Source organism: Brassica napus, chromosome C4, assembly GCF_020379485.1.
Source record: "Brassica napus cultivar Da-Ae chromosome C4, Da-Ae, whole genome shotgun sequence".
Classification (NCBI taxonomy): domain Eukaryota; kingdom Viridiplantae; phylum Streptophyta; class Magnoliopsida; order Brassicales; family Brassicaceae; genus Brassica; species Brassica napus.
This window is the reverse complement of record NC_063447.1, coordinates 26,753,103-26,878,375: the sequence shown is the minus strand read 5'-3', so window position 1 is coordinate 26,878,375 and position 125,273 is coordinate 26,753,103. Positions and strand designations below refer to the sequence as shown.

General features: G+C 36.8%; 2 protein-coding genes, 1 long non-coding RNA gene and 1 other non-coding gene across 4 annotated transcripts; 3 read left to right on the top strand and 1 right to left on the bottom strand.

Moving 5' to 3' along the window:
* Window positions 1–22,872: 22,872 nt before the first annotated feature.
* LOC106394607 lies at window positions 22,873–24,277 on the top strand. The gene is made up of 2 exons (XR_002657722.2): window positions 22,873–23,508; window positions 24,007–24,277. It is a non-coding gene; the product is annotated as an uncharacterized LOC106394607 (long non-coding RNA).
* An 18,279-nt stretch (window positions 24,278–42,556) lies between these two features.
* On the top strand, window positions 42,557–45,558 carry LOC125585942 (meiosis-specific protein ASY2-like). The gene is made up of 4 exons (XM_048755676.1): window positions 42,557–43,247; window positions 43,340–43,453; window positions 43,529–44,427; window positions 44,509–45,558. The coding sequence occupies exons 1-4, from the start codon at window positions 42,557–42,559 to the stop codon at window positions 45,556–45,558; spliced, it is 2,754 nt and encodes a 917-aa protein (XP_048611633.1).
* A 35,797-nt stretch (window positions 45,559–81,355) lies between these two features.
* Window positions 81,356–81,462, top strand: LOC125586572. The gene has a single exon (XR_007323109.1). It is a non-coding gene; the product is annotated as a small nucleolar RNA R71 (small nucleolar RNA).
* A 9,555-nt stretch (window positions 81,463–91,017) lies between these two features.
* Window positions 91,018–92,214, bottom strand: LOC106391300 (death-associated inhibitor of apoptosis 1). The gene has a single exon (XM_013831915.3). The coding sequence runs from the start codon at window positions 91,754–91,756 to the stop codon at window positions 91,121–91,123; it is 636 nt and encodes a 211-aa protein (XP_013687369.2). The 5' UTR covers window positions 91,757–92,214; the 3' UTR covers window positions 91,018–91,120.
* Between the last annotated feature and the right edge of the window lie 33,059 nt (window positions 92,215–125,273).

The window sequence follows — 125,273 nt, the reverse complement described above, 5'->3', positions numbered from 1 at the left end:
GGAGCCATTCTTTAGGGTTAAGGTTTATCTTTATTATACTTTTAGTTTGTAGAGCTTTGGGAAGATGGGAGAATATTTTTGAACTCATGATTTATCTCTTTAATCTAATCATATAGATTTATCATTGATCTTGTGTTCTTTGGTTATGTCTGAGTAGCTTTAAAGTTAAGAATTGATAAAAATTAATGTCTATGATTGTTTGATTAGAGAATCTTCATTAAAATTCTTCATTTGGATTGTTCTTATTTTTTTGAACTTGATTGGCCACCCAGTTCATGATCTTAAGTTAACCGAATTTAGTGAAAGTTGATTTAGTTGCTTGAAGATAATTCTTGTGAGCAGAGTGTCTATAGCTGGTGAAAGTTGATGTTATTACTCTTTGTAAACCTAATTAAACTGAAAATTAATGCATGTTTAATTTCCAAGACTCCAAAAAAGTTAGTTCTCTAGGTTGTTAAACATAGTGATTGGAACCACAAAGTGAAATACATTCGTGTTTTCGTGTTCTAAAATGGTACTTATTTGATTCTCCAATAAGTTATCAATATATATGATATAATTTCTTGTGAATTCCCTAATACCTAACGCTTTTATTACATTGTTTATATTGTATATCTACTTTTTCCTTAGCTTTAAATTTTTTTTGTCAAGCTACTCTATACTTTAGGACTTCTTGTAATTTTAGTCTCTTTGCGATTAACTGTGCACTTGCAGTATGATTTAAGATAAAAAAATCCAAACTATGAATGATTTTATAAAAAAACACAATTGAGTAAAGTCTTTAATGGATTCTTCTGGGATAGAGATTAACTATCCGGGTTTCACAAATTAAATGTTAAATATTTGCATATAGGATATATACTATCAAATTTACATGGTGCCCTGATTGTTAATATGCTTGCGTTGTCACTTTTTGATGAGTCAGTTTATCTTCAGTTTCTTCCACAATTGGGACGAATCAACAAGCTTCGAGTTGCTGTTTCATGTTTAAAGTTTACAATACCAAATTACAAGCAAGGTTAATTTATCTAATATCAGCGTTTTTAATATGTAAAACTGCAGAATTAATTAACACATATTCTGACTAGAAAATCACACCAAAAAAATCAGCACCTGTAATCCCCTAGACTATATTTGCGAAGTGATTTTGCCACTTGTCCCTTCTATAATCAATTTCACAAAACAAATATGACATGACTACTGAAATTGATGACATGGCTTCCGGAAAAATATTATATGGATAATTTTATTTAATGTTGATTTATATTTTGGCAAACTTATTAGAATATGGTAATAATTCATATATTACATTTAATATTGATATTTCTTTTTGGTAAACTTTTTTAAAATATGGTAATAACTCATACATCATCTATAAAATAAATATATTCATATATAACATTTTAAATTTCGAAATATTATTATTTTTGTATAATTATACAATTTTTATTACTAAACCTTTCAAAAATTTCTACAATTTTTTTAAAATTTAAATATCTAATCGTAAGATCACTAGTTTCTTATATATCTACAAATTTTATAAATATTGTTTAGGCTAAAGTTTTGATAATTATACAATTTTATATCATTTTATTAGTTTTATACATATTGATTTAATATATATCAAATCTATATTAAATATTAGTAAGAAAATAGTAAAATCTATAATATTTAATATAATTTATTTTTAAATATAAATTAAGTTTAAAAAGTTACTTACCGCACATGGTGCAGGAAAACACCTAGTATTATATATCTCATCAACAGATCAACTCTTTGTTTTAGAGGTACATGCGTTCAGATATTCGTTTGCGTATTCACTTAGGTTCGGGAAGATTTTTTTTGTGTTTTTAGATCCACCTTCCTAGACTTCATTCAGGTTTTATGTTCAGGTCAGGTTCAGTTAAATTTTATGACTCAATTAAAAATCTATTTTGATTTTAAATTCATTCAGATTTGATTAATTTTGGTTTCGGTTCATATATTTTTAAATATCATACCAAAATGAACAAAGAATTAACTATTTGAGCTAATTACTAAATTTTTAAATTTTTATATTTTGGATACTAATTCGGATTGTCAAATCAGGTTCTTTATCAGGTTCTTTAAAGGTTATTCGGATTATTTTGGTTTTCATGTTTTTTGGTATTACCCATTCGGGTTTTGTTAAAAAATAATTCAGACTTGTGTTTATTTATACTACCATACATGATCTATCAAGATATTTTAAAGTTGGGATCAGATATTTGTTTTTTTGAGTTTGGGTTTGAAGGATTTTGGGTATTATGCCCACCTTAATATGTTTCATAAGAAAAAAATATTTCAAATAACTTGTGACATCCTCAATAATATCAACTAGATCTTGACCCGCACGTTCGCGTGGATATTTGTTTATAAGTAAAAAATTGTTTTGTATAAACGGTATTATAGATTTTTAGCATTTATCCATATTTTTTTGTCACGAAAAGCATTTACCCATATTATATATTTTTAAAATGAAATTTTTGAACACAATAAATTTATTGTTTATATTGAGAATTTTGTTTTTGTTTTCGTTTGAACCGTCAATTGTATCGCCCAAATTTTTATCATATATTTATCGTATTATATTTGCATTGGGTTATTATTATATGAAATATTTGTAAAATAGTATATTTACAGATAATTTATATTTTGTTTATATATTATATAAACTGAAAATTTATATTTTACCGTTTATATAATTTCATTTTTATGAAAATATGTTAATTCATTAATCTAGTAAATTTGACAGAATAACCCCCAAAAGCTTTATTATAGATATATGGGTTTTAAAAAATATTTATTGTGTTAATTATTTATATGTCTTAAAATATTAAAAGTGAGAAAAAGACAATTAATAATGAAATTTAGAGTAATTTGTTAGGTAAATTTTATGCTTGTTTCAAACGACAAAAAGACAATTAATAAAGTCTCATTCGGTATTTACGTCAGATTTAGTTTACTTTGGTTTCATTTTATCATGTCAGATTAAGTTCAGATTTATGGATCAGCTTATTTGCACATCTTTAAATATATCCAAGTTGAAAGAGAATACCAAGACTGAAAACTATTTACATAAACTTTTTTAAAATTAAAATATTGTTAAATATTTGTTCACAGGTTTGTTAGAATAATTTTTAAATATATCCAAGTTAAATACCATCTGGTTATTAATGAATGATTTGCAGAAAATAATATTTCATTCTGGTTGTTGCCATCAAATCTCTTGCTCCTTTTAAGCTCAGCCTTAGTAGAAGTAGGTAGCGGCACTGAGTGGACGGTCTATCCGTCCTTAAGTGATATTACCAGTCATTCTGGAGGACCAGTTGATTTAGCAATTTTTAGTCTTCATTTATCTGATGTTTCATCCATTTTAGGTTCTATCAATTTTATAATAACTATCTTCAACATGCGTATTTAAAATGAAAAAATATCATAATTAAAGTAATTAAGAATATTTTATATTATTAGCTTTAATGAAATACATTTTAATTTTTATACATGTATTATATAGTTTGTTAATGTCAACCCGTCTTACCAAAATATTATATTTTTGAACATAAATATTTATAATTATGAAAATAAATTATATATGAATTTATAATTTTACCAAACAGAATAGAATAGAATAAATAGATGCCTCTTTTTGTGCCAAAGGATAATATTAATACGAAAAAATGTTAGCTACGTACCCCCATCATTTTCCCTTTACTAAACATATGGTATAAGTTAATAATAGGTCTAAATAAAATATAAAAATTATATGCCATCGCAGGTTTATATAAGATAAATTGTTATTAGACTAATTACTTGTTTGCGGTAAAGTAATAATATAGTTCACAATTAATTGTTGAATAGCAAAAATGTCTTACTCTATCCCTATTTTCTTGAAAACGTTGACCAAAGTGAGAAGAGAGATTCCGGTCGTGGCTGCTATCTACTTTTCTCTTGCGCGATTCATGTGCGTGTTATATACATAAATATATAGTTTTTTCCAATAATTTTCTAAATTTGGGTACTCATAATTATGACTAGTATCTATAGAACTATATTATATTTTGCGTTTGTAACAATTTAGATGTTCTCGTCATTTCTTCAGGCTATAACCTGTTTCTTATGAAAAACATTCTTACCACATGCAGCTAACGTGTTCGTTATGTTATACGATTCTCCGTATGTATGTTCCTGCTGGCATAATGTCAATGCCATGCTCTAGCAGTGCTTCCTATGATATATGATGCATGAATTTAACTTACAAGGCTTAATTCTAGTTATTTAGTTGGTTTAGAAATGTGCAAAAAAAAAAAAAGTTGGTTTAGAAATTTGTGAATTAAAATAAAAAGGTGGAAATTTGTAAAATTTATTTTCTTCCAAGGAATGGCATGATCTTTTATGAAAAAATTACTAGAATATAACGGAAAAGTTGGGATATGACTAGAATAAAATATATCTTTTAAAAATTACTAGAATATTTGTATACCCCTAGTAAATTACAATTACAATTAAAGCTTTTGGTTAGTTTTTTTTAATTGTGATTATTTTTAAACAACAAATCCATTTCACTAATTACTATTTCCACATCATTAATAACTGTAATTATTCTGATCAAAAGAGAATGAAGACAATGAATCGTCTTTCTCACTAAACTTCATGTGTTGAAAAAAACCCCACAAGTTTCATCATTCGTCACTTAAACCCTAATATTTTGAGTCAATATTGTTGTTTATCGTTCGAAATTCCCGAACGGTCTTCTCCGATAACGTCTTCACCGAAATCGTCTTCTCCGCAAGCGTTTTTACGAAATCTTCTTCACTGCAATCGCTCGAAATCATCTTATCTGCTGAGTTTTTTTATTTTGTGGCTGAGTTTTAATTTATGTTGTGGCTAAGTTACTTTTCTTTTACGGCTGGTTTATATATGCAGTTGTGGCTTAATTACTTCCCGCCAATCTCCGAAAACTTAGCTATAAGAAGTGTGCATTCCGTGGAGAAAAGGCAAATACATTCTAAAAAACCACCCAGGTTTTTTTATTGTGGGGTGTATTCATTTAAGTTTGTTTGTGATTTGATACCCATATTTGGATAATCTAAATTTTTTTTCCAGATCTGAGTGAAAGAGAAGATTGAACAAGAAGAGAATGGAGGAGATGGAAAGAATTGACGAATTCAACAGAGACGACACAAAGGAGTTCAATGAAGCTTGGAGACATGGATGAGTTAGCAACAGAATGGTGCAGAAAACCTGTATTTTGGTTTTCTATGTAAGAAACATAACTCACCCATGTATTTTGTATTTGGCTTATGCTATGTTTACACAACTCAATCGTGTCGTTTATATATCTCAGCTGTGTCGTTTATATAACTCAGTGATACCTCAAACATACCCTAAAATCAGAAAATATTTATATAACTCAGCTGTGTCGTTTAGATAACTCACCCGTATCATTTATATAACTCAGTCATACCTCAAACATACCCTAAAATAGGAAAACTGAATTCAAGCACTTTAAAAACTTATATTTAAGATCAACTTATCAATATCAAGTGAATAAAATCAACTGAATGTGTATAGTTTCTTGAGACTTTAACTTGATCTTGAGATATATGTTCTCTTACAATCACTTATACAATTCTTACTTACAAGACTCTAACTTTAATCTTTTGTTAAATCTAAACCTCAAATCCTAAACTATAAAATTATAAAGTTATAAAAAATTTAAAGTTTATCCTTGAACATTAATTCTGATATTTTTTTATTATTTAAAGTTTAAGGTTTAGATTTAAAGTTTAGGTTTATAGTTTAGAGTTAAACTCAAATTTTAATCATTTTAAAAAAAATCTTTAATTTTTAAATTCCATTTTAAATTTTTATTTAAACTCGTAACTACATTCTTTAAATTTAAGCAATTTTAAAACAAATTGAAAAGAACTAAAATTACAATTTATATTGCTTTTTTTCATGACCATTGATTGATATTAATCTAAGGGTTCAAAATTATCTTTTTGTCTATCTTCACCTTTTTTTCTCATTGGTTAATCTTTCTTTTTCAAGGATCACAATTTATGGTCATTGATTAAATGAAATCTAAAGGCCAAAAATCATTCTCTCATTTTCTTACAATTGACGGGACTTAGCCTCTTCATCTCTCTCTCTCTCTCTTTAACTCTGTCTTCTTATGCAAAACGATGAATCCGATTAGAGAGGGAGAAGCAGTATCTCGGATCATCATACATGGTACTGGAGGAGAGAGAAATTCTTCTTTAACCGACCACGATCGGAGACGACAACCACTGCAATAGATCTGTCTCAGATTTTTGAGTTTTTAGATCTATGTTGTTTATCCGACTGATTGGTCTCTTGATTCCTAATCTATAGAATCGTCATTTTAGTTTCTCTTTTGGTTTCTAAATTCAATTTATGTTTGGATGATGAATCTTGAGCCTGCTAGAATCTTTTTTTTGGTTGACTTGGTTATAACAAAGCCGTATTGTAACCATAACTCAGCCATAACGTATGTATAACTCAAACCATAATTTGATTATAACTCAGCCGTAACGTATGTATAACTCAGCCATAATTTGATTATAACTCAGCCGTAACTTATGCATAACTCAGCCGTAACGTACGCATAACTCAGCCGTAAAGTACGCATAACTCAGCCGTAACGTATCTGAATGGTATAAGTCAGCCGTAACGTTCCTATAAGTCAGCTATCAAGTGTAATTTGTTTCGCGACGTTTCGTATTTTGGGCGGGAACAAAATCATTCCTTCAACTCTGAACACAATATTAAAACTTTAATCTTTTCTTAAATTTGAACCTCAAATCCTAAACTATATAACTATAAAGTTATAAAAATTATAAAGTTTATCTTTTGAACATTAAATCTAATATTTTTATTATCTTATAGTTTAAGATTTAGGTTTAGAGTTTAGAGTTAAACTCAGCCGTAACGTATGCATTACTCAGCCGTAAAATATGTATAACTCAGCCGTAACGTATCTGAATGGTATAAGTCAGCCATAACGTTCCTATAAGTCAGCCGTCAAGTGTAATTTGTTTCACGATGTTTCGTATTTTGGGCGGAACAAAATCATTTATTTAAGTCTGAAAACAATATTAAAACTTTAATCTTTTCTTAAATTTGAATCTCAAACCCTAAACTATAGAACTATAAAGTTATATAAATTATAAAGTTTATCTTTTGAACATTAAATCTAATATTTTTATTATTTAAAAGTTTAAAATTTAGATTTAAAGTTTTGTTTATAGTTTAGAGTTAAACTCAGCTGTAACATATGCATTACTCAGCCGTAAAGTATGCATAACTCAATCGTAACGTATCTGAATGGTATAAACCTACCGTAACGTTCCTATAACTCAGTCGTTGAGTGTAATTTGTTTTGCGACGTTTCGTATTTTGGGCGGAAACAAAATTATTCCTTTAACTCTAAACACAATATTAAAAGTTTAATCTATTCTTAAATTTGAACCTCAAACCCTAAACTATAGAACTATAAAGTTAGAAAAAAATATAAAGTTTATCTTTTGAACATTAGATCTAATATTTTTTATTATTTAAAGTTTAAAGTTAAACAAAGCCGTAACATATGCATAACTCAGCTGTAACGTATGCATAATTCAGCCGTAACGTATGTGTTGGAGACTCACTGTATGAACTAAAGTTATCATATTCAGAAGATGCACCATCTGATTTATCAAACATATAAAATCAGCTTTCAAATTCATCATCTTCTTCGTCTTCTCTCATTTTCTTACTTTTTTTTGTTCAACTCTCTCCTTTTCTTACAATTTAGAGGACTTAACTTCTTCATCTTTCTCTTTGAGTCTTTCTTATTTTGCAAGACGGCAAATCCAATGAGAGAGGGAGAAGCAGGATGTCGGACCACCATACATGACACTGGAGAAGAGGAAGCTTCTTCTTTAATCTATCATCATCGAAAACGACGACGACTGCTGTAGATCTGTCTCAGATTTTCAATTTTTTTTAAATCTATGTTTTTTTTAGACCCAGTTGCAGAAACAATAATTACCAGATCCATAAGATCTCAGAGAAAGATGAAGAATAAGATGAAGAAGATAGATAAAGAAGATGAAGAATGAAGAGTAACATATACCCTTATTTTACTGTTGTAACATTAGTAATGACATGGCAAATAAGAGATGATGACATGGATGATGACATGGAAAATCGGTAAGTTAGCCACCAAACGGACACATAACTCAACCTAAATAAATCAGCCATCAAGTACAACGTAAGTCCCCTAAAACGAGAATACTATTTTAGTAATTAATCTTTTGCTGATAAATCAGCCGTAATTAGTATGAAAAATCGTAAGTCACCTGTATCGTCAAATAAATCAGCCGTCAAATGAATGCTATTCTAGTAATTAATCTTTCGCTAAGAAGTCAGCCGTAATTAAGCTGAGGTTACTGTTAATCCAGCCAGTTACAGCTGATTAAATATAACTCAGCCGTAACAACCTCCCATAAGTCAGCCGTAAATTTAGTAACTCAGCTAGGCGATAATCACTAAATCAGCTGGCGAAACATAACTCAGTCATGTCTTAACTATAACTCAGCCAAATTTTCGAGAAATCAGCCCGCCGATGTATAAGTCAGCTACAACTTGTGTTCGTAAGTCAGCTGTTATCCCATAAATCAGTCTGAAATCTGTAAATCAGCCATCACTAACGGCTGACTTATCTTCGTAAGTCAGACAATTTCTCATAAGTCAGCCGCGTTGTTAAACTCAGCTGCAAAGTAACCATAACTCAGCTGTAACAAAGTTTGTAGCATTTTACGGCTAAGTTCATTAATACATGCCAGCGAATTCCTACGTGGCGCCGGTTTTTTGCTTACGTGGCATTAAAAAGTAATGGCATTCTTGTAAATACGTTTTTTCTCGTAGCGTAGTAAAAGAGCACGCTGAGTATTAAAAAATTGCAGTAATAAAAAAAAGTTTTGTGTGGTTCCCATATTTTATTAGGTCTTGATCTGAATTTTTTTTCAGGTAACATTATCCTCCAGTTTTTAATAATATAGCATCAGTCATATATATAAATTTCAAATATTAGAAGTATATACGTAATAAGCAATTGCACATTTACATTTCAACTCCAATGAGAAGCGAACCATATATAAAAATAGTTTATGTCTAGACTTCAATTAATAAGTTTTGCATTGTTTACATCAAGTTGATCGGTGAAGGATAATAGCATATTTATATGATATTATATGATTACTTCTTATTCTTTTTTGCTGAGAATATTAATTTCATAGATGATAAGCAACTAAACTACATCAGTGGCTAACCTTTACAAAAGAGATTCTGGCAAAGAAAAAAAGAGGAAAAACAGAACATCATTCTATCTGAAAAGACTATGATCATCACCAAGAACAAACTTATTGGATGGTAATATAAAGCAAGGGATTGGTTCAAATGAGCCAAAAGCGCATGAAAAAGCTAAATATTTTCTGCTTTCTCAGTGCTTTGATGAATTTTTTGATATACCGATCAATCTTCTTGAAGAACAACCAATGGTGGAACCAAGGTTTGATTGTGGAGCATGTTGTTTCTCTGATTCCATATTGTATAGACTAGAGCTTGGACGACCATCATTCTGAGGTAGAAGGTGTATTTGTCAATGTGGAGGGTGTCCAGCGCATAAGATCAGACCAATTTGAAAAAAATAGGGACATTGTCTCCAAATCTTCTAGATATTTCAAACCATAGGATCAAAGCAAATGGACATGAGAGCATCAAATGGCCTGAGGTGAGCAGATACAGCATGTCGTTTGGATCTGCAAGCCCCAAGAAGCAAGTCGACATCTCTTAGGGAAGATGTTCAAATTTGTTACCCACATGTGGAAAGCATGTCTATGAGTGGCTCCAGTGAACCAAATATGTTTGGCAATGTCCTGAATTTCAGCACGCTGATGCAGCACCTCCCAAGTTTTTGCAGAAGAGAAAACATGGCTGGCGTCACAATTCGTTGAGCAGCCAAATAAATCTGGACCTCAGTCAATCGTTGGGAGCAGAAAGTTTGACAGGAAAGCGTGAAGAGAGACCTCATTGTCTGATCTTGGGTGAGGAAGTCTCCAACCACGAGCATTTCAGGCTTTAGCCACATTAGCATCAATATGACTCCTTAAATTATGGGACCCTTCCCTTCCAAAAACTTGAATGAGAGGTTCCAAGGGAGTCCAGTTGTCAAACCAAAAGCTTGTTGTGGTGCCATTGTTTACTTTCTCTGGTAAGGAGCCTGGAAAATAGATCTCTTACTCTAAGTATACATCTCTGAGGCAATTCCACTTGAGACTAGAAGCTGTAAGATGTTGGGCAGTTATGAAAACGATGCCATGTCACCCACAGGGAGTTGCTACCTGAAAACAGAAGCCAAGCAAGTCGTAATAACTGAGTGAGGTTCCAAGTTCTGAAGCTAGACCTATACCACCCTCCGCCTTAGGTAAGCAAACTGTGGTCCAAAGAACTTTTCCAATTGCTCTTTATCGATGGCCCCTGACAATAGGAACCGGGAACACAAGGAATCAATTTTTCTAATACAGCCCTTCGGAAGGAGGAAGGTTGAAGTCCAAAAGTTCACTATACCAGTGATAACCGTTTTTATCAGGAAACATCGGCTTGCAAACGAAAGAGATTTTGTTGCCCATAGGTTAAACTTAATGTTTAGCTTATCAATGAGGGGCATATACTCAAGACACTTTCAGCTTCTTGTGCATCAGGGGCAGACCCAAATAGCAGATTGTTAGAGAACCCAACGAGAAACCGTCAGCGGTGAGCTCATTTGCTTCTTCCTGGCTCAGACCCGCAAGAAATAATTGGGCTTTATCTCTGTTCATATGAAGATCTGACTAGCCTGAAAAATCTTCCAAGGTTTCATTGATGCCATGGAGAGATGAAACTACCATCGTCGAAGAAAGCTATTACGTCATCTGCGAACATGAGATGAGAGATGCTTAAGGTCTTCGTGTTAGGGTGATATCTAATATATCCAGAGTTGAATCTCAAGCGCAGTAGACCAGAAAAAACCTCCATAGCAAAGACACAAAGATGAGGCGACAAGGGATCTACTTGACAAAGCCCTTGAGTGCTATTAAAGAAGCCCTTATGCCCGTTAACTGAGATGGAAGGAAGCTGTGCTGATACGAGTGGATCAAGTTAATGTAGATGTCCGAAACATTAATAGCCCGCAGCGTAGCAATCACAAAATCCCATCTCTGAGTGTCAAACGATTTTCGAAGATGAACCTTTAACATTCCACTTGGATCCACGTTGTTTGAATTGTAGCCATGCACGATCTCCATGGCGATGAGTACATTTTTTATAGAAACCGAACAGGAAGAAAAGCTGACTGAGAGTGCCCTATTGCGAAGTTCAAAATCATTTTCAATCTGTCCTCAAGGAGCTTTGCTATCACTTTATAACTAGTGTTCAAGCAAGAAATAAGCCTGAAATCAAAGGTCTTGGAAGCATTAGGGATTTTTGTGATAAGAACAAGATTTGTATCATTCATCTGTTTGAGCATACACCCAGAGTTAAAGAATTCCACAACTACTGAAATTACTTCGCCTACTACTATAGACCAACAACTCGTAAAGAAGTCATGGGAGTAACCGTCCGAGCCGCTGGCCTTATTGCGAGGCAGGGAGAAGAACAGAGCTCTAAAGTCCTTGCTTGTGAAGGGGGCGGTCAATTGCGCCTGCTGAGCGCCAGAGCAGCTGAATTCAAGTAGAAACGTTATACCCTCTTGGAGGAACAAAAGAGCGTCGACTAGTTTACATTGGAGATTTGTGAAGTAGTTGACGCAGAGATTTTGAATGTCCTCGTGGGCTTCATAACGCCTCCATTCTTCACCAAGGAAGTGGATGTGGTTCTTCGGCTTTCTCGTGTTTTCATCTGATGAAAATATGGCGTGTTTCTGTCATCAATAGATAACAAGTGACCCGATAACATTGGTAAAAGAACGATTCTTCACCTGTTGACACAGTACGCCAATTTTCATGGAGAAGCAGTTCATTTTCAGCATTGGCAACCGAAGGATCAGCCAAGGTGCGGACTTGAGCAGCCGCTAGAGCCTCAAAAGCCTCATCTACTCGTTTCTTGATATCAGAATAATTACTCTTACTGAAATCTCTGATGACTTTCTTGAGTGATCTGAATTTTCTAGCGACACAAAACATAGCTGAACCTGAGATATTATAAGAGGAGCAGTGATGGACGACTACAGGAAAAAAGTCTTCACTTTGGAGAAGGTAATTGAAGAAGCGAAAGGGTTTTTTCTGCCTTGGAGCACCAGACTGAAGCGAGAGAGACATGGACGCATGATCTAAGTAGGCGGGTTCACCAAGCACTGCCATCAAGAGGGGAAACTTCAACATCCATTCCTCATTTACTAATACCCTGTGAAGCTTCTTTGCAATAGGCCTTAAGTCTTCTTTTGTCCCACCAAGTGTGAGAGCTGACTGGTGGAGAGAATCAGCAAACCGATGAGTAGGTAGATCAACATTAGGGCTAGTGGATGCCGATTTTTCAGAAGGTTGAAGAACCTGATTAAAGTCACCATGAACGGTCCAAGGTTTACCCATGAGACGCTGATCTGAGGATAACAGAACAAGATCATTCCAAAATTACCTTCTAACCGATTCATCCGTAGAAGTATACACAAAACTAACAATGATCGAGAGGAAAAGTTAGGCAAGTGAACTTCACAAGAAACCACCTGAAGAGACTTGTACAATACATCCACTTTGACATTGGGGTGCCAAATTTTAATCTAAATCTTTCCTTAATCCGAGAATGCGTAGTTACTGTCAAACAACCAACCTGGCAAAAGCGCATTCGTAAACTTCTGTTATTTTCTTTGCTGAACATAGGTCTCAAGAAAGCTTCCAAAAAGAAAATCATTACTCCGAATCAATTTTTTAAAGTCGCTACAATGCGATAATTTATTAAAACCATGCACGTTCAACAAAAAATTATTCATGTACACATAAACAAATTTTAGTTTTTTTTGGGCCTTTGCCCCCTCTAGATCTTCACTTAGTCTTGACTGGGATGTAATTCCCTTCCTTTACCTCTGAGTCAGATGACGAGATATCAGAAGAATTTGATTCAACTTCATAAGGAGATGTGGTCCCAATTGCCTTACTAGATTCAGCAAAGTGAGTGTGAGCTGTCCTCGAGAAGAGCTTTAAACAAGGATCAATAGGCACCACACGGCAAGGAAATTGCTTTGCCCTTGGCACCATACTGGTTTGTAGGGTTAGGTTTTGACTTAGAGCGAGAGGTTCTACCATGAACAGGTTCATAGTGCTGCATATCTCTTCCTTTCGTGTGTGAAGACCATCTTGGGCATGAATAATCTGTGTGGGATCCCTTTCAGGTTATAGGAGCAGGAGGGCAACGCTTGATGGTGTGACCAATCTCTTTAGAGTGAGCAGACAGTGGAGGCATCCAAGGGCTGGAGACTGCTACGCGAGCGATGTCACGAGAATCAAATTGCACATTTACCGCTTATGGGAGTGGCTGCCTAGGGTCGATAATAGTTAGTACCTTAGCCACTTCCAACACTTCCAAGTTGATTTTATTTTCAGTCGCTAGGTGGAGGTATTTGCGATCACCCACTAAGCCTGTGATATGCTCTAAGCTGTCTTCGTTGAAGAACTGAAACGGAACATTGCGGAGCTCGAGCCAGATTGGGGCAGCGGTGAGGGCTGGCCTTTCATGGAATGTTTCCTGATTCCCATTTTGCAACGTACATTGTCAGGCCTTCAAATTGCCAGAGACGTTGTTTAATGACTCGATAACAAATGGATGGGTTGGGGATGCGGAAGAGAAAAGAATTGCCTTCAAACTTTGCGACCATGATATCCCAAAACTGTTTGCTCCATATACCATTGGCAATGCTATGGATCAGAGCTTTTGCTGGGGTGGGGGGGGGGGGTTCTGAGTAAAACTGACTGATGACTCCCAGTCCTTCTTGTTCTTCTTGATGACCGTATTTCAGATTTTTATACACAGTTCACAAGATGGGAGTGTGAAAGGATCGCATTTCTTCTCCAATTCTCACCTATCCCTTTGAAAAGCCCTACCCATTCATCTTTCGGTTTAGCTTCAGTAGAATGGAGATGTCGGTGGGGTTCTTGGCTGGAAAGAGTTGAGCTTGAATTTTTGTGTTCACCGCATCGGTGGCTTACACAGGCTTGACAGTTGGTGTCTCAGGTGTGACCCCAACCGGAGATTTCAATGGAAAATTTGGACTTTCTCCGGTGTCCGTTGACGTAAGGTCAATGGCGACTGATTCGAGCTGCTTTGTAGAATTAGTCTTCAATTGCAGATCTGGAATAGGAGGTGAGACTGAGCCAGCTTCATCAGCGGCTTCATGTCGATTTGCACTATAAATTTCTATTGCAGATCTGGAATGATGGGTGGGATCGAGCCAGCTTCGTCAGCCGCTTCAAGGTCGCAGCAAATCGGGGCAGAGGTAGTAGGATGCTTAGAAGTCGCATGCTTGCTAGTGATGGAAGATTGAGTTGAGGATGAGGAAGGAGATGCGACGGCCGCACTTCGGGAGACAGTCTGCTTGGGCTTTTTCTTCTTGGTCATGATGAAAGGGAGAGCTGACGGCGGGATGTGAGCAGGGTTCCAACATCTTAAAAGACGTCAGAGGTGTGCGGCGAAAGAACTCACTGTTAACGGTAACAAAACCGCCAAGAGAGAGATATTGTTTGTTCAAATGAAAATTATATCATATTCTATGTGGAAGAAAATAAATGAAAAGAGACATGTGGCTACACCTACTAATAGCAGCATGACTTGCAAAAAGAGTGAATCGATTAATTTGGGATCAATACTTAGCTTTCCGTCAACAAAGAAACTTTAAATTTGCTGGAGGACTTTTTTGTGGCTTACCACAAAATAACACACTTTTTCTTACTAATAATTGTTTCATAGTATTTTTTTAAACTGTCGTACTAGATGTTAAAATGGTATATTCTTTTGAATAAATTTTATATATATTAAAAAAAATTATATCAATAACTCAAAAATGCATTTTCTATATCATATCTGAATCTGGGGTAGTGATATGCAGAATATATTAAATTGTACTCGATCTTGAAAAAGTAAAATCATTTTTACAACATAGGACGCAAGTTACATCAGGCGGCCACATTCGTTTATATTGGGTTAACAAAAATTCCATCTTTTTCTGTTTATCGAATCTTGTTACTCTAAAAGTATTCCACAAGTTACATTATTAAAGTAGATATACACCTACCTATATTTTATTGATAAGATTCGAAGATTTGGTTTTAGGAACCATCCAACTTAAAATCTGAGAGTATACATGAAAAAAACATAATTTTGGGCACAAGCTCTTTTCGCAAGGCGATCGATTAGGATATTCATAGAACGAGGAATAAAGGATATGAATCAGTAAGTAAAAACCCAGTGAATGAGAGAAATATCATCAATTTCAGCCTTAGAAATGATGATTTTCTTTTTCTTTGAGTAGGTTGACTAGTTGGAGAGAGTAAAATTCAAAGGTCATTCAGAACTGGTAACCATATCACCAATTTTAAAATTTACCACCATCACCATGTATTGTTAGGTTTTAAGCCAACTTATGTACCTGAATTCTCAACATTTTTTTATCCAAAAAACTCAAAAGAAGACAACACATATACATGTAAGTATGCAATGTACGTCCTCTTGGATTTAAACAAACATCATAGTTTTATAATCTTTGAAAGTCTGCTAAATTTACGCTGACGATTATTTAATGCAACACGATCTTGACCGTTTAAAACTCACAAATAAAATAATGATCTAAATGTGTATTTGTCTAAAAACAAATGTACACATGACTGCTAACAAATAACCTACACTATTGTCTTTATTCCAGTGGAGGTCGAAGTTTTCGTCAATTAGTAGTTATGTGCTATGAGTGGTTGAAAACATGGCTTACGACAAATCAAATCATACAATTTAAATTAAATCACAAGGGGGCATATCTCAGGTTCATGAACTTCATGTATTACGTCACGAATCAGCATATTTATAAAATTTAATATGTAATTCTATATGTATAAAGCACGACGGCTATATTGAATACTGGGAATTTCCTTTTCCGATATATTCGGTTCGCTTGAAATAGATATGATGCAAAGGTGTAAATATGTCATTTTGAATTGGTTGAATGATGGGTAAAATGGAAAAAAATATGCAAATCAAGAGAAGAGGGAGGGATATGATTTAGGATGATCCATGAATTCAATCTTGCTTTACTAGGTAAACAGTTATGGCGATTAATACAGTTCTCGGATTCCTTAGTGGCAGGAGTTCTAAAAGGAAAATACTTCACATGCAGCACGCCCTTACGGCTGAACACAACTGTTAGGCCTTCATATGGCTAGACGAGTATTATGGCAGCAAAGCCATTAATATTGTTAAGAATCAGACAAAATGTACACTATGAGAACGAGATAAGAGTATGGGAAGATATTTGGTTACCAACAATACCAGCAAGGCCAGCCAGACCAATTGCACCAGTAGTCCACCCAATGATGTCAGTAAGGGACTTAATGATAGAGAACCCCAAAAGATGGGATCCTAAAATGCTTGAACACTATGTCAGTCCGGAAGATATCCCATTGATTCAATCATTGGCCATAAGCCAAAGATATCAGCGGGATGAGTATTGTTGGAGCTACACCAAGAATGGGCTGTACACTGTTAAGTCATGATATTGGGTGGCCAGAAACGTCCTCGATAAGGAGATGGTAGAACCCCAGATAAAGCCGAGTATTACTAAACTCCAAGCCTTTGCTTGGAAGATACAAGCTCCCCCAAAGCTAAAAAATTTCATTTGGCAAGCAATTTCTGGACAATTAGCGGTGACAAACAATCTCACACATCAACATATGCGATGCGACAACCACTGCCCCAGATGTGGAGCAGAGGAAGAGACAATAAATCATGTCATCTTTGAATGTCCTCCAGCTATACAGACATGGGCACATGCAATAACTCCAACTCCACCAGAGAGGTTCCCCAGTACAAGCCACTATACAGACATTGATTATCTTTTTTGGAGGAAAAACGACATAGAAGACCCTGAGTTGGATAAAGACCCAACCCCTGGATCATGTGGTACTTTTGGAAAGCGAAAAACGATAAACTATTCAAAGGATTTGACAGGGACTCTTTGGAAACTGTCCATCACGCTGAATCAGAATGTCATACTTGGTTTGAAGCTAATCACAAACAGGAAGAACCAGAAAGTATACAAAACCATGTACATGTAGCAAATTCTGAGAGATGCATGATATATGGATCATGGACACATGACACACTCTTCAGTGGTTATGGATGGACATGGATAACTGATCAGGGAATAACTTAGCTTTTGGGAGCACGAAACCAGCGGCGAAGGATCTCTCCTCTTCACTCGGAGCTCGAAGCCCTCTCATGGGCAATGAAGTGCATGCTTCAACTATCGACGTGTCAGGCTTTTGGCATCGATTGCAAGGATCTAGTTTCCATGATTCAAGACCCATGAGCATGGCCTAATTTTTCTACAGAGTTAAAGGAGCTAATGAAACTGAAGAGTAGATTCATTGATTTCTTGATTGTCTTTATTCCTCGTTTTGAAAATGTATTGTCTGATTCATTAGCTAAGATAGACAGATCCTTTCATAGGGACTTGTAGGTTGTTCTGTTCCGGTCTGGTTCTCTAGACCACCTAAAGCTTGAGTAATAGAACAACGGTTTGATGTTAAAAAAAAAAATTAGGTGAATAATTTAATGTATATGTAAATACAAAGTTTGGTATATTGTATAGATGTTAAGAAACTTATTGGTGCCTTTGAATGCTATTACAATTATTAACATTTTTAATAGATGAACTCCGTACCAGTAATGTATATTCAGAAGAACTGTCATTCCATCTACCATTTCAAATCTACCTCAAACAGATTATAAGCTCTGCTAAATTAATATAGTGTTACTGAGTACAGCCTAAAGAGGACGGTACATATCATTTTCATTTATTAGTACATCACCAAGCGGCCAAGATCATTGTTGGAAGTGAACCCGGTGTAAGAGTTTGGTCCAATAGTTCAAAGACTATAAAGAATGAAGGTTCATCCCGAGTTAAAAAAGGGTCAAAGCCGACCTCGGTCAACTCGAAACATAATACCATATATCCACCGGAGATCGCGACACCATCCACCAAGTATCTATAAAAGAACAGCAAAGGAGAAGGAGAAGAGGATACACGTTTCATACTTCGTAGACCTAAATTACTCTTTTTTTTACTTGTATTCTTATACCACCTAATAATCACAGTTGTTTAACCTCATAGATCAGTAATATACACTTTTCATATCTATAATCATCAATAACATTCTTTTTATATATTACTTCATTGTTACGTAAGTCTGGACCCTTACCCTATTTTATAGGATATTTTCTTAAGGTAATCGAGCTCTCTAGCTCATTTTGTCGAGTTCCTTAGCTTCGAGCTCTTCAGCTCATTTTCCAGCTCCTTAACCCCCAGCTTCTTAGCTCCAAGCTCGTTAGTTCATTTTATCGAGCTCTTTAATTCCATGCTCCTTAGATTTCTGTATATATGAGCTCCTTGGCTCAGAGATTCTTGGCTCAGAGCTTCTTAGCTCTTTACATCAGTGCTCTGGCCAGACAGCAACCAATTTATTCATACATCTCTCATGGGTGCCTTGGTGAAATGGCACCCTCGTCATGAGCAGCATATTTTGAGGTCACTCATCACACCGCGTGAGCTTAAGCATGCCTATTTGAACAGAAAGTTGGGCACTCCCGCAAATGCTTGAGAAACACGAAAATTACAAAGCATTCAAAATAACACTCAAGTGCATTTGTTAAGCCTAATTCTCACACCTAAATACCGATTTTGATACATGATAAGCCACTATCTTCGCTCCTAATTATTAAACACAAAAAATAAGTCATACGACCATCCTGCACCCGATGTTATTTATATATACAAATGAAAGTCTTGGCATAACTAAATCTGCACTTCTTGCATAAATGAGCAGAAGAAGACCTTACCAAAATCCCGCAAAAACATACTTCAATACAAAGACATTAAGTAAAATAAGATTAAATTAATAATAAAATCTTAAAATTGTCCTCAGGCATGTTCATCGGATTAAAATCCCCATGGGTACTCATGATTAACGGGGAATTCTTAAGGTGGAATTCTTAGCGGAATATAAGAACCCGTCTCTTAACTTTTAACTAAAAAAGCTAAAAACCGGTTCTTAAATCTCTTATTTAAGAACCAGTTCTTAGTTTTTTTAGTGAAAAGTTAAGAGACGAGTTCTTATATTCCACTAAAAACTCTATCCTAAGAACCTCCATTAATCATGCTCTCAAAAATATTCAAAATAATAAGAAGAAAAATAAAAAAACAATAAAACCTAAAAGACCACATACGGCCTACTCTCGAATCCGGTAAACTGCAGCATCATTTGAGGCATCCACATTGGAGATGGAAAGAAGGTTCGAGTAAAACTGATCTATAAACAGAGGCTCTTCACTGGTTGTCGCATCGCCCATATCTTGATCAAAAGGGGGATCCTTAGCTTGCTCATCTACGGTCTGATCGCGGATCCTCAATAAACCAGCTCCAGTCCCAACCTCCTTGTCATTAACATAATCCATATCGGGAGTTGGCGCTAGGGGAAAGCTCTTGCAGCTAGAGCAATCAGAAACAAGGAAAACCCTTAGAATCTCTCTCGATTAAGCTGGACGACGTCCATCTTGTTGATCTCCGCTTGAAAGTCTTTGAGATTGTTCCCACCTCTCGATTTACCTCCATACTGTAAGACCTCTCTATCTCAGCTCATCGATCAAACCAGTCTAATTGACCGCCTAGGAAAACAACATGGCATTCTCATAAATGACCTTGGAGTCAGCGAGAGCCTGCTAGTTCTTCTCAAAGCAAGGCTTGTACTTCGCCACAACGGCTTGGCGAGCACCCTTCTCATCCTTTCGAACATCTGTCGCTTTTGATGCATTCACCTTTGAAACTCATGAGGTTTCTACGCTAGCTTCAGATGACTTTTGAGCTTTTCACTCTTTTCGGAGCGTATGCTAGACCCCTTTTGAGCTCGTCTTCATGCAAGCAGATGCCGCCTTGGCCTGGTCCAAAGTGTCTTGACCCCCTTTACACAGTTACGGATCTAAGACTCTACGATATCAAGCTTCTTAATCCACCCCTCTTTACCTCGGCCTCCTGTGTCACGAGAAGACAGGCTCTCAGCAGCAGCTATGTTTTCTCGCCCAACAAGAATATTTTACTCGTAAAACAAACGGAAGAAGTTCTTCCAACCCATATGCTGTCAAAAGTCAAAATTAACGGTTAATATCAAGGATGATAAGAAATTAACTAGAATTTTTTTTAAAAAACGGACTTACCACCTAGTTAGTTTATCAAACACTTTCGTAAACATCGTGATCGGATAACATCTTCTCTGAATATATGAGATTGCCGGTCAGTAAAAAATTTCGGTTAAGATTTACATAGGCCGCTCCATCGCTTCGAAGGGGAGTGTTGTCCGAAAACTCAAAGGGAACTAGAAAACTGTCCTTTTGAGCAGAAGACGGTTCAGGAGCCCGAGAGCTTGTCATGTCCTCCACTTGGAGCTTCTTTAAGGGAATGATGGTCCTACCTGATCCCTAGAATTGGAAGCAAAACACTTTCTTGACTCATACTTTGAAACTCGCTATCGGAAGACGAGGGCACACTCATGGGCTTTCGTGGAGACTACGCCTAGAGGAAAGTCTCTGATCTCGCATATTCGAAGAATGACGAGAAATATTTGTGACATCCGTTCTCCCCACAAACTCCAGAACAGTGTCACTGGAAACCATAGGAGGAGGAAGCATTTGTGGGGAAACAAATCTCGATGCTACGTCGGATCCCAGGGCAGGCTACTTAACGATCTCGAGATTCTCATTGGAAGCATCGGAAACTTCCACGCTTTCAGGAAGGACAGATTCAACAAATCTCAAATCCCTCGAAGCCGTCTTGTTGCCTACCTCCACAAGCGTGGCCTTCTGGCTCGCCGCGTTTAGAACTGCCTTGGTTCTCTACTCTCTCTTTAGGTGGCCTCAGTCAACCATTGAGAAAGGTTAGGGATAACAACATTCGTACCCACCATGATTCCTTAAGAAGAAAGAGTAGACAAAACAATCGACTAGAACATTAAAAAAAACATATAAGAAAAGTGGAAAATGAGAAAAATTGACAGAATAAGAGAAGGCTCACCAGAAAATGATATCGAGATGAAGCTTCACCAAACAAACTAGAGAATAGAAAGCGACAAAGTCAAATAATGCCAAAGCAACCAAAAAAATTTATTAACCGGGACCCAATCAACAACGAAAATCCTAATTACAAATATTTTGGGACTCCGAATATCGTGGCATGAAAAGACAACAGCTATGTCTTTTATAAAAAATATAGAGTGAAACAAAGAGAGGAAAACCCAAAATATATTTTAGAAATAAGGAACAAAGAACAATCAAAAGAAAATCACAACAAAGACAGAGAAGGATTAATCCGCACAGTCGGTGTAAACAAAAATTCAGAGAGAAACCTGACATTTCGCTTTCTCTTGTTAACAAAAGTGATAGACGAAAAAGGAAGACAAGGAAGTATATTCTGAAACTCGAAAATCGCAAAAGGAAATGAATGCAGGGCAAGATGATTCACTTTCCAAAGAGGTAAACTCAAATACTTTGATTTACATCAATAAAATCTCGCAATTAATTCAAGCAACCGGAATCTCGAACCGGGTTTTGAAATCCACAAACCATCAGTCTCAAATATACCACTCAAGTCAGAACTAATACCCAACCTGGTTGACAACCCGAGACATGCTGAATTCCCATTGTTAGAGGTGGGTTTTACCCCACTCCAAACAGGTCCAAGAATTCAGTCCAATTGTTGACTGACCATTTCACCCCACTCCAAACAGGTCCAAGAATTCAGCCCAATTGTTTAATGACCGGAAAAGAAGAGAATAAGCCAATGAAGAACCAATGCTCATCCCGAACTCGGAGAAGGGTCAATGTCCTCGGTCAACTCAAAATGAAAAGAAGATTGAGGCATTAAAGACGGTTTTCAAAACACCATATACCCGCCGGATATTGCGGCACTGTTATGATCATCCACCAAACAGCTATAAAAGAATAGCAAACAAGAAGGAGAGGCAGATCCAAGTTTCATACATCATAGCTATACTCAAATTACTCTCAAGTGATTTTGTATTCTTTTACTGCATTCATCAAAGTTGTATAAGCATAGAGATCAATAATATACAATTTTCAAATCCTTAATCATAAAAAATGTTTTTTTACATATTACTCCGTTGATATTTAGTATAAATCTTAATCCTAATTTCTTAAGGGATTTTAAGATGCATTAATCATCAAATACAATACATGTTTGTACATGAACTACGGACAAATATCACCACACAATATTTGTGAGTTGGATTTGAACATGGCATTTTCGACCGCAACTTGCGATGGTTCAATCTGCACGGTTCAAAACTAAAATTTATATTTAATAGATTGAGCTATTTGTGTGTGAGGAGTCCAATTTGACATCTCTAACCACAATAGACTTTCTTGTGACTGATCTCCTATGTTGATATAGATGGAATTTTCATGGACATACATGAGAACAAAAAAAAGGTCGGACATTAAAAAGAAAAAATTAAACGGAAAGACACTTTTTGTCTTCTCAGTTACATCCAAAAGCCACGTTCCACCTGGGAGGCACAATTTCAGTGTTGTTTGTCCATCTTGCCCTTCTCTCAAAGCAAACATCATTTTCTCTCGTTTCTCTCAACACAACATCTATTTCTCTTTTTTGTTCTGTAAATCCAATCAAGAACATCAACCCTAATTGGAATCTTCTTGATTTAGGGATGGATGTGAATTACAGAACCATCCATATGACGTAGATGGTTCAAGATTGACCCAGCCGAGATCGCGTCTTCGTCTCTCTCATGTGCCGTAGATGGTTCAAGATTGACTATGAGACGAGAGAACATGTCACCATCGCTCTCTGCTACAAATCCACTCCCGATCGTTTCAGCTGTAGGATTCGAATCTGATGTATCTCAAGCTCAAAGGGAAGCCTCGTGCAACTATTTTCAGTCTCATCTCTGAGAACTGGGAGGGTTTGTCACTCCTTGGGTCAATGAGATAGTTGTATCGCTCGAAGGCTTAAATCTGTGCACTTTACTACTTTAGGCGAATGATTGTCAGTGACTTGGATCTGGATGTTTTGGCTAAGGCGAGGTTAGATAAGCTTGAAGGTTTGAAGCTAGATAAGTGCTCTGGGTTCTCTACTGATGGGCTGTTGAGCATCGTCAAACCCTGCAGGTACGTCTCTTTTGTTAACTCTCTATTATTACATATCCATTTATGAAGAACCGTTATCTTACAAAAGTTTGTCTCTTTGAACATCTGAGATGTGTCTTGAGCTCAATTGGGTAAGTAGAAACCTCTTTGGTGCATACTTTTGCAACTTTATTTTATCTACTGTCATTATATTACATTATACAAAAAATTGTATCTTAAAAAAGTGTGTCTTTAGCTCAATTTGGGTTAGTGGAAAACTCTTTGGTGCCTAATTTTTTACTATTTGGTGATATGTAGTTGGACCTTTCTTCATTTGGTTTTGCTCACTACATTTTACACACTTGTGATTATGAATAAACAATTATTTCATTTCATTTGCACCTGTTCTTTTTTTCTTTATGTTAGGTTTCCTGCTTTATGTAGTTTACACTTCTCCTTATGTGTAATTACAAAAAAGATTTGTCTTTTTGGGAGTTCTATGTTGATAATGTCGTTCTTTTTGTTCTGTTTTCTCAATAGAAAAGGGAAGAGGAATGGAAATCATGTACAAACGCAGAGGAGGTTGGACAGGTGTTGGATTCGATGTGGATGGTGGAAATTGAGTAAGTTGAATATATATATTACAATACACACATCCAAAAAGCTGCATATGTGTTATATGTGTTACAAATATGTTTTTTTTTTGTGCTTCTTGTTTTTCTTGTTCCCGTAAGAATGTTTAACGAGTGTGTCAAATTGTTAGTTTTATTAATGTACTTTGGTCTCACAAATCCATGAAAATGGTTTCACCCATCCATTTTAAGATATCTATAATAATGTATCCACTAGGCTGGGACGGATCCGGATATCCGGGAAATTTAGGGTATCCGGATCCGTGGATTTAATATCCGGATCTGGATTCGTGGTTTCCGGATATCCGGATTTCGGATATTCGTCTCTATATTCTATTATCCGCGGATATCCGGATCCGGATCCGCAAAAATAATTAAAAATAATATTTTTTTTTTAAAACTAAAATTTTAAAAATAATATATAAATGAAATATTTATACAAGATTTATAAATATATATATATATGTCTATAATATTGTAAAAACTAAAATATAATATTACAAAATTAATTTATGTATAAATATTATTATATAAAATATAAATATTAATGAAATTTAAAAAGTTAATGTGTTTTAAAAGTACGGATCCGGATATCCGGACCTAAAAATTAAGATATCCGGATCCGGTTTGGACGGATCCAAGATTTTACTATCCGGATTCGGATCCGGGCATCCCGGATATCCTATTTTCGGAGCGGATCTCGGATCGAATCCGGATCTCGGATAATAAGTCTCTGGCCTAGTATCCACGACTAACCTATCCACAATTATTATGTCCACAGCTCATTGGTTCAAATAATATCATTCATGTTACATAATCAATATCATTCATACAAGATGTGGATGTGTATAAATGATATGTGTTAATATTGTATACATGTCCACAAACATCTTTTCTTTCTCGTTAACGGCAAAATTGTCAAAAAAACGTTTAGATCCCACCACAAAGTGTGTCAAATGTGGAAAGTGTCTTTCATTGTAAAAGAAAGACAAAAAGTGTCTTTGAGTGTAATCAACTCTTAAAAAAATATACTCCCTCTGTTCTTAAATATAAGATGTTTAGGTAAAAATATGCATATTAAGAAAATCATTGTTTTGTCTAAAAAGTATATTTAAAACTATAAATTAATGTTATTCAACCAATTATAAAATAAATTATTATCAAATATGATTGGTTGCACAATTTTTAAAAAAGTAAAAAATTACCTAAAAAAATGAAAACATCTTATATTTTAGAACATCAAATTTTTTTAAAATATCCTACATTTAGGAACAGAGGTAGTACTGTGGGACTTAATATATGCGCCTCTAGAGGTGTCACCACTACAACTTACAAGGCACCAATCTATGACTCAACAAAACCTATCCACCTGAGAATTGGCAATCCACATGGGAATTTGGTGATCCAAAGTTCACCTAAAAAGTACTTTTTCAGTTCAAGCCCATAGGAGAAACGACAAAAATACAGTAAAACATTAAAATAAAAATTGAAACAATTATTTACGAACACCTTTTTTAAAACCAAGAGGTATTTAATAATACGATTAGATTTTTTTCTTTTCTTAATCTTATTCTCCCTCTGTTTAATAATAAGTGTTAATTAAGTTTATTTTTTGTTTCAAAATTAATGTCACTCTACAAGTCTAATGTAATTTTGTGTATTAAATTTATTTTTTACTCTTTTGAATAACCAATAAGCTTTTATTTAAACAATTTTCATTTAATTAACCATATATTAATTAGTCTATTACACAATTTTCTTAATTTCCGTGAAAAATGTCAAAGTGACATTTAGTATGAAACTCAAGGAGTATAGTGTAAGAAATAGATGACCAGAAAATTAAACTCTATTGACAAAAAAAGACTCCAAGGACATATTTATATAGTTTGGTCCCATGATTGCATGCTTAATGCATGTATTATTTTCCTTACAAGAAATCTAGTACATATATGCACAGGTAAAATATATTTCAATATAAGATATATATTATAATAAATTTTTAATAATAAATTTTAATCAAAAAATTTGTTTACTAATTTTAAATTAAATCTGCTTACAAGCTTTTTTATATGTATTTTCATGTATCATAAAATTCTTGATGAGACTATAATTAAAATAAAATTATAAACAACTACCTAAGTTTTATAATTCACCAATACATAAACCAATGAATTGGATTTACGATCATGAATAACATATTGGTCTGTTAATTATACTTAATCAGTAACGTAATATTGCAGCTACACAAGTAGAAATTATTGGAACTTTGGTAATACCTGACATGATTTCAAGCACTGCAAGGTTTCAAAAATCGCAAGTTTCGATTTTTGTATTATTTTTTTAGTTTTTGGGCTAAATTCTATGAATCTTACCCTTATATTAATACATTGGTCTTGTGTCTTTCCTCTTTATGGCAGAACTTGTGCGGTCTCATTCTACTCAATAGTTATATCTTGGGTCTACCAACTTCGCCTTTAGCAAGTTAATCGACTCGTCAATTTTCTTAAACTTCACCTTATCACCGTCACACACATGACACATCCAATATGTTAACATTTTTCATTAGTGGACAAAGTTCCAGCAACATCATTTTGTTTTGCACTAATCCCACATATTTGGTTTATTCATTTCTTAAAAGTAGTACAGTTAATCTAGTATGTTTTTTACCAGTAATTCTTTGGAACTGTCAGATATTCAGAATTCCTGCATGACAACTCGGATTTTAGAATTTCAAGAAAACGTACGTAATTCCGTTAGACATTAAAACGAAATTAAGATTATCATGGTAGCCCCTCGACCAATGTATACTAGATTAATTAAGTGTTAGCTCACATTTTATTGGAAATTGGCCCTCGCAACCATTGTTATGATTTTGATCCCAAATATTCGATCTTCAAGAAACAGTATTTTTTTCTTCAAGAATCAGTTACGTACAGGACCAAATATTAACAAACATTCATTTTCAATATGATAATTACGTATATGTTTTGCTGATGCTGATTTGTATATATGTTCAAATGGAGCCGGAGTTTACTAAACTTCTACAAAACAAGTTTGATATTTACTTCATTAAAACCTTTATGCAACTTGTAGAGCTAATGGAATGTATATGAAACTTGTTGTAGAGTCTTAAACATCATCAACGAAAAATAACACTTGACAACTAAACACTAACCCTTATGATCGTCATGATCGGGCTAATATTTATATTATCATGTTGTGATTGCACTTTCATACATAATCATATCATTTCGTACGGTTGTGTTTTTGCTTGTCTCTCTTTTTAACATGTATCACTGCCATTGAGCTCCAACATTAAGAAAACATGTCAAAGAAATCATATTTTCCGTGATTTTCTTTGGGCTTTTTGCAGAATTGACCTATAACTTAAAGTCAAACACAAAACTAACCTTTTTTTTAAAAAAATTGGTTTTGCCTTATTCACCCCACAAGTTCATATAATTTACGAAAATGCCATCAATTTTTTTTTCTTTTTTTTTTCGAAAATGACATTTTTACTCTCTCACCCTCATCATCTTCAAGTAATTACAAGATTGCCATTGTCATCAATACCACAACCACCATGAACAACCAATTTGAAGCTCTTAATGCTCCCAAAATCGATTTACCCTTCTTCTTTTTCCATTCTTGTGAACTAAACACAACATATCTCTCACTTTCTCTCCACAATGAGCTAAAAAAACTCAAGATTTTGATTCTAAATTTTTTTTTTGGTTCATAGAGTCATAGAAGCTAACGATTCTGGGTGGGTTACTTTCGTTTGTGATTCTGTGTGCTTGGAGAAGCCTTATGTATGCTAAGGAACTTATCTCACCAATTTAAGGTATGACATCGAGTTTTTTTCCAGATTTGTTCGTTAGACGACTTACTTGGGAAGTCGTCTGGCTGTAGACAACTTACCTGGAAGTCGTCTGGTCAACGCAAAGGTTATTTTTGCAATTGACTTTGAAATCTGTAACCTGAGACGACTGAAAGTTAAGTCGTCTGTTTTTGTTTGGTTTCAAAAAAAATTCCAAAGAACCTAGACGACTTACATTTCAGTCGTCATAGGTTAGTTTTGCATTTGACTGAATTATTTCAGAAGTTTGACTTTTCTGGACGACTTACATTTCAGTCGTCTAGTGAAAATTAAAATAATAATATTTTTTTAAAAGTAGACGACTTACAGTTAAGTCGTCATAGGTTAGTTTTGCAATTGACAAAAAAAACTTCAAGATTTAATTATATACAGACGACTTATAATTCAGTCGTCCACGAGACGACTGAAATGTAAGTCGTCCAGGATTTACGAGGTTTGACCAGAATCTTGGAAAAAAATCCTGGACGACTTACAAGTAAGTCGTCTCGTGGACGACTGAATTATAAGTCGTCAGTGTATAATTAAATTTTGAAGTTTTTTTTTTCAATTGCAAAACTAACCTATGACGACTTAACTGTAAGTCGTCTACTTTTAAAAAAATATTATTATTTTAATTTTCACTAGACGACTGAAATGTAAGTCGTCCAGAAAAGTCAAACTTCTGAAATAATTCAGTCAAATGCAAAACTAACCTATGACGACTGAAATGTAAGTCGTCTAGCTTTTTTGGAGTTTTTTTTAGCCAAACAATAGTAGACGACTTATTTTTCAGTCGTCCGAAATAACAGATTTCAAAGTCAATTGCAAAAATAACCTCTGCGTTGACCAGACGACGTATAGTTTAGTCGTCTGGACAACTTAGATTGAAGTCGTCCGCGTCTTCTCCGCTAGTTTTTAAGTCTTCTACGTTAGTTTTTGAATAACTTGTATTTTTAAGAGTGATAAGTAACTTCAAGATATGTAAAACTCATATTTACAAAATATGTTCTCTCCCTTAGTTTTACTAAATTTGACTAAGTTTTTCAACGCAAACTTATAATAAAATATGATATGCTTTGACTAGTTACTATTGTTTGTTTCCATCTCTTAAGTATTATTGTTATAGACAATAATGATGACTATTGTTATGAGTTGGAAGAAGGGTTAAAATGCTTCTTAAAATGTTGTATCAATATAAAGCTACCAACATTCTTGTTTATTAAGATGAGAAAAAGGCCATTGGAGTTTATTATTGCATATGAGAGATCCAAAGATAAGAAAAAGGCTACTGAAGTCTATTATTTCATTGATTTGTAAATGTGTAAACACATTGTTAGCACATTTAATACATCTTGGAAAACATTATTACTGATTTTACAAAAAATTCACAACTAAAAGAGTAGACATGCAATTCACAAAACAGACCACAAACAAAACTATTATAGATCATTCCTCTACAAAGACAAGCTTGGATTCCACTTGAGTAGACAAGACCACACGACTTTTCAGAAGCCCAGACGACTTCTAAGAAGTCCAGACGACTTCCAGGAAGTTCAGACGACTTTGTCAGAAGACTTTTAGGAAGTTCAGACAACTTCCAGACTACTTTACATGAAGTCCAGACGACTTTACAGGAAGTCCAGACGACTTTACAGGAAGTCCAGACGACTTTGTCAGAAGACTTCCAAGAAGTCCAGACGACTTCCAGACGACTAACAGGTAAGTCGTCCCAGAAGTCTTCCAGATCTGAAAAACCTGCATATTAAATCCAGATCTGAAAAACCTGCATATCCAAAAACGTTCAAATGGCTTAAAAACAGAAAAAATGAGTGAAAGATTAGATAAATCTACCTTTACAGAACACACAAAAATACATATCTAAAAATAATAGATCTACCTTTAAATTAGTGAAAGATGAGTACCATCTAATTAAAAACCTGCAAAAAAAGATAGATTAGTAAGAAAGACATGAGACAAAACTGGAAAATTCATATAAAGTTTGGTGTTTTCAAGTCAAAGAGATTAGAGTGGGTTTGGAGAGTTTTAGTTTGGGAAAAAAGTAAGAACTTTATACAACAAGAAGTTACCAAATGAAGAAAAATCAGACATAAGAACTTACCAAAACGCTCAGATCTATTATGAAAGGGAGACTTCGTCAGACGACTTCCTGGAAGTCCAGACGACTTTGTCAGAAGACTTCCAAGAAGTCCAGACGACTTCCAGACGACTTCCAGACGACTAACAGGTAAGTCGTCCAAGAAGTCTTCCAGATCTGAAAAACCTGCATATCAAATCCAGATCTGAAAAACCTGCATATCCAAAAACGTTCAAATGACTTAAAAATAGAGAAAATGAGTGGAAGATTAGATAAATTACATTTATAGAACACACAAAAATACATATCTAAAATTAATAGATTTACCTTTAAATTAGTGGAAGATGAGTACCATTTGATTAAAAACCTGCAAAAGAGATAGATTAGTAAGAAATACATGAGACAAAACTGAAAAATTCATATAAAGTTTGGTGTTTTCAAGTCAAAGAGATTAGAGAGAGGTTGAAGAGTTTTAGAATGATGAACATTACATTTTTGTTGCAGCCGTTTGAGAGGAGGAGAGAGAATGTGTAAATTTTTCTTTATATAGGGAGACAAAAAATCCAATTAGGTTAAATATTTTTGACTCAGACGACTTCCTGGACGACTTACATTTCAGTCGCCTGGTGAAGAAATTAAAACAGACGACTTACATGTAAGTCGTCCAGAAGAGTTTAATATTTTTAGCGGGAAATTAAATATTTTTAGCGGGAAACTAAAATAGAAGACTTTCCAGACGACTTACAAGTAAGTCGTCTGGTTTAAATTATTTAAGCGGGAAAATAATTTTTTAAAAAAATTTTAGGAGGGAATATTTGGACGACTTACATGTAAGTCGTCTGTTTTAATTTCTTCACCAGACGACGGAAATATAAGTCGTCCGAGTAAAATGATCCGGTTAGGTTAAAACATACATTGGTAAAATTAAAGGTTCGGTACGATGTGGACGACTGAAATATACGTCGTCCGAGTAAATTATTCAACAGACGACTGAAATATAAGTCGTCCACACCCTAAACATAACCCCTAAACTTAATTATCTAATTAAAGACTTCATAAAATCAAATCAAAATTGAAAAGTGTTTACTATACACATAAATAAACACATATAGGTGAAAACTAATTTTTGAAAAAAATATTTTAGTTTTCCAAAATCTAACCCTAACAATACATACAATACTACAACATATGTTTGCCAAACTCCTAAACCAAAGTATTTCATGATTCACTACTTCCACTCATCTATCTTCAAAACAAATCAATTTTATCATATCTTAATTTATATCACTTAAAACTGTTTATAATTACTTGATTTTTATTTTTCACGCATCAAAATATTTTTTTATAAGATTTATAAATTATTTTTAAAATAAACCGGTACCAGACGACTTACACTTCAGTCGTCCAGACGACTTCCAACATCTCAGACGACTCAGACGATTTACTAGGGCTATATTCGTAAAAATGGCTTCTGTTTTTTTGTTTGGTCACAAGGGGCTGAGCTGTAATTTCACTAGGCTTTTAGGTTAGTTTTGCATTTGATTCAAGTTTGGGTATAGGCTTGGGGTTAAAATCAAGTTGTGGGTTAGTTTTGGCAAAAACCTCATTTTCTTTTACCGTTTCAAATATTTGGAATTTATGCTATGTGCAGTGGAAGTTTCCCCAATTTTACGGATACTCTAGCATTCCTGGTGCTCCCTTGTTACTACTTTTCAGTACCTTAAGCCAAATTTTAAAATAAGTGGTAACAGTTACGTTAAAAGAAATAAAAATAGAAATTTTAACCCAAACATAAAAACAATTAGAATACATCAACGTGTTAGAACAACTTTTTTTTGAACCTAACCACTTTCTTTGGTCGTCTTGATGAATGTAGAATCATGAAAAGGTGGACATTCATTAGTAAAACAGTGGGATAGGGATGAGAAAATTGCCATTTTAGGAAAAATGTGTCTCTTTGAATGTGTTTGGTGCGGAAGAGGGACCAAACTTAAGGTTTGTACCAAATTAGTTAAGCACATAAATGGGAGATGGGTTCATGCACATGGACGCATTGTCTCACTTTATTTTGAAACTTGATACACAGGCCTTGTTCTCATCTATTCATACATACTTGTATACACTATACTAGGGTCAGTCCGCGCTTCGCACGGAAAACTTATTTTCATTATACTTTTTCAATATTTGTTTAAATTTAAAATAATTAGTTTTATATTATATATTAATCATTAATATTATTTATGTAGTTTTATTTTTTTTATTTTTTTTTGTTAATATTCAGCTTTCCTCTTTTTGTTATTGACTAACTTTTCTAATATGTTTATTGAAATTGTTTAGATGAAACTATATTTTATTTTTCTTACATTGATGCATATTTCTAATATATTTAAAAAAGTATTTAAAATTTTAAATTTACCCAATAAATTTTCATATTTTTAGCGTATATTCCTATTAAAATTATTAAAGATGATATAAACTATTTTGAATTTGTTCTAAGTAAAAATAAATGCCGTAAGATATTTATTAGTTGGCTATCTCATGACCAAACACTGATTTGACGAAGAAATAATTATTAGAACGATTCTTCATTTCGAAGTCCACCAAAAGACCAGCTCACCAAAAATGGAATGCTAGCCCAATTATAAAGTGGCTATAACAAAATTTTATTTTTAATTATTGATAGTGTATGTAACCATACTAAACCAGATATAATTTAAAATATTCTTTTATTTAAATTTATATGCATATATTTATCAAAATTGATATACAAATACAATATATATTAACTCATTTGGTTATATACTGAAAGAATTTGAATTGTAATGTTATTTTAAAGCTAAATCCAGTTTGATTCCAGTTTTAATACCAAACCAAACAAATCCAATAAGACGTCAATTAATCAGAGAAGAATCTAGAACAAATTACAAATGGTTTCACACTTCATTTCATTTTATCTATTAAATCAGTAAAACCAAAAACTATTAAACCCAGTTAAAAAACGAAATAACGTTAGATGATTAATGTTTAAAATGCTTATGTGTCAACATGAGCTATAGGCAATGTTGAATTAGCGCTCTAAGAAGACACCAAATTGTATTTTATTGTTATAGATAGATTGATTGTATTTCTATTAACAATTAGCTAGATTTCGTAGAAATATTTTTTACGACTAAATATAAATATTTATTATTTTATAAATATAATGTATTTAAATTTTTGACTTTTTTTAATAATATGTTTAAAATATTATTATACTATACATCAAGGTTGAATTTTAAAGTTATTATAGTTATAGTAGTATAACTAAATTTATTAGTTATGTTATTTTAAATAAATTATAATGTATTATAGGTTTTTGATTTGAAAATGATAGGTCATTTGATGTATTATTTTTAAATTGATGGTCATATTTTTAAGCGTCTAGTAAGAGGTTTTCTTTGTCCGATATCCATATTTTTTGTGTTAATGAATTTTAGTTATTGGGTTATTAATGGACTTTAATTCGATTTGGTACCATAAAACAAATGTTTAACTGACCTAAAGAGAAAAAAGAAAAAATATATCTTCGATGTTACACTCTCAGCCGACAAAACCTATTCTTCTTCGTTTCACCACCTCACCGCATCTTCTTCTTCACCACCTAATCTCCCTTTTCATTTAATTCTGCGTCGTCTTGCTTTCCTACTTCGTTTTCCTCTCTCGATTCGTCTTCTCTCCTACCAGTTAACAGATGTAGTTTGCTTCTTTCACTTTCCTCTTCTTTGTTTTACTTGATAAATTGAGATTTTATTTACATTTCCTCAACATAAAGTGACAGCTTTTTCTCTGTTTGGTTTAGTTACATAACTTTTTCTCAGTCTGATAAAACAGAGAACTATATTAACTTAACCAATTTTTCAAGAATAACCAACATCGCCGGTTTAGATTTACTCCTTTGGAGTTTTTTACGGAAACAAAGTTTCTAGATTTAATCAAGTGATGCGGATCACAGGTGAGGATGTCACAGAGTCTCTGCTGGCTCGTATCCAATTTAGTTGGTAGAAAAAAAAGCATGGATTTAAGACAGGCTCATTTAACGAACAGCAGAAGCCCACTCGTGAAGCCCAAGAAAACCAAATGAAAAGTAAAAAAAGAAGTTGGACATGTGTTGTATTGAGAAGAAATGACTTAGTGACGTGGCGCTCTCACAGGAGAGAAAACACAATTTTATATATATATATATATATATTTCATCAACAAAAAGTGACAGTTTTTTCTCTGTTTGGTTCAGTTATATAGCTTTTTCTCAGTCTGATAAAACATAGAACAATATTAACTTAACCAATTTTTCCATAATAACCAACATCGCCGGCTTAGATGTAATCCTTTGGAGTTTTTGACAGAAACAAAGTCTCTAGATTTAATCAAGTGATGCGGATCACATGTGAGGATGTCACCGAGTCTCTGACTGGCTCGTCTCCAGTTTAGTTGGTAGAAAAAAAAGCAGGGATTTAAGACGGGCTCATTTAACGAACACCACAAACCCACTCGTGAAGCCCAAGAAAACCAAACGAAAAGTAAAAAAAGAAGTTGGATACGTGTTGTACTGAGAAGAAATGACTTAGTGATGTAGCGCTCTCACAGGAGGGAAAACTAGGGCTGGGACGGATCCGGATATCCGGGAAATTTAGGATATCCGGATCCGGATCCGTCGGATCCGTGGATTTAATATCCGGATCCGGATTCGTGGTTTCTGGATATCCGGATTTCGGATATCCATCTCTATATTCTATTATCCGCGGATATCCGGATCCGGATCCGCAAAAATAATTAAAAATAATAATTTTTTTTTAAAAACTAAAATTTTAAAAATAATACATAAATGAAATATTTATACAAGAGTTATAAATATATATATATATATATGTCTATAATATTGTAAAAACTAAAATATAATATTACAAAATTAATTTATGTATAAATATTATTATATAAAGTATAAATATTAATGAAATTTAAAAAGTTAATGTGTTTTAAAAGTACGGATCCGGATCCGGATATCCGGACCTAAAAATTAAGATATCCGGATCCGGATCCGGTTTGGACGGATCCAAGATTTTACTATCCGGTTTGGATCCGGGCACCCCGAATATCCTATTTTCGGAGCGGATCCGGAGCGGATCTCGGATCGAATCCTTATCTCGGATAATAAATCCCAGGCCTGGGGAAAACAACTTTATATATATAGATATCTTATCTGGGTTTCATCATTACACATCTCTCAGTAGGCAGTAGCCACAAATAATGAATCACCCACTTTTGAAATATCACTAGAATGACATTTATCCATATAAATGATTATCTATTGTTGACGTCAATTTCAGAAATCATTAAATGCAAGCACATTTTTAGGATTTACGTTGGTTCTCTTTGGTGGCACAATACAGTAAAAAGCTTTGTAGAAAAGAAAAATAGTAAGCGATCGAAATAGTTAATATTGATATATTACTTAAAGTGTCACGTTAAAAGAATACTAGATTAATCCGCGACCGCGGAAATATTTTTTTCAATTCATATACATAGATATTTATTTTAGATTATTGGTGGTATACATTTTTAACGTTAATCATATATTTAAATATTTATATAACTATTTTAAATACAATAATTTCATAGTTTATATGTTACAATTAATCAATTGTTTAAAATCGTCACATGTATTTGTCGCTTCTTATTATATATTTATCTTGTTGTATTTGCATTTAGTTACTGAAAAATTAATATATGCATGAATGATGAAACAACATATCTGAAAATTATTTTTTGTTTAATTTATACTAAATTCTGACCCACCGTCCTTCAAAGCTAGATTTTTTTTAGCAATATTTTTTTACGTTTATTCATTTTAGATAATATATTATTATGTATACAAAATTTTAAGATATGTAATTTATTTTATACATGCATTATATAGTTTGTGAATATTAAGCCGTTCTGTCATCATATTATATTTTTAACATAAGTATTTATATTTATGAGTTTTTTTTTATAAATTTATCAATTTAATATAATTTATCATATTTAGTTCAATATAATAGTTTATTTTAACATTATTTATTATTATTATAAAATATATAAAAATAAAATAGAATTTTTATTTTTCATTTTATAAAAGATAATTGAATATATATCAATGCATAATAATAATTCTATTTAAAATTAAAATATATCATTATTAAAGAAGTTACAAAGATTTTATATTATTAGCTTTAGTGAATATATGGAACTTACCAACATAATTTCTGGTTTTATTTCTAAATTTGAAATTTTTATATGGAAGTTAAATTAAATTGGACCTATATAATAGAGAAGAAATATTTTCAGATACTGTTAAGAACAACACAAAATATTTATAAAAGAGAAACTATAATATATTGTACTTACAAACTAATTTTGTAGTAAATATTTTTGTTTGAAACGGAAAGAATATTTCTTTCTAACAAAATCTTTTAAAGATCTTTATAAAATGTATTTTGAAAAGTAATCAATTTAAATTGTTATTATCATTATAATATAATTAAAATATTTATGTGATTTTAATTTTCGTTCATCAATCAAAAAAAAATTAATTTAAAATTCTAATTATATTTTATGATAATTAAAATTTAAGTTCGTTAATTTTCAAAAATAAATTTTATCCTGATTCGGAAAAGATTTTCTTAGAATTTTCTTAAACAATATTTTATTTGTATTTTAAATAAAAGATAAAGATATTAAAAGATATAATAATTAAGTTATGTAAAATTTGATAAACTTTCTAGAAGATGGTCTAAACAAAAAAAAAATTACACATGAACAAAGTCATGACTTCTGTTTTAATATATAAGATATTTTATTTAAAGTATTTTATTAAACCATGTTTATAGTGATTAGTTGAGGGAGGATTATTTATAGTGATGTGCTAACGATTAGGTATAATGAGTGTTCCGAAGATATTTTGATTTCCATTTTAAAAGGAATCGATAGCATATTCTGATTTCCATAGTATGTTGAAGTTGTTATATGAAGTTAAGATATGAAAAATTATGAATGGAGATGAGAAGTTGAGCAATAGGAAGGCCGGATTATAAGGTGGAAAATTTTGTTTAAACTTAGATATCAACTTTTTAAATATAACGGAATAATAGATGATTGATTCAGCCTCTGACATTAGTCGGGAGGTATTCTAAACTCGGGTCAGGTAATGTAGTAGCTAGTCCACTCTATAGTACTACGTGTGATCTTCCCGAGGCCAACCGGATCATCCGATAGGATTTAGTAAAAAAAATAATATATAGATATGTAACAGAATAACATAATAAAAAATTGTATTAAGTTGTTATCGGTTATTTAGTGTGCATGTCAAGTTTGTATGGATTTGATCAAATCTATTATCAATATTATCTCTCTAATTTATAGATTAGATATATTTTATATTTTTCTAATTTTCTTTTAGATAAGGATTGTATTTTCAAAATTAGTAGATGTGAATATTATTTAAATTAGAAAATACATGTAATATATAACCTCTAATTCATTCAAAAGGTACGTCTGTGAATTTTATGTTGTGGTAAGACCGATTGAAGTTTATATACTGATAATATTTGTTCATAATGACAGGTTTCTGTAAGCCAAGTTTTTTCTATACGAAAATAGGTCCAATAAGAGTTATTGTATTGCTAATGTAATTGGAGATAACAATCGGTACAGATTGGTTAAATGATAATAGACAGTAGCGTGTACTATAATTATATTGTAACAAATTTGAAATGGTCCATATATTAAGTAGCTTTCTAACAAACTTAAATGAGTCCAAAACTTTAATGATAACTTTATTGATAGATAAATTTAGGACTCTATTTTAATAGAGGATATAATATATGTATATTTAATTTTTAATCAGTATAATATTGTTTGGAAATGATTTAAAAACCAAACATATCCGATTTTTCCACTTATGCATGATCAATACAGTAGTGACATTTACACCCAAAAAAAATACATTAGTGACATATATGAATATGAGTTTAAAAATGCCAAGAAATAGTATTAGAGCCAGGACAGCCAAAAATTGTGTGATACCCAAATCGAATCCCTCAAATTCAATGTCTGTTTGGAAAGGAACTTTGGTATATGGCAATTGTAGCAGATCCAAAATGTAGAAGCTGGTGTTAGAACTCGTTTTTGACAAAATGGTGTTATACCATTTTTAAAAAGTTTTAGGCGAAGATGTTTGCCAAGCTAACTGGATGTTAGGCACTATAAAGTATTGTATCCACATGTCAAAGTTAAAGTGGTATTAAATGTGAAATGAAAATCTAAACTGAGTTGCTTGTAAATCTTAAAATGTACATTGTAAAATGCCTCACAATGTAATATAAGTGAAAAGGAAATGTATAGACATGATATGAATTTCGGGTTTTAAAATTTGACAAATGGACTTTCGATCAAAAAGATTAATTTTTTTAATAGTTTTAAATTTATTGTTGATAATTCAAAATATATATATCTCTTAATTGATTTTTTGTAACTTAAAAGTATGAAATGATTTTTTGTAACATAAAATACTCATGGTTTTTAACTAGAAAATGAATACTCATTAAAACAAAAAAAAATATATTACACTTTATTATACAAAAGGGCTGTTGGCTTTTATGGTATACAACCAACTATCGTCTCCTTTCTACCTCACAAGTTTAACACATAGACACATTTTGTTATTTTGTACGAGAATACAACACAAAAAATGGGTTCAACATATTTTACATTTCAGTGATGGAAGATAAAAATATATACAATTGTATCCTGAGATTTTGGAACAATCATGTATACCGTTTAAAAATTAAGAAAGGAGACCTTTTCAAACCTGGTTTCTTTATAAATTCTTGTCTCGGTTTTTATGTATTTATAATTATTCAAATTTGCCGTATTGTAGAAATTTCGTTTCTATAGTTGGTATGTGCCTGATGTTTGTAGTGGCAAGAAATCCCTCAAAATGATCTCGCGATTAAAGATAACTAGATTTTAAATCGCACGTCTGTGCGGATATTTTTTCATTTTATAAATGTATTTGATATTATTACAAATGTTTTAAATATATAATATTATTGTTTATATTTTTTCTTAGGTATTATTAATATATAGTGATTTTTTTAATACATTTTACTTTGGTATTAATTTTTATTACTTACTAATATATTTTCGAGTTAGGTACAATAAAATAGCAATATGAAATAATCAAATAGATAACGTCTTTCAAAATATGTTTTTTTCTTTAATTTATACATTTTGTTGTAATACATTTATAAAATTTATTTACTTATATTATAGAAAAGAAATATATTTAAGATAATTTATATCTACATGTTGTGTTTACAAAAATAGACTTTAACATATATTATTTTAGTATTTTACGGGATTTATAAGTAAAAATACATTTTTGTTTAAATAATATAGCCCTACTAATTTAGAAAATTATATACATAGTAGCATCTTTTTTTTTTAGCAACAACTTATATAGTTTGTTTTATACATAGTGGCATCTATCTTAATATTTTACTAAATTTTATTGATATAAAATATTTAATTTTTCTTTTATTTTTAATTAAGATTTCAAAAATTAGATTCTTTTAATTTTTACAACATATATAGTTTGTTTTTTCGTGATGCATTCTAAAAAGTTATTATTTATTATCTATGATTTTGTCTTTTTTAAAATTTGAAATATTATCATTTTGAGTTGAATATTTATTTTCAAAATTTTATATTTTGTCAAGAAAACTTTGAAAAATTACACTACTATTTTTGAGTTTGGAAGATTATATGAATTTTGAATTATTTTTACTACATTAATACATTATTTTATAAAAAAAAATTGAAAAATAAAATTTGTTAATTTACCTATTTAATATAATTTTGTCATATTTAATTCATATAGCACTTCTATTTTTATATAATACAAAATATAATTATAGAATTTATAAAAAAATAATATATAATTTTTATTTACTTGTTTTATAATAAAATTTTAGTTAACATTGATTTATTACAATATTATATTACTAATTACGAAATTTATTAATATGATATTTTTTAAAAATATTTAAAGTTTTAAGTAAAATTTTGTTAGATTCTTTCTCAACCGATTTTGTTATAATTAAAACATAAAATTCAAATTTATAGTTGGTCTATTATTAATGTAAATAATCAAATATTTTATGTTAAATAGTTATTTAAGTGGTCCTACTATGACTTGTTAATAGAAGATAAAGAATAGGACCCTAAATTAATAGATTAGATGATAACTTCTGTCGAAAGTTTTTCTAGCAATGTTTTAAAGGTTAGGTAAAACATTATGTTGGCGAATATGTCGGTACAAGATGTATATCATTTTTTAATTGGAGTTTAAGAGGTCATGGGTTTTAAGGAGGAATTGTTCTATCAATCTAAGAGCATAATTATCGCTGAGTTTTAAAGGGGTTTTTGTGGCTTCTTATGTTTGCGGGCCCCATAAAAAGGTAAGAGTCGATGTTAGAATGCATAAAATAAGGATCGATCTTGGAGGAGTTTTTGCACTGTTTTCGGGCTCCACTGACACGTGGCGACCCGTGATTATTCGCTTTTTATTTTTTTTTTTCAGACAAAAAAATAAAAAATAAAAATAAAAAAATTTACCTAAGAAACTAGTGGAACGGTTTCAGCGGTAAAGATGACCTAAGTTTCTCATCGGAATTCAAATAAAAGATTATCTAATATAAATAATATACAATTATTACAAGTATTAGTTATTTTAGAAAAGAGTAAAAATAAATTTATGCGAACTTTAATATCTAGATCCAGAAAATGGGAATACATAGGAATCCTATGATAGGATTGGAGCTCTGCTTGCTTGGTTGGTCATTCTCTTCTTTCTTGGTTGATAGATACGTGGAGCGTATGGGTTTCCTTTTGAACAAACCGGTCTATAGTAAGCTGGATAATATTATAACTAACGATTAGAATTAGATATGAATTTGAAAAATTGATCAAGTAAGAATAAAATATAGCAATAAAAATTGAAAAATCATGAGAATATAATTTGGCACCACTCAATGTTGTTATCCTTTTGTGATTGGTGACTACCAAAAATCTATGCAAAGCATACGGTTATTGTTTGATCGAGAAATGATAATAAATAAGATGTGGGTTTAAACAAAGACGTCTTATTAATGGTCGGAGAGAAAACGTTCAGTCGGTTACAAGGGAAAAGAAGAGAACGCGACAGAAAGAAAGCCGGTGGCTCGATAAGCTACCGGAAAAGTACAACTAACGGCGAGATGAAGCAAAGGTGAAAACCCTAATCTAGCCGCTAAGTGTTAGTCAGTGATTTCGGATCCCCTTCTCGTCGTCTCTCCTTTCCCTTATATAGACGTCCTGATGCCTCGTTCTTGACCTAATTTACGCCATCTTGGTGGGCCTCCTCTGCTGGGCCGAGAAGCCCGTAGGCGTCCGAGCAGTCGCTGAGCCGAACGTACTTCAGTCGATGATGATCAACTAAAAGTACTCAAGAGTCAAGCCGAGAGACCTGACTCTCGAGCCGACCGATCGAGCTGTCGCTCCTCCTAATTCGGGCCAGGCCTTCCTATTCCTCGGGCCTTGTGGGATGGTCAAATCCATCCTCTACAGTAAGTCCCCCCCTAGTCCATTAGTGAGCGGAGTGCTTTCCAGCCCGTGATGGATTCTAAGGTTTGGAGGTTTGAGGGAATAGAAGGCCTGTCGGAAGGTTAGAACGGTTGGTCGATGAGTCGCACAGCGTTGTTCTCTCGGAAGCGAGCAGTAGGGGCTTTTATCTCTTCTTTTGGTCGTCGTGTCGCAGGAAGGGTTCGTCGCGAAGGTTCGCTGGACATTTGGGAGAGTTTCAAGGCCCATTTAGGCCCGTTTAGGCTTAATGACGACACCTCGAATTCCCCCCCCCCTTTTTTTTTTTTGCTTTTAAATAAACCGAGAAGTCGAAACGTCGCGAGGGTCCGCAGGGTTTTTAGGGCGGATTTCGAGGCCCGTTTGGGCCCGAATAGACCTAATGATGGCGCCTCGAGTTCCCCCCCCCCTCTCTTTTCCTTATAAATACGCAGACCCCCCTTCATTTCTTCAAGTTTTTCTCCGCGATCGAAGGTACTTTCTCTCTCTATCCTTTATCTCTCTAAGCGTTGTTAGATTCATTCGAAACATTCTTCACCGTTCCGTTCCGCGATGTCGTCGGGTCAGAGGCTATCGAAGCAACAGAAGGGAAAGGCAGTCGCAGCGATGTCGAATCCGACAAGGAATCTCGACGGGGGTCGTGTCGGGGACCCGGAGACGATTCATCGCGCGACGATGATGGACACGACGAATCTATCCCGCTCTCATCGACTTCTGGTTGCGGATGCTGCGAGACTCGCGAGAGAAGGATGTCAGAACGTCGTTGCGAGGGATGCAATGGAATGTTCGAGAGACGGGTAGAGCGGGGCGATGCCCGTTGACTCGATCACCCTGAGAGCTCGACCTGCGGAGGTTGGTCTCTCGGAGGATGATGATTCTGAGGCCGAGTTCTTCCCGACCACCTTTTACCCCGATGGGATTTTCGAAGAGCTTCCTCAACTCCATCCCGATTTATTGCGTCCTGCCTTCTTGGCCGGTCAGGACTGGGAAGGCGTAGAGGAGACGAAGTCGACTCTTGGAAGCGTGAAGAGGGTTCTTCGGGCTGCGGGTGCCGTAGGCGTGACCTTCCTTGTGCCTACGGAAGCGCAGAGACCCTGGTCTCCTCTGATGGGGTACCAGACGGTGTATGAATCCTATTTTCAGGAAGACACTCGTTGCTGGTTCCCCATCCCGCGACTGATCACAGCATACGCCAGACGTCGAGATCTCGCGATCAGTCAGCTGCTGAATGGCTCGCTGCGTCTAGCGGTCACTTTGTCGGTTTTGGCAGAGCAGATCGACATGCCGATGAGCGTTAGGTCGTTCGAGGAGATGACCTCGATAACCGACATGAAAGATGGCACTTACTCGGTGAAGATGCGACCGAACTGCAATGTGTGTGCCGGTCATCCGAATAAGACGCAGAATTGGCAGCGCTCCTACTTCTTCCTTAAGTCCGACAGCTCGGCCTTCGAGGAGCCTCCCCAAGATGATTATCGAGTTCTTTGGAACCGTTCTTGGGGTAGAATACTCTGTCGCGAACCGTAAGCGAATTGTCGATTCTAACCAACCATTTTTTTGCTTTGTATGTTGTTGGCCATCCTACCTCCCCAGCTTATCCCGAAGATTTCTTGAGGAGTGTTCGCGCCGTCGCTCTGCTTCGAGTCTATCGTTGGTCTGAGATCTCCGTCGAAAGGATCCGTGAGCTTAAGGATCGAATCACTCGAAGTACGTTATCTCGCACCTCTAGACTGTGCCCCTTTTTTTCTGTCGCGTCCTGACCCTTCTGCCTTATGTTTTCAGGAGAGTGGAGATCCGACCTTCCGACCGCTCTTCCCATTCGTGCTAAGCGACTGGACATCTTCCCGAGAGACATCCAAAAACAATTTACCGAGGCGAAGAAGATGGGCACTCTTCCTGATTTGAGCGCAATAATAGCGGCCCAGCTGGGGCTGACTAGCGGGGAAGGACCCTCAACGGCGGTTCCTCGTTCTGACGAGGTTTTCCCTTCCGATGCCAGAAGTGTGGGGAAGGGAAAGAAAAGAAAAAGAGGCGATGGTTCGGGAGTCGGGAGGAGTACTGAGGAGACGAGTGATGTCCCTCCTTCCAGTGAGCCCCGGAAGAAGAGCAAGAAGAAAAGGACAAAAAAGAAGTCTACCGGCGAGCAGTTGGAAGATGCTGACGAGCAGATCGAGCAAGAGGAAGAGGGTGCTCGAGGAGAAGAAATTCAGCCCGAAGAGGGGGGTTCTGAGGTTGAAGCCTCGGAGGGACGGAATGACGAGGAGGGAGTAAGTGAAGGAGGGGAACGCGAGACTTCTCTTAATGCCGCCTGCTCGGATGATTCTGAGGAAGGTAGCGAAGGGTCGCCACTCCTGATAAGGAGGGGAAATGACGAAGACGAAGATGAGAGGCGGTCTCCTGTTCTGACGTTTCCTCGCGAGAGAACTCCAGTTCCCGTCGGAGGAGGGGCCGCCCAGATCGGTACTTCTTCCCGTGGCTCGGCTATCCTAAGGAGGGCTCCCGGATTCAGCTTTCCCGATAAGGTCGACTTCCATTACGAGGGACCGGCTCCCTTAGTGTACGTTCCAGAGAAATGTGGGGAGTTTCTCAGTCAACTAAGAGGGAGGGCGAAACCTCTTCCTGCTGTGAAGGACCTTATCTTCGGGGGTGAATACGAAGAAGCTGCAAGGGCCAAACTGCTGGTAAACGGCTTGGTCCTTTTTTTTTTATTTAAATTCCTTGACTCCTAACCTCTCACGATTTCCATTGTGTCGCGTGTTCAGGGTGATAGCACGATGAATGTCGTGATTGATAAATACGACACGGCGCTTAAAGGAGCCTTGGAGGAGCTCGAGCTGGCCAAGAAAGAGTTTGCTGAGAAGGAAGAGGTTTCTGCTCGTCAACTGAACGAGTCAAGGGCCAATCTGCAGAAGCTCGACGGGGTGATGGCTCGCACCGTTGCTCGACGCGATGAGTTTAAAGCCGCGCTGGAGTCGTCTCGAAGAACCATCCGCGAGCTTGAACAGAAGAATACTGACCTCGAGAGCGAGAGGGCTTCGCTCGCTGTCACGCACGAGCGAGAGATGAAACGTCTGAGAGACTCCAGAATCTTGGAGGTGACGAGAGAAAGGGGGAGAGTTGAGGCAGAAATGACCGCCAAGGCTAGTCGTTGCTTCGCCAGGATTCGTTCTCGAGAGGAGCGTCGGGGTCCTTACGACGAGGCTCGGTTACTTTACAGCCAAGCCTTTGGGACTAGGAAGTGCCTCGAGGCCTTGAAAGGAGCCGGGAACGACATACCGCAAGCCTCTATTGATATGTTCGTCGAGTACGAGAGGAAGTACGAACAAGAGGCTGAGCAGCTGAAGGTTGGCGAGATCCCTGAAAGCGATTTTAGACTCTCTCCTCTTGTGTTGGAGTCTCAGTTTATGGATGCTCGGATTCTGGCGGGTCTCGATCCGTATGGTTCCAACGCTGGCTTAATTGACCCGGAGACCGCGGCGAATCTGCATGTCTCGTGTACTCGTCCGGTCGGAGAAAGGCGCGAGGAACCGATGCTTCCTATCGAAAACCCTTTGACTGTTCTTGAGGAAGGGGTGCCTGGTCGAGGAGTCCGAGTCGATGGAAATAACGTTCCTGTCCTCGTGCTTTCGGACACTTCAGTCGAGGGTCGCGATTCGCTGCCTCCAGAAGGGTCTCATCGGGATGGCGAGGAAAACACTGGCGAGGTGTCGGAGGATGCTGCGGTGCGAGTCTCTCCGATTGCCCGCGAATCGAGCGTCAGGGCTTCGGAGCTTTCCGCCCTTAATGATCGCGAGAGTGATCGGGAAGCTTAGTTTTCCTTGTTTGTTGTTTTCTTTTGAGTCTCAGAGGACTTATGTTGTTGCCTTTTAGACTTTTGCCTTTCGAGGCTTTTACTTTGTTGTTCCTCTGTTACAACTCTTCGAATCGTATTATCTATTTGTCTTTTATTGTACTCGTCTATCAAATGCATGATTTATCAAGATTTGAAGTGACTGTTTGTTTAGTATAACATTATTCGAGATATCGAATCGTTGTAGTTTTTGGGCTCGTTATGACGTTGTCTCGGTCGATTTCTTTGACTCGCGATCGTTCGTCATTTGAGTTTAATTATAATCGAGATAGTTGTATTGTTAAGCTCGTCATGACTTTGTCTCGGTCGATTTCTTTGACTCGGGATCGTTCGTCGTTTGAGTTTAGCTATAAGTCCTCGACGTTGACGGTTGCAAATCGACCCTAGCGTAATTTTCAAGCGTTCGGTGGGCCAAACTTTACTTAAGTAAATTACAGGGTGAGTTGGAGTCATTGTCTCGGTCGTGTTGGTTTAAATCGCAACACGGTCGACCCTCGTGAATACGTGTCTGATCAGGACATATCCATCGTGGGACGCGAGTACCGATACGTTTGTTCGAGAAGCCGGGACGTGCTCGCGTCGGCACCGCTTAAGTGATTGGCTGCTTCGGAGGTCGATTCCTCGGGGAGGGGGTTTGTATTTTTTTTTTTTTTTCGGCTGGACCCCTTTTTCTTTTGGGCTGCCTACGTATCCCTTTGTGGGAATCAAGCCATTCGTAGTTCTTAGATTGCGAGTAAAAGTGGCTTTTGAGGCGCATTTAGTGGCGCATTTACTCGGTAAAGTGTTCGTTTTGACTAAGGATGGAATAGGTCGATTCCTCGGTTTGTATTTTTTTTTTTTTTTTTTTTTTTTTAGGAGACCGAGTAAAAGTGGCCTTAGTGGCGCATTTACTCGGTAAAGTGTTCGTTTTGACTAAGAATGGAATAGGCGGAGATGTTTGGAGTTCCAAGCTCTCGGTACTGCTTCGCCTGTTGAAGTCTCGAGGCGGTATACCCGACAATCTTGTATGGTCCTTCCCAGTTGGCTCCAAGCTTGCCGGCTTTCCACTCCTTAGTATTTTCGAAGACCTTTCTTAAAACAAGATTGCCCATTTCGAGGGGACGCGACTTAACCTTCTGGTTGTAGTAGCTCTCGATTTGATGCTGGTAATTTTGGATACGGAGCAGTGCTTGGTCGCGCTTTTCCTCGATGTCGTCGAGGGCGTCGAGCAGCATGTCACGGTTGAGTTCGACGTTTTGTGGCATTCGTGATCGGCGCAAACTCGTCACATTCACTTCTGCGGGAGCCATTTCCTCGACGCCGTAGGCCATTGAGAAGGGCGTGGCCTTCGTCGCTCCGCGAGGAGTTGTTCTGTGGGACCACAGGACACCATCTAGTTCATCCGCCCAGCAACCCTTCTTTAAGTCGAGTCGTTTCTTCAGACGTCGATGATGGTCTTGTTCGTCGACTCAGCTTGGCCGTTACTCTGCGGGTTTCTCGGGGTCGACATGTTGAGTCGAATGCGCCATCTGTCGCAGAATCCCTTGAAATGATGCGAGATGAATTGCGAACCATTGTCTGTTATGATCTCGTATGGGAGCCCGTGTCGGCAGATTATGTTCTTCCAGACGAAGTTTTGCACCTCCTTGTCGGTGATGTTGGCATAGGCTTCGGCTTCGACCCACTTGGTGAAGTAGTCTGTGAGGACCAGAATGAACTTCTTTTGGCGAGATGCCGGCATTGGACCGATGATGTCCATTCCCCATCGCATGAATGGGTATGGAGCAGTTAGGGTATGAAGGAACTGCGTTGGGCTGTGTAAGGTGGGAGCATGACGCTGGCATTTGTCGCACTTGCGCACGTATTTCTCGCAGTCGGCGTTCATGGTTGGCCAGTAGAATCCCAGATTCTTCACTTTTAATGCAAGAGCTCGTCCCCCCGAGTGATTGCCTGCTGCTCCTTCATGTGTTTCGGCCATGACTAGTCTCGTTTCTTCGCCGGAGATACATTTGAGTAGCACCTTCGTCGCGGTCCATCGGTGTAGTTCCCCGTCCATGACAACGTAGTGTGCACTACGTCGCTTCAGTCGCCGCGCGTCCCATTTCTCGGTGGGCAATAAACCTTCAGCGAGGTAATCGATGAGTTCCTTGCGCCAATCTGTTGGCTGATCTTCCTGCGAAGGAGGTTCTGCTTCGTCGATGTCCATTGCTTCGCTAATCGCTGCTGCGATTGCAGTCTGTTCCGCCTTCGTGTCGATGCTCGGTTTCTCGATTTTATGGATTGGGATTGTCCTCTTGACTTGATCGTGTAGCTTGCTTCCTAGAGCAGCGAGGGCGTCGGCACAGACATTTTCTCCGCGAGGAACCTTCGTGAGTTCGAAGAACTCGAAGTCTCGCGTGAGGTCTTGGACGAGTTTGAGGTAGGCGTCCATCCTTTCGTTGCGGACGTCGTAATCGCCGAGGTACTGGCTTACAACAAGTTGAGAGTCGCAGTAAACGCTGATCCTTTTGGCCTTTACTGCCTTGGCGAGACGGAGCCCTGCGATGAGGGACTCGTACTCAGCTTCGTTGTTTGACGCCGCAAAACCAAAACCGAATGACTGCCGGATGAGTTCTCCTGTTGGTGATTGCAGTTGCACTCCTGCCCCCGACCCTTTACTCGTGGATGAACCGTCAACGTGGAGGATCCAGTTCAAACATGGTAGGATGAGGTCTTGCTCCAGCTCTGGTGTTAACTCGATCAAGAAGTCTGCAAGAACCTGTGATTTTGCTGCTGTGCGATTCTTGTACACGATGTCGTGTTCGCTCAGCTCCATCGCCCATTTAGTCAATCGTCCTGACTGGTTGGTATTCTGCATAACCGTTCGGAGTGGTTGGTTGGAGAGCACTTCAATCGTGTGCGACTGAAAGTAGGGTCGCAGTTTCCTAGCCGAGGTAACGACAGCTAAGGCCATTTTTTCGAGTGTTGGGTATCTCGTCTCCGGCTCGGTCATTCTTTTACTTGTGTAAAAGATTGGTTTCTGTTCTCCCCGATCTTCTCGAATGAGCACGCTGCTGACAGCGGAGGATGTGACGGCTATGTAGAGAGACAATGTGTCGCCGGCTTCTGGCTTTGATAGTACTGGGGGGGTTGTGAGGTAATGCTTTAGTTGATTGAACGCCTCTTCGCATTTCTCGTCCCAGACGAACCTCTTGTTGCCCCTTAGTAGCTCGTAGAAGGGAAGACACTTATCGGTTGATCGCGAGATGAACCTGTTGAGAGCTGCTATCCGTCCGGTTAGTCGCTGTACTTCGCGGCTGTTCTTTGGGCTTGGAAGATCGAGGATCGCCGAGATCTTCTTGGGGTTAGCCTCGATTCCTCGTTGAGTGACGATGTAGCCGAGGAATTCTCCCGAAGTGACACCGAAGGTACACTTGGCCGGGTTGAGCTTCATCCCGTAGTCATTCAAGATCTTGAAGCAGTCGCGTAAGTTGTTTAGGTGATCGTCGGCCTTGAGCGATTTGACTAACATGTCGTCGATGTACACTTCCATGGTGTTGCCTAGCTGGTCGGCGAACATTCGGTTGACGAGTCGCTGATAAGTCGCGCCGGCATTCTTTAGCCCGAAAGGCATCACCTTGTAGCAGTAGGTCCCTCTATCGGTGATGAATGCCGTCTTCTCGCGATCGTCTGGATGCATCAAGATCTGGTTGTATCCCGAGAAAGCGTCCATGAAGGTTAGGAGTTCGTTACCAGCAGTTGATTCGACGAGACGATCGATATGAGGGAGTGGGTAACTGTCCTTTGGGCACGCTTTGTTGAGGTCCGTGAAGTCGACGCATATGCGCCATTTGCCGTTTTTCTTTTTGACGACAACTGGGTTAGCCAACCATTCGGGGTATCGGACTTCGGTTATGAAACCCGCGTCGAGGAGCCTGTCGACTTCTTCGTTTACGGCTTTAGATCGTTCTGGACCGAGTTTTCGTCGCTTCTGTCGGATGGGTTTGAACGTCGGATCGACGTGCAGTTCATGAGAGGTAACTGCGGGGTCGATCCCCTTCATGTCGGAAGTCTTCCAGGCGAACGTCGAGGCGTTGTCTTTGATGAAAGAGATGATCTGTGAACATACGTCGTCGGACAGGTAGACGCCAACTCGGATGATTTTCGTCGGGTCGGATTCATCAATTGCGACTTCGCGAACTTCCTCCTTCTGAGGGTATATCTTGTTGAGTGGTTTACTGACGGAGTTGACAAGGGAAGCTTGCTGCTGCATCTTTACAGTTGCGATCAGTAGTTCTCTTGCGGCTTGTTGATCGCCCCGAATCGTCTGAGTTTTGCCATCTTTTCCGGGAAACTTGATGCATTGATGATAAGTCGAAGGGACGGCTTTCATGGAATGCAGCCATGGTGTTCCGAGTATGGCATTATAGGGTGCTTTGGCGCGGATGACGGAGAACTTGACGGTGCGGGTTATACCGCCTGCGTAAACTGGAAGGCGAATTGTCCCTATCATTTGCTCCGAGGCTCCGTTGAAGCCGGTGAGCGTGCGAGAGGAAGGCTTCATATCTTTTAAATCAACTCCCATTTTGTCGAGTGTGTCGCGAAAGATGAGATCGACTGAGCTGCCGGTATCAATAAGGACTTTTGCGACCAGACATTCGCCGATGTCAAGGTCGACGAGGAGAGGATCGTTATGTGGCATGTGGACACCCTTGGTGTCTAGTGCCGAAAAAGTGATCTGGTGATCATTTTCGACTGGAGAAGGCCACTTCTGAGAGGTGGTTGCTTGACGTTTGTAATCTTTGACGGCTCGAACCGAGTCACCGCAAGGTGGTGATCCGCCCATTATGACACTGATGTGCGGGGCTCGGGTAGCTCGCATTGATTCGAGTTGCTTCCTCAAATCGTCGGTTGTGTTCTCGAATGTAGGAATTTCTGCGGGCTGTTTCTTCTTTGACTCAAGGCGTCGTCGCAGATCGGATCCTTTCGAACGGTTGAGTTGGATTCGCAGGTCGTCGGCCTTCGAATTGAGCTGGTCACGAAGGTCACCAGTTTGACCGACTCTCCGAGCGTTGCATTTTGAGATGGTCGCGCGGAGGTCGGTTGTTCCTGTGTTTTCGTTCGCGGCGTTTTTTCGCTTCAATAGAATGCGTAGGTCTTTAGCTGCTTTCGAGGGAGCGAGAGACTGCTTATCCTTGCTGTCCAATTTATCGCGCAGATCTGGTTGTACTGTCGGGACATCGTCATCAGAAGAGTCGCAAGGGCGAGAGATTATGACTTCCACTCGTCGCCGGCAACGCGGGTGTTCGTCTTCTGATGAATCGTTGGCGGGGCCGACGTTGTTGATGGGAGTGCGCTCAGGGCTTGCTCTTTCCTCACTCGGGGCCGTGTTCTTTTGGGACTTTTGTGCCTTCTTCTCCTTGTTCTTACTCCAGCTTTTAGTGTTTTTCGGCGTCGTAGGAGAAGTGGGCATTTGGATTGTCCCATTAGTGATCCCGTCGAAAAACTGCCCGATGAGGACCTTGGATTCCTTTGTGTCATGGGAATCCCTTTTGTGGTAGAGGCACCATTTTTTCGGCTCCTCGGAATTTGAACTCGCTGGTTCGGTTGGGGTTGATTGCTTCGGAGCAGAGTCTCGATCCCAGTGGTTCCAGCCTTTCTCTCGTGTGATGGCTGCTGATTTTGGAGATTCCTCATCATCGACCGAGCTAACGTAGCCTCGCTTCTGAGTGGTATTTCCACCGGAGGAGTGCTGGCGAGGCTCGGGGCGGGGGTCGTTTGTTCGGGAGGATCGCTGTCTCGCCGCTGCTTCTTTTGCGAACTTTGCTCTGGTGTCTTCTTCCATGCGGATAAAGTTGTGCGAGCGAGCGATGGCGTCGGAGACAGATTTGGTCGGGTATCGGTAAAGATCCTGGCGGAATGTGGAGTCGACGTGCAAGGTGTTCATCAAAGATTCGACGGCGATATGGTCGGGAATATCGATCTTCGAGACAATAGCTTTGAATTTCTCCATGAAGTCGCGGAGACTTTGGTCGCTGGCGTGAGTGAGGTTCCACAAATCTGACACGGTCGCTTCCTGGTTGGTGAACATGATATAGTTCTTAAGGAAAGCCGTTGAGAGGTCGTGGAAACAGTCGACGGAGTTCTCTCTGAGGCCGGTGAACCAAGTAAGTGCCGGGCCTTCTAGAGTTTCGACGAAGAGTTGGCAAAAGCCGGCGTCTTTGTCTTCGTCGGTCAGGTTTGCGCGTCGCATCGCTATGTTGAAAGACGTGACGTGAGTAGAAGGGTCGGAGAGACCTTTGAAGGTTGGAAGACGGAGTTTTTCCATCTTCTGTAGCCGCACCCCGGTAACCTTTTGCGTGAAGGGTGTACGAAGAGATTCCGCGAGTACATGCTCGATTTGGGGCGCGGACGTCGTCACTTGGTGGATCTTAGAATTGATATCGAGGACCGACTGTTTTAACGCGGCTAGTTCGCTTGCGGTGTGCGCATTGGTGTCGTTACCGGCGCTTTGGTTATCGTTATCCTGCGTAGGTACCAAGTCGGTGGTTCGTTCTGTGGCGAACAGGTGTCGACGATACTGCGCCGTTGAAGCTTCGGCGTTTGCAGCGAGAGGAGCAAGGATCTTTGCTATCGCCGTGATTTGGTCAACTGCCGCCTTCCGCGCCGCTTCTTGTAGGGCGAGGCGTGCCAGGATAGTTTCCATAGATGCAGGGTGGGGAAGTGGAGTTACTGGTGTAGGCGTAGGTGTCACCTCTGGAGCCGGTGTCACCTCGAGAGCTTCGCGCTCCTCGCCTGACGAAGAACTGTCATTGCTAACGACCATAGTTCCGACGTTACTTTGCTAGTAGCCCCACGGTGGGCGCCAACTGTTTGATCGAGAAACGATAATAAATAAGATGTGGGTTTAAACAAAGACGTCTTATTAATGGTCGGAGAGAAAACGCTCAGTCGGTTACAAGGGAAAAGAAGAGAACGCGACAGAAAGAAAGCCGGTGGCTCGATAAGCTACCGGAAAAGTACAACTAACGGCGAGATGAAGCAAAGGTGAAAACCCTAATCTAGCCGCTAAGTGTTAGTCAGTGATTTCGGATCCCCTTCTCGTCGTCTCTCCTTTCCCTTATATAGACGTCCTGATGCCTCGTTCTTGACCTAATTTACGCCATCTTGGTGGGCCTCCTCTGCTGGGCCGAGAAGCCCGTAGGCGTCCGAGCAGTCGCTGAGCCGAACGTACTTCAGTCGATGATGATCAACTAAAAGTACTCAAGAGTCAAGCCGAGAGACCTGACTCTCGAGCCGACCGATCGAGCCGTCGCTCCTCCTAATTCGGGCCAGGCCTTCCTATTCCTCGGGCCTTGTGGGATGGTCAAATCCATCCTCTACAGTTGTCATACCCGTTAACAGCTAACAACAAAAACAAAATCGTTCTCAGTTCTAAAGGTTGTAGTAGATACGCAATGCCGTTTTGTTGTTTGAAGTAATAATAAAGATTTTTGTTTCATTTCACCAAAATCTTACTATTTTTAACATGGAAAGTATATTCACTAGTATGAATCACGAAAAGGAAAATTTACGACATATAACTAATATAGTACTGATACGGTTTTAAAAGAGAAACACACATTTTTTGGTACGTGCAGCCAGGAAATACGTTTGTGCATTATGGGTGTTTGGTTTAAAACCACTTTGGTGTCTTAGAAGAGATACCACATAGTTCTTCAAATTGATGGATGTACTTATTCATAAAATTTATATCAATTTATCTGTACCACTTATTGAATTTGAATCCAATTAGGTTACGTAAGTTGCATAATATTGTAGTTCTCCGTCATGATCGCATATAAAATGTCTGACATTGACTCCCCATAATTTGATCTTGAATCCAACAAAAGTTTTAGCCTCAGGGGCATATTTTTTTCCAAATGTAATATATTATTCAATGTTGAAATAAATTGTATGGATTAGCATAAGTATTTTAACCAGATTTATACAGATTCTTGGTTTTTTGTCAAGATGGGAATAAAATCAGATGGAATCTTTTGTTGTACATATTGTATGTGTGATAAAGATATGTCAGTAAGTTTATGATCTCGATTATTGATCAATACTAAAATTTTCCATCAAGATAATGACTTATGGTTTTACGGAACTGCACTTTAGAATATTGTTAATGGATAATGAGGAATTGTGATGTGATTTAAGCTAAGCAACCCATTAATAACACATTTATAATTTCCTATAGATTATTCATGCATATATGTGAGATTTTTATTTAATATTACGTTAATATCACAAACTGACATGTATGCCTCGGATATATGAATTGTTTTAGGAACTTGAGAACTTGCTCAAAGTTTTTTTTAACTAGGAAGAGTTTAGTCATAGATATAAGTCTCCTCTTGACATGGAACTAGTATGTGATAATATATAAAGTATGGTCTAAAGCATGTTTTCACTGCGACTCGAACGAAGAACGCAACGGAACTGATCTATGCGCTTAATAACCATTAGTTATTAATCGCATAGGAAATGGGTTATTGAAAGAGGTGTGTGGCATATAGATGATTGACTATTGTTTGTAGCACCTTGGACCCCTCTTACAAATCTCAAAAACCAAGAGATTTCGACCTCGCCTGTTTGGTAACATCAAAAATATTTTCGATAGATTCTTGCCTTGGTATTAGTCATATTGCATCAGGAATCGGGGAACCAATTTTTACTCACAAGCCACGTCTTGATCTAACTCAAATGGGTGAAGCAAAAAATTTAGTTGAGATGGAACTAGATAAATCCTTTCCTAAGCCAATTGTGTGTGACGACAAGCAAGGAAACATGTACATGATTCAGGTAGAATACACATGGATTCCTTCTACTGGTGTGCGATGTGGAAATTTGGATCATAAAGAGAAAATATGTCTTCTCCCACCTAGTCTCTTTAACATTATCAAGAGTATACCTTCGGAAACTCGAGAAGATTGTTTGAATATGCCAGTGGTTAATATTGATCATCTCAAGCCATCATCTCTTAAAGAGAAATCTGATCCCTCAAAATATCTTCTTAGTAACCACACGGAAACAAGCAATCTCCAAAAGAAAATGGAGTCAACTACAAAGGAAACAACTATTCTACAAGAAACTGTTTATCCACGTATTAAAGAGGTACCTCTTTCACATTCTAAGCACACTCTTTCACCATTAGCAGGGGAATCCCTTGCTCAAACTTTCGAAAACAATATGGAGGAAGCTCCATCCAATATGGTCATCACCTATTAATAACTCGGATGATGATGCCTCAGTTGATCCGCATCTAGTTGGAAGCACCAATGACCATTCACAAGGTTGTGAGCCACATGCTCAAATGACCACAACTAGACGAAGAAGATCAGTTAAGCCAACTCTAAAAGTTCATGAAATGGAGTGGACCATAGTTAAAGGAAGAGGAAAGCGTGTCCGGCCCACGAGGTCGACGTAACCGTAACTCCTAAAACTAGTAAGTTTTGTTTTACTCTCTAGCTTAATGTGTAATTCGGCTTTCTTTGTATTGCACAAGTTGTAATATTCTATGTATTCCATCAAACTTGTAACAAAGTATATAGTTTAAAATCCGTATCAGTCGCATTTACTTTAATGCATCAAATTAGTTCCAAAAAGAAAAGTAACCATTCACTACAAGAAAACCTGCGTTTTTCGACTGCTTTTTGCGACTAAAACAGTAGTCGGAAACAGTGACGACTAATTTCCGACTACTATGCGACTGAATAGCGACGAAGAAAAATTAGTCGTATATCAGTCGGAAAATAGGGACGGAGATGTTTAGTCGCATAACAGTCATAAACTAACGACTGATCTACGACTATAACATGGTCGGCGAATATTAGTCGTTGATCAGTCGGAAAATTTGGGACTATTTTGCGACCGAATCTCTGTTCATAATTCAGTCGCTAAGTAGTCGGGAAAAACCGGTACAACACGTGGTAAACATTGTTTTGTCGGTGTACCAAATTTTTATCTGCAGTCGAAATTTAGTCGCTAATTAGTCGGAATATTTTATATATATATATATACAGGCTATTATCGTTTACTTCTCTTCTCACTCGTACAGAGCACGAAAAAAAATAGCAAAAAAAACTAGCCTAGCGTTATATGTTGTCATATAATGTCCGGAAATTACAATTATTCAAATTTTCGAGAGTGGATGTACAAGAGGATCGATGAGAAGACTGGAAAACTTTCGGAAGAGTTCGTAGCGGGGGTGGAACATTTATGACATTCGCTAACAGTCAGTCTCTAACACAAAGTAATGGCGGTAAGTTTTTCTGCCCGTGTACTATTTGTCAAAACGATAAATTTCTCACGTGAACAAAAATTTGGAGACATATATATAATAGAGGATTTATGCCAGACTATTATGTTTGGTATAAACATGGAGAAGAAATTGATATTGCATTAGGAACGAGTTATGTTGACCCGACACATTTAAGTGGTAGTGATCAAGAAGTTGGTAATGAGGATAATTATGTAGATATGGTGAATGATGCATTTCGTGATAATGTGAGTTTTGATAACTATCAACATGATGATAGTTATCAGAATTAGTAGATCCGCAACGCAAACATTAGAAGAAGATCTACGATTTGTTAGAAGGAGCACAAAATCCTTTGTATGATGGTTGTCGTGAAGGGCAGTCACAGTTATCCTTAGCTGCTCGGGTCTTGCAAAACAAGGCAGATTATAATCTGCGTGAAAAATGTGTGGATTCAGTATGTCAAATATTGACAGACTATTTACCAGAAGGAAACACAACAATCGATTGACACTACGAGACCGAGAAGTTGATGCGCAATTTAGGGCTCCCATATCATACAATTGATGATGTTTGTATTAACAATTGTATGATCTTCTGGAAAGAAAATGAAAGGTGGGAAGAGTGCCAATTTTGTGGTGCAGCAAGATGGAAGCCTAGGGACAAAAGACGCAGAACCAAAGTACCATATAGTCGTATGTGGTATCTACCTATAGCTGACAGGCTAAAGAGAATGTATCAGAGCAAGAAGACAGCAGCGTCAATGATGCGGCGGGGGAAATGTGTCATCCATCTGATGCGGCGGAATGGAAACATTTTCAAGATATACATTCCCAGTTTGCCGAAGAACCTCGTAACGTTTATCTTGGATTATGTACTGATGGATTCAATCCGTTTGGGATGTCTCGTAATCATTCACTGTGGCCCGTGATCCTAACTCCATATAAACTACCCCCTGATATGTGCATGAATACAAAGTATTTGTTTCTTACAATTCTGAATTCTGGGCCAAATCATCCGCGAGCTAGTCTTGATATCTTCCTGAAACCTTTGATCGAGGAGTTAAAAGAATTGTGGTCAACTGGGGTTGAAGCATACGATGTGTCCTTAAATCAAAATTTTAATCTAAAAGCTGTGTTACTATGGACGATAAGCGATTTTCCAGCGTATGGCATGCTATAAGGATGGACGACCCATGGTAAATTGGCTTGTCCAATTTGCATGGAAGATACAAATGCTTTTTATCTACCTAATGGAAAAAAGACTTGTTGGTTTGATTGTCACCGCAGATTTCTTCCTCGTGATCATCCACTGAGAAAGAATAGAAAAGACTTCTTGAGAGGAAAAAGCACGGTAAATGAATTTCCATTTATCTTATTCGGTTGTATCTTGAGTTAATCAAGCGGCATTTGTTCTTTGAAAACCGAATTCAGAGACTCATACGTCGAGGATATATGTAAGACATTCGATTCTACTTAGCAAAATTGAGTGAACCATAGGAAATTTCGTCGTACTGATCTTGTGAACTTCATACCCTCTATGCGTTTTTTCTTCTTAGAAAAAATGGGGCTTTACCAAACAGAAGTAATCATTCCTCTAGAAAAGTAACGTAAAAAACAGCCGAATTTGTCCAAAAAATAAATATATAAAGCAAAGCCCAGTTTGAGAAGCACAGCCTTTGTAAAACAAATATGTGAAGCAACTTCGACAGTAGTAAACCAGCTTTGATCGGTGACATGAGTTACAAATTATTAAGTTTGATTTATGCCAATAACTCAAAAATGTTACCAATCATGATTAATTTTTTTGTTTTTTGAGTTTGTGTTTGAGTTATAATGTGTGATCATTGAAGTATAATTTTGAGTTATCTCCTTTGTAAAATTGGTAAATCAAATAATTAATCAGCGTCAAGCAATTTTGTATGTATTAGAAGTTGAGGTGGTAGTTATTTTGTTTTCTGTGGATTATCGTACGGTTATTTTTTTTAACAATTAAATATTTTAATTGCATGGTAATCTTTCCTCACGTTTACTTTCCTTCACTTCTTAACCATTAAAAAAAACCACGTAACTATTTACTAGTTAGTCAAAAAAATTTATAAACTAGGTGAATAGTTTCCGCGCAAGCGCGGGGCCGACTACATTATAAGTGTATTGTATAGTTTTGTTTACGGGATTTTATTGTTTGTTTGTTTTTTTTCTATAATGTGATGGATGGAACTTTGGAAATTACATAGGTAGGTTGATGAGTTTGATATAAGAATGAACGACGAAGTCATATGTTGATATTTTCATATCTTATATGTTCAAAGTTGAGGGTGATAAAACTTGTTAGTGTTTACTTAGTTATTTGTTTGTATATAAATGAAATAGTGCATGGAAAAAGATAATAAATTTTGATTTAAAAATTTAACATTTTAAATAAACATAAAATAAAATTTTCCTCTTATTTCACCAATTGTTTTTAGAAAAACATAGAATTGTAATATATTGAAAAAAACTTATAACATTTTTAGAATTACATACGTAGAAAATTATTTTATTTATATATATTTTTTCTGGACTTTGGTATAGATGATTTGGGGTTGACAAAAAAGTCTGAAATACGGCCCAATATAATTTCTTTTTAAAAGCAGGGCTTTAAAATGTTAGGGTTTCAAAATAACTGGACTTTGAATCTGTGGTTTAGTCTGATACTGAGAAAACTGTTAGGACTTCAACTCCTCTTTTTCTCTCTGTCGGGAATGTGGTAACTAATTTCCCGATTCATGTAGGTAAAATTGTTTCTTATTTTTTGAGATTGAAAAACGTAGATTAATTTTAAGCATGATTGATGAGAGGTTTACTTGCATCAACTTTGTCTGTCGTGGGTGTTGAGTTTCGTCGGTGCCAGATGTTAGACCTGCAAGAGAGAAGGTCTAAATATGTTAATTTCGTGTTTTGATTTTTCTTCTCTCGTGTTTTGTGGGTTCCACTCTTTGCTCAGGCTGTACAAAAGATGAAGTCTGGCTAGGCCGTCTCACTTCTCCGAACTATTCCCTTGATCAACCTCCCACCAACATCTATCTTCTGATTCTGTCTTGAAGTCGAGGAGCTTCCAGAAAGATTAGCTTCCATCTGCTGTTCCGCTTGGAATGGAGAGTTCTGAAATGCCGCATAAAAAACATATTGGCAAATGACTAATGATTGTCAACAACTATAATTATACTAAATAGAAAAAAAATCAAGGTTTTTTGTTCTGCACAAACTAAAAGCTTACAACAGAGTTGTCACGGTCTTTTTTTCAGGAGCAAGATCTTTTTCTTCCCAGAAACCATAGTCAATGCAATCCTTGGGAGATAGCTATCCATGACAGAGGCTAAAGTTGCGTAGATGAAAAAATAGATCAGAAACACAGTGGATTTTTTAAGAATAAGGAAAATATGGGATAAGTTGTTGACTAATTACCAGTTTCAGTTGCTGGTATGTCATTCCACTTGAATTTGCCTGATTGTAATCTTGCTTGAAGCTGCCAAATATGGTATGTTACCAGTTTCTAGGTTTGTGTTCGCAATCACTTGGAGATTGCGAACAGTCTAATCTTAACTGGAGATTGATCTCAGGAGCACCCGTGATGACTTCATCAATAATGGTCAGTGAGATGAAATGAATGATCAGTTATCTTGTACATGCTTGAGCACGTAGCAACCTCAAAATGATCGACTTTCACAATGGAACCTGCTTTCAAAGATGGTCTGTAATGATTAGCACGTCCGACGGGAGTAAACCCATGAATCACGGAATCTGCAAATAATATTATTCAACAAAGAATAAGGAAATCAATTAAAAAAATTATGTTAAAGAAGTGTGATAGACCGAAGATTAACTTATCTTTTCATCAAGAAAGAGAACCGGGATTCCCACAAACTCCATGTCTTTCTTGAAGTTCAGGGAATCCCAGAAGCGGAGGAAGCCAGAGGCTATGCTCTGACTACTACGACCAAGACGGAGAGACTCGAAGGTTGAGTGACGGACGCCGTGACGCCGGTTTGAGGGACTGGAGAGGCAGAGAGAAACATTTTTCTAGAAGATGGTTAAAGCTAAGAGGAATCAATGAGTTTTGTGGAGATGCTGACTGGGTTCATCAAAGATGAAAATCATATATATAGGGTTAACAGAGGGGCTACAAATTAGTGTGGGAACTGAAATTCGCACTGTCGATTTCCATTTAAATAAGGAAATTTAGGAAAACCCTAATTTCCCAGAGGTTCCGGATATCTGTTAAACCACACGCCAAGCAATCAGAACACGAAATAAAGACAAGAAAAATAAGAAATCGAAAAGAGAGCAAAATAGATCTTATTCCGAATCCGCGTTTGAGCGTTACAACAAGGTAAGAGCCTGGGCTACGAGAGTTGTCGGTGAGATTCCTAGTTCTAAAACCCTAATACCGCAAGACCTAATAGAGTCGCAGCTCGAATAACAAAAACAGAAAGTTACCTAAAATTTCTCTAAGTGCTAAGTTTGCTCTGAAAAAGTTCTCCCTTTGTGCATCTCGCTTAGGACTCCTTATATACTCCTCCAAGGTCGGTTTTAGCTTTTCCCTTCCTGCCCTTAAGCCGTCTTAAGTGAAAAATGGAGATATTCCATTTTCTCCGATCTTCATGTTTATCCGCGGAAACTTAACATTTTTTTTCGGAAACTTATCTTTATATTTACGTTTTTATAAAATAAAAACATAAACCGCCATAGTATCTACGAGCTCATTATTAAAGAATCGTAAGTGGGCTTGTAGTCGCATTTTAGACCTCGTTGGGCCATCTTTCGACATGAAACGTTTGTTACGATTTTCTTTTGGACAAAAACAAGTTCTCGCGGTTTTTATCGTAAAGTTTCAACAGTAACTTTGATCGGAATAATGTGAGAAATGATATGGCCGTGGTACATGGGAGCTAGTATTGAGAAATAGACGAGAATGCATGGATTTGGGTCGTACCTGTTGATCGATGCCCGAGACAGTTCGGTCGCTCCGTAGCGACCGAACGAAAGGTTTGGTCGGTCGCGGGTCGGTCGCTACGCGGCGACCTTGTTTGGACCCTGTTCAGATGTTTTATGAACGTGTTCCTAGACTATGGGTGTTTAGTTTCGATGGATCAGCCGAGATTAGTGCAAGATTTCACCGCAAAGTTCTTCGTAAAGGTTTCTTTACGAATATTACTTTTCGTAAAAGTGTTCATGCTGATTTTTACGGATATTTGGATGTTAACTTCGTTGTGTCCGTTTTTTACCCCAACAGTTAGCTCCCCAGCCCGTTAGAATCGTGGATTACGATGAGATTCTAGCGCGCGGTTTGGCGAATTAGGCAAGACAGGCGTATTGGACGAAGTTTATACCCAAGGATCCGCAGACAAATAGTTACTTTTAATGCTTATAAGAAGGAATGTAACTTTCCTCATAATTTTCACTCACTTATTCTCATAAGAAGTTTCTTTGAGAAAATTTTTCCCTCTCCTTCTTCTTCTCTTTTTTTTTTCTTGAAGTTTAAAAGATGTCTAGCAGAAAAAAGGCTTCGAAAAGAGGTACCTCCCGCGGTTCTTCGTCCGAAGATGTTCACGATGATGACATTCTTATCCCGAAGGCCGAGTCCGTGCCTCACTCGATAGATCCTGCCGATGGTGACGCGTACTGGATAGCGAGATATGGTTCGATTACTCCCCCTAGCGAGAAGTCATTTCCTGTAATGAGCCAGCATTTGGTCGAAAAAGGCGCGCCGAGCAGAAGCACTAGTGAATTCCTTAAGGCAGTTCGGGCGTTATGCCGGATTTCAGACGCGGTAGAGTTTCGGATTCCTTGTCGAGGGGAAAGTGCTGATAATCCCCCGGAGGGTTACTTTACCTGCTACGAGATATTCTTGGTGCGCTGTCGTCTGTGGTTTTTGATCCCTGAAATCATAGTCCGTGTGTTGGACCGTTTCGAGGTATCAATAAGCCAGCTGAATCCCACCAGTTTTCAACATCTTATTGGCGTCGTGAGTCTGAGCTATGAGCATGGACTCTCTCTTACCACTGAGCACTTTGAAGCGATTTTTAGGCTGCGACTTGTTTCAAAACCGCACCTCTACCGGTTGGTCCCTCGGAAATATATGACGGTGATTAAGGGGCTTATTTCTAACTCATGGACAAAGTTCTTCTTCTTTGTCCGTATAAACGCTGCATCCGTCGAAGAAAATTGTATCCCATTGTTTCAGAGCAAGCCGAATGATAGTCCCTTCATCAACCTGCTTTTCCCATTCCCCGAAGACGTGATCGAAAAGAGATACCACATAGTTCTTCAAATTGATGGATGTACTTATTCATAAATTTATATCAATTTATCTGTACCACTTATTGAATTTGAATCCAAATAGGTTACGTAAGTTGCATAATATTGTAGTTCTCCGTCATGATCGCATATAAAATGTCTGACATTGACTCCCCATAATTTGATCTTGAATCCAACAAAAGTTTTAGCCTCAGGGGCATATTTTTTTCCAAATGTAATATATTATTCAATGTTGAAATAAATAGTATGGATTAGCATAAGTATTTTAACCAGATTTATACAGATTCTTGGTTTTTTGTCAAGATGGGAATAAAATCAGATGGAATCTTTTGTTGTACATATTGTATGTGTGATAAAGATATGTCAGTAAGTTTATGATCTCGATTATTGATCAATACTAAAATTTTCCATCAATATAATGACTTATGGTTTTACGGAACTGCACTTTAGAATATTGTTAATGGATAATGAGGAATTGTGATGTGATTTAAGCTAAGCAACCCATTAATAACACATTTATAATTTCCTATAGATTATTCATGCATATATGTGAGATTTTTATTTAATATTACGTTAATATCACAAACTGACATGTATGCCTCGGATATATGAATTGTTTTAGGAACTTGAGAACTTGCTCAAAGTTTTTTTTAACTAGGAAGAGTTTAGTCATAGATATAAGTCTCCTCTTGACATGGAACTAGTATGTGATAATATATAAAGTATGGTCTAAAGCATGTTTTCACTGCGACTCGAACGAAGAACGCAACGGAACTGATCTATGCGCTTAATAACCATTAGTTATTAATCGCATAGGAAATGGGTTATTGAAAGAGGTGTGTGGCATATAGATGATTGACTATTGTTTGTAGCACCTTGGACCCCTCTTACAAATCTCAAAAGCCAAGAGATTTCGACCTCGCCTGTTTGGTAACATCAAAAATATTTTCGATAGATTCTTGCCTTGGTATTAGTCACATTGCATCTGGAATCGGGGAACCAATTTTTACTCACAAGCCACGTCTTGATCTAACTCAAATGGGTGAAGCAAAAAATTTAGTTGAGATGGAACTAGATAAATCCTTTCCTAAGCCAATTGTGTGTGACGACAAGCAAGGAAACATGTACATGATTCAGGTAGAATACACATGGATTCCTTCTACTGGTGTGTGATGTGGAAATTTGGATCATAAAGAGAAAATATGTCTTCTCCCACCTAGTCTCTTTAACATTATCAAGAGTATACCTTCGGAAACTCGAGAAGATTGTTTGAATATGCCAGTGGTTAATATTGATCATCTCAAGCCATCATCTCTTAAAGAGAAATCTGATCCCTCAAAATATCTTCTTAGTAACCACACGGAAACAAGCAATCTCCAAAAGAAAATGGAGTCAACTACAAAGGAAACAACTATTCTACAAGAAACTGTTTATCCACGTATTAAAGAGGTACCTCTTTCACATTCTAAGCACACTCTTTCACCATTAGCAGGGGAATCCCTTGCTCAAACTTTCGAAAACAATATGGAGGAAGCTCCATCCAATATGGTCATCACCTATTAATAACTCGGATGATGATGCCTCAGTTGATCCGCATCTAGTTGGAAGCACCAATGACCATTCACAAGGTTGTGAGCCACATGCTCAAATGACCACAACTAGACGAAGAAGATCAGTTAAGCCAACTCTAAAAGTTCATGAAATGGAGTGGACCATAGTTAAAGGAAGAGGAAAGCGTGTCCGGCCCACGAGGTCGACGTAACCGTAACTCCTAAAACTAGTAAGTTTTGTTTTACTCTCTAGCTTAATGTGTAATTCGGCTTTCTTTGTATTGCACAAGTTGTAATATTCTATGTATTCCATCAAACTTGTAACAAAGTATATAGTTTAAAATCCGTATCAGTCGCATTTACTTTAATGCATCAAATTAGTTCCAAAAAGAAAAGTAACCATTCACTACAAGAAAACCTGCGTTTTTCGACTGCTTTTTGCGACTAAAACAGTAGTCGGAAACAGTGACGACTAATTTCCGACTACTATGCGACTGAATAGCGACGAAGAAAAATTAGTCGTATATCAGTCGGAAAATAGGGACGGAGAGTGTTTAGTCGCATAACAGTCATAAACTAACGACTGATCTACGACTATAACATGGTCGGGGAATATTTTCGTTGATCAGTCGGAAAATTTGGGACTATTTTGCGACCGAATCTCTGTTCATAATTCAGTCGCTAAGTAGTCGGGAAAAACCAGGTACAACACGTGGTAAACAGTGTGTATTGCAGCTGTACCAAATTTTTATCTGCAGTCGAAATTTAGTCGCTAATTAGTCGGAATATTTTCTTATATATATATACAGGCTATTATCGTTTACTTCTCTTCTCACTCGTACAGAGCACGAAAAAAATAGCAAAAAAAAAACTAGCGTTATATGTTGTCATATAATGTCCGGAAATTACAATTATTCAAATTTCGAGAGTGGATGTACAAGAGGATCGATGAGAAGACTGGAAAACTTTCGGAAGAGTTCGTAGCGGGGGTGGAACATTTATGACATTCGCTAACAGTCAGTCTCTAACACAAAGTAATGGCGGTAAGTTTTTCTGCCCGTGTACTATTTGTCAAAACGATAAATTTCTCACGTGAACAAAAATTTGGAGACATATATATAATAGAGGATTTATGCCAGACTATTATGTTTGGTATAAACATGGAGAAGAAATTGATATTGCATTAGGAACGAGTTATGTTGACCCGACACATTTAAGTGGTAGTGATCAAGAAGTTGGTAATGAGGATAATTATGTAGATATGGTGAATGATGCATTTCGTGATAATGTGAGTTTTGATAACTATCAACATGATGATAGTTATCAGAATTAGTAGATCCACAACGCAAACATTAGAAGAAGATCTACGATTTGTTAGAAGGAGCACAAAATCCTTTGTATGATGGTTGTCGTGAAGGGCAGTCACAGTTATCCTTAGCTGCTCGGGTCTTGCAAAACAGGCAGATTATAATCTGCGTGAAAAATGTGTGGATTCAGTATGTCAAATATTGACAGACTATTTACCAGAAGGAAACACAACAATCGATTGACACTACGAGACCGAGAAGTTGATGCGCAATTTAGGGCTCCCATATCATACAATTGATGATGTTTGTATTAACAATTGTATGATCTTCTGGAAAGAAAAATGAAAGGTGGGAAGAGTGCCAATTTGTGGTGCAGCAAGATGGAAGCCTAGGGACAAAAGACGCAGAACAAAGTACCATATAGTCGTATGTGGTATCTACCTATAGCTGACAGGCTAAAGAGAATGTATCAGAGCAAGAAGACAGCAGCGTCAATGATGCGGCGGGGGAAATGTGTCATCCATCTGATGCGGCGGAATGGAAACATTTTCAAGATATACATTCCCAGTTTGCCGAAGAACCTCGTAACGTTTATCTTGGATTATGTACTGATGGATTCAATCCGTTTGGGATGTCTCGTAATCATTCACTGTGGCCCGTGATCCTAACTCCATATAAACTACCCCCTGATATGTGCATGAATACAAAGTATTTGTTTCTTACAATTCTGAATTCTGGGCCAAATCATCCGCGAGCTAGTCTTGATATCTTCCTGAAACCTTTGATCGAGGAGTTAAAAGAATTGTGGTCAACTGTGGGTTGAAGCATACGATGTGTCCTTAAATCAAAATTTTAATCTAAAAGCTGTGTTACTATGGACGATAAGCGATTTTCCAGCGTATGGCATGCTATAAGGATGGACGACCCATGGTAAATTGGCTTGTCCAATTTGCATGGAAGATACAAATGCTTTATCTACCTAATGGAAGAAAGACTTGTTGGTTTGATTGTCACCGCAGATTTTTCCTCGTGATCATCCACTGAGAGAAAGAATAGAAAGGACTTCTTGAGAGGAAAAAAAAGCGCGGTAAATGAATTTCCATTTATTTATTCGGTTGTATCTTGAGTTAATCAAGCGGCATTTGTTCTTTGAAAACCGAATTCAGAGACTCATACGTCGAGGATATATGTAAGACATTCGATTCTACTTCGAAAATTGAGTGAACCATAGGAATTTCGTCGTACTGATCTTGTGAACTTCATACCCTCTATGCGTTTTTTCTTCTTAGAAAAAAATGGGGCTTTAACAAAACCGAATAAGTCATCATTCCTTAGAAAAGTAACGTAAAAAACAGCCGCCGAATTTGTCCAAAAAAAAAAATATATCGTGGATTCGATGAGATTCTAGCGCGCGGTTTGCGAATTAGGCAAGACAGGCGTATTGGACGAAGTTTATACCCAAGGATCCGCAGACAAATAGTTACTTTTAATGCTTATAAGAAGGAATGTAACTTTCCTCATAATTTTCACTCACTTATTCTCATAAGAAGTTTCTTTGAGAAAATTTTTCCCTCTCCTTCTCTTCTCTTTTTTTTTCTTGAAGTTTAAAAGATGTCTAGCAGAAAAAAGGCTTCGAAAAGAGGTACCTCCCGCGGTTCTTCGTCCGAAGATGTTCACGATGATGACATTCTTATCCCGAAGGCCGAGTCCGTGCCTCACTCGATAGATCCTGCCGATGGTGACGCGTACTGGATAGCGAGATATGGTTCGATTACTCCCCTAGCGAGAGAAGTCATTTCCTGTAATGAGCCAGCATTTGGTCGAAAAAGGCGCGCCGAGCAGAAGCACTAGTGAATTCCTTAAGGCAGTTCGGGCGTTATGCCGGATTTCAGACGCGGTAGAGTTTCGGATTCCTTGTCGAGGGGAAAGTGCTGATAATCCCCCGGAGGGTTACTTTACCTGCTACGAGATATTCTTGGTGCGCTGTCGTCTGTGGTTTTTGATCCCTGAAATCATAGTCCGTGTGTTGGACCGTTTCGAGGTATCAATAAGCCAGCTGAATCCCACCAGTTTTCAACATCTTATTGGCGTCGTGATTCTGAGCTATGAGCATGGACTCTCTCTTACCACTGAGCACTTTGAAGCGATTTTTAGGCTGCGACTTGTTTCAAAACCGCACCTCTACCGGTTGGTCCCTCGGAAATATATGACGGTGATTAAGGGGCTTATTTCTAACTCATGGACAAAGTTCTTCTTCTTTGTCCGTATAAACGCTGCATCCGTCGAAGAAAATTGTATCCCATTGTTTCAGAGCAAGCCGAATGATAGTCCCTTCATCAACCTGCTTTTCCCATTCCCCGAAGACGTGATCGAAAAGAGATACCACATAGTTCTTCAAATTGATGGATGTACTTATTCATAAAATTTATATCAATTTATCTGTACCACTTATTGAATTTGAATCCAAATAGGTTACGTAAGTTGCATAATATTGTAGTTCTCCGTCATGATCGCATATAAAATGTCTGACATTGACTCCCCATAATTTGATCTTGAATCCAACAAAAGTTTTAGCCTCAGGGGCATATTTTTTTCCAAATGTAATATATTATTCAATGTTGAAATAAATAGTATGGATTAGCATAAGTATTTTAACCAGATTTATACAGATTCTTGGTTTTTTGTCAAGATGGGAATAAAATCAGATGGAATCTTTTGTTGTACATATTGTGTATGTGTGATAAAGATATGTCAGTAAGTTTATGATCTCGATTATTGATCAATACTAAAATTTTCCATCAATATAATGACTTATGGTTTTACGGAACTGCACTTTAGAATATTGTTAATGGATAATGAGGAATTGTGATGTGATTTAAGCTAAGCAACCCATTAATAACACATTTATAATTTCCTATAGATTATTCATGCATATATGTGAGATTTTTATTTAATATTACGTTAATATCACAAACTGACATGTATGCCTCGGATATATGAATTGTTTTAGGAACTTGAGAACTTGCTCAAAGTTTTTTTTAACTAGGAAGAGTTTAGTCATAGATATAAGTCTCCTCTTGACATGGAACTAGTATGTGATAATATATAAAGTATGGTCTAAAGCATGTTTTCACTGCGACTCGAACGAAGAACGCAACGGAACTGATCTATGCGCTTAATAACCATTAGTTATTAATCGCATAGGAAATGGGTTATTGAAAGAGGTGTGTGGCATATAGATGATTGACTATTGTTTGTAGCACCTTGGACCCCTCTTACAAATCTCAAAAGCCAAGAGATTTCGACCTCGCCTGTTTGGTAACATCAAAAATATTTTCGATAGATTCTTGCCTTGGTATTAGTCACATTGCATCTGGAATCGGGGAACCAATTTTTACTCACAAGCCACGTCTTGATCTAACTCAAATGGGTGAAGCAAAAAATTTAGTTGAGATGGAACTAGATAAATCCTTTCCTAAGCCAATTGTGTGTGACGACAAGCAAGGAAACATGTACATGATTCAGGTAGAATACACATGGATTCCTTCTACTGGTGTGCGATGTGGAAATTTGGATCATAAAGAGAAAATATGTCTTCTCCCACCTAGTCTCTTTAACATTATCAAGAGTATACCTTCGGAAACTCGAGAAGATTGTTTGAATATGCCAGTGGTTAATATTGATCATCTCAAGCCATCATCTCTTAAAGAGAAATCTGATCCCTCAAAATATCTTCTTAGTAACCACACGGAAACAAGCAATCTCCAAAAGAAAATGGAGTCAACTACAAAGGAAACAACTATTCTACAAGAAACTGTTTATCCACGTATTAAAGAGGTACCTCTTTCACATTCTAAGCACACTCTTTCACCATTAGCAGGGGAATCCCTTGCTCAAACTTTCGAAAACAATATGGAGGAAGCTCCATCCAATATGGTCATCACCTATTAATAACTCGGATGATGATGCCTCAGTTGATCCGCATCTAGTTGGAAGCACCAATGACCATTCACAAGGTTGTGAGCCACATGCTCAAATGACCACAACTAGACGAAGAAGATCAGTTAAGCCAACTCTAAAAGTTCATGAAATGGAGTGGACCATAGTTAAAGGAAGAGGAAAGCGTGTCCGGCCCACGAGGTCGACGTAACCGTAACTCCTAAAACTAGTAAGTTTTGTTTTACTCTCTAGCTTAATGTGTAATTCGGCTTTCTTTGTATTGCACAAGTTGTAATATTCTATGTATTCCATCAAACTTGTAACAAAGTATATAGTTTAAAATCCGTATCAGTCGCATTTACTTTAATGCATCAAATTAGTTCCAAAAAGAAAAGTAACCATTCACTACAAGAAAACCTGCGTTTTTCGACTGCTTTTTGCGACTAAAACAGTAGTCGGAAACAGTGACGACTAATTTCCGACTACTATGCGACTGAATAGCGACGAAGAAAAATTAGTCGTATATCAGTCGGAAAATAGGGACGGAGATGTTTAGTCGCATAACAGTCGTAAACTAACGACTGATCTACGACTATAACATGGTCGGGGAATATTTTTCGTTGATCAGTCGGAAAATTTGCGACTATTTTGCGACCGAATCTCAGTTCATAATTCAGTCGCTAAGTAGTCGGGAAAAACAGGTACAACACGTGGTAAACATTGTTTTGTCGGTGCACCAAATTTTTATCTGCAGTCGAAATTTAGTCGCTAATTAGTCGGAATATTTTCTATATATATATATACAGGCTATTATCGTTTACTTCTCTTCTCACTCGTACAGAGCACGAAAAAAAAATAGCAAAAAAAAACTAGCGTTATATGTTGTCATATAATGTCCGGAAATTACAATTATTCAAATTTTCGAGAGTGGATGTACAAGAGGATCGATGAGGAGACTGGAAAACTTTCGGAAGAGTTCATAGCGGGGGTGGAACATTTATGACATTCGCTAACAGTCAGTCTCTAACACAAAGTAATGGCGGTAAGTTTTTCTGCCCGTGTACTATTTGTCAAAACGATAAATTTCTCACGTGAACAAAAATTTGGAGACATATATATAATAGAGGATTTATGCCAGACTATTATGTTTGGTATAAACATGGAGAAGAAATTGATATTGCATTAGGAACGAGTTATGTTGACCCGACACATTTAAGTGGTAGTGATCAAGAAGTTGGTAATGAGGATAATTATGTAGATATGGTGAATGATGCATTTCGTGATAATGTGAGTTTTGATAACTATCAACATGATGATAGTTATCAGAATTAGTAGATCCGCAACGCAAACATTAGAAGAAGATCTATGATTTGTTAGAAGGAGCACAAAATCCTTTGTATGATGGTTGTCGTGAAGGGCAGTCACAGTTATCCTTAGCTGCTCGGGTCTTGCAAAACAAGGCAGATTATAATCTGCGTGAAAAATGTGTGGATTCAGTATGTCAAATATTGACAGACTATTTACCAGAAGGAAACACAACAATCGATTGACACTACGAGACCGAGAAGTTGATGCGCAATTTAGGGCTCCCATATCATACAATTGATGATGTTTGTATTAACAATTGTATGATCTTCTGGAAAGAAAATGAAAGGTGGGAAGAGTGCCAATTTTGTGGTGCAGCAAGATGGAAGCCTAGGGACAAAAGACGCAGAACCAAAGTACCATATAGTCGTATGTGGTATCTACCTATAGCTGACAGGCTAAAGAGAATGTATCAGAGCAAGAAGACAGCAGCGTCAATGATGCGGCGGGGGAAATGTGTCATCCATCTGATGCGGCGGAATGGAAACATTTTCAAGATATACATTCCCAGTTTGCCGAAGAACCTCGTAACGTTTATCTTGGATTATGTACTGATGGATTCAATCCGTTTGGGATGTCTCGTAATCATTCACTGTGGCCCGTGATCCTAACTCCATATAAACTACCCCCTGATATGTGCATGAATACAAAGTATTTGTTTCTTACAATTCTGAATTCTGGGCCAAATCATCCGCGAGCTAGTCTTGATATCTTCCTGAAACCTTTGATCGAGGAGTTAAAAGAATTGTGGTCAACTGGGGTTGAAGCATACGATGTGTCCTTAAATCAAAATTTTAATCTAAAAGCTGTGTTACTATGGACGATAAGCGATTTTCCAGCGTATGGCATGCTATAAGGATGGACGACCCATGGTAAATTGGCTTGTCCAATTTGCATGGAAGATACAAATGCTTTTTATCTACCTAATGGAAGAAAGACTTGTTGGTTTGATTGTCACCGCAGATTTCTTCCTCGTGATCATCCACTGAGAAAGAATAGAAAGGACTTCTTGAGAGGAAAAAGCGCGGTAAATGAATTTCCATTTATCTTATTCGGTTGTATCTTGAGTTAATCAAGCGGCATTTGTTCTTTGAAAACCGAATTCAGAGACTCATACGTCGAGGATATATGTAAGACATTCGATTCTACTTAGCAAAATTGAGTGAACCATAGGAAATTTCGTCGTACTGATCTTGTGAACTTCATACCCTCTATGCGTTTTTTCTTCTTAGAAAAAATGGGGCTTTACCAAACAGAAGTAATCATTCCTCTAGAAAAGTAACGTAAAAAACAGCCGAATTTGTCCAAAAAAATAAATATATAAGGCAAAGCCCAGTTTGAGAAGCACAGCCTTTGTAAAACAAATATGTGAAGCAACTTCGACAGTAGTAAACCAGCTTTGATCGGTGACATGAGTTACAAATTATTAAGTTTGATTTATGCCAATAACTCAAAAATGTTACCAATCATGATTAATTTTTTTGTTTTTTGAGTTTGTGTTTGAGTTATAATGTGTGATCATTGAAGTATAATTTTGAGTTATCTCCTTTGTAAAATTGGTAAATCAAATAATTAATCAGCGTCAAGCAATTTTGTATGTATTAGAAGTTGAGGTGGTAGTTATTTTGTTTTCTGTGGATTATCGTACGGTTATTTTTTTTTAACAATTAAATATTTTAATTGCATGGTAATCTTTCCTCACGTTTACTTTCCTTCACTTCTTAACCATTAAAAAAAAACCACGTAACTATTTACTAGTTAGTCAAAAAAATTTATAAACTAGGTGAATAGTTTCCGCGCAAGCGCGGAGCCGGCTACATTATAGGTGTATTGTATAGTTTTGTTTACGGGATTTTATTGTTTGTTTGTTTTTTTTCTATAATGTGATGGATGGAACTTTGGAAATTACATAGGTAGGTTGATGAGTTTGATATAAGAATGAACGACGAAGTCATATGTTGATATTTTCATATCTTATATGTTCAAAGTTGAGGGTGATAAAACTTGTTAGTGTTTACTTAGTTATTTGTTTGTATATAAATGAAATAGTGCATGGAAAAAGATAATAAATTTTGATTTAAAAATTTAACATTTTAAATAAACATAAAATAAAATTTTCCTCTTATTTCACCAATTGTTTTTAGAAAAACATAGAATTGTAATATATTGAAAAAAACTTATAACATTTTTAGAATTACATACGTAGAAAATTATTTTATTTATATATTTTTTTTTCTGGACTTTGGTATAGATGATTTGGGGTTGACAAAAAAGTCTGAAATACGGCCCAATATAATTTCTTTTTAAAAGCAGGGCTTTAAAATGTTAGGGTTTCAAAATAACTGGACTTTGAATCTGTGGTTTAGTCTGATACTGAGAAAACTGTTAGGACTTCAACTCCTCTTTTTCTCTCTGTCGGGAATGTGGTAACTAATTTCCCGATTCATGTAGGTAAAATTGTTTCTTATTTTTTGAGATTGAAAAACGTAGATTAATTTTAAGCATGATTGATGAGAGGTTTACTTGCATCAACTTTGTCTGTCGTGGGTGTTGAGTTTCGTCGGTGCCAGATGTTAGACCTGCAAGAGAGAAGGTCTAAATATGTTAATTTCGTGTTTTGTTTTTTCTTCTCTCGTGTTTTGTGGGTTCCACTCTTTGCTCAGGCTGTACAAAAGATGAAGTCTGGCTAGGCCGTCTCACTTCTCCGAACTATTCCCTTGATCAACCTCCCACCAACATCTATCTTCTGATTCTGTCTTGAAGTCGAGGAGCTTCCAGAAAGATTAGCTTCCATCTGCTGTTCCGCTTGGAATGGAGAGTTCTGAAATGCCGCATAAAAAACATATTGGCAAATGACTAATGATTGTCAACAACTATAATTATACTAAATAGAAAAAAAATCAAGGTTTTTTGTTCTGCACAAACTAAAAGCTTACAACAGAGTTGTCACGGTCTTTTTTCAGGAGCAAGATCTTTTTCTTCCCAGAAACCATAGTCAATGCAATCCTTGGGAGATAGCTATCCATGACAGAGGCTAAAGTTGCGTAGATGAAAAAATAGATCAGAAACACAGTGGATTTTTTAAGAATAAGGAAAATATGGGATAAGTTGTTGACTAATTACCAGTTTCAGTTGCTGGTATGTCATTCCACTTGAATTTGCCTGATTGTAATCTTGCTTGAAGCTGCCAAATATGGTATGTTACCAGTTTCTAGGTTTGTGTTCGCAATCACTTGGAGATTGCGAACAGTCTAATCTTAACTGGAGATTGATCTCAGGAGCACCCGTGATGACTTCATCAATAATGGTCAGTGAGATGAAATGAATGATCAGTTATCTTGTACATGCTTGAGCACGTATCAACCTCAAAATGATCGACTTTCACAATGGAACCTGCTTTCAAAGATGGTCTGTAATGATTAGCACGTCCGACGGGAGTAAACCCATGAATCACGGAATCTGCAAATAATATTATTCAACAAAGAATAAGGAAATCAATTAAAACAATTATGTTAAAGAAGTGTGATAGACCGAAGATTAACTTATCTTTTCATCAAGAAAGAGAACCGGGATTCCCACAAACTCCATGTCTTTCTTGAAGTTCAGGGAATCCCAGAAGCGGAGGAAGCCAGAGGCTATGCTCTGACTACTACGACCAAGACGGAGAGACTCGAAGGTTGAGTGACGGACGCCGTGACGCCGGTTTGAGGGACTGGAGAGGCAGAGAGAAACATTTTTCTAGAAGATGGTTAAAGCTAAGAGGAATCAATGAGTTTTGTGGAGATGCTGACTGGGTTCATCAAAGATGAAAATCATATATATAGGGTTAACAGAGGGGCTACAAATTAGTGTGGGAACTGAAATTCGCACTGTCGATTTCCATTTAAATAAGGAAATTTAGGAAAACCCTAATTTCCCAGAGGTTCCGGATATCTGCTAAACCACACGCCAAGCAATCAGAACACGAAATAAAGACAAGAAAAATAAGAAATCGAAAAGAGAGCAAAATAGATCTTATTCCGAATCCGCGTTTGAGCGTTACAACAAGGTAAGAGCCTGGGTTACGAGAGCTATCGGCGAGATTCCTAGTTCTAAAACCCTAATACCGCAAGACCTAATTGAGTCGCAGCTCGAATAACAAAAACAGAAAGTTACCTAAAATTTCTCTAAGTGCTAAGTTTGCTCTGAAAAAGTTCTCCCTTTGTGCATCTCGCTTAGGACTCCTTATATACTCCTCCAAGGTCGGTTTTAGCTTTTCCCTTCCTGCCCTTAAGCCGTCTTAAGTGAAAAATGGAGATATTCCATTTTCTCCGATCTTCATGTTTATCCGCGGAAACTTAACATTTTTTTTCGGAAACTTATCTTTATATTTACGTTTTTATAAAATAAAAACATAAACCGCCATAGTATCTACGAGCTCATTATTAAAGAATCGTAAGTGGGCTTGTAGTCGCATTTTAGACCTCGTTGGGCCATCTTTCGACATGAAATGTTTGTTACGATTTTCTTTTGGACAAAAACAAGTTCTCGCGGTTTTTATCGTAAAGTTTCAACAGTAACTTTGATCGGAATAATGTGAGAAATGATATGGTCGTGGTACATGGGAGCTAGTATTGAGAAACAGACGAGAATGCATGGATTTGGGTCGTACCTGTTGATCGATGCCCGAGACAGTTCGGTCGCTCCGTAGCAACCGAACGAAAGGTTTGGTCGGTTGCTACGCGGCGACCTTGTTTGGACCCTGTTCAGATGTTTTATGAACGTGTTCCTAGACTATGGGTGTTTAGTTTCGATGGATCAGCCGAGATTAGTGCAAGATTTCACCGCAAAGTTCTTCGTAAAGGTTTCTTTACGAATATTACTTTTCGTAAAAGTGTTCATGCTGATTTTTACGGATATTTGGATGTTAACTTCGTTGTGTCCGTTTTTTACCCCAACAGTTAGCTCTCCAGCCCGTTAGAATCGTGGATTACGATGAGATTCTAGCGCGCGGTTTGGCGAATTAGGCAAGACAGGCGTATTGGACGAATTTTATACCCAAGGATCCGCAGACAAATAGTTACTTTTAATGCTTATAAGAAGGAATGTAACTTTCCTCATAATTTTCACTCACTTATTCTCATAAGAAGTTTCTTTGAGAAACTTTTTCCCTCTCCTTCTTCTTCTCTTTTTTTTCTTGAAGTTTAAAAGATGTCTAGCAGAAAAAAGGCTTCGAAAAGAGGTACCTCCCGCGGTTCTTCGTCCGAAGATGTTCACATGATGACATTCTTATCCCGAAGGCCGAGTCCGTGCCTCACTCGATAGATCCTGCCGATGGTGACGCGTACTGGATAGCGAGATATGGTTCGATTACTCCCCCTAGCGAGAAGTCATTTCCTGTAATGAGCCAGCATTTGGTCGAAAAAGGCGCGCCGAGCAGAAGCACTAGTGAATTCCTTAAGGCAGTTCGGGCGTTATGCCGGATTTCAGACGCGGTAGAGTTTCGAATTCCTTGTCGAGGGGAAAGTGCTGATAATCCCCCGGAGGGTTACTTTACCTGCTACGAGACATTCTTGGTGCGCTGTCGTCTGTGGTTTTTGATCCCTGAAATCATAGTCCGTGTGTTGGACCATTTCGAGGTATCAATAAGCCAGCTGAATCCCACCAGTTTTCAACATCTTATTGGCGTCGTGATCCTGAGCTATGAGCATGGACTCTCTCTTACCACTGAGCACTTTGAAGCGATTTTTAGGCTGCGACTTGTTTCAAAACCGCACCTCTACCGGTTGGTCCCTCGGAAATATATGACGGTGATTAAGGGGCTTATTTCTAACTCGTGGACAAAGTTCTTCTTCTTTGTCCGTATAAACGCTGCATCCGTCGAAGAAAATTGTATCCCATTGTTTCAGAGCAAGCCGAATGATAGTCCCTTCATCAGCCTGCTTTTCCTATTCCCCGAAGACGTGATCGAAAAGAGGGATCTCCTCAGGAACGGTCTGTTTTTCTGGACCTTCTTTACGCCGAGGAGAGCCTGCAAGGCGTTGAGACTCGTGCATCCTGATCTTGGAGTGGGCATAGAAGCGGATAGTGATTCTGAGTCCGATGATCCTACTTCTTGCGACGTTCCCGCGGAGGAGACGAACGTGAGGTCCTCTAAGGGTAAAGGCATTGATCTTGGTGATATAGAGTATTCCGTAGATGACTCTATTCTTCCAGGATGGGATCCAGACCTTGCTTATGGTGATGGTAGTGGTTCGAGCGAGGTACCTATTCCGGATTTTGACGAGTTCTTTGCTGGTTTAGCCTCGAGTTTTGATCCTCCTTCGTCCTTGGACGAATCGGGAAGATCCAAGGTAGTCTGATATTAGGAGTTTTCAAGGCTCCTAAGGCAAATGTTGTAGTATAGTGTTTGTCGAACCAGTTCTGAGGGATATCAAAGCACTGAGAATGCAAGTACTCACTTAATCTAAGTGCAACCAATGATTTAGATGGGTTTTAAGCTATGACTAAAACTAGAAAGCAATAACAGAATGATACTTTCTTGACTAAGGGAAAATAGAACTCATGGGCATAGGGATTAGACCTTGGGTGATCAAGTATCGAACTAAGGACAAACGATCAATCAAACTATCAACCTTAAGCCTAGACATAATTCTAAGCAAGCTCTATGTCTAGATGAATGCTCATTTGCTAACATATCTCAAACATCAAATGTCTTTGGTTGAATAATATGAAAGCAATCATTACTAACAAGTCTATTAGCTATCTTAGCATCTTTAACAACAAATATCTTTGGCAAAGTATACTAAAAGCCTAGAAGAGTTGTCTCAGGCATTTCATCAAACACCTTTCGGGTGGGAAATGCCTATTGATCAACTTTTGAGTGGCCAACTCAGAAGATGCATTAGAAATACTCTACTAGCAAGGAACAAGAATGATCTACACTAAAACATCCTAGAACTAACATAATCACCCTTAATCTCCCTAACTCATGAATTCAAAAGGTGATTACTCACTAATCTCCATGATTTCTCTTAAACCCATATTGGATTTCAGATTAATCATGTAGAGAAATAGATAAGAAATCAACAATAACACAAGAACATAACAATCAAAATCCAAGAGATGAACTTCTCAAGAGAGTTTTTGTGTATTTCTCAATTGATCAAAAGATCCTCAGCCTCTGGTGGCTACCAAAGATCTTTAAAACATAGGTTTTTCCAAGTACAAAACGTCCAAAATAAATTGCAAAAAGGTCCTTGAGAAATCATGATTTTCGGCAGCAGAACAACGCGGAGCGACTTGCAGGTGTCGCTCCGGGAAGTCGCTCCAGGGCCGATGGTCGCGAGCGACTTTGGTGTGTCGCTCCAACAGGTCACTCTGGATCGGGAGCGACCTTGGTAGTTCGCTCTGAGAGGTCGCTCCAGGGTCATTTAAGACTGTTCGGAGTAATGAGAACGCGAGCGACTTCATGGCGTCGCTTTAGGAAGGTCGCTTTGAGAGGTGGGACACAGCGACTTCGTGATGTCGCTCCGGGAGGTCGCTCCCATGCTCTGATCGTCTAATGATCACCTTTTTCACCTCCTTTGAGCTCCAGATGCATCCAAATGTCCCCAAGAACTCCATGTGGCACTCCAGTACCTAATAGAGACTCACGTATGCAAAATGCAACCTAAACATGTCTAAATCCTAATCTCTATGATGAAAATGTTTATGAATGAATGGATAAAACAATGCAAATATGCAAGATATCAACTCCCCCAAACTTGTTCTTTTACTTGTCCACAAGTGAACTTTCTAGAACTCATAGGGAGAGAGGTTTGAAGATGGGAGCTCTTAGCCAAGAGAAACACAACTAGCACTCAATTCAACATCTAATCCAACATGAGCACACTCTCTTATTACACTCTAGCTTCTCTAGGCCTATCTCAACTCCTTTTTGCCCTTATACTCATCATCAAGCATCCACACATTCAAATCAACCAACTCTCACATTCATTAAGCATAAGACATCAAGTGAATTCTTGCAAATGGTCAGTTGGTCCAAGTCATTTGGTTGGGTAAGGGAAGGCTTTTAGTCAAGTGAGTCAAGAGGTTCAAAATATATGATCTTTAAGGTGGTTTACTCTCAAAACAAGTAGCCTTGACATTGCACATAATATATCTAAGAAAGGGACCAACTCATGCATACAATGCTCAATCTCCATTGTTCTACCCTTTTCCCAAACATACAAGTTACACAATCATTCCCAAATGTCAAACCCAACTCACATCTCTCACCAAAAGATCCTAAGAACATTAACTCCTTCTCTTTGAAATCTACGAAGGATTTTTCACAACCTCAAAACATTACTTAGCTCCTAACAACTTTGCTAGCCCCCTTTTTCTTTCTTTTTCTTTTCTTTTCATATATTTTTTTTTTCTTTTTTTTTTTTTTAGATGGGGGCCAAGACTTTTCATAACTTGAGCTAGAGGTTTTTCTACTTATCCCAATAAGACAATTCACTTAAACACAAAGAGTCATTTCTTTTCCTTTTTCATTGCTCCCAAATCATAGTCACAACTCTCACCCCCCACCTATAGCTAGACAATAGAGTGCCTAATCTAGCAAGAATGAAGATCAAGCATTGTCGTTCCCGATACTCTCAACATTATGCACATGTAAGACTTTCCGAAGAAGGCCTCACTCATCAAACAATGAAAGCTTAAAAGGAGGGAAAGGTTTTGGGAGTGGTCTACCACTAGATTTTGTCAAAATAAGATTGGCATAAAAGATGTGACAACTCAGGTGTGTATAGCCATGACTCAGTACACAAGGGACCATGAGCAAGAAGCATTAAGTTCGTTCAGTTCAAATAAGGTTGTAGTTGGCTTCAAATACTGAGTTTCAGCAACTAATGAGATTCAGGAAGAGTCTTCAAGGCTCGAAGCATACAAGTGTTTTTGAGGGGTGCAAAAGCTACTCAGGTGCAGCGTAGTGTTCTTTACAATGCATTTAAAATCATTGATCCCAATGCAAGTGAATGCAACCTATATGATTTTTTTTTTTTTTTTTTTTTTTTTTTTTTTTTTGCTAAAAAGTATGTATGCAAGACTCAATAAAAGATCATCAAAGCAAATATGGTCAAATAATTGGTACCTCCCCCAAACTTAAATGACACAGTCTCTGTGTTGTCAAGTAGAGAGAGATACCCAAAAGAGAAAGCTAATATGCAAAAATGAAATGGTATATACAAGGGAAAGTAGAGAAGTACCTCAAGTGGAAAGTGGAGAAGGAGGATCCTTCTCAATGTATGGGTCTCCACAAGTGATGGTTCCACAATACTCAACATCCAGTGGAGGCTGAATTGGGTAAGAGACAGCTTTGTTGACATTGAGGAGTGTGACCTTCTTGTTGGCGAAATCGATGCAAGCACCCACGGTAGTAAGGAATGGTGTGCCCAGGATCAATGGAACTCTCTTCTCAGTTGACATCTTTAAGACAGTGAGGTCTATAGGGATGGTGCAAGATCCAATCTTCAAAGGGAAATCCTTGATGAGACCAATCGGGGTAGTAGAAGAAGAATCCCCAAACGTGAGAGAGGAAGTATCGTGCTCCATGTGTTCAATCTCAAGACTCTTCACCATCTCCATTGAGATCACATTCACAGTTGCACCAGAATCAACAAGAGCATCATCAAAGGTGAGCTTACCAAGGGAGCAAGACAAGGTGAACTTCCCTTGGGATTCTAGTTTAGGGAGAGACTTTGGTGTGATGGCTGGATCAAGTTTCAAAGTTGAAATGTTGAGAAGCTCTGCTACTTCTGCTTGGTGGTCTACAATGTCCTTGATGAGCATCATTTGGACATGAGCCTCACGCATACCCGAGATCTCTGGAAGCTTAACTCCAATATCACTTAAGTCTTTTCTGAACTTGGAAATCACCTTCTTTTGAGTTTTGGTGAGGACCCTTTGTGGAAATGGGAGCTTGTCATAGGGTGACTGCTCAACCTCAATGGTGTCCTCCAGCTTGACCCCTTTCAGCTTCTGGGTAGCTCTCTTCGCAACTGGTTTCTCAGCCATGGGTGCATCTCCCTTCAAAATCTTTACTTCAACCATTTTGTTAGCTTCCTCCACAATCTTTGTTTCAGCTGTTGCTACAATCAGATGCTGAACCTGTTCAATCTCAGCTCCAAACACCAATCTTTCAATTTCATCTACCTCTTTCTTGTGGTTACTCAATTCAATCCCTGAAGAAGTTGTAGAGAGGACAACATTGCAATACTCCTTGGGTTTTTGCTCAGATTTTCCAGGTAGAGACCCTTGCTGGCGATTCTGGTGAGTTGTCATGGAAGCAAACTGGTTTTCCAAAGCCCTGAACTTGTTGTTGAGCTCATTGTAACTTCCATCAATCTTGGAGTGAAGGTTCTTCAACTCATATCCAACCTGCTTTTCACTTCTAGTCTGAGACTCCAAGATCTGTTTCAGTAGAACATCAGTGCTGCTTTCCTGAGGAGTAGAGGTAGAAGGATTAGGTTGTTGTTGAGAAGACTGGTTCCCTTTGTTGGAGAAACCAGGAGGAGAGTTTTGCTGAGGCTGATAGTTGCCTTGCTGGTTGTTCCTAGGCGGATAACCACTCTGTTGGTTGTTAGGATAGGATTTCTGTTGGTAGTTGTTGTACTGAAAGTTGGGCTCTTTCTTGTACCAGCTACCATTGTTGTTGATGAAACACAACTCTTCTTGCCCTTCCAAACCCTCAACTTCATGGACAACATGTGTTGCTTCTTGGTTTGGGTTACCAACAAAGTGCAGCTGCTCTTGTGTGGCTTTATCAGCAAGGAGGATGTCTATCTTATCCTGGAGAGTTTGATCTCTTTTTCTCGTCTGCTTATCATCACCCCTACTGCCCCTGTCGTGATCTGCACTGTAGACTGCATCACTCTTCACCATGTTGTCAACCAACTCTTCTGCATCATCTTCAGTTCTTCCTAAGAAGAACCTATTGCTAGCTGTATCCAATCTGGCTCTGTACTTAGGAAGGGCACCTCTGTAGAAGGTACTGAGCAAGCTCTCCTTAGAGAAACCATGATGTGGGCATTTGGTTTGATAGCCTTTGAATCTCTCCCAGGCTTCACTGAATCCTTCCAAGTTCTTCTGTTGGAAACTGGAGATCTCATTTCTCAGCTTAGCAGTTCTTGAGGATGAGAAGAATTTCTCCAAGAATGCTCTGTTGCACTCATCCCAAGTAGTGATAGAGTCGCTGGGTAGAGACTTCTCCCACTGACGTGCCTTATCCCCCAAAGAGAAAGGGAATAACTTCAGCTTTAAGGCATCCTCTGACACACCATTGATTTTTGACAACCCATAGTAGCTGTCGAACCTGTCCAAGTGATCGAATGGGTCCTCTAAAGCCAAGCCATGATATTTGTTGTTCTCGATCACATTGAGGAGTCCGGACTTGACCTCAAAGTTGTTGGCTGCCACAGCCGGTGCTCGGATTCCCAGTCTGTGACCATGAATGTTGGGCCGGTCATAAGTACCAATGGGTCGAGCTGCCCGCGGTTGGTGTTCTGCCCCTTGCGGTGGATCTGCCATATCAATATCTAATCTCTGCAAGTGGGCTTGTTGTTCTTCTTCTCTTCTAGATCTAGCACACTCCCTCTCAAAAGCTCTGATGTCTGCTACTATTGGAACTAGGTTTGATGGACCCCTGCTCCTCAAGTTCATACACCTGAAAGTGAAAGGTAGGTGAAGAAGAAGAATCAGTAACAAAACAAAATTAAAATGACTTAGTCTCAAGCAAGTGACTAAATCTCAATGTTTAAATCTACTCAGAATTTGGCAACGGCGCCAATTTGATATTAGGAGTTTTCAAGGCTCCTAAGGCAAATGTTGTAGTATAGTGTTTGTCGAACCAGTTATGAGGGATATCAAAGCACTGAGAATGCAAGTACTCACTTAATCTAAGTGCAACCAATGATTTAGATGGGTTTTAAGCTATGACTAAAACTAGAAAGCAATAACAGAATGATACTTTCTTGACTAAGGGAAAATAGAACTCATGGGCATAGGGATTAGACCTTGGGTGATCAAGTATCGAACTAAGGACAAACGATCAATCAAACTATCAACCTTAAGCCTAGACATAATTCTAAGCAAGCTCTATGTCTAGATGAATGCTCATTTGCTAACATATCTCAAACATCAAATGTCTTTGGTTGAATAATATGAAAGCAATCATTACTAACAAGTCTATTAGCTATCTTAGCATCTTTAACAACAAATGTCTTTGGCAAAGTATACTAAAAGCCTAGGAGAGTTGTCTCAGGCATTTCATCAAACACCTTTCGGGTGGGAAATGCCTATTGATCAACTTTTGAGTGGCCAACTCAGAAGATGCATTAGGAATACTCTACTAGCAAGGAACAAGAATGATCTACACTAAAACATCCTAGAACTAACCTAATCACCCTTAATCTCCCTAACCCATGAATTCAAAAGGTGATTACTCACTAATCTCTATGATTCCTCTTAAACCCATATTGGATTTCAGATTAATCATGTAGAGAAATAGATAAGAAATCAACAATAACACAAGAACATAACAATCAAAATCCAAGAGATGAACTTCTCAAGAGAGTTTTTGTGTATTTCTCAATAGATCAAAAGATCCTCAGCCTCTGGTGGCTACCAAAGATCTTTAAAACATAGGTTTTTCCAAGTACAAAACGTCCAAAATAAATTGCAAAAAGGTCCTTGAGAAATCATGATTTTCGGCAGCAGAACAACGCGGAGCGACTTGCAGGTGTCGCTCCGGGAAGTCGCTCCAGGGCCGATGGTCGCGAGCGACTTTGGTGTGTCGCTCCAACAGGTCACTCTGGATCGGGAGCGACCTTGGTAGGTCGCTCTGAGAGGTCGCTCCAGGGTCATCTAAGACTGTTCGGAGTAACGAGAACGCGAGCGACTTCATGGCGTCGCTTTAGGAAGGTCGCTTTGAGAGGTGGGACACAGCGACTTCGTGATGTCGCTCCGGGAGGTCGCTCCCATGCTCTGATCGTCTAATGATCACCTTTTTCACCTCCTTTGAGCTCCAGATGCATCCAAATGTCCCCAAGAACTCCATGTGGCACTCCAGTACCTAATAGAGACTCATGTATGCAAAATGCAACCTAAACATGTCTAAATCCTAATCTCTATGATGAAAATGTTTATGAATGAATAGATAAAACAATGCAAATATGCAAGATATCATAGTTGTGAAAGGATCACGCATAATCAACGGGGTTAGTATCTTTCTTCTTTAGGAACTTTACGAATAGAATCATGCGCTTCTTTTTTTTACATTAGTCATTTTTGTAGGGTCTGAACATGCTTGGCTCAGCCCTTGAGGCGAGCCACAGGGAGGCCATGGTTTACCGCTTCAAGGCAGAGAAAGTGGAAAAGGACCTTGCACGTATGCAAAACGAAATTTTAGAGCGAGATTCGAAGCTTGCCAAGGATCATGACAAGGCCGTCCGTCGAGCGGAAAGGAGAGGTAGGAGAGAGATCGTCGTGATGTGAAACCGTGCTTCTTAGTTCAAGACCGAGTATGGAAACCTTAAGGAGGCTTATTCCTTGGTAGGCGATTTTCGCGAGTGTCGTGGTTCAGTTGGTACCCTTTAGCAGACGCAGACAGACGACTTTGTTTTCAAGGATGAGATGGAAACCATGGAAGGCGGCATGAAGGATCATGCCCATGCTGAGGCACTTATTTCCCCGATCGACGGGAGGATTCAGAGATTCTGGGATCCCATCCCAGTTTCTCCCGATACGGAGGAGGTCACGGCCGAGGTTGCTGGTGATGATGAGGAAGTGGACTGTCCCGCGGGTGCATTCGGAGTTTCCATGTCCAGGGATTTTAACTTTGATCTGTGAGGATCGAAGTTAGTATTTGACGGGAAGAGGTTTCCCCCTATCTTGTGTTTATGGCCGAGTGAGGACTTTATTATTTGTATCTGGCCGAGTGTGGCCTTTATGTTGAGACTTTGTGTGGGCCTGTTTGGCCGCTTTGTTTTTATCGGGACTGGCCGTTAGTGGCTTCGAATCCCTACCATTTTGCGGTTTTATATATGATGGATATTTATCGAACTTCTTTGTTCTGAATATGTCTGAAATAAAAATGAATTGTCTTCTCATATTTAGTTCTAACGAGACGTTCAATCTGTTTGTTTGCTCGAGATATGAATTTTCGTAAAAATTATTTATTTATTTTTACAAAATTTCATGAACGTTAAGATATGGACGGAGAGACATGTTTTAGGATCTCGTATCATTTTTTACATATCATATCCTGAGATGTTAGAGACCAGTGTGCTGGGTTTAGGGCAAGACCTAGGTTTACTTTCGGTTTTAAGGTTTATGCGGTGACTAGCCGGCTATCGATTTTTCTGTTGCGATTTCAACCTGATTCGTACCGATTTAAAGTCCGCGATAGGTTCTCGGCTTATACGACTTGTATGGTATGAATCGATCATCTCTCCAGAGACAATTTTTAAGCCAACTGGAAGTGCTTGACAAAAATTTTGGATTTTTTTTATAGCGCGCTTTTATCCTTGTGTCGGATGTTTGAGGATCATTTCTTTTTTGAGAAGAATGATCAGGGTGCGTTCGTTTAAGACGACTGATGTGTTCATCGGGGCTAATTGACGAGCAGGATGTAAATATTCGTTGAAATTTTATGGTCGCGTCTGGACAGTTGTTCGTATAGTCTCGATTCTAACTTTGGCGACGTGTCGCTGTTATTTCGAAGACTATACATATGTTTTAAGCTCTAAAAGGTTTGCGGATGTTTTGCGATTTGGACCAGATATGACCGTTGACAAGAATTTAATGTTTGTAGAGATTTTTTGAGTGGCGGAAGCGTAAGAGTTCGTAAAATGCATATTGTAGTAAAAGTTTTAAAAGATCAGGTACAATAATGCATGTTTTAAAACTTGGGGGTATACGAGTTGAGGGGATAGCTGAACTCGTCTTTCGACGAGCTACCTACGTACCCCTTTCGAGGATCAAGCCATCTCGTAGTTCTAATTTATGCTGCAAGTGTTTTTTCTCGGCGGTTGGTGCTGTGTTGACCGCCTTAATCGTGGTGACTGTGGAAGGGTCTATGTCTTTGTCCGGATTTTTCTTTTCCGGTTGAGCGACAGCGTTGACTTCGGAATCAGACTGAGTTTCGATGTCCGAGGCGTTTGCTTCAGCAGACGATGTCGAGTCGTCTTTCTTTGAAGTGTTTTCGGCCGAAGGCTGAGCTAACTTCGTGTGTTTTCATTTTACCATCGCGGTAGTTGTAATTTGTCTTAACTTATGCTCTGCGAGAAAGCAAAGTCGCGACTGTTTCTGACAACCCCGACCCCGCTCTGGGTCGAGAATTTGATGCCCAGGTGATATGTAGACGGACCGACTTTCATGGCGTTCAGCCATGGGGTTCCCATGATCACATTATAGATGGCAGGATGATCAACCACCGGGAAGTCGATGATCTTTGTGACTTCCTTGGCCATGACTGCTAGCCGGATTGATCCGAGAGTCATTGATGTTTCGCCTGAAAAACCCGTCAATGGTTTTGGTGTTGGGGTAATTTCCCCGAGTTTAATGTTCATCCTGTTGAGAGTGTCACGGAAGATAAAATTAACCGTGGTCCCTGTGTCAATGAGGATTCTTGCGACCTCCAGATCTCGTATGACAAGATCTATGACGAGCGGATCGCAGTGAGGTTAATCGATTCCGCCGGCTTCGTCTTCCGTGAAAGTTATCGAGTTGCTTTGACCATCTCGGGGAGGAGACCATGTAGGCCAATTTGCACTTGACTTGGCCTTTTGCTGGCAAGCTTTGATGGCCGAGACCGTGTCATTGCACTACTGTGATCTTCCGATGATCATGTTCACTCTACGACGATTGTTATCATTTCCTTTGTCGTCCGATCTCCTTCCACGTTTATCCCCTGCTTGATTTCTGTGAGGAGAATTTTTTGCGGGTGGATTTTTGTCGGTCTTTGGAGGACGACCGGTTTCAAGGATGAGATCTTTAACGCTGGCTACTTCGAAGAGCTCTCCAGCTAATAGCTTTGCGGCCAGTCTCACTCCCAAGACTTTGCAGTTAGTCGTTGAGTGTCCTCGAGTCTGGTGGAACTTGCATAAGGTGTTTTCGTCGTATCCTGGATTGCGAGTCCATGTATTGCCTGAGGTTCTGCCTTGTTCTGAATTGACTGCGTAGTTATGCGCCCCTTGGAGTTCTTCCCCCTCGTGATGGACGTACTTGTCGTTACGAGAGTTTTTCTTTTTAGTCTTTTGGTCCGCATCTTTCGAGGACGTCTTTGTTGGCTTATGTTTTTGCGACAAAAATTTTGTTTCTTCTTCGATTATGATGTAGTCCGTTGCCTTGTGAAGGGCGTCTTGGATCGTTCATGGTTTGTCGAGGGTTATCAATTTTCTAAATTTTGACTTGTACCAGAGCGTTTTTCTGAGTGCGTCTATGGACACTTTGTCGCTTATTCCGCTAACCCTTGACCTAACCAGCTTGAATCGGCGTATGAACTCGCGGAGAGGTTCATCCTCCCTCTGGGATTGACTCCAGAGATCGACATCAGATGTTTATCTATCTATGAACATAGAATACTGTTTGAGAAATTCCGATGCGAGCTGGCGGAAACTTCCGATGGAGTTTCGCTTAAGACGTGTGAACCATTCGAGCTCCGCTCCTTCCAGATTTTTGACTAACAGACGGCAGTAGCCGGCGTCCTTTTCACTCTCCTTCAATCTGGCCCTTCCCATCGTGATATGGAAGGCTTGAAGGTGCGCTTTAGGATCAGTCGTACCATTGTATATTGGTACTTTGATTTTTCCCGGGTCAGATACCTTGGTATCAGAGATGCGAGTAGTGAAAGGTGTTTTCCGAGCTCCCTCAAGTAATCTATCGATCTCTGGGGCAGCGCTGGTAGCATGATGGATCTGGGATTTCACGGCCCTTACTTCTGCTGCAGCTTTAGTTATGTAATCGCGAGGGTCGCGTATGTCCGATTTTTCGCCAGCAGCTTTCCGAGCCTGTCGGCGTTTGCTGCGAGTAATCTCGGTTTGTTTTTCGGCTAACTCCTCCTGTTCGACCCAGTAGAGGTTTTCCTCTTCTTCCGTCATAGGTTTATCAAACGGAGAGTCTTCCCGAGCCGATCGGCTCCTGTTTCTTCTTGGATGTATGTCAGCGTCCTCTTCCGTATCGTTGGAAACGTCGCTGGGATCCAAGTCGACATGCTCGACTTCATCGACCTCTGTGTCCCTTGCGGGAGGTAGAGGGTTTGTGGAGTTCCGTTTCTCAGCAGGGGATGTTTCTCTGGGGTTTTGAACCGAAGGAGGTTCCCGCGACGTTCCAGGCCTGTAGAGTGGAGTTGTGAAGTCAAGTTTTCTTCCGCGGATTTTCGTAGACCCGCGAGGGAGGACTGCACGGGTTCTTACCGTTAAGGTTTTGACCTTTTTTGTCAAGGTATCCACGAGTTTTCCTGTTCTTCCGACTTCTTTTCGTAGGCGAAGAACATCTTTTTGAACTCCTCGAGCGTCGCGGCGTTAGCTGTCGCGTTGGCCGCAGAAACGGTCGCTGCTGGAGTGTTTTGATTGTCGTTTCTTCCTCCGTTGAGAGGAGTTTGCAAGTTATTTGTGTCGTCAGTTGTCATGTCTGGTTGAGCGTCTTGTGGCTGAGAGTTATATTGTTCCGTACCCCCCCCCCCCTCCTTATAGCGCCAATCTGTGGGAACCGAAATTCACACTGTCGATTTCCGTTTAAATAAGGAAAGTTAGGAAAACCCTAATTTCCCAGAGGTCCTGGATTTCTTCTAAACCACACGCCAAGCAATCAGAACACGAAATAAAGACGAGAAAAATAAGAAATCAAAAAGATAGCAAAATAGATCTTATTCTGAATCCGCGTTTGAGCGTTACAACAAGGTAAGAGCCTGGGTTACGAGAGCTGTCAGCAAGATTCCTAGTTCTAAAACCCTAAGACTGCAAGACCTAATTGAGTCGCAGCTCGAATAACAAAAACGAAAAGTTACCTAAAATTGCTCTAAGTGCTAAGTTTGCTCTGAAAAAGTTCTCCCTTTGTGCCTCTCGCTTAGGACTCCTTATATACTCCTCCAAGATCGGTTTTAGCTTTTCCCTTCCTACCCTTCAGCCGTCTTAAGTGAAAAATGGAGATATTCCATTTTCTCCAATCTTCATGTTTATCCGCGGAAACTTAACATTTTTTTCTGCGGAAACTTATCTTTATATTTATGTTTTTATAAAATAAAAACATAAACCGCCATAGTATCTACGAGCTCATTCTTAAAGAATCGTAAGTGGGCTTGTAGTCACGTTTTAGACCTCGTTGGGCCGTCTTTCGACATGAAACGTTTGTTACGATTTTCTTTTTGACAAAAACAAGTTCTCGCGGTTTTTATCGTAAAGTTTCAACAGTAACTTTGATCGGAATAATGTGAGAAATGATATAGCCGCGGTACATGGGAGCTAGTATTGAGGAACAGACGAGAATGCCCGTTGATCGATGCCCGAGACAGTTCGGTAGCTATGTAGCGACCGAACGAAAGGTTTGGTCGGTCGCTACGTAGCGACCGACCGAGTGGCTTGGTCGGTCGCTACGTAGCGACCAACTCGTGCGCGGGTCGGTCGCTACGCAGGGACCTTGTTTGGACCTTGTTCTGATGTTTTATGAACGTGTTCTTGGACTATGGGTGTTTAGTTTCGATGAATCAGCCGAGATTAGTGCAAGATTTCACCGCAAAGTTCTTCGAAAAGATTTCTTTACAAAGATTACTTTTCATAAAAGTGTTCATGCTGATTTTTACGAATATTTGGATGTTAACTTCGTTGTGTCCGTTTTTGACCCCAACAATCAGGAACATTCATGATAAAGCGATTTAAGATGGGGACAAGAAGAGTTCACCGGTGAAAAAAAAGATTACGAACACACACGGTGCAACTCTGTAACTCAGACTTGTTTGAGACAATGATGAAAAGAACCTCAACTCATGTTAAATGACAACAGTTTATAATATAGGAAAACCATAATTGTTGCAAACTTGAGCTTTTTTCATATAACGTGGTGAATCCCATTAAAAAATGAAACTCATAATACACTTGTAGGCCCGACCCTCAGAGGAAGCCGAAGAAGCAAGGGCTTCCGACCTTCATAAATATATATTAGGTTCGACCATCAATGTACAAAGTATCATTTAGCTTAGTTGTATAAATGTTGGTGTTTATATCTCAATAACCTGGGTTCGAGCCATGGGCTTGACACTTTTTCACACTTTTTAAAAGTGGGGCCCATAAAACGCTGACGTGGTGCGCTGAGGAGTGAGCAAAAACTCACGCGGGTCGATCGCTACGTAGCGACCGACCAAGCCACTCGGTCGGTCGCTACGCAGCAACCGACTCGTTCGCGGGTCGGTCGCTACACGGCGACCTTGTTTGGACCCTGTTCTGATGTTTTATGAACGTGTTCTTGGACTATGGGTGTTTAGTTTCGATGAATCAGCCGAGATTAGTGCAAGATTTCACCGCAAAGTTCTTCGAAAAGATTTCTTTACGAAGATTATTTTTCGTAAAAGTGTTCATCCTGATTTTTACGAATATTTGGATGTTAACTTCGTCGTGTATGTTTTTGACCCCAACAATCAGGAACATTTATGATAAAGCGATTTAAGATGGGGACATGAAGAGTTCACCGGTGAAAAAATAGATTACGAACACACACGCTGCAACTCTGTAACTCAAACTTGTTTGAGACAATGATGAAAAGAACCTCAACTCATGTTAAACGACAACAGTTTACAATATAGGAAAACCATAATTGTTGCAAACTTGAGCTTTTTTCATATAACGTGATGAATCCCATTAAAAAATGAAACCCATAATACACTTGTAGGCCCGACCCTCAGAGGAAGCCGAAGAAGCAAGGACTTCTGACCTTCAAAAATATATATTAGGTTCGACCATCAATGTACAAAGTATCATTTAGCTTAGTTGTATAAATGTTGGTGTTTATATCTCAATAACTCGGGTTCGAGCCATGGGCTTGACACTTTTTCACACTTTTTAAAAGTGGAGCCCACAAAACGCTGACGTGGCGCGCTGAGGAGTGAGCAAAAACTCAACTATTATAATATAGATGTTCTTATTTGATATTAATTATTATTTTAAAAAATATTTTCTTTAATTTTAATTGTTAACTATGTTTGGTAACTAAAAATTTTATATACAAAATTAAGTAAATATTTCTTTAATTTTTGATTATATATTTTATATTTTCAGTCTATTTTATTAAATATATCATAAATGTTATTATTTAAAATAAAATTAATACAATTTATTCATCGAAAATGTTACCAGTCAGTTATTTTTAAAAATTAATCACTCATATTTTTACTTTGAACTCACTACATAAATCTATAGTTTCTACCATATAATTTTTACTGCGAGTTACATTGAATTGTATATTTTATTGTAAATCAACTCTAATACAGCATGTAACCAATCAAAACTCAAATATTTGTTCAGGCCTAATAAGTGACAACATGTATAAAGAGGCCTAGTCTGTATTTTCTATAATCATATACTTTGCACTAGAGTGAATTGAACTATTATTCTTCACAACGGAACTTAAATAATTCCATTCGTCTAAACAAACTATTTTCTTACCACAATGTCTATGACCCACCAATAATACATCATCCTTTTATTGAAACTGCAATCAAAATATGCACAAAGAGACCTGAACTTTACCGTCGATCAGAACATAACAACAATACATCAATGTATTTTTTTCAGTAAAGATCAAGAACGTCAAATATGGAACGGTTACAAAGAGGACACGATCCACGGTTCATCCAAATCTCCCTTGAACACACTCTACAATACGTATGCCCACATGGGATAAACGCCGCGCCTTTCTCCCTTCCCATACACACGCAACACAAAGGATCAGCACCGGTCCACGTGGTCGCATCGCAACCCTCCGTTTCCGCAAGCAATTTCATCAACGGTACCTTAGCAACCGAAGCCTCCGTCACGTTCTCGCCCCGCGCTAGTCTCTCCTCCGCAAGAGCCTCCGCGAGATTCCTTGTGCCTCGTGTTAAACACTCCGTGTCCACAACCAAACCCGGATCCCGAACCGAATTCGACAAGTTAACGACCCGGTTTTGACCCGAGGTTTCTTCCTCCTCCTCGTCATCTTCGTCTTCCTCGGCGACTGGTGCTTCTGATCCTCTGAGACGCAGCAAGGTGGGTCCACCGCAACAGCCAACCCAATCAAATCTCAGCCGTTGTTTCAGCGTACTCCACTTGCTCGTCGCTCGATCTTCACCGTCGATTCGATCTTCCTCGAGTAAACTCAGCATCATGGTCCTTCCACTTCTGGTTTCATCCGCCGATTCTCTCAGTAGGTCCCCGAGCTGACTCATCTGACTCGGACAAGAACAAAATCAAGAAACAGAGATGTAACCGTTGCGGAATTTTATGTCCGCTCAAGCTCACGAGAATTATAAAAGATTTAATGGCTCCAATCAATAAATGCTAATGCAAGACTCTGGTTTTTCTGAGTTCTTTGAGTTTAAGTTGATCACAAATTTGTCTATAGATATAAATTGTTTTAAATTATCTACTATAAATTATTTTAATTTTTACTAAATCCCTAATATACAATTGTTGAAATGGAGAAAATGACAAAACTAAGAGAAGAAAAAATGAGAAAATTAAGAATCAGTGGGAACCACTCAGTACAACGTATTGACTTACATTTGTAATATTAGGGTTTTGCACGTATATCTCATTTTTTATGATCTTATTATATTATTTGTTACCTAACTATTGTCATTGGTTGGGCTATGTTTTCGTTTTAAATAAAATTATCTGTCTGTTAGGGAAGCATCAATTGTCAACTGTGTTGCTTCTTGGAACCAAATTCCTTATATTAATCAATGGTTGAAGGCAACTTTTGATACTATATTTTAAAATTTCGAGCATTAATTTGGGCTTCAAGCTAGAGACCTAGCCCACAAACCCACCGAACAACTTTTCTTTACATTTCAAATATAACCCTTTGGATATAGTATGATATGGTAGTGTACTGACAATGTGCTCTTGTCACACGGTATATATCTCACTGTTGTTGAGTTTGTATCTGTCCCTCCGTTGGACCGATTCTATTGGACGGTCCACTATCTAGGATTGGTTATAGCTCTGATGGGTTTCGGAAGTTTTTGGGCCGAAAGTTGTGTTGACATTAGGCCATCGTCTTCGATGTACCTACAACAAGAAGAAGCCGAGTTAGTTACATTCTGTTGAAAACAGGGAAAGTATACCCTAGTTAGAAAATTTATATTCTTACTACCCCGCTCTTTTTCTAACTACACTACATTTTTCCACCTTTTATCCATTTTCCTTCTTACCCTTTTTTATTTATTATTCTTTTTTTTTCAAATATTGCAGGACCCACCAATATTCTTTTCTTTTATTTAATTTTCCAGGTAGATCCCACTATTTTTTATAACGACTTGTTAGTTTTTAGATCTTTTTTAATTTTTTGAATGGGTCCCAAATTTTATTTTCCAAAAAAAATGTTAAATGATTAATATAGCTAAAAATTTATGAAACATAAAAAAATTATGTTTATCTTTAAATAATATTTTCAAAACAATAAAATAACAAAATAAATAATTAAAATAATATTTTAATGAAGAGTAAACTTTCAAAAATAAAAATTTATAAAACATTTATATAATTAATTTTATTTAACTAAAATTTTATTTTTTTTTATAAAGCAATCAAATTAAAAATAAGATATTTCATATTTAAACCAACAATTAATTTCAAATATATATAAATTATTTCAAAAATATTTCAAAAATAAAAAATTTAATAAAATTTGTATTTATTAATATTTTAATCAACAATTAATTTTAAAATTAAATTTAATAAAAAGTTAAATAAAATCGATTTAAATAAAAATATTTCAAAAATGTTAATTTAATAAAACATATATTTCAATAATATTTTAATCAAAAATTAATTTCAAATTTCCTTATTTAAGTTTTTATATATTTTATATGGCCATAAGATTGAAAATAATATATTTCATATTTTTACTATTTATATTTTAAATTAAAAATGTATATAAATTATAAATACTATTCTATTTGTTTTATAAAAAAATAATTTTGATACTTTTTCTTGTTATGTAAAGAGTGTCATTTAAGATTGCAATTCAGTTATATTTATTTTAAATTTTATATTATTTATAAAATGTTTTGATTTTATAAATAATTTTTTGTCTTAAAATCTTTTGATTAAATAGATGTTTAATTAAGAGCATGAATGCATTCAGATCATTTTTAATCTTTGTGAAAAATATGAAAATTATATTCTTCTTGAAACAGAAAGATATACATTATTTTATATAAATTTTAAGATTTGATATTATATTTTTATTTATATAAATGTGTTCGTGGACTACTAGCACTACTAGCACTACTAGAACTACTTTGTACTACCTTGTATTATCTTGGACTACTATGTATTATACATATTTCTAAGAACTTTATATTTTTGGCTTATTATATATTAGATATAACGTATATTTTGAATTATATATCCACATATGTGTTAAGAAATATTAAAGATGTTAGAAAAGTTATCACTTCCACAGAAAACTTCCTTATACTTTCATATCTAATGTTTTGATAGTAATGTCATTATAAGGTGAATCACACAAATTACATATTTTCAGAATTTTGTTTCTACAAAAATGTTATATCCATCTAACACAATATGAATTATTGTGTAATATGAACTACTAGGTACTATTGTGAACTACCTTAAAATGCCTTGAATTATTATGTATTATGCATGTTTCTAATAACCTTGATTTTTGTCATATTATTTCTTTGTAGAAGATATAAATCATATATTACGTGATAATATGTCAATATATGTGTTTCTTTGCCAAATTACACATAAAATACTCTTAATTTCTCAAGTTGATAGAAAACTTCTCATTTCCATAGAAAACATCTTTATACTTCTATGCTAATGTCTTGATGGGATGACATAATCAAATGAATAAAAAAAATACATATTTTTCGGAAAAAAATTCTGGTAATGTGTTATATACAATCTAAGACTGTCTAAATACATTGGTATTACTAATAAATTTGAATTTTTGATGTTGTATTACTAAAAAATGTTGTGATTTGCAAAAATATTACTAGGAAAGAGGAAATATTACTACTACCTTGAGTACTAATAAATGTAAATATTCAAACATGTGTTCTCTCTTTTTCTAGCATGTTTTTTTGTTGAAAATTTTTAACACTTTTAGACAAATTTTTTTGTCTTCTTAGTAATACCCTATCAAACATGTGACAAATAATTAATACTTAATATATTATTAATTATTGATATATGACAATTATATATTTTATACATTATAGAAATGTTTTAATAGTTTTTCGAACATGTGTTGAATATGTTTCATATAAATGTTTTGGTAGTTTTTTTATTTTTTGATCAAACAAAAATAGCTTTTATTTATCTTAATTATACCTAATAAAGTCAGTAGTACAACTCTTCGTCCAAAAAAAAACTCCAAATCTTGTAAAACCCTATAAAACCATTATTAAAATTCTACACATTCAAAATACAAAATAAGCAACAGCCCTTCTTTCTAATAATCATAGAACATGGTTCCTCAAAATCACATTAATAATAGCCAATGATTTATACATATCTAGAGCTTAAACAGGCGAATTAATAAAAGCATATATATATAAACTTGAATACTGTAAACTGATTCATGACAGTGATCAAAAGTTCATCTTGAAGTTGAGAGACGCAAAGATTTAGACTATATACTACTATTTCAGTTATGGTATACCAATGTGAACATTGATTAATAAAATTCATAGTGTGAATTTCAGTTTAGAAGCTTCTGGAGACATTTGAATACGATATTTGTTTTGATAACAAGTAATAATAGACAGAAATATATACAAACCCTTCCTAGTATTTGCTAACTTAAGGAATGGTCAACCATATCCTAGTGGAAATACTTGAACCATTTCTCGCAATTAAGAAAATTAACCCTCTCAGTGCTAGAATACGGCGAATTGAATTGCAAAAGTTGATATACTAATGTTTTAACTTCATATATGTTACACTTCACTTTGATATTGACATGCTATAAACTGTGTCAAAATATTCTGTTTTGTTGTTATATCTGATAATGAAAATATTATTTTCAGATAGTGGCATTGTAGTCTCGGTATTTGCTTCGACTGCCAAGGTAATAAGTTCAGACACCGGGCGAAATAACTTCTTTAATTTTAGTCTCTTGCGAACATATCTTAGTTAAACGTAAAACAATAAATGACTTGCTCGTATTTTTGTGTATGTATAAATTAATGAATTAAATTAAAACCGACTTTCGCAAATATAAATATGATTTGATGGGTTCCTTGTTATCTCTAGTTTCCCAGTTATCTTTTCCTTGCCAGAGATGGCAGTGAAGGGAAGTGGCAGTAAGTAAATGTGTAACATCCGTATTTTCTAAAATAAATAATAAAAATAATAATTCTAAAATCTTCGTTTATTAATCTTTATATCCAAACTTTATAAATATAATAAATAATCATAAATCCAAATAACAAAATAAATTCTAAAAATATCGATAAAAACATAAAAACCGCAAATCTGAAAAAGAAAAAAAATAAAACTCTCAAAACACCAATTCGATAGCAATCATTTCTACTCGTCAGTCTCACCTAAAAGAAGGAATAAAAGAGGGGTGAATAACATGGGAGTTACTCCGTAAAGTATGAGATGCTAGACACGCAAACCACTGACTCAGTAAATAGAACTCCCACTATGGAAGTTTAGCTCTAACATGAACAAACACGATGCCTAACGCATCACACAAGACAACCAATGCGCTCATGGTACATAGGTAGCTCACACACCACGTATTCTCTTCATATGGATATACAATATAATAATATGCGTCACTAATTTAGACATCTCTGGGCCCCCTTACTCCACCACTATGCGTCGATATGCAAACATCTCTGTACCCCGCACCACACAATATACGTCGCTAGCTCAGAAGTCTCTTGCCCCCGTACTCATTCACTATGCATCGCTAGCTCAGATGTCTCTGTGCCCCCGCACTCTATACGTCGCTAATAGATTTATCTGGCCCCCGTACTCATATGAGTCGCTATCCCAGATCTCTCTGGGCCCCCGCACTCATCACAGAATCCCTACTATATAACTATATATATATGTACATCATCATCACTTAACATCAAACAATCCAAACAACAGTTGAATCCTCTATACCCCTAATTTCGGTTAACATTGAATAAACTAACTACCAAACAAAACTCAGACAGATTCGATTCAAACAGACGGATCATGCTTCGAAATCTAAACTACCATAAAAAGAGTTCTACACTAGTATGAGATTTAACAGAATATGCCTCACCTTAGCAATTGGCTGGAATGATCAACGGAAGATGGTCAACTAAGGTCAACTGCAACACGAGTATCAACTGCTTAGGCTCAGTGTCTCAAGAAATAAAGTTTCCATTTTCTAAAGTATAAACTTTCCTAAAATAGAAACTTTCCTAAAATAGAAACTTTTCTAAAATAGCAACTTTCCTAAAATAAAAACTTCCCTGATATAACTTATTTCCTAAATTAGAAACTTTTCTGAAATAATCTTATAACTAGAAATAGGGAAGCGATAAACTTACAAGAAAACTTGTCGGAAGCTCGCCCAGAAATTTCACCGGAAAATTCACTAGTGACTGATTCGGATAATTCAACAATTCGTCACGCGCAAGGAAATACTTGACTTGATGAAAATAAAGAGAAGGTGTGGAGTTTCTTGCCTTGAACATTTATCTCTTCATTTATTTTCCTAAAATTGTATTTCAATGAATCATTGTCCTTAACCTAATCACGAAAAATAAGTTTTTTTCGTACTCTTCTTATGTAACCACTTGAAATAATTTAAATAGATTACTTATGGACATAGCCATAAAAGTATGGGGGATATACACAGCTTTAAAAATAGAAAAATCGCATTTTAAATTTTCAGGCTGAAACTTACATGCACTTTAAATTTGAATTTTTTTCATTAACATTTTTAACTTTCAAAATAGCAACTTTAATATATCAAACATTGAACTTTCTGTTCCACCAAAAAAATATGTTCTGCCAAAAAATTGATGACATGGACAAAAAATTGATGTTAACAAGTGATGATTTGATAAAATGACTAGACAAATAGAAATGGCGTGTAATGTTAAAAAAAAAGAATATTTATAATTTAAAAAAACTACAAAATTTAAAAAATTAGCTTAGATCGAAAATAGTCTTTTGAAAGTTTAAGATGTTATACTATAAAATTATTGAAAAGGGGAAAAACTATACATGATTAAAATTCTGAGAAATAAAATCAACAAAATAAAGTATAGCAGTTGTACTTGTAAGCGAGCTGTTCATATATCGATCTTATAGGTGATGACCTAGCACGAACTGCTAAACTTCAACTGATATACTTTATTTTTATTGATTCTAATTCTCCGATTTGATCTTTTATCCTTGAGAAATGTTTATATTATAATAATTTGTGTTTACAATATTTACAAATCAAGTTATATATGAGTTATTATAATCTAACATTTTTCTCGAGGACAAAATAACAGAATTAGAATTCCGTGCTAGTTCATCACCCACAAGATGGGTCGACGAGCTATTTTTCCACGAAAAGTATTGTATAGCACCAAATGTCTCACAAACCGTGGCCTCATTTCAGATGTCTCTATAATAAAAGTTTGAAACTTATTTCCCACGAAACATAAGCTTAACATTTTTCTCTCCATGAATTAAAACTTCGAAATCCCTGTCACCACAAAATTTAATTACTCGGTGTAAGCCTATAAATTTAAACCGTTTTGGTAAATGAAACCAGCTTTAGACCAATAAATGACCCGATTAACGTCAGATTACATCTATTACGACCACAAAATTAATAACCCAGACCCAACAAGCTTATAAACCCGTGAACCGAGACTCGATTTTCTTCCCCTTTCGAAATTAAGAACCCTAAATCGAAGGCTGAGAAAAAAATCCCCAAATCACAAAGAGAAAACAGAAGAGAGAAGAGAAACATGTAATTGAACATTGAAGAAGAAGGCAGAGTTGAATGGCTTTAGTTGTTGATGCTGGTGGCAGCGAAACCTTTGATGAAGAAGCTCCATACATGGTTTTTTTAAAGACTCAGACATCACTCCTTACTCTCACTTTCAAAATTTCGGAGAGAATAGAACTGAATTTGATTAATCGATTTCAAGGTTCACATGGGAAGTCAATTTGGGATTTTAAGAAAGTGGCTTAACGGGTCGGGTCAATCCTGAGTAAATGTTTAGTTTCAAACTGGTTTCGTTTTATTTCTGAGTTATTTTGTTTGGTTTTGCGATCATACCAAAAATTGTCTTAACCAATATCGAACTGAGTTTCATAGGGAAATAGGTTTTGAACTTTTTTTTCAGAGATATCTGGAGTGAAGCCATAGTTTGGGAGACATTTGATGCTATACGATACTTCTCGTAAAGAAATAGCTCGCAGACCCCTACAAGATTGATAAACTATATGAACTGCTCACCTACTAGCGATATACTTTATTTTGTTAATTGTACATCTCTTATTTGAATTTTAATTATATTAATGTTTTTTGTAATTTTATAGCATGATGTCTTATGATTTTTAAAAGATTAAAATTGTCAATTTTTAGTTAAATTTTGTTAATTTGTAGTTTTTAAAAAGTTTTTTAAAATTTAACTTCATAATTAAATATAGTAATCCCCGATTAATCCATGATTAATCTCTGAATTTTTTGTTAGGTGCTAGGCCCAACACGAACGTACGAGTAACACCAAACGAGTTTCTGAACAATGGTTGATACTACTAATTTCCATGTGTCTCAACGGTTTGATGGAGAGGTTGCAAACACTTCTTCTCTTGAAGCTATATCAATTTGGGTTCACCTTAAAGGGGTTCTGTGACCTAGTAACAAATGAAGTTCTATGATGGATTTCTGGTGTTCTGAGATAGCCAAAAGAGATGGATGACTGGACGAAGAGCTTATCCAGTGTCTCGGTCGCGCATGTAAAAGTTGAAGCCAACAACACCAAACCTCTGCTCATCGTCTGTGAACTGGTAAGGCAAAGTTGTGCTATCTTCCATGGTTGAAGTTGAATATCCCCCCATTCCCCCCCCCCCCTCCCCAAGAGCTTATATGTGTACAAATCTCGTTTTTGATAATCTTTTGGCTATAAATGAATTGGACAAGCATCGTCCTTTGGCTCAATGGCTCCTACTCATCAACCTTTTAATTATTACTTTTCTTTTTGGAAACACTTAAAGGAAATAAACTTAAATCAGATAATTTTGGCTCTTTGTCATGGATAGTGCTATATATCAAACCATAAAACGGATGATGATGGACGGATCATCATCATTTGGAAGCCTCCAACATCAGTTCAAGTCATTCACCAGTCGTGGCAATCACTAACCTTCAAAGTTACTTGTCAGAATGGCAAGACATCTTCTTCTCAGTTGTCTATGCATCCCAATTGTAGGGAGGAGTGTTTGGAACTAATATATAATATTGTTGTTATAGGTTTTTGCTATTAATTTATGTCGTTTTAGTTCTTAGGGGAGTTGCATTTAGGCGTCACTAGGAGTTGCATATGCACATTTTGCATACAGATGGGCCGAAATGCACAATCAAGAGTTTTGGAACAAAAACAAGGAAGATTATGCACCAAATGGGTTTGGGCCAAACTCGAAGACTGAAAAAATGTTAGGGATCAAAAGCACAAATTGGTGAAAATCGGCCATGACCAGCCAAGAGCTGCAATCAACCAATGGACACGAACTGTTCTGCTCGATTCATTGCTCTTGACTTGATCCTCGACCCGTGAGCAACAATAGAACACTTTGAGAAGTGATGGTCCACTCGAACTGATGCAATCGGCCAACTTCGTCGCATTTGGATGTTGATTTTGGGAACCTGAAACGGAGAGGAAATTACATCAGATCGACGACGACAAAAGAAAGCGGGAGCACCGATACAGGAGACGATTCTGGTGGAGAGAGGAGACGACGATGGGACGCTAGCAGAGCTCGGGCGTTGAGAAAATGAAGAATAAGATAAAACGCCAAACACAATTTTTTAATCGCGCGTTTGCAAACAAGGTATTCAATCGCAGCCAATGTCGTTCAGAGATTAACCCGTCTTTTAAAGACCTACTAGATACGGACCCGCGCTATGCACGGATATTGTTTTGTTAATCTACATTTAAATTATTTAGCTTATATTATATGATTTCCAATTTTTTGGTTTTTTTTTTTGTGTTATATAAGTTTTTCTTACATGTATAAAATTGATTTGTATTATAATATTATCTGTAAATGGTGTTAGTTTATAATATATAATGTCTCATATGTACTAATTTAGTGGTTTGGTTTGGATAGTAATTGTGATATTATTTTCATTGAAATAAGAAGTAAAATATGTTTATATTTTATATATTTTTTTAAATCAATCAACCGTCAACGGACTCGACTAAATCTCTGCAAACCAAACTATTAACTCTGCATATATATGTTTTCATATACATTATGGGTCTGACTGGTTCAAACACAGCGGTTGCGGTTGCGGGAGTTTGCGGATACGGGTGGTTGCGGTTTCTAGAGGTTTTAAGAGATTTGTACGACTGAGTTTTCGGTTAAAAATTGGTGCGTTTGTGGGATACTTATGACTAGTTAACTACCAAATACAGCAGAGGTTAAATAATAAATTAACAATATTTACATTTTATATAATTATAAAAATATCAAAAATCATAATATTATAATAGACATGAAAATTATATTTAGAAAGTTATATTTTTAAATTTTTAAAAATTTTATAAAAAATATTTTTATTTTAAAATTTTATAATATTAATTAAAATATAATAGATATATTTTAGTATTTTCATAATTCCAATTTAAAATTTTTACTGAATATTTTTATTTTTGTATTTTTATGGTTTTAAAAAAAAAGGAAAAAAAAAACATCCTCCAGCAGCCGCAAACGCTAGCTGGAACCAGCTTTTGATTTTAAGAGGTTCGGAGCGGTTTGAAACGATTTGTAGCGGTTTGTATGATTGTTTCAGAACACTGTCAACCGCTGCCAACCGCAAAAGCTGCGTTTGCGGGTGGTAACGGGGAAACCAGTCAGGCTATATACAACATAATATTTTGAAATAATTAATATATTTAATAGTTTAAACCAAAACAAAAATTTTATCTACTATTTAACATCAGGATCAAAATTTGTAAAACAAAATGAATATGTAAATTTTATTGAATAGTTAAAATTATAGATTGACTTATGTAACATTTTTAAAATAAAATTTAAACATATTTATTTGCCCAGAACATAGTAATTAAAATTGTATAGCCAATAATTTGCAAACTAAATAATATTATTTTCTTTAATGGATTAGGCCCATTAATAAAAACATTGTGATTATCCTTTTTTAACACCATTTTGATTATCCAAAAAACACATTGTGATTATCCAAGAAACATAATTAAGCAGAAACATGTTGTTAAAAGAAACAAAAAAAATTTTAGGAGAAACATTATAACAGATTTTACTCCAGGAAGTAAAAATAGTGTCACCGTTCAACTAATTCATGGGAAAATTACGTTTTTACCACTTTCATGATACCACTTTTTATTTTTACCATCAATAAAAGGACATTTTCAAAAATACATTTTTCATTAAGTGGCAAAAGACTCTTATACCCATGTTCTTTATATATATAATAAATAAATATTTAAATAAATAAAAACCTAAAAAATAAAAAATAATTTTTTTAATTTTTTTCTGAATTATACTATTTCAAAGTTCAAACCCTAAACCCTAAAACTCAACTCTAAACCATAAACCATCAATCCTAAACCCTTTTTTTTTTTAAATACGAACCCTAAACCCTAAACCCTGAAACATCAACTCTAAACCCTAAACCCTAAACCTTCAACTCTAAACCCTAAAACATCAACTCTAAACCCTAAACCCTAAACTTCAACTATAAACCCTAAACCATCAACACTAAACCCTAAACTGTCAACACTAAACCCTAAACCCTAAAAAGTAAACTCTAAACCCTAAACCCTAAAAAATTAACCCCAAACCCTAAAACATCAACTATAAACCCTAAACCCTAAACGTTCAACTCTAAACCCTAAACCCTAAATCGTAAATCCTAACCCTAAAACCCTAGAGTTGATGTTTTAGGGTTTAGATTTGAAGATTTAGGGTTTAGGGTTTACGTTTAGGGTTTAGAGTTGATGTTTTAGGGTTTAGATTTGAAGGTTTAGGGTTTTAGGGTTTAGGGTTCGAATTTCAGAAAAATATAAGGTTTAGGGTTTAGGATTTTTATTTAGGGTTTAGAGTTGATGTTTTAGGGTTTTGATTTGAAGGTTTAGGGTTTAGAGTTGATGTTTCAGGATTTAGGGTTTAGAGTTGATGTTTCATGGTTTAGGGTTTAGAGTTGATGATTTAGGGTTTAAAGTTGATGTTTTAAGTTTAGATTTAGGGTTTAGGGTTTACGTTTAGGGTTTAGAGTTGAAGTTTTAGGGTTTAGATTTGAAGTTTTAGGGTTTAGGGTTTAGAGTTGATGTTTCATGGTTTAGGGTTTAGAGTTGATGATTTAGGGTTTAGAGTTGATGTTTTAAGTTTAGATTAGTTAACCATATGTTTTTTTTGTCAAATGTAATCAAAATGTTATAAATGTCTTTTACCCTTCATTAAAGATGAGAGTAAAAGTGGTTAGTTTAAACATAAAAAGTGGTATTTTGAAAAGAGTTTTTCATGGGTTCACCCCTTAGGGTGAACCTCTAGGTTCACTAGCCAATAGAATTTCATTATTTCAAATCGATATCTTTTAAAAAAGGAAACAAAATTTTTTCAAGTTATATTATGTTTTTAAAATAAAAAAGTAAAAAAACAAATATCAGTTACAGAAAAAAAAATTTTAAAAAATCTTTTTATCGTCGTCAGGAAAACACTAAACCCTAAATCCTAATCCCTAAACCCTAAACTCTTGGATAAACTTAAACCCTTAGGTAAATCCTAAACCCTTGGGTAAACTCTAAACCCTTGGGTAAACCCTAAACATTTGGATAAATCCTAAACTCTAAATAAAAACAAACCCTAAAACTCTAAACCCTAAATCCTAAACCCTAAACCCTTGAGTATTTTAGTGTTTAGTGATTTTGATTTAGAGTTTAAGATTTTTCCTAGAGTTTAAGATTTTTCCTACAGTTTAGGGTTTACCTAAGGGTTTAGAGTTTAGGATTTAGGGTTTAGGGATTAGGATTTAGGGTTTAATGTTTTGCTAACGACGTTAAAAATATTTTTTTTTTTGTAATTACTACTATTTTTTATTTATTTCTTTTTACATTTTAATTTTAAAAAGATAATATAATTTGACAATATTTTGTTTCCTTTTTTAAAAGATATCGAATATAAAATAACACAATCCTATTGGTTGATGAACCTAGAGATTCACCCTAAGGAGTGAACCCAAGAATAAGTCTTTTGAAAATGGTGTTTTTGGCAATTTCCCCTAATTTATTCTGAAAAAACTTTCTGTCGGTGAAAAGTCAAGGGATCGGAAAGCCCAAATCAAGTTCTCCGTCTCTCACTCTCTCATTCTCTCTTCTTCGATAGTATGGATAGAGTTACTTTCCCAAAATAACAATGAAATCGATTAATCTTCTTATCACTTAAACCTTCTCAAGACATGCACGTGTAAGATCATTTAGTGGAGTCCGTATGTTAAAGAATAAATGTGATAGGATCATTAATCAATTAACCTATTTAAATAGTCACTACTATAAATAAAATAAAAGTTTGGACATAAATGTTATGAAATATTTATACGTGGATACTTTAAGTAATTTCTAGTTTCATGAAAGGCTGAACTAGAAATTAATTCTCTATAAAAAGAGGGTTATGGTCCCCAAGGCAACCCTAGCCGAAAATACAAAATCTCTCTATATCCCATCGATAGAGAACTAAAGTCACATAGGGTTTGTCATGGAAGATTCATTCCCTATTTTCAGATTCTACGAGCAATGGATACATCAGGTATGCTTCCGCTTAAGTCTATTCAATCAGAAAATCATATGGTTGAAGGATTCATATTGATGAATCATAGAGAAATAAATCTAACAATTGGTATCAGAGCACCATGTTGATTTTCTGTTTGGATCTAAAGGAAATTCGATTTTATTTAAAGTTTATAATATAAATTCGGATTTTATTATTGTGTGAAAATATTGGATTATTGAATCTGAATTTTCTCAAAAGTTTAAGATAAATTAAGTATTCTGGGATTTGTGATAGATCTGAATTTTTTTGGCATGTTTAGATCTAGATCTTTGGATGTTGTCTAGTGAAAAACATTTAGATTCAGATCTAAATAAAGTTTATGGATTTAGTTCTGGAAAAATATTGTCCATAAGGTTATGGCTTTCGAATTTTGTTGAAGATTTTCAAAATTTTCTGGTGGAACATTTTTTTCAGATATGTTCTCAGATCCCTTTTTGTGGTCTTGGCGGCTGAGAAAAAACTTGTTTGAGGTTATCCTGAAAACCCTAGGTTGGAGACAAATTCGTGGTGGACCTCTTTTGTTATTTGGCACATATCCCGTTTCTGATTTAATTAATTATTTTAGGCCTGCTAATTTAATTATTCTGACCCAGTTTCTTATGTTTTAAATCAATTGGGCCACTTTGTAACAAACTTTAAGGTAGACCCTTCCAGCTTTTAATTAAGTTAACAAAAGTTGCGTGTGAAAGCTGGCGCCCACTATCATGTCTCCAACCACTCTCTCGCTTCAGTATTCTTGCATAAAGAGCCCACAGGCTTTTAGTTATCTATCTGCGCAAGAATAAAATTCAGTTTTAAACCAATTAATAAATTTGATTATGCATCTTTAATAATTTAATTAATTAATTAAATTAAGATGTCGGCCCAAAGGAATATCTCTCTTAATAAGATTTTTTAAGAGAATTATTAAAGGAAGTATGTATGTAAATTCATGCGAATATTTAATCGGCCCAAAGGAAGGTTGTACTTGGCCGGGTTTACTTTTATACGTATGTGCAATATTCATGTGGATGTCAAATCATCCCAAAGTAAGGTTTGATGTTTGGCCGAATTGTACATACACCTGTGATGGTGAATACATGACGATTATATGGTTTTTAACATGTGAATGATAAATCGACCCAAATGAAGGTTTATTTTTTTATCATGAATTATTGTCAGTATTTGATCATTACAACAAGAGTACCGCTAGTAGCCGATATTACTGTCCAAAGACTTGATATTGATGTTACATTTGGTATCTTGGATGGAAAGTATAATCAGTTAAAATTTATTATTGAATTCTTCGGATAGTGAGTAATTAATTCGGATTTTGTTCTCTTTTCAGCTACTTTATCTGCCAACTTAGGATCCATTCCAACACTTACGGGTTCTAATTTTTCCGAATGGAAAAGAAAAGTTAAGATTGTTCTAGGGTGTATGGATCTCGACCTTGCGCTAAGGATGGACAAACCTGCTTCTCCTACGGATGACAGCACTCCGGAATATAAGGTTGTTAATGAGAAGTGGGAGCGTTCAAATCGCATGGGTTTGATGATCGTTAAGGAGACCATTCCAGAAACCTTTAGAGGTGGTGAGGAGATCATTGATCTCAAATAGTTCCTAGCCGAGATGGATTTGCGCTTCGCATGAAGCGATAAGGCGGAAATAAGCATGCTTTTGCATCGCTTTAGTACGATGAGGTACCATGGCAATGGAAAAATAAGGAAGTACATTTTGGAGATGTCCAACATTGTTTCAAAACTCAAGACACTTAAGACTGAGCTTCCGGCTGAATTGTTCATATACTTTGTCTTGAACTCTCTTCCTCCTCAGTTCAGTCAGCTTAAATAAAGTTATAACACACAGAAGGAGCAATGGTCTCTTAACGAGCTCATTGCGTATTGTGTGCAAGAGGAAGAGAGAATGAAACAAGAGAGGACTGAAAGTGCTCATATGGTTTACACCTCTAAGGGACATGGCAAAAGAAAGAAATTTGAGCCCGTTAAGGATGATGCTGCTAAGGGTCCTACCCAAAAGAAACATGCTAAGGTTGAGGATACATGTTTCTTTTGAAGGAAGGGTGGACACATAAAGAAGGACTGCTACTACTAACATCAGTGTTTCGCTTCAGGGATGCCTAAGCTACCGAACCCCAGCTGATGCTCAAAGACGCATTCATGTGGCTAGTGGGAGTCCGGTGCATGTGGAGGCAATCACACATTTTAGACTGTTTTTTAGTTCCGGTCATTTCAGGATTTAAAAGACACTTTTGCTGTACCGTCTTTTAGACGTAATTTGGTTTCCGGTCCTTGGTTAGACAACTCATGTTATTCTTGTCTAACTGATAAAGGAACCGTTACTTTGTCTTTAAATTCAGTATTTATTGGGACCGGTAAACTTTTGGAAAATCACAGTCTTTATATGCTTGACATTATAAACTCTAAGGATGAAAATTTAAATGTTGAATCAAGAGGTACTAAACGAAAGTTCAAAGATGCAAATTCATGAACTCTTTGGCACCAACGCCTAGGTCACATCTCTAGAAATAGAGTTGAGCGTCTTGTGTCAGAAGGTATGTTGAGTTCCGTAAAGTTCACAGATTGTGATATATGTGTGGATTGCATTAAAGGAAAACATACCAAGCATAAGAGATTAGGTGCATATAGAGCTATGAAAGTCCTTGAGTTGATACATACGGATATTTGTGGACCGTTCCCTACGGCTTCTTGGAATGGTCAACAATATTTTATATCATTCATTGACAATTATTCTCGATATGCATACCTATTTCTCATTCATGAGAAATCGGAATCTTTGGACGTATTCAAAAGATTTAAGGCTGAGGTTGAGAATCAACTCGACCGAAGGATAAAGTCTGTCAGATCTGATCGTGGTGGTGAATACTATGGTCGGTATGATGGCTCAGGTGAACAACGTCCAGGACCGTTTGCCAGACACCTAGAGGAGTTTGGTATTGTTCCTCTGTACACCATGCCAGGGACGCCTAGCAAGAATAGTGTATCTGAGAGAAGGAATCGCACTCTTAAGGACATGGTGAGGAGTATGATTAGTCATTCCTCCTTACCTGAATCACTTTGGGGAGAGGCACTAAAGACTGCAGCATACATTCTTGATAGAGTACCAACTAAAGCAACTGCTAAAACCCCTTATGAGCTTTGGACTGGTCGAAAGCCTAGTCTGAAGCACCTTCGGATATGGGGAATGTCCAGCTGAGGCTAGGCCTTATAAGCCATATGAAAAGAAACTAGACTCAAGAACAGTTATCAATTACTTTATTGGTTATTCGAAGCGCTCAAGGGGGTATAAATTTTACGATCCCACTTCTAAGAATATTTTTGAGACGGGTATAGCTAAGTTCTTTGAGGATATTGATTTTGGGGGGAGAAATAAGGTTAATGATATCATCTTTAAGGGAGAATCGGCTTTGGTACCCCATACCGATTCGTATAGTTACTTCTGATGAAGTAAATTTGGATCCTCAGGTTGATAATAATGTCGTCCCTCCAACTCAGGTTGTCGATGATATCGTACAAGAAGGTCAAAATCAAAATCCTCAAGAACCAGTGCAACAAGATCAAGTTGCTCTTAGGCGATCCACCCGAGTTAGGAGAAATGCTATTCCAGATGATTATATAGTATTTCTAGTTGAACATGAGGAAAATCAAACTCTTTTGGAAGATGATCCAATCACCTTCCTTCAGGCTATGAGTTGTTCCATGTCGGATATGTGGCTCGAAGCAGCAAAAGAAGACTATCAGTCAATGCTAGACAATGAGGTTTGGGAGATCGTTAAATTACCAGAAGGAAAGAAACCCGTTGGTTGCAAATGGATATTTAAAACCAAGCGGGATTCGAATGGTAATGTGATACGATATAAGGCTCGTCTAGTGGCTAAAGGATATACTCAGAAAGAGGGGATCGAATATAAAGAAACCTTCTCTCCGGTATCTTCGAAGGATTCTTTTTGGATAATCATGGCCCTTGTTGCACATTATGATTTGGAGCTTCATCAGATGGATGTTAAGAGAGCGTTTCTCAATGGAGACATTGAAGAAACGATTTATATGGTACAACCAGGACATTTTGCCTTAGGTGATGCAAAAGATATGGTTTGTAAATTAAAGAAATCTATCTATAGGCTAAAAGAAGCTTCCCGTCAATGGTACCACAAGTTTCATAAGGTTATCACCTCCTTTGGTTTTGAGGTGAATTTGGTTGATGATTGTGTGTATCAAAAGTTCAGTGGGAGTAAATGTATTTTCCTGGTTTTATATGTCGATGGCATACTTCTGGCCACTAACGATATTAGCATGCTGGTTGAAACCAAGAGATCTCTTAAGGGAAATTTTGAGATGAAAGATCTTGGTGACACATCTTTTGTATTAGGGATCGAGATTCATCGAGATCGCTCTCGAGGAATTCTTGGATTGTTAAAAAAGAGCTATATCGATAAAGTTCTGAAAAGATTTGGCATGCATGATTGCAAACCAGGAGATCCCCAATCGCTAAGGGAGACAAGTTTTGTCTCGAACAATGCCCTAAAGGAAAACTAGATATTCAGGAGATGCAGAAGATCCCTTATGCATCAGCAGTAGGGAGTCTTATGTATGCTCAAGTTTGTACGCGTCCGGATATTGCGTACATTATTGGAGTGTTAGGCAGATACTTAAGTAATCTGGGGATGGACCATTGGAAAGCAGCCAAAAGGGTCATGCGTTACTTGCAGAGAACAAAAGGCCATATGCTCACATATTAGAGATCATATAATTTGGAGATCATTGGGTATTCTGACTCTGATTTTGCGGGATGCCAAGATAGTAGAAATTCTACATTAGGTTATGTTTTTCTGTTGGCCGGTGGGGCGATCTCGTGGCGTAGTGCTAAGCAATCACACGTAACATCGTCCATAATGGCAGCAAAACTGGTAGCAGTATACGAGGCATCAATTGAGGGAATTTGGCTAAGAAATTTTGTGACAGGCCTAAGGATTCTTGAAGGAATTGAAAGACCACTCAAGTTGTACTGTGACAATAAGGCAGCCGTTCTGTGTTCCAACAACAGTAGGAGTTCGGTAAAGTCCAAATTTGTAAACATCAAATACCGAGTTGTTAAGGAATGGGTAAAAAGTGGAAAGTTTACCATAGAACAATTAGGGACAAACTCTATGATTGCTGATCCTCTAACAAAAGGTATTGTACCTAAGGTCTTTCATGAGCATACTGCTCGTATGGGTATTTCGGTGTTTGAGAATCATTTGGTTTAGTGGGCGTTTGTCATTTGGTTTATGTTCTATGTTTTGGTTGTGTTATGCACATTTTTCTGATCAGAAACAAAGTTTAAAGTCTTCAGCATACACTTTGTACCATAAGGTTAAATTGATCTCATTAAAGTAGGACCAGTTGAAAATCGACATGTACAGACCACATTTCATGTGATTTTCATGCCACATGTTTCATAAGTGATCTATGTCATTTGGTTGTGTTGATGTGAGTGACCATGGAAGGTTTAGTTATGAAAGTAATGTAACAAAAGCCGCCATGATCCTATGTTAGCATAATTGATGGACGAGATTGTTTATGCTCCCATGATTAATGGCATAAGGAGCGCTCATACAGTCTATCACATTCTAAGGCAAATATATGACCCAGTGGGAGATTGTAAGATCATTTGGTGGGGTCACATATCTTAAGGAATAAATGTGATAGAGCCATTAATCAATTAGCCTATTTAAGTGGTCACTATTGTGAATAAGATAAAGGTTTGAGCATAAGTGTTATGAAATATTTATATGTGGATACCTTAATTAATTTCTAGTTTAGTGAAGGGCTGAACTAGAAATTTATTCTCTATAAAAAGAGGGTTATGGTCCCCAAGGCAACCCTAGCCGAAAATCCAGAATATCTCTATGGGTCCGATTGGTAATGACTGTAACTTTAAAATTTTTGCTGTAGAAAAAAAATCTGTAGACTTTTTGCTGTGTCTTTAAATTTTATTGCTGTAGAATTTTATGTAAAGCACTAAAAAATTGCTTTGGATATTTGGATCTGCAGAGCACTTGTATAACTGTAGGTTATTTCAAGAGCTGTGGTTTCAAAAAAAAATTTAAAGCTTGATTGCTCTGAATTTGGTGCTGTAGAATTAAATATGGCTGTGGACAGCACCTACATCAACTACCAATCACCCCCATATCCCATCAATAAGGAACTAAAGTCAGATAGGGTTTGTCATGGAAAATCCATTCTTTAATTTCAGATTCTACAAGCAATGGATACATCAGGTACGCTTCCGCTTAAATCTATTCAGTCAGAGCATCATATGGTTGAAGGATTCATATTGATGAATCATAGAGAAATAAATCTAACAGCATGAAGTTTTCTAGGTCCATCGGCGGAAGATTCAAGGTTATCAGCTTTACCCATCCACATTCTCACTGTCTTGTACGGAATCGTTTCCGTCAGTGCTGTAAGAACGTGATTTTATTGTCTTGTGTAGACCATCAATGAAGATACTTCTAGATAATATAAAATCTAAATAATATAGATGGTAATTTTTTTGTTTGGTTCTTCGAAATATAATGAAAGAATATCTTGAAAGTAATCAATTTAAGCTAAAGAATAAAAATGGGAAGTTGATAGATATGGAAGCTTGAAAATAATCAACAGTTCATAGTCTAAATCTATACGGTTTAGGAAAATTATTTAGTGTAGATTTGGTCACATCAGCTTAAAATGTAGTTAGAATATTCTGCCTAAAATGATTGAATGTAGATTTTTGCTAGATATACAAATTTTAAATTTTTTGAAAATACAATATTTACCAATGTATGTATTTTTATTTAACTAAAATATTTTTTCATTTAAGTGTATCACTTTAGCTGGTATTACAAACTTGTACGATGAATAGGTACGAAATATAAAGAATTGTATAACTATCTTATATATCAAACTGCACCTTTTATATTGTTACTGATAAACTGGGCGTAGAATTACATGTCTGGACAATCAAGCTTCCTTGCTGACTATTTTCTGATGGTGCTGGTCCAGTTCGTGTATTGAAGATAAGAAAAATATGGTTTGTCTACTAAGCTAGCTCAGAGAGGAAGTTATGAACATACGCTTAGCTCTTGTTTGGAAATGTTGGTTTATTGGTTATTTATGAAATTTGTATTATTATTCTATCAGTAGAAAACCGAAGTATGGTTTGTGTAAACTCGGTTGATATAATGAATAATTGTATCAAGCGTGTAATACAAATGGCATAGATTTAAACAGGCCATGTATTAGAATAGGTCCAAATTTAAATCACAACTTTCAATAGTGGATAAAAAAAATAGGACTCTATTTTAATAGTTTAGATATAAATTATTTTTAGGGCAAGGAAAGCCCTAAGCTACTTGAGCTTAGTTTCTTATTTGCTTTTGTTCTTAATCTAAAAACTCTTGTGATTTCTTGTTTTAATATAAGTACTAGATTTTGACCCGCGCTTTCAAAGCGCGGGTTTATTTTCCTTTTTTTTTTTCAATTAACAAATATTTAGTAAATATCATATTTCATATATTTGTGTTTTATTTTATAAAAGACTTAAACTTTTTATCTTTCTTTATCGTGTTTCATTTTAAATGACTATTTATGTTTAAAAAATTAAACTTTATTTTTTTAATGAATTAAGTTGGTATAACTCTGATGAATTAATTTTATTATGTGGTTAATATATTTAATAAAAATAATTATATACTTTTAATAAAGATTTATATTTTTCAATGAAAAAATCAATTTTTTTTATGAATGCTTAAATTATATTAAGAAAAGAAAAAAAATTAATTAAGAATGGTTGAAAAAAAAATTATTTGAACTTGGACTCAATGGCCCAAAGGAAAAAAAATGTGAGAATTGGATCTGATTTCTTAATCGGCCCAAATGGCCCAAGAGAGATCTGATGTGGATAGTGGGCTGGATCCGAAAATAATGGCCCAATATAGATGTGTTATTAATATTACTTGATTGCCCTTAATGAAACATGCAATGTTAATAAAGAAAGGGCAGACTAAGGTAAAAAGACAATAGGATCTTGCTTTAATAGTATAGATTTCTTTTGTTTATATATTTTATATTCTCTTCTAAACATGGTTCTCCAAGGATTTGTGATCAGTTCATGGGTTTTCCTGACATTTAGTGAGTAGTCTTGTAGATCTTTTGGATTTGGTAGATTAGAATGAAATATGGATGATTTAAGATGCTTATGACTAGATTAACTTTGTTCTAAGCTTTTTAGTGTCCTTAATGGTGAATTAACTTTCATCAAGTTAATTTAGAACTTAAGTTATTTAGTGCCCGTAAGGTGTTCGATAAAATGCTTGATTCGATCTAATATTGTCCTTTACATGTTTGTTCAATAGAAGTTGATTCCAGAAGCAAAAAAGAAGAGTGCAAAAGCTGCAAAATCTCGTAAGTCTGCTCCAGTTGGGAAGAAGATGCACAAGCACGGTACAGGCCCACGCTGTTTCCTTAGTATTGAGTATAAAATGGTAAGTTTTGCCTTGAGTTTTCTTTCATAATTTTGTTTGCCTTAAGTGCTGTCTAACTTCCATCTGCTTCCTTTCTTATAGATGGTTGATGAAGGTTTGGATGAACCACCTTCATACACAGCCCTTGCGAGGAAGACTCACACGGGTAAAGATGGTTCCTTCCTAGACGAACGTACAGAGGAACTGGTGCTGGAGGTTGAGGAAGCCGTTGAACAGATGTTACAAGATGGATCTCCACTGGGCGACAGTCAAACTGACTCCACTGCTGCTTCAAATGCAAAGTGCTATCTTCTCAACCAAGAATACATCAAGGTCATCTCTTCTCTCATCCTCATTTTATTTATTTCAGCTTACTGGTTTAATACTTGGTTATTCAACTGTGATTGGAAATGCTTGTGATTGTCTAATTTAATTATTGGAAATGCGTGTGACTGTCTTAGTTAGTTATGGTGCTTGTGATTGGAAATGCTTGCTTATGATTATTTGTCCTTTATTTTAGTAGAGAGGAAAGACAAAGAAGGGTACAGTCTACGGCCTTGGCAGTGTTCAGTACAAGAATAGCAGTGCTTCTGTGCCAATTCCTGTCTCACTCAAGCGCAACCTTGACGTGGATATGCGCATGTCTGACTTCGAGACCACCATTTCTGAAGTCAAGGAAGACATTGCTGGAGTCAAGGAAGATTTCAGTGCTTTGAAGACAGAGATCAATGCTTTCAAGACTGAAGTCGCGGGGGAGGGGGGGGGGGGGATGTTATTCTGCAAAACTCTCCAATCTCAAGCTTCCACTCCTGCCTCAACTGCACAACCATTTCAGCCTCAAGCTCAGTCACAACCTCAAGGTCAGCCCCAAGCTCCAGTTCAATCTCAACATCAGCCACAACCTCAAGTTCAGTCTACGGCTCCACCACAACATCTCACGACCAATAACCAATCTGATATAGATAGGTGGCGCCAAGAACTTGGTATGTAAGGTTTGGTCAGTTCATGTATTAAGCTACAATATTTTGTGTACTTTGTTTCCAGTTCATGTATCTTTTGAATGTTTAAAACTGTAATTTTTATGTAATATATTTCGGTTTCAATGATATTTTGGCTTTTTATTCGCATATTGCATTTTATATATATTTCAAATTTGTTTTTAATAATTGATTTTAATCTTTTTTATAATTGTTTAAACGAGCCACGAAATTCTTCGTCACTAAAACGTAGCACATGTCACGAAAGAAATCGTAGCAAAACTGTGCCTGTTGCTACATTACATTTCGTATCAAACCGTAGCAAGTTGCTCAAATCGTAGCAAAGCTTGCCACGAAAAGTTTCTTAGCAAAACGTGGCACTTTGCTACGATTTTTTATACGCGCTCTTTTTGTTACGTTCATATACGTACGTTTTACGTTTCGTAGCATTTCGTGATTTCTGCTCCGTATGGCCACGAAATTTTGGTCATACCCACGAAAATTCACGTGGCTGTAGCGATGTTTTTTACTAGTGGTCTCTTTCTTCTCCGTTTGTTTGGATCTATTAAATTTATTGCATCGAAAAGAATATCTGGATCTAGAATCTGTCCTTGGATATATTGCTCAATTTAGACATACACTTGTTATTGGTACGTATAATCTCATATACATATATATCTTACACATTGTCATATCACTAATTTATGGTCTTCACGAGTGTAGTTAAGTTTGCACAAGCACACACCTACTCACTCAACTTGTTTTTCTAATTACTTGGATCACTAAGTTATCCATTCTAACTGCTCTATTATATCAAGGTCTTTGTCTACTTGAAGAATCTAATTTCCGAAACCCATTTAGCGGTTTCTTGTGATTACTTTGTTTGAACTTTGTTTTGACATGATTTATCAAAGTAGGTTACGGAGAGACTGCTATTGACAGAAACAACAATGGGTCATCCGAGGAAGAAGTCGATATGAACAATGAATTTATAGATCCGCAGGCCGAGGATAGGGAGCTTAAAGGACAGCTCTTACGAAAGTACAGTGGTTACTTGGGCAGCCTCAAGCAAGAGTTCATGAAAAAGAGGAAGAAAGGAAAGCTGCCTAAAGAAGCTCGCCAACAGGTTCTTGATTGGTGGAGCCGACACTACAAATGGCCTTACCCTCCGGTAACTTCTGCTCATAAACATGTCGGCTTTTTGTTTGCAAATACATTGCATAAATTGTATTTACATGATTTGAAATCCTAAAAGCATGAATGAATTTAACTTTCTAGGTCAATATATGTTGTTTATGTTTTTCATAACTCATGTCTTCTTTGATTCTTGAATTTCACTGGTTGATTAGAAATACTAGTCACGATAAACACCAATTCTTTTATTCTGTTTCTTTTTTTTCTCACATCATTCTCTTCTTTTTTCTCACGTCATCTAATCTATTAAAAAAAAAGAGTATAAAATTAAATTATTGTTATAAACCAGAATGTGGATGGCTCATAACCAAGAGATTATGATTTGTAATCTTTCCATTTATCTATGACGGTGTAATCTCCTATATAAGGAACTTCTATGTTATGAATAAAGATAGACGTTTCCTTTACTTTCACAACACGTTATCAGCACGATTGATTTCTAAAACCTTAAGCTAAAATATCGACCATAAACCCTAAATCTCTCTCCATTGCTATAACCCTAATCTCTATCGATCACCTCTCTTTGATCATGACCCTGATCTGTATTCGACCACTGATCTCAACAAGATCGATCTGTGGACTGATCTCTGCAAGTTTCAGTACGCCTCAACTATTCCAGATTGTACGATCAGCCTGTTCCAGTCCGTGATCAAACTGTTCAAGATCTACGAGTTCTTTGACTGCAAGTACCAGCTCGCGTACCAACGATCCCGATCATCTCAACCTAAGCTAAGTTTTTGATCTCTATCTGAATCTCCATCGATCTCTCTCTCTCTATCGATAAACCCTAATCACTTTCGATCTCAACTTGTACCCGATCTCAGCTCGCAGACTGCAAAGAAACAGTTTGGACCAGTCCGCGTAAGGTTCCAGTTTGTACCAGTCCACGTAAGCTTATTCTCTTGGTGGTCCATTCAACCCATCAAAGGTTTAAGGTATACCTAAACTCTAAGAACCCAGAATCGAATGAACTAATGTTCAAAGTGAAACCCTAAAATCTGTAAACCCTAAATTACGTGTGCATGGATTGTTTTATTTGATTGATTGAATGTTTCTTTGAGGTTTAAATCCGTGTGAGTTAGGATTAATAGTTTTTATAACCTGATTGAATGATTTGAGGTTTAATATTGCATGTTAGAATCTGTTATAATATAAACCCTAATTCGAATTGATAAACCCTAAAATAGAATCCGTGTATTGCATAATCTGAATTGAATGTTTTGAGGTTTCATATTATACTAGATTGATAGTTTCATGATATAATCAACTGTTCTGAGGTTTAAGATTATTTGATAGAAGCTGATTGATTGATAAAACCCTAATTTCGAATTGAAACCCTAAACTCTAATTTGCGTATTCCTAAAATCAGATTGCTTGATTCCATCTTGCTAATATCATCCTTGAAACTGATTAATAAAATTGATAGAATCAGCCTTGAAACTGATTGTTTTGGTTTCTCATGATTGAAACCCTATTTTTGGATCGAAACCCTAAATTGTGTAATACTTGAATCCGTTTGATTATTTTTGATTATTGATCCAATTGCTAGTCTTGATAAAACCTAATTGAATCTGATTGTTAGTCTAGCTAAATCTCATACCTGAAACTGATTGATTAATTGCTAAACCTTGATTGAATGTTTTAATATTACCCTTGCACATATAGAATCCGATTGCTAAGAATGAGTGCATCATATTTACTTGGCCGTGTGGCCAGTTTGCATCATATATCATCCTGACCAACATGTTTATGTTATGCGCATGATCTGATTATTATCACCTTTACATGATCTGATTGTTTTAAATTGAGGTTCCATAATTCTACTCCTGTACATATAGAATCAGTATGCTAGGTTTGCATTATAACCATATGGCCGCATGAAAACATATAGAAATTGCTTGTTTGGTCGATACACTTGCTTGATAAATCTGTGTGACTTATTATGCATCATATATCACTTTGGTCGTGTGGACTTATTGCATTATATCACCTTTGGCCGTGTGGCTTGATTGCTTATTAGAAATGTATTGACTTGATAGCATGTCTTGTTTATGGCCGTATGTTAAATATTTTATGAGATCTAAAATCGATTGATATATGATTTGAGATGTCAAAAATCAACTTGGATTTTGCTGCCCTAAATCTCTCAAGAGATAATTATTTGAAATGGGCACTGGATACTGAGTTTATCCTAAAGTCAAAGGACTTGGTGAATAAATCACAAAAGGCGATAATGCCAAATGAGAAAGATTGATACAAGGCAATATTAATTATTAGCCATCATATTACTAAGAGTCTCAAAATCAGTATCTGACTATAGAAAATTCTCTAGACCTTTGGACAGAGTTAAAAAATCGAGATATGATCACCAAAGAACGGTGTTATTACCAAAGACCCTATTTGATTGGAGGAATCCCAAAATCCAGGACTATAAGTCCGTGGATGAGTCTATTTGCTAGCTGGGCAAAATAATGGATTACTGATGAGAAACAGTGAATTGAGACCTCCTGGATTAACCCCATTACCTGATACCAATAAGGCCGCAGAAAAAAAAAGAGGTAACCACGTCCAGAATGATAGACCACACGTTCATGGCCGTGGAGGGTGGAAAGGATGTGGCCATGGCCACTATAACACATTTGGCCGTGGGAATCACTATGGCAGAGGCCGTAGGTATCAACCCAATTTGAGCCATGGTCAAGGCAGTGGCCGTGGTATATCCTTTAAACCACAAAGCCCGACCAAATCAGTGTGCCATAGATGTGGAATGGGGAACCATTGGGCTAAGATATTAAGGACTCCCAAAAACTTTTGTGACCTCTATCAAAGAGAGTCTGAAAGGGAAGAATCCTGAAACCCACTTGGTCTATAAAGATGGTGAAAATAATTTCGAACATGATCAAGATGATCTTATGGAATATGAGACTTATTATTGCCTAAAAGAATCAAGTTGATAATCTGATTTCGACATCAAACTTGTGTGATTGCTTTGCTTGTATGCTTTCTCTGATTTTTATTTCCTTGAATTTATTTCTATTACATTGTCTGCTTAGATTAAATGAATGAATGATTTTTCTATATGAGTACACTGAAAAACCCCAATATAAGTACTAAATCAGGTATCGCCAGTCTGAAAGAAGACTATGGCTAGGCTAATATATTATTGCCTAAGGGTATGCATCTAGAAATCAGTGATGCCTTATATTCACCCAGCTCTAAGAGCAAGAGCAGCCTATTGAGTTTTAAAGATATAAGAATGAATGGTTTCTATATTAAAACAATGGGCGAAGGAAACAAAGAGTTCCTTCAGATATATGTATAAAATCGCCCAAGGCCATAATAAGTCCTAAAGACTATACCTGCATTCTCTACTGACCTAGACTATGCATAGATCAGTATGATAGAGACTAAAAGCCTGCGAAAATATAGACTTTATGGCACGGCCGGATTGGCCATCCTGGTCCAAACATGATGCGAAAATTGATATTCAAAAGGCACACACTAAAAGATAAGAAGAGTTATCCCAAAGAATCTCACGTGTGTAGCATGTAGACAAGGGAAACTCATTAGGTCATCACCAGTAAAACAGCTACGAGCCCCTTTTTCATAATAAAGACTATATGTCTAGATAATACTGGTGAATACATGTCCCAAGCGTTTAAATGATTATGGTATGTCCATGGGGTAAGTGTGGATAATTCTGTGATACATGTCCATACCAAGAATGGCTTGGCCGAAATCTTTTAAAACGCAAATAGCTGATTGATAGACCATAACTTATGAGGTCAAAACTCCCATTCACAGCTTGGGCCACACGAAATTTACATGCACCTAAGTTAATACGCATCAGGCCATTTAGTGAGCATAGATATCCCCTATCACAATTATTTACGGATCAAGAGCCAGACATACCCCATCATAAGACATTTGGATGTGTTGTCTGTGTACTAATTGCTCCACCACAGAGAACTAAGATGGGACCTCAAAAGGAGGATGGGGATATATGTTGGATATGATTCTCCCAAAATAATAAAGTACTTTGAGCCAACTAAGGGTGATTATATTTGAGGCCAGGTACACGGATTATTTTAAGACCATGAGGAGAAAAATAATAAAGCTGATAAAAGAAGGGTAAAAAAAATAGAATGGAATCAACCATCAATGCCTTGGCAAGATCCTCAGACTAAAAAATGTGAAATAGACGTCCAAAGATTATACATTTAAAAAGCTAGCTAATCAAATGTCAGACACATTTGATTAGCCGAAAAAGAATGACTAAGTCATATATAAACCAGCTTGTAAAGCACCAACGAATTTGATGTCCAAGAAGAGACACAGTCAAGTTGCTACAGAGTCTAGACAACGTATGAAACGTGCTAGACCAATAGGTTCCAAAAGATAAGAATCCTCGGAAACAAAAGAAAGGTGTAGAGAATGATAATCAAAATCCAAATCCGAGGTTACTAAGAAAACCATCCCAGACATGGAGATAAGGCCGGCCGGCTCTAAGGTACAGGTACCAAACAATGTAGCTTGCGACGCCAAGCTGCAAAGTATTAAAGGTCCTGATAATAATGAATCTCAATCAATTATATCATGTCTGGAACATAATGGAACCAATAAGGAATGTCGACATAAGATGATTTATTTGCATACAAGGTAGCACTTAAATTTATGAATATAAGCGAGGATCATGAACCCACGTTAATATAAGAGTGCGCACTCATAGAACAGATTGGATTGAATGGAAACATGGGGTTAAATAGTTTAAAGAAGAAAGGTGTATTTGGCCATATGATTAAGACGTCATATGATGTTAAAACCAGTGGATATAAATGGGTCTTGTGAGGAATAGAAATCGTGAGATATAAAGCTGATGTTGCACAAGGATTCTCACAAAGACCAGTAATAGATTATGAGTAGACATACTCCCATGTGGTGGATGCAACTACTTTTAGATTTCTCATAAGTCTGGCTATATAAGAGAAAAAATTAGACTTGCAGCAAATTGATGTAGTGACTGCATATTTATATGGTCCACTGGATAATGAAAGTACTAGAGGGTATTGAGCTGAAAGAACAACAAGTTCTCGAGAACAATATTGATAATCATCAAAGTATATGATCTGAATATCCTAGAAACCTCTGGATACAATTTCTCAAACAGTTGAATATCTCATGAAAGAGTTTCATCTCAAACTCTTTCATGAGATATTCAACTGTTTGAGATGAAAGACCTTGGAAAACAAAGTTTTGTTTGGGATTACAGCTTGAGTACATTAACAATGAAATCCTTGTGCATCAAATAGTATATACAGAAAAAGGTACTCAAGAGATTTAATATAGACCAGTCTCACCCATTATCTAGTACATGGGCGTGAGATCACTTGTTTTGGACACTGATCCATTCAGTCCAAAGGTGGACGATAAAGAAGTCCATTTAGTCCTGAGATGGACGATGCAGAAGTCTTGTTTTAGACACTGATTTGTTTGGTCCATAAGAAGGACGATGAAGAAGCCTTTGATTTTGGTTTATTTTATACTAACTAGCCCAAAGAGGGGTTATTTGGTTTTGTTGATTTGTTTTTCAGACAGGTTATATTTTATACATGGTGGTACACGCATATCACAGCAACATCATCCAAGATTTCGTGTGTGTGTATTTGAGGTCGATGACTTAATATGTTCGATCAGATTGTGGCATGGCCGATGGTAAAGAAGAACCAACTATCATGTTCGAGGACGAAGCATATTCTTTCTAAGATCTTCATCACCCACGAATTGCAGAAAATTGGAGAGGTCCAAAGGACCTTCAGTAATGTCCAAATCAGGGGGAGTAATGTGTGTTGTACTCTTTTTTTTTCACCATGATTTTGTCCCAATTGAGTTTTTCTGGTAAGGTTTTAATGAGGCAACATTAAAGCACATTACAAGCTCTAAATGGTTATGGCATCCAAGGAGTATTGTTATGAACCAGATTGTGGATGGTTCATAACCAAGAGATTATAATTTGTAATCTTGCCATCTATGACGGTGTAATCTTCTATATAAGGAACCTCTATATTATGAATAATTATAGATTTTTCCATTACTTTCACAACAATTACCCTTTAATTTTCCAATTTATTTATATTTCTACGCCGCTGAAGTATTAACTGAACCTATTTTAAGTTTCTTTTGTTTTTACTGCATATTAAATTATTTATCCGAAATTAAATTTAAACTCAAAACATGCCGACAAAACCAACTCCACATAGACATTGCTTAAAATTTAGCTACCAAATATATTTAAAAGAAAGTTAATCATCAATCTTTTTAATTCTCTGATCAATAAATCTAACCCAGCTATATATAATAAATTGGCCTCTTCTAATTTAATAAGCACAATACTGTATGTATTTATTTTTCTGGACTTTTATTTTGTAAAATTTAAAATAAAAATAAACTAGATTTTCTAATATATCTATAAAGTATTTGATTCAAAAAATATGTTAAATATAAGAAGAAATATATATATATATAGCTTTACAAGTTAGATAAAATAATGCATAAATGAATAAAGTAGTGTTTAAATAAATTTAAAATCAAAATGTATTTAAAATATAAAAGTTTATAATCAATTTCATGTTTTGAGGTAGATTTTCAAATTAATAAAATCTAATCTAACTTATATTAAACTATAATAATATATTTAAGAGTTTTTTATATAAATTAAATATGAATAACTCTAGAATAAAAATTGTTTTCTTTCCACTCTAGAACTGTAAAAGTCATATTTATACGAAATGAGAAATACAATTGACAACTGAAAACATATAAACTAAATTTACAAATGAAAAGCATACTATTATTATGTTTGGAAATACCTAAATTTACAGTTTGTTATATGATTACTGTTATTTATATAAAACAAATAGAATTGTATATAAAAAAGAAAAAATACTCGTGCGGACGCACGGGTCAAGATTTAGTTCTAGTTAAGACAAGTAGCAATTTCGAACTATGTATATGGTAGAAAGTAACGTGAATGAAAGAAAAATCATCATTTCCCCCAAGGATTAGTGGCATATGTCTCTAATACATAGATATATGATCAACCCTTGTGGAATATATGTTTGAATGAGCTACTTCAGAACGAATAACTACATAGTGTCGTTACCTAAGCACTTATGCTTGTAACGATTCTAAATTCTAGGTTCAGTCTAGCAAATTGTTGATTTATCACATTGAGAATGTTGATAAGAAAACTTGATGATTGACAAATTTCTCGGGTGTGGATTTGAAATGGCAGGAGCAACAGAAGCTGGCACTGGCGGAATCAACCGGGCTGGACCAGAAACAGATAAACAATTGGTTCATAAACCAGAGGTAGAGGCATTGGAAGCTTTCAGAGGATATGCAGTTTGTAGTAATGGACGCAACACATCCTCATCATTACTTCATGGACAATGTCTTGGGCAATCCTTTCCCCACTGATCACATCACTTCCACCATGCTTTAATCTTCTCTTGGAAACTTCATCAAAATATATTTTTAATCATAAAACAGCTTATAATATGTATAATCTATGGATCCGATTGATGAACAACCGTTGGATGTTTTCCCCAATTATATATGGTTTGTGCTGTGAACCTTTTTGTATGGGGATGTGCGAAAACTCAATTTGATGATATTTCACGGGTCAAAATTGAATAAACGGGTCAAAATTGAATAAACAAGTGCAGATGCAAACACAATTAAAGTAAAACAAAAGGTAAACCGAGAGATAAATTACACAAACAAACACCAATGATTTATTAGAATCTCTTTTGAACAATCTTTACAAGACCTTATTTATTCAGCTTTACACGTGTAATGTTAACACTCTAATAAACGCTACTGAAAGATTCCTAAGCCACTCGTTTATGTCTCTTTTCCGTCAAGTACTTCAGTCACTGCTTCAGCACGACCCAAGAACACTTTCAAGAGCTTTTCTCTCGCTCTCTATAAGATCAGCCTCTTGATTGCATACTAAGCTAAAACAGATGCTTAGATGTCAAGCCTTACAGACATACCCGTCTGTTTCCCCATGTGTAATCATGATACAACCCATGCTGCAGCGGAATAGATTACAAGTACTGCATCACGATCTGACCACTTGTCGAACTACCCTTCGACCAGCTTTTGTTTTGCTCTTGGCTTCCTTCATGTGTCGTCTTCTTGATCCGGAGCCCTTCCCCATATGCACTGAGTGCACTCTGCCCACGTTACTATTGTCTTGAAGTGATTTCACTATCACCCTCCTGAAAATCATCTTTCATCACATCCTGACGCACTTCGATCTCATTCACCTTTGTACCATAAACAACTCCGCGTCCTTGCTCCAGACTTGATGCTTCTTGATCAACCTCAAGATCTTTTCTACCAGAGCTGCATCCTTCTTCTGATGTCTCATCCTTGATCTCATCAAGTAAGCCACTCTTGGCTAAGACAACCTCTTCAACCCTCTTGGGTTCAATGAACATCTTGTTCACCTTCTTGGCCATGTTTATGTTTTTCTCACGAGCAAAACACTCCACCTTCTTGTGTACAACCTTTCCACATAACCAACAGCACATCCGATGTTGTTTCTTGTTTGGCCTGACAGTTGTTGATGCACCGATCAGTCTCTTTCCTTGTACCAGATGCACAACCATGCTTCAGAACCTCATGTCTGACATTCATGTTGTTGCACTTATGTATCAACTTCGGCTTGTTAGTCACATCTGCACGCTGTAGAACTTCATGATGTACTCTTTGTTGTACGTTTCGTCGTACTTCCTGAATAGCTTCTTTACCTCCATTTTTTGATGTGCTCCCATGCACGAAGTGTGACAACCCTTTCTGTTGTACTTCCTTAGTACTCACAGCTCCTCGATATCCCAATCTCCAATTCGCCTTGGTTGGTTGTCCCATAGATAGAATCTGATCCAAGTATTTGGATCCACTATTGAGCATTCTGATCTGTTTGCGATTGTCAACAAAATCACGTTCCAGCATCCTTGCTCTCTCTTGTTCACCATTAGCAACTTCTCTTAGCTTGATAACCTCCTGTTCAAGAGACTCATTCTTCTCTTTTAAACCTGCAAGTTCTCAACTAGTTATTCAACCAGCTCACTTTGCTTCTGAGACATATCCTGCTTACGACTCTGCATCAGATCGTGTTGCAATCTCATATTCTCATTCTTGAGATTCAACCACTTGTTAAGCAGTATGTGATACTCCCCATCATTTGTATCCACATCTGAATCCGAAAACTCACTGGATCCCTCCTTGCGTGCACCAAATGCAACAAGATTTTTCATTACTTTTCCATCTTCTTCAGACTATGAATCATCAGACGACTGCAATGGAACTTCTTTTTATTTCTTTGAGTTTGGACATTCACGCTGTGTGCGTCCAACAACTCTACACTCAGAACACGTAAGTTCTCTTCGTTGTGCTACAAGACAGTCAGCCCTTATGTGACCAACGTCTTCACAGTGATAGCACTTGAGACCTTCTTTTCTCCTGCTATTGCCACGACCACCTCCCTTGCGACCATACTGATTCCTCCCACCAGAGGGATTCATCATCTTACCAAGATTTCTAACTAACATACCCATCGCATCTTCAGAATTTGGAGATCTATCACCATCCTTGTCAGCTACAAGTGTTATACTCCTTGATGCACTACTTGACGTAGAGACCGAGCTACTGTCGGTCTTCATCTCTTCTACCTTCAGCATACCCACAAGTTTGTCAAAGTTGAGCTCATCCGTGTTTGTAGTCATATTCAAGACTGCCTTGTGGGCTCCAAACTTCGTTGGAAGACAGCATAGTAATTTTTTTGCCAGCTTCTTCTCCTTGTACGTTTTCCCAAGTACACATGCTTCATGTGCCATGGCACTAAGTTTGGCACTGAAGCTTGGCACATAATCATTATCAGACCACCTGAGATTCTCAAACTGCGACCCAAGATGATCCAGACGTGTCCTCTTGACACTCTCA

What these genes read in the sequence shown, in the direction of transcription:
- LOC125585942 (XM_048755676.1), top strand. Translation starts at nt 42,557, where the DNA reads ATGCCCGTTGACTCGATCACCCTGAGAGCTCGACCTGCGGAGGTTGGT. An exon ending in TAAGGATCGAATCACTCGAA is followed by an intron (nt 43,454 to 43,528) that starts GTACGTTATCTC and finishes TTATGTTTTCAG; the next exon opens with GAGAGTGGAGATCCGACCTT. An exon ending in CTGCAAGGGCCAAACTGCTG is followed by an intron (nt 44,428 to 44,508) that starts GTAAACGGCTTG and finishes TCGCGTGTTCAG; the next exon opens with GGTGATAGCACGATGAATGT.
- LOC106391300 (XM_013831915.3), bottom strand. Translation starts at nt 91,756, where the DNA reads ATGAGTCAGCTCGGGGACCTACTGAGAGAATCGGCGGATGAAACCAGA.